The sequence below is a fragment of the Pseudophryne corroboree genome (genome assembly GCF_028390025.1).
Source record: "Pseudophryne corroboree isolate aPseCor3 chromosome 7 unlocalized genomic scaffold, aPseCor3.hap2 SUPER_7_unloc_2, whole genome shotgun sequence".
NCBI lineage: Eukaryota > Metazoa > Chordata > Amphibia > Anura > Myobatrachidae > Pseudophryne > Pseudophryne corroboree.
Window position 1 is genome coordinate 1,426,397 of NW_026967611.1, and position 143,321 is coordinate 1,569,717.

Here is a 143,321-nt window from a genome sequence, read left to right on the forward strand (position 1 = left end):
TTTGTTTTAATAGTATATTGACAGTATTGTTTTCTTTCAAAAATCCACTTAATTTTCTTTACCCTATTATTAAAATGGTAATTGACAAAAACAAACTACATTGTCACCAGAAGAGCAATACAAAATGTACAAGTGATATATTAAAATCATCTTTCCAGCTTGAATTTCAAAGATGCATTGGGGCAACGATTTTGTGAGAAACATCTTCACCCTTAAATAAAGATTTTCTTAATTCCTTACCTGTGTGCTAATTAGATATCACCTTGTTTTCACATTAAACAGACTTCCACATGAGAAAGCAGCAAGGATGCAGTGGCGTTAATGTTTCCTGGTGTCAACCCGTATTATTTCAGTAGACATTGAAATGAGGATGCATCTTGCTGCCTTTCCAATGAAGCAAATTTAATTTAGTAATAGGTGAAAAACCATCCCTACAAAGGTGTTAATCAGAGACTTGGCTTTGTGTACACTTTTCAGAGAACAAATTTGTTAGCATAAAAATAAAGCCAGAAAATTAAGAGCTGTTTAATCACTCAATTGGATTTTTTTGCCAGCATATTTCATTTTCTCTGCAACCCACTGCTAAATTGTGCTTCCTAGCTGTTTTTATAAAATCACTGAATCAAATCTAACTCTGATTACATCAGAGAAGGCCAGGTACCCTACACCATAAGAGGGGGTTTGAAATTTTGACTTGTCTACTTAAAGATCACCAAAATCTGATAACAAGGTCAATTACATCCCTGGGTGGGATTAAACCACCAACCTTTTGGTTAGTAGCAAGACACACTAACCGATTGCGCCACAGAGACACTTTGTAAAAATTACATACTGACAAAGGCTAATAAGCATACATCTAGAACGTTTCCTAGAAAAACTTTAAAAAGTCAATAATCTGGAGAGTTTTTGTAAGATGTTTCTTCCATCAACCAACGAAGAAACACATTGGTACTTTCCCATGATGAGTGAGTGCTTCAGGATCTCTTGCACTTACATGTGCAGCAGAGTACTGCAATGGAAGCATGCTGGGCCCATAACCCAGAGGTAGGCAGATTGAAACTATCCTTTGCTATATGCATTTTTTTTTGTTAATTTAAGTAATCAAAACTGGGATTGATATTTTTGCTCTTTTATTTTTACTTAAAGTACAATAACTTTTACCATTTTAATTTGTTTTAATAGTATATTGACAGTATAGTTTTATTTTAAAAAATCCACTTAATTTTCTTTACCCTATTATTAAAAGGGTAATTGACAAAAACAAACTACATTGTCACCAGAAGAGCAATACAAAATGTACAAGTGATATATTAAAATCATCTTTCCAGCTTGAATTTCAATGATGCATTGGGGCAACGATTTTGTGAGAAACATCTTCACCCTTAAATAAAGATTTTCTTAATTCCTTACCTGTGTGCTAATTAGATATCACCTTGTTTTCACATTAAACAGACTTCCACATGAGAAAGCAGCAAGGATGCAGTGGCGTTAATGTTTCCTGGTGTCAACCCGTATTATTTCAGCAGACATTGAAATGAGGATGCATCTTGCTGCCTTTCCAATGAAGCAAATTTAATTTAGTAATAGGTGAAAAACCATCCCTACAAAGGTGTTAATCAGAGACTTGGCTTTGTGGACACTTTTCAGAGAACAAATTTGTTAGCATAAAAATAAAGCCAGAAAATTAAGAGCTGTTTAATCACTCAATTTGATTTTTTTGCCAGCATATTTCTTTTTCTCTGCAACCCACTGCTAAATTGTGCTTCCTAGCTGTTTTTTTATAAAATCACTGAATCAAATCTCACTCTGATTACATCAGAGAAGGCCAGGTACCCTACACCATAAGAGGGGGTTTGAAATTTTGACTTGTCTACTTAAAGATCACCAAAATCTGATAACAAGGTCAATTACGTCCCTGGGTGGGATTGAACCACCAACCTTTTGGTTAATAGCCATACACACTAACTGATTGCGCCACAGAGACACTTTGCAAAAGTACATACTGACAAAGGCTAATAAGCATTCATCTAAAACGTTTCCTAGAAAAACTTTAAAAAGTCAATAATCTGGAGAGTTTTTGTAAGATGTTTCTTCCATCAACCAACGAAGAAACACATTGGTACTTTCCCATGATGAGTGAGTGCTTCAGGATCTCTTGCACTTACATGTGCAGCAGAGTACTGCAATGGAAGCATGCTGGGCCCATAACCCAGAGGTAGGCAGATTGAAACTATCCTTTGCTATATGCATTTTTTTTTGTTAATTTAAGTAATCAAAACTGGGATTGATATTTTTGCTCTTTTATTTTTACTTAAAGTACAATAACTTTTACCATTTTAATTTGTTTTAATAGTATATTGAAAGTATTGTTTTCTTTTAAAAATCCATTAATTTTCTTTACCCTATTATTAAAATGGTAATTGACAAAAACAAACTACATTGTCACCAGAAAAACAATACAAAATGTACAAGTGATATATTAAAATCATCTTTCCAGCTTGAATTTCAATGATGCATTGGGGCAACGATTTTGTGAGAAACATTTTCACCCTTAAATAAAGATTTTCTTAATTCCTTACCTGTGTGCTAATTAGATATCACCTTGTTTTCACATTAAACAGACTTCCACATGAGAAAGCAGCAAGGATGCAGTGGCGTTAATGTTTCCTGGTGTCAACCCGTATTATTTCAGTAGACATTGAAATGAGGATGCATCTTGCTGCCTTTCCAATGAAGCAAGTTTAATTTAGTAATAGGTGAAAAACCATCCTTACAAAGGTGTTCATCAGAGACTTGGCTTTGTGGACACTTTTCAGAGAACAAATTTGTTAGCATAAAAATAAAGCCAGAAAATGAAGAGCTGTTTAATCACTCAATTGGATTTTTTTGCAAGCATATTTCTTTTTCTCTGCAACCCCCTGCTAAATTGTGCTTTCTAGCTGTTTTTATAAAATCACTGAATCAAATCTAACTCTGATTACATCAGAGAAGGCCAGGTACCCTACACTATAAGAGGGGGTTTGAAATTTTGACTTGTCTACTTAAAGATCACCAAAATCTGATAACAAGGTCAATTACGTCCCTGGGTGGGATTGAACCACCAATCTTTTGGTTAATAGCCATACACACTAACTGATTGCGCCACAGAGACACTTTGCAAAAGTACATACTGACAAAGGCTAATAAGCATTCATCTAAAACGTTTCCTAGAAAAACTTTAAAAAGTCAATAATCTGGAGAGTTTTTGTAAGATGTTTCTTCCATCAACCAACGAAGAAACACATTGGTACTTTCCCATGATGAGTGAGTGCTTCAGGATCTCTTGCACTTACATGTGCAGCAGAGTACTGCAATGGAAGCATGCTGGGCCCATAACCCAGAGGTAGGCAGATTGAAACTATCCTTTGCTATATGCATTTTTTTTTGTTAATTTAAGTAATCAAAACTGGGATTGATATTTTTGCTCTTTTATTTTTACTTAAAGTACAATAACTTTTACCATTTTAATTTGTTTTAATAGTATATTGACAGTATAGTTTTATTTTAAAAAATCCACTTAATTTTCTTTACCCTATTATTAAAAGGGTAATTGACAAAAACAAACTACATTGTCACCAGAAGAGCAATACAAAATGTACAAGTCATATATTAAAATCATCTTTCCAGCTTGAATTTCAATGATGCATTGGGGCAACGATTTTGTGAGAAACATCTTCACCCTTAAATAAAGATTTTCTTAATTCCTTACCTGTGTGCTAATTAGATATCACCTTGTTTTCACATTAAACAGACTTCCACATGAGAAAGCAGCAAGGATGCAGTGGCGTTAATGTTTCCTGGTGTCAACCCGTATTATTTCAGTAGACATTGAAATGAGGATGCATCTTGCTGCCTTTCCAATGAAGCAAGTTTAATTTAGTAATAGGTGAAAAACCATCCTTACAAAGGTGTTAATCAGAGACTTGGCTTTGTGGACACTTTTCAGAGAACAAATTTGTTAGCATAAAAATAAAGCCAGAAAATGAAGAGCTGTTTAATCACTTAATTGGATTTTTTTGCCAGCATATTTCTTTTTCTCTGCAACCCACTGCTAAATTGTGCTTCCTAGCTGTTTTTATAAAATCACTGAATCAAATCTAACTCTGATTACATCAGAGAAGGCCAGGTACCCTACACCATAAGAGGGGGTTTGAAATTTTGACTTGTGTACTTAAAGATCACCAAAATCTGATAACAAGGTCAATTACGTCCCTGGGTGGGATTGAACCACCAACCTTTTGGTTAATAGCCATACACACTAACTGCTTGCGCCACAGAGACACTTTGCAAAAGTCTGTACTGACAAAGGCTAATAAGCATTCATCTAAAACGTTTCCTAGAAAAACTTTAAAAAGTCAATAATCTGGAGAGTTTTTGTAAGATGTTTCTTCCATCAACCAACGAAGAAACACATTGGTACTTTCCCATGATGAGTGAGTGCTTCAGGATCTATTGCACTTACATGTGCAGCAGAGTACAGAAATGGAAGCATGCTGGGCACATAACCCAGAGGTAGGCAGATTGAAACTATCCTCTGCTATATGCATTTTTTTTGTTAATTAAAGTAATCCAAAACTGGGATTGATATGTTGGCTCTTTTATTTTTACTTAAAGTACAATAACTTTTACCATTTTAATTTGTTTTAATAGTATATTGACAGTATTGTTTTCTTTCAAAAATCAGCTTAATTTTCTTTACCCTATTATTAAAATGGTAATTGACAAAAACAAACTACATTGTCACCAAAAGAGCAATACAAAATGTACAAGTGATATATTAAAATCATCTTTCCAGCTTGAATTTCAATGATGCATTGGGGCAACGATTTTGTGAGAAACATTTTCACCCTTAAATAAAGATTTTCTTAATTCCTTACCTGTGTGCTAATTAGATATCACCTTGTTTTCACATTAAACAGACTTCCACATGAGAAAGCAGCAAGGATGCAGTGGCGTTAATGTTTCCTGGTGTCAACCCGTATTATTTCAGTAGACATTGAAATGAGGATGCATCTTGCTGCCTTTCCAATGAAGCAAGTTTAATTTAGTAATAGGTGAAAAACCATCCTTACAAAGGTGTTAATCAGAGACTTGGCTTTGTGGACACTTTTCAGAGAACAAATTTGTTAGCATAAAAATAAAGCCAGAAAATTAAGAGCTGTTGAATTACTCAATTGGATTTTTTTTGTCAGCATATTTCTTTTTCTCTGCAACCCACTGCTAAATTGTGCTTCCTAGCTGTTTTTATAAAATCACTGAATCAAATCTAACTCTGATTACATCAGAGAAGGCCAGGTACCCTACACCAGAACAGGGGGTTTGAAATTTTGACTTGTCTACTTAAAGATCACCAAAATCTGATAACAAGGTCAATTACGTCCCTGGTTGGGATTGAACCACCAACCTTTTGGTTAGTAGCCGGACACACTAACCGATTGCGCCACAGAAACACTTTGCAAAAAGTACATACTGACAAAGGCTAATAAGCATACATCTAGAAATTTTCCTAGAAAAACTTTAAAAAGTCAATAATCTGGAGAGTTTTTGTAAGATGTTTCTTCCATCAACCAATGAAGAAACACATTGGTACTTTCCCATGATGAGTGAGTGCTTCAGGATCTCTTGCACTTACATGTGCAGCAGAGTACTGCAATGGAAGCATGCTGGGCCCATTACCCAGAGGTAGGCAGATTGAAACTATCCTCTGCTATATGCATTTTTTTTTGTTAATTAAAGTAATCAAAACTGGGATTGATATTTTTGCTCTTTTATTTTTACTTAAAGTACAATAACTTTTACCATTTTAATTTGTTTTAATAGTATATTGACAGTATAGTTTTCTTTAAAAAATCCACTTAATTTTCTTTACCCTATTATTAAAAGGGTAATTGACAAAAACAAACTACATTGTCACCAGAAGAGCAATACAAAATGTACAAGTGATATATTAAAATCATCTTTCCAGCTTGAATTTCAATGATGCATTGGGGCAACGATTTTGTGAGAAACATCTTCACCCTTAAATAAAGATTTTCTTAATTCCTTACCTATGTGCTAATTAGATATCACCTTGTTTTCACATTAAACAGACTTCTACATGAGAAAGCAGCAAGGATGCAGTGGCGTTAATGTTTCCTGGTGTCAACCTGTATTATTTCAGTAGACATTGAATTGAGGATGCATCTTGCTGCCTTTCCAATGAAGCAAGTTTAATTTAGTAATAGGTGAAAAACCATCTCTACAAAGGTGTTAATCAGAGACTTGGCTTTGTGGACACTTTTCAGAGAACAAATTTGTTAGCATAAAAATAAAGCCAGAAAATGAAGAGCTGTTTAATCACTCAATTGGATTTTTTTTGCCAGCATATTTCTTTTTCTCTGCAACCCACTGCTAAATTGTGCTTCCTAGCTGTTTTTATAAAATCAATGAATCAAATCTAACTCTGATTACATCAGAGAAGGCCAGGTACCCTACACCATAACAGGGGGTTTGAAATTTTGACTTGTCTACTTAAAGATCACCAAAATCTGATAACAAGGTCAATTACGTCCCTGGGTGGGATTGAACCACCAACCTTTTGGTTAGTAGTCGGACACACTAACCGATTGCGCCACAGAGACACTTTGCAAAAAGTACATACTGACAAAGGCTAATAAGCATACATATAGAACGTTTCCTAGAAAAACTTTAAAAAGTCAATAATCTGGAGAGTTTTTGTAAGATGTTTCTTCCATCAACCAACGAAGAAACACATTGGTACTTTCCCATGATGAGTGAGTGCTTCAGGATCTCTTGCACTTACATGTGCAGCAGAGTACTGCAATGGAAGCATGCTGGGCCCATAACCCAGAGGTAGGCAGATTAAAACTATCCTTTGCTATATGCATTTTTTTTGTTAATTAAAGTAATCCAAAACTGGGATTGATATTTTTGCTCTTTTATTTTTCATTAAAGTACAATAACTTTTACCATTTTAATTTGTTTTAATAGTATATTGACAGTATAGTTTTCTTTAAAAAATCCACTTAATTTTCTTTACCCTATTATTAAAAGGGTAATTGACAAAAACAAACTGCATTGTTACCAGAAGAGCAATACAAAATGTACAAGTGATATATTAAAATCATCTTTCCAGCTTGAATTTCAATGATGCATTGGGGCAACGATTTTGTGAGAAACATCTTCACCCTTAAATAAAGATTTTCTTAATTCCTTACCTGTGTGCTAATTAGATATCACCTTGTTTTCACATTAAACAGACTTCCACATGAGAAAGCAGCAAGGATGCAGTGGCGTTAATGTTTCCTGGTGTCAACCCGTATTATTTCAGTAGACATTGAAATGAGGATGCATCTTGCTGCCTTTCCAATGAAGCAAGTTTAATTTAGTAATAGGTGAAAAACCATCCTTACAAAGGTGTTAATCAGAGACTTGGCTTTGTGGACACTTTTCAGAGAACAAATTTGTTAGCATAAAAATAAAGCCAGAAAATGAAGAGCTGTTTAATCACTTAATTGGATTTTTTTGCCAGCATATTTCTTTTTCTCTGCAACCCACTGCTAAATTGTGCTTCCTAGCTGTTTTTATAAAATCACTGAATCAAATCTAACTCTGATTACATCAGAGAAGGCCAGGTACCCTACACCATAAGAGGGGGTTTGAAATTTTGACTTGTGTACTTAAAGATCACCAAAATCTGATAACAAGGTCAATTACGTCCCTGGGTGGGATTGAACCACCAACCTTTTGGTTAATAGCCATACACACTAACTGCTTGCGCCACAGAGACACTTTGCAAAAGTCTGTACTGACAAAGGCTAATAAGCATTCATCTAAAACGTTTCCTAGAAAAACTTTAAAAAGTCAATAATCTGGAGAGTTTTTGTAAGATGTTTCTTCCATCAACCAACGAAGAAACACATTGGTACTTTCCCATGATGAGTGAGTGCTTCAGGATCTATTGCACTTACATGTGCAGCAGAGTACAGAAATGGAAGCATGCTGGGCACATAACCCAGAGGTAGGCAGATTGAAACTATCCTCTGCTATATGCATTTTTTTTTTTGTTAATTAAAGTAATCCAAAACTGGGATTGATATGTTGGCTCTTTTATTTTTACTTAAAGTACAATAACTTTTACCATTTTAATTTGTTTTAATAGTATATTGACAGTATTGTTTTCTTTCAAAAATCAGCTTAATTTTCTTTACCCTATTATTAAAATGGTAATTGACAAAAACAAACTACATTGTCACCAAAAGAGCAATACAAAATGTACAAGTGATATATTAAAATCATCTTTCCAGCTTGAATTTCAATGATGCATTGGGGCAACGATTTTGTGAGAAACATTTTCACCCTTAAATAAAGATTTTCTTAATTCCTTACCTGTGTGCTAATTAGATATCACCTTGTTTTCACATTAAACAGACTTCCACATGAGAAAGCAGCAAGGATGCAGTGGCGTTAATGTTTCCTGGTGTCAACCCGTATTATTTCAGTAGACATTGAAATGAGGATGCATCTTGCTGCCTTTCCAATGAAGCAAGTTTAATTTAGTAATAGGTGAAAAACCATCCTTACAAAGGTGTTAATCAGAGACTTGGCTTTGTGGACACTTTTCAGAGAACAAATTTGTTAGCATAAAAATAAAGCCAGAAAATTAAGAGCTGTTGAATTACTCAATTGGATTTTTTTTGTCAGCATATTTCTTTTTCTCTGCAACCCACTGCTAAATTGTGCTTCCTAGCTGTTTTTATAAAATCACTGAATCAAATCTAACTCTGATTACATCAGAGAAGGCCAGGTACCCTACACCAGAACAGGGGGTTTGAAATTTTGACTTGTCTACTTAAAGATCACCAAAATCTGATAACAAGGTCAATTACGTCCCTGGTTGGGATTGAACCACCAACCTTTTGGTTAGTAGCCGGACACACTAACCGATTGCGCCACAGAAACACTTTGCAAAAAGTACATACTGACAAAGGCTAATAAGCATACATCTAGAAATTTTCCTAGAAAAACTTTAAAAAGTCAATAATCTGGAGAGTTTTTGTAAGATGTTTCTTCCATCAACCAATGAAGAAACACATTGGTACTTTCCCATGATGAGTGAGTGCTTCAGGATCTCTTGCACTTACATGTGCAGCAGAGTACTGCAATGGAAGCATGCTGGGCCCATTACCCAGAGGTAGGCAGATTGAAACTATCCTCTGCTATATGCATTTTTTTTTGTTAATTAAAGTAATCAAAACTGGGATTGATATTTTTGCTCTTTTATTTTTACTTAAAGTACAATAACTTTTACCATTTTAATTTGTTTTAATAGTATATTGACAGTATAGTTTTCTTTAAAAAATCCACTTAATTTTCTTTACCCTATTATTAAAAGGGTAATTGACAAAAACAAACTACATTGTCACCAGAAGAGCAATACAAAATGTACAAGTGATATATTAAAATCATCTTTCCAGCTTGAATTTCAATGATGCATTGGGGCAACGATTTTGTGAGAAACATCTTCACCCTTAAATAAAGATTTTCTTAATTCCTTACCTATGTGCTAATTAGATATCACCTTGTTTTCACATTAAACAGACTTCTACATGAGAAAGCAGCAAGGATGCAGTGGCGTTAATGTTTCCTGGTGTCAACCTGTATTATTTCAGTAGACATTGAATTGAGGATGCATCTTGCTGCCTTTCCAATGAAGCAAGTTTAATTTAGTAATAGGTGAAAAACCATCTCTACAAAGGTGTTAATCAGAGACTTGGCTTTGTGGACACTTTTCAGAGAACAAATTTGTTAGCATAAAAATAAAGCCAGAAAATGAAGAGCTGTTTAATCACTCAATTGGATTTTTTTTGCCAGCATATTTCTTTTTCTCTGCAACCCACTGCTAAATTGTGCTTCCTAGCTGTTTTTATAAAATCAATGAATCAAATCTAACTCTGATTACATCAGAGAAGGCCAGGTACCCTACACCATAACAGGGGGTTTGAAATTTTGACTTGTCTACTTAAAGATCACCAAAATCTGATAACAAGGTCAATTACGTCCCTGGGTGGGATTGAACCACCAACCTTTTGGTTAGTAGTCGGACACACTAACCGATTGCGCCACAGAGACACTTTGCAAAAAGTACATACTGACAAAGGCTAATAAGCATACATATAGAACGTTTCCTAGAAAAACTTTAAAAAGTCAATAATCTGGAGAGTTTTTGTAAGATGTTTCTTCCATCAACCAACGAAGAAACACATTGGTACTTTCCCATGATGAGTGAGTGCTTCAGGATCTCTTGCACTTACATGTGCAGCAGAGTACTGCAATGGAAGCATGCTGGGCCCATAACCCAGAGGTAGGCAGATTAAAACTATCCTTTGCTATATGCATTTTTTTTGTTAATTAAAGTAATCCAAAACTGGGATTGATATTTTTGCTCTTTTATTTTTCATTAAAGTACAATAACTTTTACCATTTTAATTTGTTTTAATAGTATATTGACAGTATAGTTTTCTTTAAAAAATCCACTTAATTTTCTTTACCCTATTATTAAAAGGGTAATTGACAAAAACAAACTGCATTGTTACCAGAAGAGCAATACAAAATGTACAAGTGATATATTAAAATCATCTTTCCAGCTTGAATTTCAATGATGCATTGGGGCAACGATTTTGTGAGAAACATCTTCACCCTTAAATAAAGATTTTCTTAATTCCTTACCTGTGTGCTAATTAGATATCACCTTGTTTTCACATTAAACAGACTTCTACATGAGAAAGCAGCAAGGATGCAGTGGCGTTAATGTTTCCTGGTGTCAACCTGTATTATTTCAGTAGACATTGAAATGAGGATGCATCTTGCTGCCTTTCCAATGAAGCAAGTTTAATTTAGTAATAGGTGAAAAACCATCCCTACAAAGGTGTTAATCAGAGACTTGGCTTTGTGGACACTTTTCAGAGAACAAATTTGTTAGCATAAAAATAAAGCCAGAAAATGAAGAGCTGTTTAATCACTCAATTTGATTTTTTTTGCCAGCATATTTCTTTTTCTCTGCAACCCACTGCTAAATTGTGCTTCCTAGCTGTTTTTATAAAATCAATGAATCAAATCTAACTCTAATTACATCAGAGAAGGCCAGGTACCCTACACCATAACAGGGGGTTTGAAATTTTGACTTGTCTACTTAAAGATCACCAAAATCTGAAAACAAGGTCAATTACGTCCCTGGGTGGGATTGAACCACCAACCTTTTGGTTAGTAGTCGGACACACTAACCGATTGCGCCACAGAGACACTTTGCAAAAAGTACGTACTGACAAAGGCTAATAAGCATACATCTAGAACGTTTCCTAGAAAAACTTTAAAAAGTCAATAATCTGGAGAGTTTTTGTAAGATGTTTCTTCCATCAACCAATGAAGAAACACATTGGTACTTTCCCATGATGAGTGAGTGCTTCAGGATCTCTTGCACTTACATGTGCAGCAGAGTACTGCAATGGAAGCATGCTGGGCCCATTACCCAGAGGTAGGCAGATTGAAACTATCCTCTGCTATATGCATTTTTTTTGTTAATTAAAGTAATCAAAACTGGGATTGATATTTTTGCTCTTTTATTTTTACTTAAAGTACAATAACTTTTACCATTTTAATTTGTTTTAATAGTATATTGACAGTATAGTTTTCTTTAAAAAATCCACTTAATTTTCTTTACCCTATTATTAAAAGGGTAATTGACAAAAACAAACTACATTGTCACCAGAAGAGCAATACAAAATGTACAAGTGATATATTAAAATCATCTTTCCAGCTTGAATTTCAATGATGCATTGGGGCAACGATTTTGTGAGAAACATCTTCACCCTTAAATAAAGATTTTCTTAATTCCTTACCTGTGTGCTAATTAGATATCACCTTGTTTTCACATTAAACAGACTTCTACATGAGAAAGCAGCAAGGATGCAGTGGCGTTAATGTTTCCTGGTGTCAACCTGTATTATTTCAGTAGACATTGAAATGAGGATGCATCTTGCTGCCTTTCCAATGAAGCAAGTTTAATTTAGTAATAGGTGAAAAACCATCCCTACAAAGGTGTTAATCAGAGACTTGGCTTTGTGGACACTTTTCAGAGAACAAATTTGTTAGCATAAAAATAAAGCCAGAAAATGAAGAGCTGTTTAATCACTCAATTGGATTTTTTTTTCCAGCATATTTCTTTTTCTCTGCAACCCACTGCTAAATTGTGCTTCCTAGCTGTTTTTATAAAATCAATGAATCAAATCTAACTCTGATTACATCAGAGAAGGCCAGGTACCCTACACCATAACAGGGGGTTTGAAATTTTGACTTGTCTACTTAAAGATCACCAAAATCTGATAACAAGGTCAATTACGTCCCTGGGTGGGATTGAACCACCAACCTTTTGGTTAGTAGTCGGACACACTAACCGATTGCGCCACAGAGACACTTTGCAAAAAGTACATACTGACAAAGGCTAATAAGCATACATCTAGAACGTTTCCTAGAAAAACTTTAAAAAGTCAATAATCTGGAGAGTTTTTGTAAGATGTTTCTACCATCAACCAACAAAGAAACACATTGGTACTTTCCCATGATGAGTGAGTGCTTCAGGATCTCTTGCACTTACATGTGCAGCAGAGTACTGCAATGGAAGCATGCTGGGCCCATAACCCAGAGGTAGGCAGATTGAAACTATCCTTTGCTATATGCATTTTTTTTTGTTAATTTAAGTAATCAAAACTGGGATTGATATTTTTGCTCTTTTATTTTTACTTAAAGTACAATAACTTTTACCATTTTAATTTGTTTTAATAGTATATTGACAGTATAGTTTTCTTTAAAAAATCCACTTAATTTTCTTTACCCTATTATTAAAAGGGTAATTGACAAAAACAAACTACATTGTCACCAGAAGAGCAATACAAAATGTACAAGTGATATATTAAAATCATCTTTCCAGCTTGAATTTCAATGATACATTGGGGCAACGATTTTGTGAGAAACATCTTCACCCTTAAATAAAGATTTTCTTAATTCCTTACCTGTGTGCTAATTAGATGTCACCTTGTTTTCACATTAAACAGACTTCTACATGAGAAAGCAGCAAGGATGCAGTGGCGTTAATGTTTCCTGGTGTCAACCTGTATTATTTCAGTAGACATTGAAATGAGGATGCATCTTGCTGCCTTTCCAATGGAGCAAGTTTAATTTAGTTATAGGTGAAAAACCATCCCTACAAAGGTGTTAATCAGAGACTTGGCTTTGTGGACACTTTTTAGAGAACAAATTTGTTAGCATAAAAATAAAGGCAGAAAATGAAGAGCTGTTTAATCACTCAATTGGATTTTTCTACCAGCATATTTTTTTCTCTGCAACCCATTGCTAAATTGTGCTTCCTAGCTGTTTTTTATAAAATCACTGAATCAAATCTAACTCTGATTACATCAGAGAAGGCCAGGTACCCTACACCATAAGAGGGGGTCTGAAATTTTGACTTGTCTACTTAAATATCACCAAAACCTGATCACAAGGTCAATTATGTCCCTGGGTGGGATTGAACCACCAACCTTTTGGTTAGGTAGCCATACACACTAACCAATTGCGCCACAGAGACACTTTGCAAAAAGTACATACTGACAAAGGCTAATAAGCATTCATCTAGAACGTTTCCTAGAAAAACTTTAAAAAGTCAATAATCTGGAGAGTTTTTGTAAGAATTTTCTTAAATCAACCAACGAAGAAACACATTGGTACTTTCCCATGATGAGTGAGTGCTTCAGGATCTCTTGCACTTACATGTGCAGCAGAGTACTGCAATGGAAGCATGCTGGGCCCATTACCCAGAGGTAGGCAGATTGAAACTATCCTCTGCTATATGCATTTTTTTTGTTAAAGTAATCCAAAACTGGGATTGATATGTTAGCTATTTTATGTTTACTTAAAGTACAATGACTTTTACCATTTTAATTTGTTTTAATAGTATATTGACAGTATTGTTTTCTTTCAAAAATCCACTTAATTTTCTTTACCCTATTATTAAAATGGTAATTGACAAAAACAAACTACATTGTCACCAGAAGAGCAATACAAAATGTACAAGTGATATATTAAAATCATCTTTCCAGCTTGAATTTCAATGATGCATTGGGGCAACGATTTTGTGAGAAACATCTTCACCCTTAAATAAAGATTTTCTTAATTCCTTACCTGTGTGCTAATTAGATATCACCTTGTTTTCACATTAAACAGACTTCCACATGAGAAAGCAGCAAGGATGCAGTGGCGTTAATGTTTCCTGGTGTCAACCCGTATTATTTCAGTAGACATTGAAATGAGGATGCATCTTGCTGCCTTTCCAATGAAGCAAATTTAATATAGTAATAGGTGAAAAACCATCCCTACAAAGGTGTTAATCAGAGACTTGGCTTTGTGGACACTTTTCAGAGAACAAATTTGTTAGCATAAAAATAAAGCCAGAAAATTAAGAGCTGTTTAATCACTCAATTTGATTTTTTTGCCAGCATATTTCTTTTTCTCTGCAACCCACTGCTAAATTGTGCTTCCTTGCTGTTTTTATAAAATCAATTAATCAAATCTAACTCTGATTACATCAGAGAAGGCCAGGTACCCTACACCATAACAGGGGGTTTGAAATTTTGACTTGTCTACTTAAAGATCACCAAAATCTGATAACAAGGTCAATTACGTCCCTGGTTGGGATTGAACCACCAACCTTTTGGTTAGTAGCCGGACACACTAACCGATTGCGCCACAGAGACACTTTGCAAAAGTCCATACTGACAAAGGCTAATAAGCATTCATCTAAAACGTTTCCTAGAAAAACTTTAAAAAGTCAATAATCTGGAGAGTTTTTGTAAGATGTTTCTTCCATCCACCAACAAAGAAACACATTGGTACTTTCCCATGATGAGTGAGTGCTTCAGGATCTCTTGCACTTACATGTGCAGCAGAGTACTGCAATGGAAGCATGCTGGGCCCATAACCCAGAGGTAGGCAGATTAAAACTATCCTCTGCTATATGCATTTTTTTTGTTAATTAAAGTAATCCAAAACTGGGATTGATATTTTTGCTCTTTTATTTTTCATTAAAGTACAATAACTTTTACCATTTTAATTTGTTTTAATAGTAAATTGAGAGTATTGTTTTCTTTTAAAAATCCATTAATTTTCTTTACCCTATTATTAAAATGGTAATTGACAAAAACAAACTACATTGTCACCAGAAGAGCAATACAAAATGTACAAGTGATATATTAAAATCATCTTTCCAGCTTGAATTTCAATGATGCATTGGGGCAACGATTTTGTGAGAAACATTTTCACCCTTAAATAAAGATTTTCTTAATTCCTTACCTGTGTGCTAATTAGATATCACCTTGTTTTCACATTAAAAAGACTTCCACATGAGAAAGCAGCAAGGATGCAGTGGTGTTAATGTTTCCTGGTGTCAACCTGTATTATTTCAGTAGACATTGAAATGAGGATGCATCTTGCTGCCTTTCCAATGAAGCAAGTTTAATTTAGTAATAGGTGAAAAACCATCCTTACAAAGGTGTTAATCAGAGACTTGGCTTTGTGGACACTTTTCAGAGAACAAATTTGTTAGCATAAAAATAAAGCCAGAAAATGAAGAGCTGTTTAATCACTCAATTGGATTTTTTTGCCAGCATATTTCTTTTTCTCTGCAACCCACTGCTAAATTGTGCTTCCTAGCTGTTTTTATAAAATCACTGAATCAAATCTAACTCTGATTACATCAGAGAAGGCCAGGTACCCTACACCATAAGAGGGGGTTTGACATTTTGACTTGTCTACTTAAAGATCACCAAAATCTGATAACAAGGTCAATTACGTCCCTCGGTGGGATTGAACCACCAACCTTTTGGTTAATAGCCATACACACTAACTGATTGCGCCACAGAGACACTTTGCAAAAGTACATACTGACAAAGGCTAATAAGCATTCATCTAAAACGTTTCCTAGAAAAACTTTAAAAAGTCAATAATCTGGAGAGTTTTTGTAAGATGTTTCTTCCATCAACCAACGAAGAAACACATTGGTACTTTCCCATGATGAGTGAGTGCTTCAGGATCTCTTGCACTTACATGTGCAGCAGAGTACTGCAATGGAAGCATGCTGGGCCCATAACCCAGAGGTAGGCAGATTGAAACTATCCTTTGCTATATGCATTTTTTTTTTGTTAATTTAAGTAATCAAAACTGGGATTGATATTTTTGCTCTTTTATTTTTACTTAAAGTACAATAACTTTTACCATTTTAATTTGTTTTAATAGTATATTGACAGTATAGTTTTATTTTAAAAAAATCCACTTAATTTTCTTTACCCTATTATTAAAAGGGTAATTGACAAAAACAAACTACATTGTCACCAGAAGAGCAATACAAAATGTACAAGTGATATATTAAAATCATCTTTCCAGCTTGAATTTCAATGATGCATTGGGGCAACGATTTTGTGAGAAACATCTTCACCCTTAAATAAAGATTTTCTTAATTCCTTACCTGTGTGCTAATTAGATATCACCTTGTTTTCACATTAAACAGACTTCCACATGAGAAAGCAGCAAGGATGCAGTGGCGTTAATGTTTCCTGGTGTCAACCCGTATTATTTTAGTAGACATTGAAATGAGGATGCATCTTGCTGCCTTTCCAATGAAGCAAGTTTAATTTAGTAATAGGTGAAAAACCATCCTTACAAAGGTGTTAATTAGAGACTTGGCTTTGTGGACACTTTTCAGAGAACAAATTTGTTAGCATAAAAATAAAGCCAGAAAATGAAGAGCTGTTTAATCACTTAATTGGATTTTTTTGCCAGCATATTTCTTTTTCTCTGCAACCCACTGCTAAATTGTGCTTCCTAGCTGTTTTTATAAAATCACTGAATCAAATCTAACTCTGATTACATCAGAGAAGGCCAGGTACCCTACACCATAAGAGGGGGTTTGAAATTTTGACTTGTGTACTTAAAGATCACCAAAATCTGATAACAAGGTCAATTATGTCCCTGGGTGGGATTGAACCACCAACCTTTTGGTTAATAGCCATACACACTAACTGATTGCGCCATAGAGACACTTTGCGAAAGTACATACTGACAAAGGCTAATAAGCATTCATCTAAAACGTTTCCTAGAAAAACTTTAAAAAGTCAATAATCTGGAGAGTTTTTGTAAGATGTTTCTTCCATCAACCAACGAAGAAACACATTGGTACTTTCCCATGATGAGTGAGTGCTTCAGGATCTATTGCACTTACATGTGCAGCAGAGTACAGCAATGGAAGCATGCTGGGCACATAACCCAGAGGTAGGCAGATTGAAACTATCCTCTGCTATATGCATTTTTTTTTTGTTAATTAAAGTAATCCAAAACTGGGATTGATATGTTGGCTCTTTTATTTTTACTTAAAGTACAATAACTTTTACCATTTTAATTTGTTTTAATAGTATATTGACAGTATTGTTTTCTTTCAAAAATCAGCTTAATTTTCTTTACCCTATTATTAAAATGGTAATTGACAAAAACAAACTACATTGTCACCAGAAGAGCAATACAAAATGTACAAGTGATATATTAAAATCATCTTTCCAGCTTGAATTTCAATGATGCATTGGGGCAACGATTTTGTGAGAAACATTTTCACCCTTAAATAAAGATTTTCTTAATTCCTTACCTGTGTGCTAATTAGATATCACCTTGTTTTCACATTAAACAGACTTCCACATGAGAAAGCAGCAAGGATGCAGTGGCGTTAATGTTTCCTGGTGTCAACCTGTATTATTTCAGTAGACATTGAAATGAGGATGCATCTTGCTGCCTTTCCAATGAAGCAAGTTTAATTTAGTAATAGGTTAAAAACAATCCTTACAAAGGTGTTAATCAGAGACTTGGCTTTGTGGACACTTTTCAGAGAACAAATTTGTTAGCATAAAAATAAAGCCAGAAAATTAAGAGCTGTTGAATCACTCAATTAGATTTTTTTTGCCAGCATATTTCTTTTTCTCTGCAACCCACTGCTAAATTGTGCTTCCTAGCTGTTTTTATAAAATCACTGAATCAAATCTAACTCTGATTACATCAGAGAAGGCCAGGTACCCTACACCAGAACAGGGGGTTTGAAATTTTGACTTGTCTACTTAAAGATCACCAAAATCTGATAACAAGGTCAATTACGTCCCTGGTTGGGATTGAACCACCAACCTTTTGGTTAGTAGCCAGACACACTAACCGATTGCGCCACAGAAACACTTTGCAAAAAGTGCATACTGACAAAGGCTAATAAGCATACATCTAGAACGTTTCCTAGAAAAACTTTAAAAAGTCAATAATCTGGAGAGTTTTTGTAAGATGTTTCTTCCATCAACCAATGAAGAAACACATTGGTACTTTCCCATGATGAGTGAGTGCTTCAGGATCTCTTGCACTTACATGTGCAGCAGAGTACTGCAATGGAAGCATGCTGTGCCCATTACCCAGAGGTAGGCAAATTGAAACTATCCTCTGCTATATGCATTTTTTTGTTAATTAAAGTAATCAAAACTGGGATTGATATTTTTGCTCTTTTATTTTTACTTAAAGTACAATAACTTTTACCATTTTAATTTGTTTTAATAGTATATTGACAGTATAGTTTTCTTTAAAAAATCCACTTAATTTTCTTTACCCTATTATTAAAAGGGTAATTGACAAAAACAAACTGCATTGTCACCAGAAGAGCTATACAAAATGTACAAGTGATATATTAAAATCATCTTTCCAGCTTGAATTTCAATGATGCATTGGGGCAACGATTTTGTGAGAAACATCTTCACCCTTAAATAAAGATTTTCTTAATTCCTTACCTGTGTGCTAATTAGATATCACCTTGTTTTCACATTAAACAGACTTCTACATGAGAAAGCAGCAAGGATGCAGTGGTGTTAATGTTTCCTGGTGTCAACCTGTATTATTTCAGTAGACATTGAAATGAGGATGCATCTTGCTGCCTTTCCAATGAAGCAAGTTTAATTTAGTAATAGGTGAAAAACCATCCCTACAAAGGTGTTAATCAGAGACTTGGCTTTGTGGACACTTTTCAGAGAACAAATTTGTTAGCATAAAAATAAAGCCAGAAAATGAAGAGCTGTTTAATCACTCAATTGGATTTTTTTTGCCAGCATATTTCTTTTTCTCTGCAACCCACTGCTAAATTGTGCTTCCTAGCTGTTTTTATAAAATCAATGAATCAAATCTAACTCTGATTACATCAGAGAAGGCCAGGTACCCTACACCATAACAGGGGGTTTGAAATTTTGACTTGTCTACTTAAAGATCACCAAAATCTGAAAACAAGGTCAATTACGTCCCTGGGTGGGATTGAACCACCAACCTTTTGGTTAGTAGTCGGACACACTAACCGATTGCGCCACAGAGACACTTTGCAAAAAGTACATACTGACAAAGGCTAATAAGCATACATCTAGAACGTTTCCTAGAAAAACTTTAAAAAGTCAATAATCTGGAGAGTTTTTGTAAGATGTTTCTTCCATCAACCAACGAAGAAACACATTGGTACTTTCCCATGATGAGTGAGTGCTTCAGGATCTCTTGCACTTACATGTGCAGCAGAGTACTGCAATGGAAGCATGCTGGGCCCATAACCCTGAGGTAGGCAGATTGAAACTATCCTTTGCTATATGCATTTTTTTTTGTTAATTTAAGTAATCAAAACTGGGATTGATATTTTTGCTCTTTTATTTTTACTTAAAGTACAATAACTTTTACCATTTTAATTTGTTTTAATAGTATATTGACAGTATAGTTTTCTTTAAAAAATCCACTTAATTTTCTTTACCATATTATTAAAAGGGTAATTGACAAAAACAAACTACATTGTCACCAGAAGAGCAATACAAAATGTACAAGTGATATATTAAAATCATCTTTCCAGCTTGAATTTCAATGATGCATTGGGGCACTGATTTTGTGAGAAACATCTTCACCCTTAAATAAAGATTTTCTTAATTCCTTACCTGTGTGCTAATTAGATGTCACCTTGTTTTCACATTAAACAGACTTCTACATGAGAAAGCAGCAAGGATGCAGTGGCGTTAATGTTTCCTGGTGTCAACCTGTATCATTTCAGTAGACATTGAAATGAGGATGCATCTTGCTGCCTTTCCAATGGAGCAAGTTTAATTTAGTTATAGGTGAAAAACCATCCCTACAAAGGTGTTAATCAGAGACTTGGCTTTGTGGACACTTTTTAGAGAACAAATTTGTTAGCATAAAAATAAAGGCAGAAAATGAAGAGCTGTTTAATCACTCAATTGGATTTTTCTACCAGCATATTTTTTTCTCTGCAACCCATTGCTAAATTGTGCTTCCTAGCTGTTTTTTTATAAAATCACTGAATCAAATCTAACTCTGATTACATCAGAGAAGGCCAGGTACCCTACACCATAAGAGGGGGTTTGAAATTTTGACTTGTCTACTTAAATATCACCAAAACCTGATCACAAGGTCAATTATGTCCCTGGGTGGGATTGAACCACCAACCTTTTGGTTAGTAGCCAGACACACTAACCGATTGCGCCACAGAGACACTTTGCAAAAAGTACATACTTACAAAGTCTAATAAGCATACATCTATAAAGTTTCCTAGAAAAACTTTAAAAAGTCAATAATCTGGAGAGTTTTTGTAAGATGTTTCTTCCATCAACCAATGAAGAAACACATTGGTACTTTCCCATGATGAGTGAGTGCTTCAGGATCTCTTGCACTTACATGTGCAGCAGAGTACTGCAATGGAAGCATGCTGGGCCCCTAACCCAGAGGTAGGCAGATTGAAACTATCCTTTGCTATATGCATTTTTTTTGTTAATTTAAGTAATCAAAACTGGGATTGATATTTTTGCTCTTTTATTTTTACTTAAAGTACAATAACTTTTACCATTTTAATTTGTTTTAATAGTATATTGACAGTATAGTTTTCTTTAAAAAATCCACTTAATTTTCTTTACCCTATTATTAAAAGGGTAATTGACAAAAACAAACTACATTGTCACCAGAAAAGCAATACAAAATGTACAAGTGATATATTAAAATCATCTTTCCAGCTTGAATTTCAATGATGCATTGGGGCAACGATTTTGTGAGAAACATCTTCACCCTTAAATAAAGATTTTCTTAATTCCTTACCTGTGTGCTAATTAGATATCACCTTGTTTTCACATTAAACAGACTTCTACATGAGAAAGCAGCAAGGATGCAGTGGCGTTAATGTTTCCTGGTGTCAACCTGTATTATTTCAGTAGACATTGAAATGAGGATGCATCTTGCTGCCTTTCCAATGAAGCAAGTTTAATTTAGTAATAGGTGAAAAACCATCCCTACAAAGGTGTTAATCAGAGACTTGGCTTTGTGGACACTTTTCAGAGAACAAATTTGTTAGCATAAAAATAAAGCCAGAAAATGAAGAGCTGTTTAATCACTCAATTGGATTTTTTTTGCCAGCATATTTCTTTTTCTCTGCAACCCACTGCTAAATTGTGCTTCCTAACTGTTTTTATTAAATCACTGTATCAAATCTAACTCTGATTACATCAGAAAAGGCCAGGTACCCTACACCATAACAGGGGGTTTGAAATTTTGACTTGTCTACTTAAAGATCACCAAAATCTGATAACAAGGTCAATTACGTCCCTGGGTGGGATTGAACCACCAACCTTTTGGTTAATAGCCAGACACACTAACCGATTGCACCACAGAGACACTTCACAGAAAGTATATACTGACAAAGGCTAATAAGCATGCATCTAGAACGTTTCCTAGAAAAACTTTAAAAAGTCAATAATCTGGAGAGTTTTTGTAAAATGTTTCTTCCATCAACCAACGAAGAAACACATTGGTACTTTCCCATGATGAGTGAGTGCTTCAGGATCTCTTGCACTTACATGTGCAGCAGAGTACTGCAATGGAAGCATGCTGGGCCCATAACCCAGAGGAAGGCAGATTGAAACTATCCTTTGCTATATGCATTTTTTTTGTTAATTTAAGTAGTCAAAACTGGGATTGATATTTTTGCTCTTTTATTTTTACTTGAAGTACAATAACTTTTACCATTTTAATTTGTTTGAATAGTATATTGACAGTATAGTTTTCTTTAAAAAATCCACTTAATTTTCTTTACCCTATTATTAAAAGGGTAATTGACAAAAACAAACTACATTGTCACCAGAAGAGCAATACAAAATGTACAAGTGATATATTAAAATCATCTTTCCAGCTTGAATTTCAATGATGCATTGGGGCAACGATTTTGTGAGAAACATCTTCACCCTTAAATAAAGATTTTCTTAATTCCTTACCTGTGTGCTAATTAGATATCACCTTGTTTTCACATTAAACAGACTTCCACATGAGAAAGCAGCAAGGATGCAGTGGCGTTAATGTTTCCTGGTGTCAACCTGTATTATTTCAGTAGAAATTGAAATGAGGATGCATCTTGCTGCCTTTCCAATGAAGCAAGTTTAATTTAGTAATAGGTGAAAAACCATCCCTACAAAGGTGTTAATCAGAGACTTGGCTTTGTGGACACTTTACAGAGAACAAATTTGTTAGCATAAAAATAAAGCCAGAAAATGAAGAGCTGTTTAATCACTCAATTGGATTTTTTTTGCCAGCATATTTCTTTTTCTCTGCAACCCACTGCTAAATTGTGCTTCCTATCTGTTTTTATAAAATCACTGAATCAAATCTAACTCTGATTACATCAGAGAAGGCCAGGTACCCTACACCATAACAAGGGGTTTGAAATTTTGACTTGTCTACTTAAAGATCACCAAAATCTGATAACAAGGTCAATTACGTCCCTGGGTGGGATTGAACCACCAACCTTTTGGTTAGTAGCCAGACACACTAACCGATTGCGCCACAGAGACACTTTGTAAAAAGTACATACTGACAAAGGCTAATAAGCATACATCTAGAACGTTTCCTAGAAAAACTTTAAAAAGTCAATAATCTGGAGAGTTTTTGTAAGATGTTTCTTCCATCAACCAACGAAGAAACACATTGGTACTTTCCCATGATGAGTGAGTGTTTCAGGATCTCTTGCACTTACATGTGCAGCAAAGTACTGCAATGGAAGCATGCGGGGCCCATAACGCAGAGGTAGGCAGATTAAAACTATCCTCTGCTATATGCATTTTTTTTGTTAATTAAAGTAATCCAAAACTGGGATTGATATTTTTGCTCTTTTATTTTTCATTAAAGTACAATAACTTTTACCATTTTAATTTGTTTTAATAGTATATTGAAAGTATTGTTTTCTTTTAAAAATCCACTTAATTTTCTTTACCCTATTATTAAAATGGTAATTGACAAAAACAAACTACATTGTCACCAGAAGAGCAATACAAAATGTACAAGTGATATATTAAAATCATCTTTCCAGCTTGAATTTCAATGATGCATTGGGGCAACGATTTTGTGAGAAACATTTTCACCGTTAAATAAAGATTTTCTTAATTCCTTACCTGTGTGCTAATTAGATATCACCTTGTTTACACATTAAACAGACTTCCACATGAGAAAGCAGCAAGGATGCAGTGGCGTTAATGTTTCCTGGTGTCAACCTGTATTATTTCAGCAGACATTGAAATGAGGATGCATCTTGCTGCCTTTCCAATGAAGCAAGTTTAATTTAGTAATAGGTGAAAAACCATCCTTACAAAGGTGTTAATCAGAGACTTGGCTTTGTGGACACTTTTCAGAGAACAAATTTGTTAGCATAAAAATAAAGCCAGAAAATGAAGAGCTGTTTAATCACTCAATTGGATTTTTTTGCCAGCATATTTCTTTTTCTCTGCAACCCACTGCTAAATTGTGCTTCCTAGCTGTTTTTATAAAATCACTGAATCAAATCTAACTCTGATTACATCAGAGAAGGCCAGGTACCCTACACCATAAGAGGGGGTTTGAAATTTTGACTTGTCTACTTAAAGATCACCAAAATCTGATAACAAGGTCAATTACGTCCCTGGGTGGGATTGAACCACCAACCTTTTGGATAATAGCCATACACACTAACTGATTGCGCCACAGAGACACTTTGCGAAAGTCCATACTGACAAAGGCTAATAGGCATTCATCTAAAACGTTTCCTAGAAAAACTTTAAAAAGTCAATAATCTGGAGAGTTTTTGTAAGATGTTTCTTCCATCAACCAATGAAGAAACACATTGGTACTTTCACATGATGAGTGAGTGCTTCAGGATCTATTGCACTTACATGTGCAGCAGAGTACAGCAATGGAAGCATGCTGGGCACATAACCCAGAGGTAGGCAGATTGAAACTATCCTCTGCTATATGCATTTTTTTTGTTAATTAAAGTAATCCAAAACTGGGATTGATATGTTGGCTCTTTTATTTTTACTTACAGTACAATAACTTCTACCATTTTAATTTGTTTTAATAGTATATTGATAGTATTGTTTTCTTTCAAAAATCCACTTAATTTTCTTTACCCTATTATTAAAATGGTTATTGACAAAAACAAACTACATTGTCACCAGAAGAGCAATACAAAATGTACAACTGATATATTAAAATCATCTTTCCAGCTTGAATTTCAATGATGCATTGGGGCAACGATTTTGTGAGAAACATTTTCACCCTTAAATAAAGATTTTCTTAATTCCTTACCTGTGTGCTAATTAGATATCACCTTGTTTTCACATTAAACAGACTTCCACATGAGAAAGCAGCAAGGATGCAGTGGCGTTAATGTTTCCTGGTGTCAACCTGTATTATTTCAGTAGACATTGAAATGAGGATGCATCTTGCTGCCTTTCCAATGAAGCAAGTTTAATTTAGTAATAGGTTAAAAACCATCCTTACAAAGGTGTTAATCAGAGACTTGGCTTTGTGGACACTTTTCAGAGAACAAATTTGTTAGCATAAAAATAAAGCCAGAAAATTAAGAGCTGTTTAATCACTCAATTGGATTTTTTTTGCCAGCATATTTCTTTTTCTCTGCAACCCACTGCTAAATTGTGCTTCCTAGCTGTTTTTATAAAATCACTGAATCAAATCTAACTCTGATTACATCAGAGAAGGCCAGGTACCCTACACCATAACAGGGGGTTTGAAATTTTGACTTGTCTACTTAAAGATCACCAAAATCTGATAACAAGGTCAATTACGTCCCTTTTGGTTAGTAGCCGGACACACTAACCGATTGCGCCACAGAGACACTTCACAAAAAGTACATACTGACAAAGGCTAATAAGCATACATCTAGAACGTTTCCTAGAAAAACTGTAAAAAGTCAATAATCTGGAGAGTTTTTGTAAAATGTTTCTTCCATCAACCAACGAAGAAACACATTGGTACTTTCCCATGATGAGTAAGTGCTTCAGGATCTCTTGCACTTACATGTGCAGCAGAGTACTGCAATGGAAGCATGCTGGGCCCATAACCCAGAGGTAGGCAGATTGAAACTATCCTTTGCTATATGCATTTTTTTTGTTAATTTAAGTAATCAAAACTGGGATTGATATTTTTGCTCTTTTATTTTTACTTGAAGTACAATAACTTTTACCATTTTAATTTGTTTAAATCCACTAAATTTTCTTTACCCTATTATTAAAAGGGTAATTGACAAAAACAAACTACATTGTCACCAGAAGAGCAATACAAAATGTACACGTGATATATTAAAATCATCTTTCCAGCTTGAATTTCAATGATGCATTGGGGCAACGATTTTGTGAGAAACATCTTCACCCTTAAATAAAGATTTTCTTAATTCCTTACCTGTGTGCTAATTAGATATCACCTTGTTTTCACATTAAACAGACTTCCACATGAGAAAGCAGCAAGGATGCAGTGGCGTTGTTTCCTGGTGTCAACCCGTATTTTTTCAGTAGACATTGAAATGAGGATGCATCTTGCTGCCTTTCCAATGCAGCAAATTTAATTTAGTAATAGGTGAAAAACCATCCCTACAAAGGTGTTAATCAGAGACTTGGCTTTGTGGACACTTTTCAGAGAACAAATTTGTTAGCTTAAAAATAAAGCCAGAAAATTAAGAGCTGTTTAATCACTCAATTGGATTTTTTTGCCAGCATATTTCTTTTTCTCTGCAACCCACTGCTAAATTGTGCTTCCTAGCTGTTTTTATAAAATCACTGAATCAAATCTAACTCTGATTACATCAGAGAAGGCCAGGTACCCTACACCATAAGAGGGGGTTTGAAATTTTGACTTGTCTACTTAAAGATCACCAAAATCTAATAACAAGTTCAATTACATCACTGGGTGGGATTGAACCACCAACCTTTTGGTTAGTAGCTAGACTCACTAACCGATTGCGCCACAGAGACACTTTGTAAAAAGTACATACTGACAAAGGCTAATAAGCATACATCTAGAACGTTTCCTAGAAAAACTTTAAAAAGTCAATAATCTGGAGAGTTTTTGTAAGATGTTTCTTCCATCAACCAACGAAGAAACACATTGGTACTTTCCCATGATGAGTGAGTGCTTCAGGATCTCTTGCACTTACATGTGCAGCAGAGTACTGCAATGGAAGCATGCTGGGCCCATAACCCAGAGGTAGGCAGATTGAAACTATCCTTTGCTATATGCATTTTTTTTTGTTAACTTAAGTAATCAAAACTGGGATTGATATTTTTGCTCTTTTATTTTTACTTAAAGTACAATAACTTTTACCATTTTAATTTGTTTTAATAGTATATTGATAGTATTGTTTTCTTTCAAAAATCCACTTAATTTTCTTTACCCTATTATTAAAATGGTTATTGACAAAAACAAACTACATTGTCACCAGAAGAGCAATACAAAATGTACAAGTGATATATTAAAATCATCTTTCCAGCTTGAATTTCAATGATGCATTGGGGCAACGATTTTGTGAGAAACATTTTCACCCTTAAATAAAGATTTTCTTAATTCCTTACCTGTGTGCTAATTAGATATCACCTTGTTTTCACATTAAACAGACTTCCACATGAGAAAGCAGCAAGGATGCAGTGGCGTTAATGTTTCCTGGTGTCAACCTGTATTATTTCAGTAGACATTGAAATGAGGATGCATCTTGCTGCCTTTCCAATGAAGCAAGTTTAATTTAGTAATAGGTTAAAAACCATCCTTACAAAGGTGTTAATCAGAGACTTGGCTTTGTGGACACTTTTCAGAGAACAAATTTGTTAGCATAAAAATAAAGCCAGAAAATTAAGAGCTGTTTAATCACTCAATTGGATTTTTTTTGCCAGCATATTTCTTTTTCTCTGCAACCCACTGCTAAATTGTGCTTCCTAGCTGTTTTTATAAAATCACTGAATCAAATCTAACTCTGATTACATCAGAGAAGGCCAGGTACCCTACACCATAACAGGGGGTTTGAAATTTTGACTTGTCTACTTAAAGATCACCAAAATCTGATAACAAGGTCAATTACGTCCCTTTTGGTTAGTAGCCGGACACACTAACCGATTGCGCCACAGAGACACTTCACAAAAAGTACATACTGACAAAGGCTAATAAGCATACATCTAGAACGTTTCCTAGAAAAACTTTAAAAAGTCAATAATCTGGAGAGTTTTTGTAAAATGTTTCTTCCATCAACCAACGAAGAAACACATTGGTACTTTCCCATGATGAGTAAGTGCTTCAGGATCTCTTGCACTTACATGTGCAGCAGAGTACTGCAATGGAAGCATGCTGGGCCCATAACCCAGAGGTAGGCAGATTGAAACTATCCTTTGCTATATGCATTTTTTTTGTTAATTTAAGTAATCAAAACTGGGATTGATATTTTTGCTCTTTTATTTTTACTTGAAGTACAATAACTTTTACCATTTTAATTTGTTTAAATCCACTAAATTTTCTTTACCCTATTATTAAAAGGGTAATTGACAAAAACAAACTACATTGTCACCAGAAGAGCAATAATAAATGTACACGTGATATATTAAAATCATCTTTCCAGCTTGAATTTCAATGATGCATTGGGGCAACGATTTTGTGAGAAACATCTTCACCCTTAAATAAAGATTTTCTTAATTCCTTACCTGTGTGCTAATTAGATATCACCTTGTTTTCACATTAAACAGACTTCCACATGAGAAAGCAGCAAGGATGCAGTGGCGTTGTTTCCTGGTGTCAACCCGTATTTTTTCAGTAGACATTGAAATGAGGATGCATCTTGCTGCCTTTCCAATGAAGCAAATTTAATTTAGTAATAGGTGAAAAACCATCCCTACAAAGGTGTTAATCAGAGACTTGGCTTTGTGGACACTTTTCAGAGAACAAATTTGTTAGCTTAAAAATAAAGCCAGGAAATTAAGAGCTGTTTAATCACTCAATTGGATTTTTTTGCCAGCATATTTCTTTTTCTCTGCAACCCACTGCTAAATTGTGCTTCCTAGCTGTTTTTATAAAATCACTGAATCAAATCTAACTCTGATTACATCAGAGAAGGCCAGGTACCCTACACCATAAGAGGGGGTTTGAAATTTTGACTTGTCTACTTAAAGATCACCAAAATCTAATAACAAGTTCAATTACATCACTGGGTGGGATTGAACCACCAACCTTTTGGTTAGTAGCCAGACTCACTAACCGATTGCGCCACAGAGACACTTTGTAAAAAGTACATACTGACAAAGGCTAATAAGCATACATCTAGAACGTTTCCTAGAAAAACTTTAAAAAGTCAATAATCTGGAGAGTTTTTGTAAGATGTTTCTTCCATCAACCAACGAAGAAACACATTGGTACTTTCCCATGATGAGTGAGTGCTTCAGGATCTCTTGCACTTACATGTGCAGCAGAGTACTGCAATGGAAGCATGCTGGGCCCATAACCCAGAGGTAGGCAGATTGAAACTATCCTTTGCTATATGCATTTTTTTTTGTTAACTTAGGTAATCAAAACTGGGATTGATATTTTTGCTCTTTTATTTTTACTTAAAGTACAATAACTTTTACCATTTTAATTTGTTTTAATAGTATATTGAAAGTATTGTTTTCTTTAAAAAATCCACTTAATTTTCTTTACCCTATTATTAAAAGGGTAATTGACAAAAACAAACTACATTGTCACCAGAAGAGCAATACAAAATGTACAAGTGATATATTAAAATCATCTTTCCAGCTTGATTTTCAATGATGCATTGGGGCAACGATTTTGTGAGAAACATCTTCACCCTTAAATAAAGATTTTCTTAATTCCTTACCTGTGTGCTAATTAGATATCACCTTGTTTTCACATTAAACAGACTTCCACATGAGAAAGCAGCAAGGATGCAGTGGCGTTAATGTTTCCTGGTGTCAACCCGTATTTTTTCAGTAGACATTGAAATGAGGATGCATCTTGCTGCCTTTCCAATGAAGCAAATTTAATTTAGTAATAGGTGAAAAACCATCCCTACAAAGGTGTTAATCAGAGACTTGGCTTTGTGGACACTTTTCAGAGAACAAATTTGTTAGCATAAAAATAAAGCCAGAAAATTAAGAGCTGTTTAATCACTCAATTGGATTTTTTTGCCAGCATATTTCTTTTTCTCTGCAACCCACTGCTAAATTGTGCTTCCTAGCTGTTTTTATAAAATCACTGAAACAAATCTAACTCTGATTACATCAGAGAAGGCCAGGTACCCTACACCATAAGAGGAGGTTTGAAATTTTGACTTGTCTATTAAAGATCACCAAAATCTGATAACAATGTCAATTACGTCCCTGGGTGGGATTGAACCACCAACCTTTTGGTTTATTGCCGTACACACTAACTGATTGCGCCACAGAGACACTTTTCAAAAGTACATACTGACAAAGGCTAATAAGCATTCATCTAAAACGTTTCCTAGAAAAACTTTAAAAAGTCAATAATCTGGAGAGTTTTTGTAAGATGTTTCTTCCATCCACCAACGAAGAAACACATTGGTACTTTCCCATGATGAGTGAGTGCTTCAGGATCTCTTGCACTTACATGTGCAGCAGAGTACAGCAATGAAAGCATGCTGGGCCCATAACCCAGCGGTAGGAAGATTGAAACTATCCTCTGCTATATGCATTTTTTTTTGTTAATTAAAGTAATCCAAAACTGGGATTGATATTTTGGCTCTTTTATTTTTACTTAAAGTACAATAACTTTTACCATTTTAATTTGTTTTAATAGTATATTGACAGTATAGTTTTCTTTAAAAAATCCACTTAATTTTCTTTACCTTATTATTAAAAGGGTAATTGACAAAAACAAACTACATTGTCACCAGAAGAGCAATACAAAATGTACAAGTGATATATTAAAATCATCTTTCCAGCTTGAATTTCAATGATGCATTGGGGCAACGATTTTGTGAGAAACATCTTCACCCTTAAATAAAGATTTTCCTAATTCCTTACCTGTGTGCTAATTAGATATCACCTTGTTTTCACATTAAACAGACTTCTACATGAGAAAGCAGCAAGGATGCAGTGGCGTTAATGTTTCATGGTGTCAACCTGTATTATTTCAGTAGACATTGAAATGAGGATGCATCTTGCTGCCTTTCCAATGAAGCAAGTTTAATTTAGTAATAGGTGAAAAACCATCCCTACAAAGGTGTTAATCAGAGACTTGGCTTTGTGGACACTTTTCAGAGAACAAATTTGTTAGCATAAAAATAAAGCCAGAAAATGAAGAGCTGTTTAATCACTCAATTGGATTTTTTTGCCAGCATATTTCTTTTTCTCTGCAACCCACTGCTAAATTGTGCTTCCTAGCTGTTTTTATAAAATCAATGAATCAAATCTAACTCTGATTACATCAGAGAAGGCCAGGTACCCTACACCATAACAGGGGGTTTGAAATTTTGACTTGTCTACTTAAAGATCACCAAAATCTGATAACAAGGTCAATTATAGCCCTGGGTGGGATTGAACCACCAACCTTTTGGTTAGTAGCTGGACACACTAACCGATTGCGCCACAGAGACACTTTGCAAAAAGTACATACTGACAAAGGCTAATAAGCATACATCTAAAACGTTTCCTAGAAAAACTTTAAAAAGTCAATAATCTGGAGAGTTTTTGTAAGATGTTTCTTCCATTAACCAACGAAGAAACACATTGGTACTTTCCCATGACGAGTGAGTGCTTCAGGATCTCTTGCACTTACATGTGCAGCAGAGTACTGCAATGGAAGCATGCTGGGCCCATAACCCAGAGGTAGGCAGATTGAAACTATCCTTTGCTATATGCATTTTTTTTTGTTAATTTAAGTAATCAAAACTGGGATTGATATTTTTGCTCTTTTATTTTTACTTAAAGTACAATAACTTTTACCATTTTAATTTGTTTTAATAGTATATTGACAGTATAGTTTTCTTTAAAAAATCCACTTAATTTTCTTTACCCTATTATTAAAAGGGTAATTGACAAAAACAAACTACATTGTCACCAGAAGAGCAATACAATATGTACAAGTGATATATTAAAATCATCTTTCCAGCTTGAATTTCAATGATGCATTGGGGCAACGATTTTGTGAGAAACATCTTCACCCTTAAATAAAGATTTTCTTAATTCCTTACCTGTGTGCTAATTAGATATCACCTTGTTTTCACATTAAACAGACTTCTACATGAGAAAGCAGCAAGGATGCCGTGGCGTTAATGTTTCCTGGTGTCAACCTGTATTATTTCAGTAGACATTGAAATGAGGATGCATCTTGCTGCCTTTCCACTGAAGCAAGTTTAATTTAGTTATAGGTGAAAAACCATCCCTACAAAGGTGTTAATCAGAGACTTGGCTTTGTGGACACTTTTTAGAGAACAAATTTGTTAGCATAAAAATAAAGGCAGAAAATGAAGAGCTGTTTAATCACTCAATTGGATTTTTCTGCCAGCATATTTTTTTTCTCTGCAACCCATTGCTAAATTGTGCTTCCTAGCTGTTTTTTATAAAATCACTGAATCAAATCTAACTCTGATTACATCAGAGAAGGCCAGGTACCCTACACCATAAGAGGGGGTTTGAAATTTTGACTTGTCTACTTAAATATCACCAAAACCTGATCACAAGGTCAATTATGTCCCTGGGTGGGATTGAACCACCAACCTTTTGGTTAGTAGCCAGACACACTAACCGATTGCGCCACAGAGACACTTTGCAAAAAGTACATACTGACAAAGGCTAATAAGCATTATTCTAGAACGTTTCCTAGAAAAACTTTAAAAAGTCAATAATCTGGAGAGTTTTTGTAAGAATTTTCTTAAATCAACCAACGAAGAAACACATTGGTACTTTCACATGATGAGTAAGTGCTTCAGGATCTCTTGCACTTACATGTGCAGCAGAGTACTGCAAAGGAAGCATGCTGGGCCCATTACCCAGAGGTAGGCAGATTGAAACTATCCCCTGCTATATGCATTTTTTTTGTTAATTAAAGTAATCCAAAACTGGGATTCATATGTTAGCTATTTTATGTTTACTTAAAGTACAATAACTTTTACCATTTTAATTTGTTTTAAGAGTATATTGACAGTATTGTTTTCTTTCAAAAATCCACTTAATTTTCTTTACCCTATTATTAAAATGGTAATTGACAAAAACAAAATACATTGTCACCAGAAGAGCAATACAAAATGTACAAGTGATATATTAAAATCTTCTTTCCAGCTTGAATTTCAATGATGCATTGGGGCAACGATTTTGTGAGAAACATCTTCACCCTTAAATAAAGATTTTCTTAATTCCTTACCTGTGTGCTAATTAGATATCACCTTGTTTTCACATCAAACAGACTTTCACATGAGAAAGCAGCAAGGATGCAGTGGCGTTAATGTTTCCTGGTGTCAACCTGTATTATTTCAGTAGACATTGAAATGAGGATGCATCTTGCTGCCTTTCCAATGAAGCAAGTTTAATTTAGTAATAGGTGAAAAACCATCCTTACAAAGGTGTTCATCAGAGACTTGGCTTTGTGGACACTTTTCAGGGAACAAATTTGTTAGCATAAAAATAAAGCAAGAAAATGAAGAGCTGTTTAATCACTCAATTGGATTTTTTTGCCAGCATATTTCTTTTTCTCTGCAACCCACTGCTAAATTGTGTTTCCTAGCTGTTTTTATAAAATCACTGAATCAAATCTAACTCTGATTACATCAGAGAAGGCCAGGTACCCTACACCATAAGAGGGGATTTGAAATTTTGACTTGTCTACTTAAAGATCACCAAAATCTGATAACAAGGTCAATTACGTCCCTGGGTGGGATTGAACCACCAACCTTTTGGTTAATAGCCGTGCACACTAACTGATTGCGCCACAGAGACACTTTGCAAAAGACCATACTGACAAAGGCTAATAAGCATTCATCTAAAACGTTTCCTAGAAAAACTTTAAAAAGTCAATAATCTGGAGAGTTTTTGTAAGATGTTTCTTCCATCAACCAACGAAGAAACACATTGGTACTTTCCCATGATGAGTGAGTGCTTCAGGATCTCTTGCACTTACATGTGCAGCAGAGTACAGCAATGAAAGCATGCTGGGCCCATAACCCAGCGGTAGGAAGATTGAAACTATCCTCTGCTATATGCATTTTTTTTTGTTAATTAAAGTAATCCAAAACTGGGATTGATATTTTGGCTCTTATATTTTACTTAAAGTACAATAACTTTTACCATTTTAATTTGTTTTAATAGTATATTGACAGTATAGTTTTCTTTAAAAAATCCACTTAATTTTCTTTACCTTATTATTAAAAGGGTAATTGACAAAAACAAACTACATTGTCACCAGAAGAGCAATACAAAATGTACAAGTGATATATTAAAGTCATCTTTCCAGCTTGAATTTCAATGATGCATTGGGGCAACGATTTTGTGAGTAACATTTTCACCCTTAAATAAAGATTTTCTTAATTCCTTACCTGTGTGCTAATTAGATATCACCTTGTTTTCACATTAAACAGACTTCCACATGAGAAAGCAGCAAGGATGCAGTGGCGTTAATGTTTCCTGGTGTCAACCTGTATTATTTCAGTAGACATTGAAATGAGGATGCATCTTGCTGCCTTTCCAATGAAGCAAGTTTAATTTAGTAATAGGTGAAAAACCATCCTTACAAAGGTGTTAATCAGAGACTTGGCTTTGTGGACACTTTTCAGAGAACAAATTTGTTAGCATAAAAATAAAGCCAGAAAATGAAGAGCTGTTTAATCACTCAATTGGATTTTTTTGCCAGCATATTTCTTTTTCTCTGCAACCCACTGCTAAATTGTGCTTCCTATCTGTTTTTATTAAATCACTGAATCAAATCTAACTCTGATTACATCAGAAAAGGCCAGGTACCCTACACCATAACAGGGGGTTTGAAATTTTGACTTGTCTACTTAAAGATCACCAAAATCTGATAACAAGGTCAATTACGTCCCTTTTGGTTAGTAGCCGGACACACTAACCGATTGCGCCACAGAGACACTTCACAAAAAGTACATACTGACAAAGGCTAATAAGCATACATCTAGAACGTTTCCTAGAAAAACTTTAAAAAGTCAATAATCTGGAGAGTTTTTGTAAAATGTTTCTTCCATCAACCAACGAAGAAACACATTGGTACTTTCCCATGATGAGTAAGTGCTTCAGGATCTCTTGCACTTACATGTGCAGCAGAGTACTGCAATGGAAGCATGCTGGGCCCATAACCCAGAGGTAGGCAGATTGAAACTATCCTTTGCTATATGCATTTTTTTTGTTAATTTAAGTAATCAAAACTGGGATTGATATTTTTGCTCTTTTATTTTTACTTGAAGTACAATAACTTTTACCATTTTAATTTGTTTAAATCCACTAAATTTTCTTTACCCTATTATTAAAAGGGTAATTGACAAAAACAAACTACATTGTCACCAGAAGAGCAATACAAAATGTACACGTGATATATTAAAATCATTTTTCCAGCTTGATTTTCAATGATGCATTGGGGCAACGATTTTGTGAGAAACATCTTCACCCTTAAATAAAGATTTTCTTAATTCCTTACCTGTGTGCTAATTAGATATCACCTTGTTTTCACATTAAACAGACTTCCACATGAGAAAGCAGCAAGGATGCAGTGGCTTTGTTTCCTGGTGTCAACCCGTATTTTTTCAGTAGACATTGAAATGAGGATGCATCTTGCTGCCTTTCCAATGAAGCAAATTTAATTTAGTAATAGGTGAAAAACCATCCCTACAAAGGTGTTAATCAGAGACTTGGCTTTGTGGACACTTTTCAGAGAACAAATTTGTTAGCTTAAAAATAAAGCCAGAAAATTAAGAGCTGTTTAATCACTCAATTGGATTTTTTTGCCAGCATATTTCTTTTTCTCTGCAACCCACTGCTAAATTGTGCTTCCTAGCTGTTTTTATAAAATCACTGAATCAAATCTAACTCTGATTACATTTGAGAAGGCCAGGTACCCTACACCATAAGAGGGGGTTTGAAATTTTGACTTGTCTACTTAAAGATCACCAAAATCTAATAACAAGTTCAATTACGTCACTGGGTGGGATTGAACCACCAACCTTTTGGTTAGTAGCCAGACACACTAACCGATTGCGCCACAGAGACACTTTGTAAAAAGTACATACTGACAAAGGCTAATAAGCATACATCTAGAACGTTTCCTAGAAAAACTTTAAAAAGTCAATAATCTGGAGAGTTTTTGTAAGATGTTTCTTCCATCAACCAACGAAGAAACACATTGGTACTTTCCCATGATGAGTGAGTGCTTCAGGATCTCTTGCACTTACATGTGCAGCAGAGTACTGCAATGGAAGCATGCTGGGCCCATAACCCAGAGGTAGGCAGATTGAAACTATCCTTTGCTATATGCATTTTTTTTTGTTAACTTAAGTAATCAAAACTGGGATTGATATTTTTGCTCTTTTATTTTTACTTAAAGTACAATAACTTTTACCATTTTAATTTGTTTTAATAGTATATTGAAAGTATTGTTTTCTTTAAAAAATCCACTTAATTTTCTTTACCCTATTATTAAAAGGGTAATTTGACAAAAACAAACTACATTGTCACCAGAAGAGCAATACAAAATGTACAAGTGATATATTAAAATCATCTTTCCAGCTTGAATTTCAATGATGCATTGGGGCAACGATTTTGTGAGAAACATCTTCACCCTTAAATAAAGAATTTCTTAATTCCTTACCTGTGTGCTAATTAGATATCACCTTGTTTTCACATTAAACAGACTTCCACATGAGAAAGCAGCAAGGATGCAGTGGCGTTAATGTTTCCTGGTGTCAACCCGTATTTTTTCAGTAGACATTGAAATGAGGATGCATCTTGCTGCCTTTCCAATGAAGCAAATTTAATTTAGTAATAGGTGAAAAACCATCCCTACAAAGGTGTTAATCAGAGACTTGGCTTTGTGGACACTTTTCAGAGAACAAATTTGTTAGCATAAAAATAAAGCCAGAAAATTAAGAGCAGTTTAATCACTCAATTGGATTTTTTTGCCAGCATATTTCTTTTTCTCTGCAACCCACTGCTAAATTGTGCTTCCTAGCTGTTTTTATAAAATCACTGAATCAAATCTAACTCTGATTACATCAGAGAAGGCCAGGTACCCTACACCATAAGAGGAGGTTTGAAATTTTGACTTGTCTACTTAAAGATCACCAAAATCTGATAACAATGTCAATTACGTCCCTGGGTGGGATTGAACCACCAACCTTTTGGTTTATAGCTGTACACACTAACTGATTGCGCCACAGAGACACTTTGCAAAAGTACATACTGACAAAGGCTAATAAGCATTCATCTAAAACGTTTCCTAGAAAAACTTTAAAAAGTCAATAATCTGGAGAGTTTTTGTAAGATGTTTCTTCCATCCACCAACGAAGAAACACATTGGTACTTTCCCATGATGAGTGAGTGCTTCAGGATCTCTTGCACTTACATGTGCAGCAGAGTACTGCAATGGAAGCATGCTGGGCCCATAACCCAGAGGTAGGCAGATTAAAAATATCCTCTGCTATATGCATTTTTTTTGTTAATTAAAGTAATCCAAAACTGGGATTGATATTTTTACTCTTTTATTTTTCATTAAAGTACAATAACTTTTACCATTTTAATTTGTTTTAATAGTATATTGAAAGTATTGTTTTCTTTTAAAAATCCACTTAATTTTCTTTACCCTATTATTAAAATGGTAATTGACAAAAACAAACTTCATTGTCACCAGAAGAGCAATACAAAATGTACAAGTGATATATTAAAATCATCTTTCCAGCTTGAATTTCAATGATGCATTGGGGCAACGATTTTGTGAGAAACATTTTCACCCTTAAATAAAGATTTTCTTAATTCCTTACCTGTGTGCTAATTAGATATCACCTTGTTTTCACATTAAACAGACTTCCACATGAGAAAGCAGCAAGGATGCAGTGGCGTTAATGTTTCCTGGTGTCAACCTGTATTATTTCAGTAGACAATGAAATGAGGATGCATCTTGCTGCCTTTCCAATGAAGCAAGTTTAATTTAGTAATAGGTTAAAAACCATCCTTACAAAGGTGTTAATCAGAGACTTGGCTTTGTGGACACTTTTCAGAGAACAAATTTGTTAGCATAAAAATAAAGCCAGAAAATTAAGAGCTGTTTAATCACTCAATTGGATTTTTTTTGCCAGCATATTTCTTTTTCTCTGCAACCCACTTGCTAAATTGTGCTTCCTAGCTGTTTTTATAAAATCATTGAATCAAATCTAACTCTGATTACATCAGAGAAGGCCAGGTACCCTACACCAGAACAGGGGGTTTGAAATTTTGACTTGTCTACTTAAAGATCACCAAAATCTGATAACAAGGTCAATTACGTCCCTGGGTGGGATTGAATCACCAACCTTTTGGTTAATAGCCGTGCACACTAACTGATTGCGCCACAGAGACACTTTGCGAAAGTCCATACTGACAAAGGCTAATAAGCATTCATCTAAAACGTTTCCTAGAAAAACTTTAAAAAGTCAATAATCTGGAGAGTTTTTGTAAGATGTTTCTTCCATCAACCAACGAAGAAACACATTGGTACTTTCCCATGATGAGTGAGTGCTTCAGGATCTCTTGCACTTACATGTGCAGCAGAGTACAGCAATGGAAGCATGCTGGGCCCATAACCCAGCGGTAGGCAGATTGAAACTATCCTCTGCTATATGCATTTTTTTTTTGTTAATTAAAGTAATCCAAAACTGGGATTGATATTTTAGCTCTTTTATTTTTACTTAAAGTACAATAACTTTTACCATTTTAATTTGTTTTAATAGTATATTGACAGTATTGTTTTCTTTAAAAAATCCACTTAATTTTCTTTACCCTATTATTAAAATGGTAATTGACAAAAACAAACTACATTGTCACCAGAAGAGCAATACAAAATGTACAAGTGATATATTAAAATCATCTTTCCAGCTTGAATTTCAATGATGCATTGGGGCAACGATTTTGTGAGAAACATCTTCACCCTTAAATAAAGATTTTCTTAATTCCTTACCTGTGTGCTAATTAGATATCACCTTGTTTTCACATTAGGGTAATCTCCTGTTTGCGGTCAGCACACTCTTTGAGGGTAGCCGTATCCTGGGACGGGAGGGCTACCTTCTTGGATAAGCGTGTTATCCACGGGAGGATTCCCATCGTAACCTATCCGTTGATGGGAAAGGATACGCCATAAGAATCCTTTTGGAAATCTGCAGTCTTTTATCTGGAGATTTCCAAGCTTTTTCACATAACTCGTTCAGCTCGTGTGAGGGGGGAAAGGTTACCTCAGGCTTCTTTCCCTTGTACATATGTACCCTCTTGTCAGCGACAGGGGGTTACTCTGTGATGTGCAAAACATCTTTTATTGCCATAATCATAAATCGAATGGATTTTGCCAATTTTGGCTGTAACTTTGCATCATCGTAATCGACACTGGAGTCAGAATCCGTGTCGGTATCTGTGTCAACAAACTGGTATAGTGGGCGCTTATGAGACCCTGACAGTCCCTGCAACATAGGATCAGGCATGGGTTGAGACCCTGACTGTCCCAAAGCTTCTGCCTTGTCTAATCTTTTGTGCAATGAGTTTACACTAGCATTTAAAACATTCCACATATCCATCCAATCAGCTGTCGACGGAGACACCACATTCATTTGCTCCCGCTCCTCTATAATATAGCCTTCTTCCTCAGACATGTCGACACACGTGTACCGGCACACCACACACACAGGGAATGCTTTTTCTGAAGACAGTTTTCCCACAAGGCCCTTTGGAGAGACAGAGAGGGAGTATGCCAGCACACACCCCAGCGCTATATAACCCAGGAATAAAACAGTAACTTAATGTTTGCCCAGTAGTGCTGCTGTATGTAATTTGCGAATTATGTGCCCCCCCCCCTCTTTTCAACCCTCTTGTCTAACGTGGTATAAGCAGGGTAGAGTCCGGGGAGCTTCCTCTCAGCGGTGCTGTGGAGAAAAAATGGCGCTGGTGAGTGCTGAGGGAGAAGCCCCGCCCCCTCGGAGGCGGGCTTCTGTCCCGCTTAAACTGTAAAATTGGTGGGGGCTCATACATATATACAGTGCCCAGCTGTATATATGTTATATTTTTGCGAAAGAGGTTTATATTGCTGCCCAGGGCGCCCCCCCTGCGCCCTGCACCCTTACAGTGACCGGAGTATGTGAGGTGTATGGGAGCAAAGGCACACAGCTGCAGTGCTGTGCGTTACCTCAGTGAAGATCATGAAGTTTTTCTGCCGCCTCTGAAGTCTTCTTTTCTTCTCATACTCACCCGGCTTCTATCTTCCGGCTCTGCGAGGGGGACGGAGGCGCGGCTCTGGGACGGACGGCGAGGGTGAGATCCTGCGTACCAATCCCTCTGGAGCTAATGGTGTCCAGTAGCCTAAGAAGCAGGACCTTGCAACTCAGAGAGTAGGGCTGCTTCTCTCCCCTCAGTCCCTCGATGAGGGAGTCTGTTGCCAGCAGTGCTCCCTGAAAATTAAAAACCTAACAAAATACTTTCTGTCAGAAAGCTCAGGAGAGCTCCTGAAAAGCACCCAGTCTCCACTGGGCACAGTATCAAACTGAGATCTGGAGGAGGGGCATAGAGGGAGGAGCCAGTGCACACCCAGAACTAAAGTCTTTCTTAAAGTGCCCATGTCTCCTGCGGAGCCCGTCTATCCCCATGGTCCTTACGGAGTCCCCAGCATCCTCTAGGACTTTAGAGAAAATAGGATTTTAATACCTACTGGTAAATCCTTTTCTCTTAGTCCGTAGAGGATGCTGGGCACCCGTCCCAGTGCGTACTGTGTCTGCAGTTATTAAATGGCCCTTAACTCCAGAACATTTATGTGGAGACAACTTTCCTGACTTGACCATCTTCCTTGGATGTTTTCCCCCTGTGTGACTGCTCCCCAGCCTCGGAGGGTTGCATCCGTGGTCCCTAGGATCCCGTCCTGGATCCCAAACCATCGCCCCTCTAGGTGGTGAGAACTGTGCAGCCACCAATGGAGTGAGATTCTGGTCTTGGAAGACAGGATTATCCTCCGGTGCATGTGTAGGTGGGATCCGGACCACTTGTCCAACAGGTCCCACTGGAACACTCTGGCATGGAGCCTGCCAAACTGAATGGCCTCGTAGGCCGCAACCATCTTCCCCAGCAACCGAATGCATTGATGGATTAACACTCTTGCTGGTTTCAGAATTTGTTTGACCAGACTCTGGATCTCCAGAGCCATTCCACTAGAAGAAAACCTCTTCTGTGTCCAGTATCACTCCCAAAAACAACAACCGCGTCATTAGGACCAACTGCGATTTTGGCAAGTTTAGGAGCCAACCATGTTGTTAAAGAACTGTCAGGGAGAGTAGATGTTTTGCACCAACTGGTACCTGGATCTCGCCTTTATCAGGAGATCATCCAAGTACGGGATAATTGTGACTCCTTGCTTACGAAGGAGAACCATCATTTCCGCCATCACCCTGGTGAAAATCCTCGGAGCCGTGGACAGACCAAACGGCAACGTCTGAAATTGGTAATGACAATCATGAATTGCAAACCTCAGGTAGCTTGATGCAGTGGCTAAATGGGAACATGTAAGTAGGCATCCTTTATGTCTACCAAAACCATGAAATCTCCTTTATCCCCCGGACTGGAGATCACTACCCTGAGAGATTCCATCTTGAAATTTAATTTCTTTAGGTAGAAATTAAGGGATTTCAGATTTAAGATTGGTCTGACTGAGCCGTCCGGCTTCGGGACCACGAAGAGGCTTGAATAAAAACCTTCTCCCTGCTGACTAAGGCTGATTTGAACAATCGGTGAGGGGGAACTTCTTGAAACCCCAGTTTGTACCCTTGGGACACTATTTGTAAAACCCACGAGTCGAGGTCCGAATGAATCCAGAACTGACTGAAGAGTTTTAGACGTGCCCCCCAGTAGCGGAACTAGCGAGCAGTGGGCCCATGTGCGACAAAATGGCTTGGCCCCCCCCCCATCCCATCCCATCCAAGTCCACCCCCTCACCCCTGGAGAGGATCTGGTGAGGGGGGCCTGCTCAGGGAAGTGGATACCTAGCAACAGTGCCGTAACTAGACATTTTAGCAGTGTGTGCAAGAAACGGCATTGGAGCCCCACCCCTGCATGCAAAACAGGGGCAGTGCGCGCCGTAGGCGCGTGCAAAAAAACATAGTGGCGTGGCTTCGTGGTTAAGGGGTGTGGCCACAAAATAATACCAATTCATAAAACGGTGCACAGTAGTCTCCATTATTCAAATTACGCCCCACAGTAGCACCACTACACCAGGTAGAGACCCTTTTACACCTTACGGTGGACAGATTCCTCTTTTTACACATTACAGCAGACAGCGTCCTCTTTTTACACATTACAGCAGACAGCGTCCCCTTTTTACACATTACGGCAGACAGCATCCCCCTTTTTTACACAACGGCAGACAGCGTGCCCTTGTTACACATAGCGGCAGACAGCGTACATTTTTTTCACATAACGGCAGACAGCCTGCCCTTGTTAAACATAGCGGCAGACAGCGTACACTTTTTACACATAACGGCAGACAGCCTGCCCTTGTTAAACATAGCGGCAGACAGCGTACACTTTTTTCACATAACAGCAGTCAGCCTGCCCTTGTTACACATAATGGCAGACATCGTACACTTTTTACACATTACAGCAGACAGCTTGCCCTTGTTACACATTACAGCAGACAGCTTGCCCTTGTTACACATTTTGGCAGACAGCGTGCCCTTGTTACACATTACGGCAGACAGCATCCCCCTTGTTACACATTACGGCAGGCAGATTCCCCCTTGTTACACATTGCGGCAAGCAGATTCCCCCTTTTTACACATTGCGGCAAGCAGCTTCCCCCTTTTTACACATTGCGGCAGGCAGATTCCCCCTTTTTACACATTGCGGCAGGCAGTCCCCCTTTTTACACATAGCTGCAGGCAGATTCCCCCTTTTTACACATAGCGGCAGGCAGATTCCCCCTTTTTACACATTGCGGCAGGCAGTCCCCCTTTTTACACATAGCTGCAGGCAGATTCCCCCTTTTAACACATAGCTGCAGGCAGATTCCCCCCTTTTACACATAGCTGCAGGCAGATTCCCCCTTTTTACACATAGCGGCAGGCAGATTCCCCCTTTTTACACATAGCGGCAGGCAGATTCCCCCTTTTTACACATAGCGGCAGGCAGATTCCCCCTTTTTACACATAGCGGCAGGCAGTCCCAAGAAAGAAAGAGAAGAAAGAAAGAAAGAAAGAAAGAAAGAAAGAAAGAAAGAAAGAAGAATTATACTTACCCTCTCCGCTGGCTCAGGCTCCTCGTGCAGCTTGACGATTCCCGGGCAGTAGAGAAGGAGGAGGAGGGAGGTAGAGGAGGGAGCCGCAGCAGCGCTGTGTTATTGGTGGAGGCCCTGCTGCCCCTCTGCTTCACTATAGGCTGTTCTCGGAAGACAGCCTATAGTGAAGCAGAGGGGCAGCAGCAGCAGCGCCTCCACCAGTAACAAAGCGCTGCTGCGGCTCCTTCCTTCACCTCCCTCCTCCTCCTCCCCCCCCTCCGTGCCGCTGCTCCTCTCATCTCCAAGCGACCCTCCTCCCTCTTCGTGTGTTACAGAGGCGGCAGCGTGTCTGGTGCTGCGGCTGCTGCCCGTAGTGCCCTGGCCTGATCTGTTCGTTACGACGGGCGGGCGGCGGGAGTCGCAGGACGCAGACCCGACGGGAGCGCTGGTGTGCGGCTGCGGCATGATACAATGAGTCATTGTGACTCATTGTAATGCCGGCAGCTGTGGGCCCTTGAGTGCGGCGGGGCCCCAGTGCAATGCACTGCCTGCCCTGCCAGTAGTTCCGCCCCTGGTGCCCCCCACTGGTGTGGGCTCCTGCAAGAGAGCCCCAGCGTCATGCAGTGGATTTGGCAGAAGCAGAGGACTCTGCTCCTGCGATCTTGAAGAGGCTTCTTGGAGTCAGCATCAGCATTCCCTTGGTGAATCCACAATGCCCTCCTATCCGAGACTGCCATGAAATTGGCCCGTGAGCACTTGTGCCCGGTGTAGGATTTTTAAATATGTGTAGTTTACTGTATGCAAGGGTTTAAAACCTTTTAGGAACTGAGATCTAAGGTGTATTACATGTAGTTTAAAAAAAACAAAAAAGGTTTATTTTATGGCAGTAGTTTCCAAACTGGGGTTCTTGCACTGGTAGCATAGTTTGGTGGTCCAGGACCAATTAAAATTATTTATACTTTATTAAATTGGCAAAACCATTCCCTCACAACATAACTGAACCTGAGGATGACATGCTATAAACACAATTTACTTAATTTTATATTTTTTTCTGAATTTCTCAATAAAAAAAACTTTGGCCTAGGGGTGCCGTGAAACAAATTTTGATACTATTTATTTATATAGTGCTCTTTCTCCAACAGGACTCAAGGCGCTTGAGATATGGCTTCTGGAACTGAACACAGGATTCTAAATGTGGCTGTACCAAGGACCTATACAGTGGCATTACAGGTTGAGTATCCCTTATCCAAAATGCTTGGGACCAGAGGAATTTTGGATATCGGATTTTTCTGTATTTTGGAATAATTGCATACCATAACGAGATATTATGGTGATGGGACCTAAATCTAAGCACAGAATGCATTTATGTATCATATATACCATATACACACAGCCTGAAGGTCATTTTAGCCAATATTTTTTATAACTTTGTGCATTAAACAAAGTGTGTGTACATTCACAGAATTCATTTATGTGTCATATACACCTTGGGGGTAATTCCAAGTTGATCGCAGCAGGAATTCTGTTAGCAATTGGGCAAAACCATGTGCACTGCAGGGGAGGCAGATATAACATGTGCAGAGAGAGTTAGATTTGGGTGTGGAGTGTTCAATCTGCAATCTAATTTGCAGTGTAAAAATAAAGCAGCCAGTATTTACCCTGCACAGAAATAAAATAAAATAAAATAACCCACCCAAATCTAACTCTCTCTGCAAATGTTATATCTGCCACACCTGCAGTGCACATGGTTTTGCCCAACTGCTAAAAAATTTCCTGCTGCGATCAACTTGGAATTACCCCCCTTATACACACAGTCTGAAGTTCATTTAATACAATATTTTTAATAACTTTGAGTATTAAACAAAGTTTGTGTACACTGAGCCATCAAAAAACAAAGGTTTCACTATCTCAGTCTCACTCAAAAAAGTCCGTATTTCGGAATATTCCGTATTTCGGAATATTTGGATATGGGATACTCAACCTGTATTACTTTTTTCTGCTACTGGTTCTTTACCTATGCAAACAAGCATCTGACTTGCCTTTCCTATTGCTTTGTTACATTGCTCACCTGAAATAGTAATACTTAGATAGCTTTCCTCTTGCCATTATAATGCCCTTAATATTATAGTTAGCCTTTGTATTTTTGAGACGTGTATGATTTTGCATTTTTTGGCATTAAATGTTGCCATGTTCTTGACCATTCCTCTAGTCCAGGGGCGGAACTGCCAGAGACAACGGAGTCAGTTGCCGCCGGGCTCCAGCCCTAAAGGGGCTTCCTCCATTGCCCTCCGGCTGTTACGTGCCCTTCCTACTAAATAGACAAAGGCGCTACCAGCAGGGTCTCGCAGTTTGTACATTCCATGCCGTAACACCCTTCTTTCCACCTTTTTCAAGACCCAGCCCAGCAGCCTCGCCGCTGCCACCACCGCTAGCTGCAGCACTGCCAGCGGTGGGGTGCCCCTGCTTCTTCTCACACCACAGATAGCTGGGCAGCACTGCAACTGCCTGCCTGATTGCTCCGCCCCCTTCCGGCTCCAAAGCACCTCTGCTGCCCAGTGATCCAGGAGCCTGCTGCTAGGAAGAAGTGGCCGAGCTTCAGCAAGCGAGTCTGGACACTGGCGGAGGAAGCCATGATAACCAGATAATGGGGAGTGGAGAGCCAGTTCCAAGGTAATACTTTATACAGCTGGTTGAGATCCTGGTCGGTGGATATGGATTCCAAGAAAACCCTGGAGGTGCTTCCTTTCAAGGGAGACACTCTCTTTGGAGAAGACCTCAATAAGATTGTAGCTGATCTGGCTACTGCTAAAACAGCTTGCCTACCTAGTATGACTCCTACCACGCAGAAGGCTAAAAGTACTTTCCCTTGGCCCTTTCATCCTCAAGGTAAAGCGTACCCAAGGTCAGGCATACCCAAAGCAAGCTCATGCTTCCAGACCTGCCAAGCCCAGACTGAAGCAAGCCTGGGCTGCCCATCAGCCTGCTTCCAAAACGGACAAGCCTGCCGCATGACGGTGCAGGCCTCCCTCTGGGGGATCCCAGGGTGGGGGGCCCGACTTCTAGGTTTGGCATAATTCTAAGCTAGAGAATTCTGTTTGGAGCTCACCTTGTACTTTGTGAAGAAATAATCAGCATTGTGGCTGAGCAGATACATGTAGTGTGTGGCTGCAAACTGCATGGATCTGCTGCGTTGTAATGCTGATACTTTTTTTTTCAAAGTACCAATAGCTTCATATAATGTTCACAATTTTTATGCAGGATCAAATAGCTCAATAGGTAGGGTGTTTGATTAGAATTCAACAGGTTATAGGCTTGAATCCTGGGTATGGTAGTTTGAGATGTGTTATTTAATAAAGTATGTTGTTCTGACTGCCGGCATCCTATCACCTGGGATATCATACTAAATAAATGGAGTTGATCAATTTTTTTTATTTTTTTTTTAAACTAGGGACAATTTCCAGATACTTTTCTTTATAACTGAGATTGCCCCCTGGAACTTCACATCAGTTGACAACTATGCATGAGTGGGCAGTGCTTGCTCTGGATCTGCCCACCCATTTATGTGCCGTCATAAAAGAAAGCACAACTGACAGTTATCCTGGGCGTACACTACACAATTATCTGTCAGGCTATCTATCCAGTCTGGATGGATGGAATGAAAATCTGGTAATGTATAGGAGCAAATGTCAATTAACCATTTGCTCCCAAACACTAGAAAAGTGGTCAAAAATGGTCATTACACAAATTAGTTAAACCCAAAATTTAACCAATTTGTTTAGGGGACCATTTTTGTCCATTTTCTAGTGTTTAAGAGTAAATCGTTGATGGTCATTTGCTCACATAGATAACCGGATTTCTATTCCAACCAGCCAGTGTTGGAGATATGGTCTGCCAGATTACATAATGCATACCAGAGCCATAACTAGACTTTTTGGTGCCCTGTGACAGATAATTATATGCCCCCCCCCTCCCCATTTTTGCAATATGGACAAAAGACGCATGCCTTGTGGGGAAGGGGCATAACAAGATTGGTCTCAGAGAAAACACATGAGATATGAAGATATATCTAGTATACTTGACACTCAATGGTTTGTGGTATTGCCGGGGTGCCCTCCTTAAATGCATATACAGTCACACATGGCGTGTTTGTGCAAATGGCATATCAGCAGTCAGCACTAACTGGTGACATGCCATTTGTACAAGTAAGCCATGTGTGACTAATATATAAACATACTTTATTAAATAACACCTCAAACTATCATACCCAGGATTCAAACCTATAACCTGTTGAATTCTAATCAAATACCCTAACCATTGAGCTACTTGATCCTGCATCTATTCTAACCTCCAAAAACAGATTCAGTTGCATTTTCCAGCGTGTTTTGTTTGCGCCTTTGCAAATGTCTTACATCGACAAACTTATTTAGTACTATTTTGCAAATAGGGTTACATTGTCGCAACATTGTGTTCCCTAATTGCTTGATTTTTTTAAATGCAACAATTGATAAAGACACCTGATAATTGCTCTGTGGAGTCTTATTTTGTGTCTACTTCTTATCTACATTTAATTCCCTACCTCTAATCAAGGCATTTTTAAATGCTGGGGGCTGCCAGGACGTGAGGCCTACCTAGACTTTAGATCTGAATTTGAATGTACTTGTGAACTAACTTAATTTCCTACTTCTAAATTCATTCCTAAATTCACTACTTACATTAATCCTGTAGTTGGGCATTTTGAGCCTTCAATTGTGGGCATTGTTTTGTGTCCAGACCAGCAGCTGGTGGTGTGCATTTGCTGGAAAGGCATCGAAGACCTCCGATATGCTGCATCTCCTGATGTGTGTCTCCCTCAAGTGGCTGTCAGCAAATGCATGCTAGACACCCCATTCCAAGCTGATTGTGACATCACGGAACATGCATCATAGAACAGGCATGCTAGAATATGGGTCTTCAACCTGCGACCCTCCAGCTGCTGTGGAACTACATATACCAGCATGCCCTGCCTCAGTTTTAGCATACCTTAATAGCAAAACTGTGGCAGGGCATGCTGGGATGTGTAGTTTCACAGCAGCTGGAGGGCCACAGGATGAAGACCCATGTGCTAGAGCCAAGCCGCAGGTACATTGAATGCTAGCAAGCTGAATGTTTAAATCCTTTTTGTTCCGCAGCATTCCAATGCGGAAGATTCCATGGAACCAGAGATTATTCCATTGAGAAGGACATGCTGCCTGGATGACTGCACTGTGCAAATTAAATCACGGAGCCAGTTGGCTTGTTGGTGGCTCTGGTGACTGGGTGGTTGGGTGGGCGGTGTGTCGGAGGTGGAGCACATGCAAATGAATGTGTATCATCCAGCTAGTGAGAGTGAAAACTCATGCAGGAGTGTGCCTGCTTGTCAGTGGGTTATGCACCTTGCCAGGCGTCAAATCTACATGGAGCAGCTGGAGGGGACAAGAGCAGGTTTGCAAAATATAGATAGAAGAGCATATATGCTGGCTCATTCTCCATGATTGTGTCAGCTTATGTTTTGGTGCACTGCACTTTCCTTCACTAAGTTTTAGCCATTTTGGTTAAACGCAAGTGTAGTTGCTTCTCGCCCTTTTGGCTGTGATCTTGTATCGTGGTTGAAGGGTCTGCTGGAGGGATTGTTTTCTTCATTGGCGAGAGACTGAAGATATTCCAGGATGGAAGGCTTGGGAACACTATCCGTTTTTCAGTTGTGGAAGAGTTGAAAGACCGGATTGGACTACATTCTATAGTAAAGGATATCTTTGTATTTATTAATCCTCCCTTTATATGTGTCTGTCTTTCAATAAAGCTTCGGGCTTGTGATTCCCTCACCCTCTTACACTCCACACCCATAGCCTTATTAACTGTTGTATTATTGTATTGTTTAAATGTATAGTGCAGTTCATGATTTATAGTGTAGGCTGGCCTGTGCTGTAGTTCTTGAACTGTACTATACCGACAGCATTTGTATTGTGTTTTGGCTGTGCTGCAACACGGTACTTATGTGTGTAATGTTTATGTATGTTTTTTTGCTTCTTTATGTCAATAAAGACTGCTTTTTCAATCCAATATCTGAAAACAATCAATGTTTATCTTTGATGGCAATAGAAGTGGTATGATATTTGCTGCTTTTGAAAGGCAATATCTGATATGTCCCCTATCTGGGAACCATATATTAAATGGCTTTTCAGAAAAGGGAGATGGGAGAAGAGCTTTCAGTACTTGTAGGACCGATGCTCATTTCCTATTCTAGCCTCCAAAAACAGATTCAGTTGCATTTTCCAGCGTGTTTTGGATGCGCCTTTGCAAATGTCTTACATCGACAAACTTATTTAGTACTATTTTGCAAATAGGGTTACATTGTTGCAACATTGTGTTCCCTAATTGCTTGATTTTTTAAATGCAACAATTGATAAAGACACCTGATAACTGCTCTGTGGAGTCTTATTTTGTGTCTACTTGTTATCTACATTTAATTCTCTACCTCTAATCAAGGCATTTTTAAGTGCTGGGGGCTGCCAGGACGTGAGGCCTACCTAGACTTTAGATCTGAATTTGAATGTACTTGTGAACTAACTTAATTTCCTACTTCTAAATTCATTCCTAAATTCACTACTTACATGAATCCTGTAGTTGGGCATTTTGGGACTTCGATTGTGGGCATTGTTTTGTGTCCAGACCAGCAGCAGGTGGTGTGCATTTGCTGGAAAGGCATCGAAGACCTCCGATATGCTGCATCTCCTGATGTGTGTCTCCCTCAAGTGTCTGTCAGCAAATGCCTGCTAGACACCCCATTCCAAGCTGATTGTGACATCACGGTACATGCATCATAGAACAGGCATGCTAGAACATGGGTCTTCAACCTGCGACCCTCCAGCTGCTGTGGAACTACACATCCCAGCATGCCCTGCCTCAGTTTTAGCATACCTTAATAGCAAAACTGTGGCAGGGCATGCTGGGATGAGTAGTTTCACAGCAGCTGGAGGGCCACAGGATGAAGACCCATGTGCTAGAGCCAAGCCGCAGGTACATTGAATGCTAGCAAGCTGAATATTTAAATCCTTTTTGTTCCGCAGCATTCCAATGTGGAAGATTCCATGGAACCAGAGATCCTTCCATTGAGAAGGACATGCTGCCTGGATGACTACACTGTGCAAATTAAATCACGGAGCCAGTTGGTTTGTGGGTGGCTCTGGTGACTGGGTGGTTGGGTGGGTGGTGTGTCGGAGGTGGAGCACATGCAAATGATTGTGTATCATCCAGCTAGTGAGAGAGAAAACTCATGCAGGAGTGTGCCTGCTTGTCAGTGGGTTATGCACCTTGCCAGACGTCAAATCTACATAGAGCAGCTGGAGGGGACAAGAGCAGGTTTGCAAAATATAGATAGAAGAGCATATATGCTGGCACATTCTCCATGATTGTGTCAGCTTATGTTTTGGTGCACTGCACTTTCCTCCACTAAGTTTTAGCCATTTTTGTTAAGCTCAAGTGTAGTTGCTTCTCGGCCTTTTGGCTGTGATCTTGTATCGTGGTTGAAGGGTCTGCTGGAGGGAGGGATTGTTTTCTTCATTGGCGAAAGACCAAAAATATTCCAGGATGGAAGGCTTGGGAACACTATCCGTTTTTCAGTTGTGGAAGAGCACAGAGGTCGGATTGGACTACATTCTATAGTAAAGGATACCTTTCTATTTATTGCCCCTCCCCTTATATGTGACTGTGTTACAATAAAGCTTCGGTCTTGTGATTCCCTCACACTCTTGCACTCCACACACATACTGTTGTATTATTGTATAGTTTAAATGTATAGTGCAGTTCATGATTTATAGTGTAGGCTGGCCTGTGCTGTAGTTCTTGAACTGTACTATACCGACAGCATTTGTATTGTGTTTTGGCTGTGCTGCAACACAGTACTTATGTGTGTAATGTTTATGTATGTTTTTTTGCTTCTTTATGTCAATAAAGACTGCTTTTTCAATCCAATATCTGAAAACAATCAATGTTTATCTTTGATGGCAATAGAAGTGGTATGATATTTGCTGCTTTTGAAAGGCAATATCTGATATGTCCCCTATCTGGGAACCATATATTAAATGGCTTTTCAGAAAAGGAAGATGGTAGAAGAGCTTTCAGTACTTGTTGGACCGATGCACATTTCCTATTCTAGCCTCCAAAAACAGATTCAGTTGCATTTTCCAGTGTGTTTTAAATGCGCCTTTGCAAATGTCTTACATCGACAAACTTATTTAGTACTATTTTGCAAATAGGGTTACATTGTTGCAACATTGTGTTCCCTAATTGCTTGATTTTTTAAATGCAACAATTGATAAAGACACCTGATAACTGCTCTGTGGAGTCTTATTTTGCGTCTACTTCTTATCTACATTTAATTCCCTACCTCTAATCAAGGCATTTTTAAATGCTGGGGGCTGCCAGGACGTGAGGCCTACCTAGACTTTAGATCTGAATTTGAATGTACTTGTGAACTAACTTAATTTCCTACTTCTAAATTCATTCCTAAATTCACTACTTACATGAATCCTGTAGTTGGGCATTTTGGGACTTCAATTGTGGGCATTGTTTTGTGTCCAAACCAGCAGCAGGTGGTGTGCATTTGCTGGAAAGGCATCGAAGACCTCCGATATGCTGCATCTCCTGATGTGTGTCTACCTCAAGTGGCTGTCAGCAAATGCCTGCTAGATACCCCATTCCAAGCTGATTGTGACATCACGGAACATGCATCATAGAACAGGCATGCTAGAACATGGGTCTTCAACCTGCGACCCTCCAGCTGCTGTGGAACTACACATCCCAGCATGCCCTGCCTCAGTTTTAGCATACCTTAATAGCAAAACTGTGGCAGGGCATGCTGGGATGTGTAGTTTCACAGCAGCTGGAGGGCCACAGGATGAAGACCCATGTGCTAAAGCCAAGCCGCAGGTACATTGAATGCTAGCAAGCTGAATATTTAAATCCTTTTTATTCCGCAGCATTCCAATGTGGAAGATTCCATTGAGAAGGACATGCTGCCTGGATGACTACACTGTGCAAATTAAATCACGGAGCCAGTTGGCTTGTGGGTGGCTCTGGTCACTGGGTGGTTGGGTGGGTGGTGTGTCGGAGGTGGAGCACATGCAAATGATTGTGTATCATCCAGCTAGTGAGAGAGAAAACTCATGCAGGAGTGTGCCTGCTTGTCAGTGGGTTATGCACCTTTCCAGACGTCAAATCTACATGGAGCAGCTGGAGAGGACAAGAGCAGGTTTGCAAAATATAGACAGAAGAGCTCTCCAGCCTAGTTTGCTGTCTGTTTCCACTTCTCTTTTCTTGAGCCGCTCCCTTATATGCCCTTGCGCACTATCCTGACTTCTCCCATCTGCTTACTTTGTGCCTTCCAACGCACAATGCGAACTACAGGTAGTGCTGCAGGGCCCACACCCTTTTACTTGCCATACAGAGCAGCTCTGGAGCTGTTACAGTGCCCAGCTTCTGCAAGAAATCAGCTTGAATGCTTCAGGGGCTGGGGCATAGCCAACATGAGCCCCACACCGAAGGAGGGTGGAGGTGTTTAATGCGAACTAGGGGTCATCCAAGCGCCGCAAAAGGCCGCCATGCCCTGCACGCCCCTTTTCTCTTTTCATATGCAGACGAGGGTTGAAGCCAACTTTGACCCACTGCTTGGATGACATCACCATATGCAAATCCATCTGCAGCAGGCCTTCCCCCAGGAATGCTTGCACTAGTTGTTGCATTTGGTTTGTTGTTTGGGGGTGCTTCAGTATTAGGCAGCCTTCTGCCCTCCCATGTTCATCTGAAAATATGTGTTCTCCCTGCAGTTGTTGTCCCCAGATGAGAGTTCCCTTGTGCTGCCTCAGTTGAATCTTCTTTACTTGACAGAGATGTGCCTGAGCAGCGGCCCTCCCCAGCCCTATCCCAAATCATACTTATTTTGCATAGGAGATACCATGGTCATGAAGATTGCTCTCCCAGGGTGAGGTTCATTCATTGCATTCTGGGTATGCTGATCCCTGTGATTTCCCCAAATGTGGGAAACTTGACTGCATTATTTGTGGTAGTGGGGGACTGTGTTTGTGCTTTCCTCTGGTCAGCTCTGGTAAAAGTCAGATTTCTTTGTCTCAGATCTTCCTCTAGCCTTGTTCTTCTTTCGAGAGTTCCCTTGTGCTGCCTCAGTTGGATCTCCTTTACTTGACAGGGGGGTGCCCAAGCAGCGACCCTCCCCAGCTCTAGCCCAACTCCTACTTACCTGCCAGGTGAGATACTATGATCATGAAGGTGCTTCTCCCAGGGCAAGGCTCACCCATTGCACTCTGGGTGTGCTGCCCCTGTGATTTCCCCAAATGTGGGAAACTTGACTGCATAATTTGTGTTTCCACTGGTCGGCTTTCATATAATTCAGATCTCTTTGTCTCAGGTCTCTCTCCAGCCTAGTTTGCAGTCTGTTTCCACTTCTTTTTTTTTGAGCCCCTCCCTTCTATACCCTTGTGCACTATACTGACTTCTCCTGTCTGCTTACTTTGTGCCTTCCAATGCACAATGCAAACTACAGGTAGTGCTGCAGGGCCCACAAACTTTTACTTGCATTACAGAGCAGCTCTGGAGCTGTTACAGTGCCAAGCTGCTGCAAGAAATCAGCTTGAATGCTTCAGGGGCTGGGGCATTGCCAACATGAGCCCCACACCGAAGGAGGGTGGGGGTGTTTAATGCGAACTAAGGGTCATCCAAGCGCCGCAAATGGCCGCCATTCCCTGCATACCCCTTTTCTCTTTTCATATGCAGATGAGGGTTCCAGCCAACTTTGGCCCACTGCTTGGATGACATCACTGTATGCAAATCCGTCTTCTGCAGACCTTCCCCCAGGAATGCTTGTACTAGTTGTTGCATTTGGTTTGTTGTTTGGGGGTGCTTCAGTATTAGGCAGCATTCTGCCCTCCCATGTTCATCTGAAAATATGTGTTCTCCCTGCAGTTGTTGTCCCCAGATGAGAGTTCCCTTGTGCTGCCTCAGTTGAATCTCCTTTACTTGACAGAGATGTGCCTGAGCAGCGGCCCTCCCCAGCCCTATCCCAAAGCATACTTATTTTGCATAGGAGATATCATGGTAATGAAGACTGTTATCCCAGGGTGAGGTTCATTCATTGCATTCTGGGTATGCTGACCCCTGTGATTTCCCCAAATGTGGGAAACTCGACTTCATTATTTGTGGTAGTGGGGGACTGTGTTTGTGCTTTCCTCTGGTCAGCTCTGGTAAAAGTCAGATTTATTTGTCTCAGATCTTCCTCTAGCCTTGTTCTTCTTTCGAGAGTTCCCTTGTGCTGACTCAGTTGGATCTCCTTCACTTGACAGGGAAGTGCCCGAGCAGCGACCCTACCCAGCTCTAGCCCAACTCCTACTTACCTGCCAGGTGAGATACTATGATCATGAAGGTGCTTCTCCCAGGGCAAGGCTCACCCATTGCACTCTGGGTGTGCTGCTCTTGCGATTTCCCCAAATGTGGAAAACTTGACTGCATAATTTGTGTTTCCCCTGGTCGGCTCTCGTATAATTCAGATCTCTTTGTCTCAGGTCTCTCTCCAGCCTAGTTTGCTGTCTGTTTCCACTTCTCTTTTCTTGAGCCGCTCCCTTCTATGCCCTTGCGCACTATTATGACCTCTCCTGTCTGCTTACTTTGTGCCTTCCAACGTCAATGCAAACTACAGGTAGTGCTGCAGGGCCCACACCCTTTTACATGCTTTACAGAGCAGCTCTGGAGCTGTTACAGTGCCCAGCTGCTGCAAGAAATCAGCTTGAATGCTTCAGGGGCTGGGGCATAGCCAACATGAGCCCCACACCGAAGGAGGGTGGAGATGTTTAATGCGAATTAGGGGTCATCCAAGCGCCACAAAAGGCCGCCATGCCCTGCACATCCCTTTTTTCTTTTCATATGCAGACGAGGGTTGAAGCCAACTTTGACCCACTGCTTGGATGACATCACCATATGCAAATCCATCTGCTGCAGGCCTTCCCCCAGGAATGCTTGCACTAGTTGTTGCATTTGGTTTGTTGTTTGGGGGTGCTTCAGTATTAGGCAGCCTTCTGCCCTCCCATGTTCATCTGAAAATATGTGTTCTCCCTGCAGTTGTTGTCCCCAGATGAGAGTTCCCTTGTGCTGCCTCAGTTGAATCTTCTTTACTTGACAGAGATGTGCCTGAGCAGCGGCCCTCCCCAGCTCTATCCCAAATCATACTTATTTTGCATAGGAGATACCATGGTCATGAAGATTGTTCTCCCAGGTTGAGGTTCATTCATTGCATTCTGGGTATGCTGACCCCTGTGATTTCCCCAAATGTGGGAAACTTGACGGCATTATTTGTGGTAGTGGGGGACTGTGTTTGTGCTTTCCTCTGGTCAGCTCTGGTAAAAGTCAGATTTCTTTGTCTCAGATCTTCCTCTAGCCTTGTTCTTCTTTCGAGAGTTCCCTTGTGCTGCCTCAGTTGGATCTCCTTCACTTGACAGGGGGGTGCCCGAGCAGCGACCCTCCCCAGCTCTAGCCCAACTCCTACTTACCTGCCAGGTGAGATACTATGATCATGTAGGTGCTTCTCCCAGAGCAAGGCTCACCCATTGCACTCTGTGTGTGCTGCTCCTGCGATTTCCCCAAATGTGGGAAACTTGACTGCATAATTTGTGTTTCCCCTGGTTGGCTCTCGTATAATTCAGATCTCTTTGTCTCAGGTCTCTCTCCAGCCTAGTTTGCTGTCTGTTTCCACTTCTCTTTTCTTGAGCCGCTCCCTTCTATGCCCTTGCGCACTATCTTGACTTCTCCCGTCTGCGTACTTTGTGCCTTCCAATGCACAATGCGAACTACAGGTAGTGCTGCAGGGCCCACGCCCTTTTACTTGCCTTACAGAGTAGCTCTGGAGCTGTTACAGTGCCAAGCTGCTGCAAGAAATCAGCTTGAATGCTTCAGGGGCTGGGGCATGGCCAACATGAGCCCCACACCGAAGGAGGGTGGGGGTGTTTAATGCAAACTAGGGGTCATCCAAGCGCCGCAAAAGGCCGCCATGCCCTGCATACCCCTTTTCTCTTTTCATATGCAGATGAGGGTTCCAGCCAAATTTGGCCCACTGCTTGGCTAACATCACCGTATGCAAATCCATCTTCTGCAGACCTTCCCCAAGGAATGCTTGCACTAGTTGTTGCATTTGGTTTGTTGTTTGGGGGTGCTTCAGTATTAGGCAGCCTTTTGCCCTCCCATGTTCATCTGAAAATATGTGTTCTCCCTGCAGTTGTTGTCCCCAAATGAGAGTTCCCTTGTGCTGCCTCAGTTGAATCTCCTTTACTTGACAAGGGAGGCATTTTGGATTTTTTCTTTGGGTACCCTTACACCTGATGGTCTGAATGAGAGCATCGAACTGAACAACATTGGCAGTCTCTGAAGATTTTATCTATTGATTTACCTAATATATTATTTATTGAATATCCATTTATTGTATGTTTAATAAATAAACAAAATTATTAGAAGTAGCTATTTTGGAAACAGCTTTCCTCTTAGGATGAAACTGTATAATCCTGTTGTGTGTGTTCCTTTAAAGTTCTTTAGTAAAATCCACTAGTAATGATGAACATCAGATTTCTTCCTCCATCCTCTTTTTACACTTTCTCTTGGTTCTATATATATATATTTTTATTTTTATTTATTTTTTTCCCCTCCTTCTCCCAAAAGGCCCCCCTCCCTCCCCCCCCTCCCTGTTTTAAATTTTAAAATCTTTAAATCTTTAAATCTTCGAATCCTTAAATTGTCTGTTTAATATTTATTTTTTTCTTCAATTCTTTTTGTTGTTTAAGCAGCAATGTAATTATTCCAGGGGTTAAAATAATGAAATATAGAAATAATATTAACAAAAATTAAAGGTAAAAATGAATTGATAGAATGATCCCATTAAAAGTAAATAAATAATATGGATGTTAAGCTGAGCGGGTTGGATTCGAACATGGGACTCACTGCATAGAGTGCAGGTGATGTTTCCCCTGCGCCACGAGAGCAGCTTTAGTAGTGGCATGGATTTATGTTACCCTAAAAGGTTTTATATAAGTAAATGGGGATCCTTAGTGCTGAGTTTCTGAATTATGTATATGTGATTATAGATATGAGGTATTGATTGAAAGATTAGAGGTTGATCTGTATATAGATTATATATTTTCTGTTATTTTTTAAACCACCTTGTTGCTTATTTTATTATTATTTTTAATCACCATGTTGCTTATTTTTATATTATGAAATGCCTTTATATGTGCAATTGCAATTAGAAAGTTGTTCCATATATGAGTCATTACATGTATGCATCCAATTAGTATATGTATGTATCCAATCAACTAATTAGTAATGCTATTGGTCCGGTGCATTTTAAAAAGAGCCTGCTAGGCTGCTGATGTATCCTCTGACGAAACCGCTCTTGGATAACAGCGGAGAAACGCGTAAGAAGGTGACTACCGGACACTCTGATTGCTGAGATATAAGCCCGTTCATGAACGAGCTACATCACGGCGGACGTCTGATGTAAAGACAGCGGTGAAGGGGAAAAAGCAATTTGAGAGCGAGCAAAAGGAGGTCTCTACCCCACGGCAGGGAGGAATATCCCGACCGCGAGTGCCAATAAGATCCAGCCACGGTTAACGGGGGTCGTAGCATACCGCTGTGTTTCATCAACCATCACAGCGCTCTCCCCCTGTTTTCTTTCATTACTCACGTGAGTTACATATGAACTTTAACTGCAGTAAATAAGAGGCGTTGGTTACAACTGTTGCTGTTCATCCACAAGAAGGAATTTAATGTATCAATTACAATTGGAAAGTAACGATTAAATTACAACAGCTGTATCCAGGAGGATTTTTTGGACACTTTAATAGACATTCCGTTGTCATCAAGGGCAATATGAAATAGATACTGATTACATTTAGATATGGATAGTGGTGCCTATATATGTTGACTCCATTGTATTTTATTGAATGTGGGTTTCTTCTGTCTATATATATTTTTTAAAAATAAAGAGCTTGTATATTTTATTTTTTGCGCTCCCTTGATAACAAGTGTGATTATCTTTAAAATTTGGTTTATTATTGGTAGAACAGTACTACCTATGGGAGCAGCATTTTATAATATATGGTGAAAATTAATAGATGTATAAAGATTAAATAAGCAACAAATTGGTGAAATAGATACGTTTTGATTGGAGCGCTGGGTTCTATATATATATATTGACATTTGGTTATATATATGTATAGACTTTATAAATTCTTGACAGAGATGTGCCTGAGCAGCGGCCCTCCCCAGCCCTATCCCAAATCATACTTATTTTGCATAGGAGATACCATGGTCATGAAGATTGTTCTCCCAGGGTGAGGTTCATTCATTGCATTCTGGGTATGCTGATCCCTGTGATTTCCCCAAATGTGGGAAACTGGACTGCATTATTTGTGGTAGTGAGGGACTGTGTTTGTGCTTTCCTCTGGTCAGCTCTGGTAAAAGTCAGATTTCTTTGTCTCAGATCTTCCTCTAGCCTTGTTCTTCTTTCGAGAGTTCCCTTGTGCTGCCTCAGTTGGATCTCCTTCACTTGACAGGGGGGTGCCCGAGCAGCGACCCTCCCCAGCTCTAGCCCAACTCCTACTTACCTGCCAGGTGAGATACTATGATCATGAAGGTGCTTCTCCCAGGGCAAGGCTCACCCATTGCACTCTGGGTGTGCTGCTCCTGCGGTTTCCCCAAATGTTGGACACTTGACTGCATAATTTGTGTTTCCCCTTGTCGGCTCTCGTATAATTCAGATCTCTTTGTCTCAGGTCTCTCTCCAGCCTAGTTTGCTGTCTGTTTCCACTTCTCTTTTCTTGAGCCGCTCCCTTCTATGCCCTTGCGCACTATCCTGACTTCTCCCGTCTGCTTACTTTGTGCCTTCCAACGCACAATGCAAACTACAGGTAGTGCTGCAGGGCCCACGCCCTTTTACTTGCCTTACAGAGCAGCTCTCGAGCTGTTACAGTGCCCAGCTGCTGCAAGAAATCAGCTTGAATGCTTCAGGGGCTGGGGCATAGCCAACATGAGCCCCACACCGAAGGAGGGTGGAGGTGTTTAATGCGAACTAGGGGTCATCCAAGCGCCGCAAAAGGCCGCCATGCCCTGCACGCCCCTTTTCTCTTTTCATATGCAGACGAGGGTTGAAGCCAACTTTGACCCACTGCTTGGATGACATCACCATATGCAAATCCATCTGCTGCATGCCTTCCCCCGGGAATGCTTGCACTAGTTGTTGCATTTGGTTTGTTGTTTGGGGGTGCTTCAGTATTAGGCAGCCTTCTGCCCTACCATGTTCATCTGAAAATATGTGTTCTCCCTGCAGTTGTTGTCCTCAGATGAGAGTTCCCTTGTGCTGCCTCAGTTGAATCTCCTTTACTTGACAGAGATGTGCCTGAGCAGCGGCCCTCCCCAGCCCTATCCCAAATCATACTTATTTTGCATAGGAGATACCATTTTCATGAAGATTGTTCTCCCAGGGTGAGGTTCATTCATTGCATTCTGGGTATGCTGACCCCTGTGATTTCCCCAAATGTGGGAAACTCGACTGCATTATTTGTGGTAGTGGGGGACTGTGTTTGTGCTTTCCTCTGGTCAGCTCTGGTAAAAGTCAGATTTATTTGTCTCAGATTTTCCTCTAGCCTTGTTCTTCTTTCGAGAGTTCCCTTGTGCTGCCTCAGTTGGATCTCCTTCACTTGACAGGGGGGTGCCCGAGCAGCGACCCTCCCCAGCTCTAGCCCAACTCCTACTTACCTGCCAGGTGAGATACTATGATCATGAAGGTGCTTCTCCCAGGGCAAGGCTCACCCATTGCACTCTGGGTGTGCTGCTCCTGTGATTTCCCCAAATGTGGGAAACTTGACTGCATAATTTGTGTTTCCCCTGGTCGGCTCTCGTATAATTCAGATCTCTTTGTCTCAGGTTTCTCTCTAGCCTAGTTTGCTGTCTGTTTCCACTTCTCTTTTCTTGAGCCGCTCCCTTCTATGCCCTTGCGCACTATCCTGACTTCTCCCGTCTGCTTACTTTGTGCCTTCCAACGCACAATGCAAACTACAGGTAGTGCTGCAGGGCCCACGCCCTTTTACTTGCCTTACAGAGCAGCTCTGGAGCTGTTACAGTGCCCAGCTGCTGCAAGAAATCAGCTTGAATGCTTCAGGGGCTGGGGCATAGCCAACATGAGCCCCACATCGAAGGAGGGTGGAGGTGTTTAATGCGAACTAGGGGTCATCCAAGCGCCGCAAAAGGCCGCCATGCCCTGCACGCCCCTTTTCTCTTTTCATATGCAGACGAGGGTTGAAGCCAACTTTGACCCACTGCTTGGATGACATCACCATATGCAAATCCATCTGCTGCAGGCCTTCCCCCAGGAATGCTTGCACTAGTTGTTGCATTTGGTTTGTTGTTTGGGGGTGCTTCAGTATTAGGCAGCCTTCTGCCCTACCATGTTCATCTGAAAATATGTGTTCTCCCTGCAGTTGTTGTCCCCAGATGAGAGTTCACTTGTGCTGCCTCAGTTGAATCTCCTTTACTTGACAGAGATGTGCCTGAGCAGCGGCCCTCCCCAGCCCTATCCCAAATCATACTTATTTTGCATAGGAGATACCATGGTCATGAAGATTGTTCTCCCAGGGTGAGGTTAATTCATTGCATTCTGGGTATGCTGACTCCTATGATTTCCCCAAATGTGGGAAACTTGACTGCATTATTTGTGGTAGTGGGGGACTGTGTTTGTTCTTTCCTCTGGTCAGCTCTGGTAAAAGTCAGATTTATTTGTCTCAGATCTTCCTCTAGCCTTGTTCTTCTTTCGAGAGTTTCCTTGTGCTGCCTCGGTTGGATCTCCTTCACTTGACAGGGGGGTGCCCGAGCAGCGACCCTCCCCAGCTCTATCCCAAATCTTACTTACCTGCCAGGTGAGATACTATGATCATGAAGGTGCTTCTCCCAGGGCAAGGCTCACCCATTGCACTCTGGGTGTGCTGCTCCTGCGATTTCCCCAAATGTGGGAAACTTGACTGCATAATTTGTGTTTCCCCTGGTCGGCTCTCGTATAATTCAGATCTCTTTGTCTCAGGTCTCTCTCCAGCCTAGTTTGCTGTCTGTTTCCACTTCTCTTTTCTTGAGCCACTCCCTTCTATGCCCTTGCGCACTATCCTGACTTCTCACGTCTGCTTAATTTGTGCCTTCCAACGCACAATGCGAACTACAGGTAGTGCTGCAGGGCCCACACCCTTTTACTTGCCTTACAGATCAGCTCTGGAGCTGTTACAGTGCCCAGCCGCTGCAAGAAATCAGCTTGAATGCTTCAGGGGCTGGGGCATAGCCAACATGAGCCCCACACCGAAGGAGGGTGGAGGTGTTTAATGCGAACTAGGGGTCTTCCAAGCGCCGCAAAAGGCTGCCATGCCCTGCACGCCACTTTTCTCTTTTCATATGCAGACGAGGGTTGAAGCCAACTTTGACCCACTGCTTTGATGACATCACCATATGCAAATCCATCTGCTGCAGGCCTTCCCCCAGGAATGCTTGCCTAGTTGTTGCATTTGGTTTGTTGTTTGGGGGTGCTTCAGTATTAGGCAGCCTTCTGCCCTCCCATGTTCATCTGAAAATATGTGTTCTCCCTGCAGTTGTTGTCCCCAGATGAGAGTTCCCTTGTGCTGCCTCAGTTGAATCTCCTTTACTTGACAGAGATGTGCCTGAGCAGCGGCCCTCCCCAGCCCTATCCCAAATCATACTTATTTTGCATAGGAGATACCATGGTCATGAAGATTGTTCTCCCAGGGTGAGGTTCATTCATTGCATTCTGGGTATGCTGACCCCTGTGATTTCCCCAAATGTGGGAAACTCGACTGCATTATTTGTGGTAGTGGGGGACTGTGTTTGTGCTTTCCTCTGGTCAGCTCTGGTAAAAGTCAGATTTCTTTGTCTCAGATCTTCCTCTAGCCTTGTTCTTCTTTCGAGAGTTCCCTTGTGCTGCCTCAGTTGGATCTCCTTCACTTGACAGAGGGGTGCCCGAGCAGCGACCCTCCCCAGCTCTAGCCCAACTCCTACTTACCTGCCAGGTGAGATACTATTAAGTTGATTTTTGAAAGAAAACAATACTGTCAATATACTATTAAAACAAATTAAAATGGTAAAAGTTATTGTACTTTAAGTAAAAATAAAAGAGCTAAAATATCAATCCCAGTTTTGGATTACTTTAATTAAAAAAAAATGCATATAGCAGAGGATAGTTTCAATCTGCCTACCTCTGGGTTATGGGCCCAGCATGCTTCCATTGCAGTACTCTGCTGCACATGTAAGTGCAAGAGATCCTGAAGCACTCACTCATCATGGGAAAGTACCAATGTGTTTCTTCGTTGGTTGTTGGAAGAAACATCTTACAAAAACTCTCCAGATTATTGACTTTTTAAAGTTTTTCTAGGAAACGTTTTAGATGAATGCTTATTAGCCTTTGTCAGGATGGACTTTTGCAAAGTGTCTCTGTGGCGCAATCAGTTAGTGTGCACGGCTATTAGCTAAAAGGTTGGTGGTTCAATCCCACCCAGGGACGTAATTGACCTTGTTATCAGATTTTGGTGATCTTTAAGTAGACAAGTCAAAATTTCAAAACCCATGTTCTGGTGTAGAGTACCTGGCCTTCTCTGATGTAATCAGAGTTAGATTTGATTCAGTGATTTTATAAAAACAGCTAGGAAGCACAATTTAGCAGTGGGTTGCAGAGAAAAAGAAATATGCTGGCAAAAAAAATCCAATTGAGTGATTAAACAGCTCTTCATTTTCTGGCTTTATTTTTATGCTAACAAATTTGTTCTCTGAAAAGTGTCCACAAAGCCAAGTCTCTGATTAACACCTTTGTAGGGATGGTTTTTCACCTATTACTAAATTAAACTTGCTTCATTGGAAAGGCAGCAAGATGCATCCTCATTTCAATGTCTACTGAAATAATACAGGTTGACACCAGGAAACATTAACGCCACTGCATCCTTGCTGCTTTCTCATGTAGAAGTCTGTTTAATGTGAAAACAAGGTGATATCTAATAAGCACACAGGTAAGGAATTAAGAAAATCTTTATTTAAGGGTGAAGATGTTTCTCACAAAATCGTTGCCCCAATGCATCATTGAAATTCAAGCTGGAAAGATGATTTTAATATATCACTTGTACATTTTGTATTGCTCTTCTGGTGACAATGTAGTTTGTTTTTGTCAATTACCATTTTAATAATAGGGTAAAGAAAATTAAGTGGATTTTTTAAAGAAAACTATACTGTCAATATACTATTAAAACAAATTAAAATGGTAAAAGTTTTTGTACTTTAAGTAAAAATAAAAGAGCAAAAATATCAATCCCAGTTTTGATTACTTAAATTAACAAAAAAAAAATGCATATAGCAAAGGATAGTTTCAATCTGCCTACCTCTGGGTTATGGGCCCAGCATGCTTCCATTGCAGTACTCTGCTGCACATGTAAGTGCAAGAGATCCTGAAGCACTCACTCATCATGGGAAAGTACCAATGTGTTTCTTCGTTGGTTGATGGAAGAAACATCTTACAAAAACTCTCCAGATTATTGACTTTTTAAAGTTTTTCTAGGAAACGTTCTAGATGTATGCTTATTAGCCTTTGTCAGGATGTACTTTTTGTGAAGTGTCTCTGTGGCGCAATCGGTTAGTGTGTCTGGCTACTAACCAAAAGGTTGGTGGCTCAATCCCACCCAGGGACGTAATTGACCTTGTTATCAGATTTTGGTGATCTTTAAGTAGACAAGTCAAAATTTCAAACCCCCTGTTATGGTGTAGGGTACCTGGCCTTCTCTGATGTAATCAGAGTTAGATTTGATTCAGTGATTTTATAAAAACAGATAGGAAGCACAATTTAGCAGTGGTTTGCAGAGAAAAAGAAATATGCTGGCAGAAAAATCCAATTGAGTGATTAAACAGCTCTTCATTTTCTGGCTTTATTTTTATGCTAACAAATTTGTTCTCTGAAAAGTGTCCACAAAGCCAAGTCTCTGATTAACACCTTTGTAGGGATGGTTTTTCACCTATTACTAAATTAAACTTGCTTCATTGGAAAGGCAGCAAGATGCATCTTCATTTCAATTTCTACTGAAATAATACAGGTTGACACCAGGAAACATTAACGCCACTGCATCCTTGCTGCTTTCTCATGTGGAAGTCTGTTTAATGTGAAAACAAGGTGATATCTAATTAGCACACAGGTAAAACAAATTAAAATGGTAAAAGTTATTGTACTGTAAGTAAAAATAAAAGAGCCAACATATCAATCCCAGTTTTGGATTACTTTAACAAAAAAAAATGCATATAGCAGAGGATAGTTTCAATCTGCCTACCTCTGGGTTATGTGCCCAGCATGCTTCCATTGCTGTACTCTGCTGCACATGTAAGTGTAATAGATCCTGAAGCACTCACTCATCATGGGAAAGTACCAATGTGTTTCTTCATTGGTTGATGGAAGAAACATCTTACAAAAACTCTCCAGATTATTGACTTTTTAAAGTTTTTCTAGGAAACGTTTTAGATGAATGCTTATTAGCCTTTGCCAGTATGGACTTTTGCAAAGTGTCTCTGTGGCGCAATCAGTTAGTGTGTATGGCTATTAACCAAAAGGTTGGTGGTTCAATCCCACCCATGGACGTAATTGAGTTTGTTTTTGTCAATTACCATTTTAATAATAGGGTAAAGAAAATTAAGTGGATTTAAAAAAAAAAAACAATACTTTCAATATACTATTAAAACAAATTAAAATGGTAAAAGTTATTGTACTTTAATGAAAAATAAAAGAGCAAAAATATCAATCCCAGTTTTGGATTACTTTAACAAAAAAAATGCATATAGCAGAGGATAGTTTTAATCTGCCTACCTCTGGGTTATGGGCCCAGCATGCTTCCATTGCAGCACTCACTCATCATGGGAAAGTACCAATGTGTTTCTTCGTTGGTTGATGGAAGAAACATCCTACAAAAACTCTCCAGATTATTGACTTTTTAAAGTTTTTCTAGGAAACGTTTTAGATGAATGCTTATTAGCCTTTGTCAGTATGTACTTTTGCAAAGTGTCTCTGTGGCGCAATCAGTTAGTGTGTACGGCTATAAACCAAAAGGTTGGAGGCTCAATCCCACCCAGGGACGTAATTGACCTTGTTATCAGATTTTGGTGATCTTTAAGTAGACAAGTCAAAATTTCAAACCCCCTGTTATGGTGTAGGGTACCTGGCCTTCTCTGATGTAATCAGAGTTAGATTTGATTCAGTGATTTTATAAAAACAGATAGGAAGCACAATTTAGCAGTGGTTTGCAGAGAAAAAGAAATATGCTGGCAGAAAAATCCAATTGAGTGATTAAACAGCTCTTCATTTTCTGGCTTTATTTTTATGCTAACAAATTTGTTCTCTGAAAAGTGTCCACAAAGCCAAGTCTCTGATTAACACCTTTGTAGGGATGGTTTTTCACCTATTACTAAATTAAACTTGCTTCATTGGAAAGGCAGCAAGATGCATCTTCATTTCAATTTCTACTGAAATAATACAGGTTGACACCAGGAAACATTAACGCCACTGCATCCTTGCTGCTTTCTCATGTGGAAGTCTGTTTAATGTGAAAACAAGGTGATATCTAATTAGCACACAGGTAAGGAATTAAGAAAATCTTTATTTAAGGGTGAAGATGTTTCTCACAAAATCGTTGCCCCAATGCATCATTGAAATTCAAGCTGGAAAGATGATTTTAATATATCACGTGTACATTTTGTATTGCTCTTCTGGTGACAATGTAGTTTGTTTTTGTCAATTACCCTTTTAATAATAGGGTAAAGAAAATTAAGTGGATTTAAACAAATTAAAATGGTAAAAATTATTGTACTTCAAGTAAAAATAAAAGAGCAAAAATATCAATCCCAGTTTTGATTACTTAAATTAACAAAAAAAATGCATATAGCAAAGGATAGTTTCAATCTGCCTACCTCTGGGTTATGGGCCCAGCATGCTTCCATTGCAGTACTCTGCTGCACATGTAAGTGCAAGAGATCCTGAAGCACTCACTCATCATGGGAAAGTACCAATGTGTTTCTTTGTTGGTTGATGGAAGAAACATTTTACAAAAACTCTCCAGATTATTGACTTTTTAAAGTTTTTCTAGGAAACGTTCTAGATGTATGCTTATTAGCCTTTGTCAGTATGTACTTTTTGTGAAGTGTCTCTGTGGCGCAATCGGTTAGTGTGTCCGGCTACTAGCCAAAAGTTTGGTGGTTCAATCCCACCCAGGGACGTAATTGACCTTGTTATCAGATTTTGGTGATCTTTAAGTAGACAAGTCAAAATTTCAAACCCCCTGTTATGGTGTAGGGTACCTGGCCTTTTCTGATGTAATCAGAGTTAGATTTGATTCAGTGATTTAATAAAAACAGCTAGGAAGCACAATTTAGCAGTGGGTTGCAGAGAAAAAGAAATATGCTGGCAAAAAAAATCCAATTGAGTGATTAAACAGCTCTTCATTTTCTGGCTTTATTTTTATGCTAACAAATTTGTTCTCTGAAAAGTGTCCACAAAGCCAAGTCTCTGATTAACACCTTTGTAGGGATGGTTTTTCACCTATTACTAAATTAAACGCTTCATTGGAAAGGCAGCAAGATGCATCCTCATTTCAATGTCTACTGAAATAATACAGGTTGACACCAGGAAACATTAACGCCACTGCATCCTTGCTGCTTTCTCATGTGGAAGTCTGTTTAATGTGAAAACAAGGTGATATCTAATTAGCACACAGGTAAGGAATTAAGAAAATCTTTATTTAAGGGTGAAGATGTTTCTCACAAAATCGTTGCCCCAATGCATCATTGAAATTCAAGCTGGAAAGATGATTTTAATATATCACTTGTACATTTTGTATTACTCTTCTGGTGACAATGTAGTTTGTTTTTGTCAATTACCATTTTAATAATAGGGTAAAGAAAATTAAGTGGATTTTTGAAAGAAAACAATACTGTCAATATACTATTAAAACAAATTAAAATGGTAAAAGTTATTGTACTTTAAGTAAAAATAAAAGAGCAAAAATATCAATCCCAGTTTTGATTACTTAAATTAACAAAAAAAAATGCATATAGCAAAGGATAGTTTCAATCTGCCTACCTCTGGGTTATGGGCCCAGCATGCTTCCATTGCAGTACTCTGCTGCACATGTAAGTGCAAGAGATCCTGAAGCACTCACTCATCATGGGAAAGTACCAATGTGTTTCTTCGTTGGTTGATGGAAGAAACATCTTACAAAAACTCTCCAGATTATTGACTTTTTAAAGTTTTTCTAGGAAACGTTCTAGATGTATGCTTATTAGCCTTTGTCAGTATATACTTTTTACAAAGTGTCTCTGTGGCGCAATCGGTTAGTGTGTCTGGCTACTAACCAAAAGGTTGGTGGTTCAATCCCACCCAGGGACGTAATTGACCTTGTTATCAGATTTTGGTGATCTTTAAGTAGACAAGTCAAAATTTCAAACCCCCTGTTATGGTGTAGGGTACCTGGCCTTCTCTGATGTAATCAGAGTTAGATTTGATTCAGTGATTTTATAAAAACAGATAGGAAGCACAATTTAGCAGTGGTTTGCAGAGAAAAAGAAATATGCTGGCAGAAAAATCCAATTGAGTGATTAAACAGCTCTTCATTTTCTGGCTTTATTTTTATGCTAACAAATTTGTTCTCTGAAAAGTGTCCACAAAGCCAAGTCTCTGATTAACACCTTTGTAGGGATGGTTTTTCACCTATTACTAAATTAAACTTGCTACATTGGAAAGGCAGCAAGATGCATCCTCATTTCAATTTCTACTGAAATAATACAGGTTGACACCAGGAAACATTAACGCCACTGCATCCTTGCTGCTTTCTCATGTGAAAGTCTGTTTAATGTGAAAACAAGGTGATATCTAATTAGCACACAGGTAAGGAATTAAGAAAATCTTTATTTAAGGGTGAAGATGTTTCTCACAAAATCGTTGCCCCAATGCATTGAAATTCAAGCTGGAAAGATGATTTTAATATATCACGTGTACATTTTGTATTGCTCTTCTGGTGACAATGTAGTTTGTTTTTGTCAATTACCCTTTTAATAATAGGGTAAAGAAAATTAAGTGGATTTAAACAAATTAAAATGGTAAAAATGATTGTACTTCAAGTAAAAATAAAAGAGCAAAAATATCAATCCCAGTTTTGATTACTTAAATTAACAAAAAAAATGCATATAGCAAAGGATAGTTTCAATCTGCCTACCGCTGGGTTATGGGCCCTGTATGCTTCCATTGCAGTACTCTGCTGCACATGTAAGTGCAAGAGATCCTGAAGCACTCACTCATCATGGGAAAGTACCAATGTGTTTCTTCGTTGGTTGATGGAAGAAACATTTTACAAAAACTCTCCAGATTATTGACTTTTTAAAGTTTTTCTAGGAAACGTTCTAGATGTATGCTTATTAGCCTTTGTCAGTATGTACTTTTCGTGAAGTGTCTCTGTGGCGCAATCGGTTAGTGTGTCCGGCTTCTAACCAAAAGGTTGGTGGTTCAATCCCACCCAGGGATGTAATTGACCTTGTTATCAGATTTTGGTGATCTTTAAGTAGACAAGTCAAAATTTCAAACCCCCTGTTATGGTGTAGGGTACCTGGCCTTTTCTGATGTAATCAGAGTTAGATTTGATTCAGTGATTTAATAAAAACAGCTAGGAAGCACAATTTAGCAGTGGGTTGCAGAGAAAAAGAAATATGCTTTCAAAAAAAATCCAATTGAGTGATTAAACAGCTCTTCATTTTCTGGCTTTATTTTTATGCTAACAAATTTGTTCTCTGAAAAGTGTCCACAAAGCCAAGTCTCTGATTAACACCTTTGTAGGGATGGTTTTTCACCTATTACTAAATTAAACGCTTCATTGGAAAGGCAGCAAGATGCATCCTCATTTCAATGTCTACTGAAATAATACAGGTTGACACCAGGAAACATTAACGCCACTGCATCCTTGCTGCTTTCTCATGTGGAAGTCTGTTTAATGTGAAAACAAGGTGATATCTAATTAGCACACAGGTAGGAATTAAGAAAATCTTTATTTAAGGGTGAAGATGTTTCTCACAAAATCGTTGCCCCAATGCATCATTGAAATTCAAGCTGGAAAGATGATTTTAATATATCACTTGTACATTTTGTATTGCTCTTCTGGTGACAATGTAGTTTGTTTTTGTCAATTACCATTTTAATAATAGGGTTAAGAAAATTAAGTGGATTTTTTGAAAGAAAACAATACTGTCAATATACTATTAAAACAAATTAAAATGGTAAAAGTTATTGTACTTTAAGTGAAAATAAAAGAGCCAAAATATCAATCCCAGTTTTGGATTACTTTAATTAACAAAAAAAAATGCATATAGCAGAGGATAGTTTCAATCTGCCTACTGCTGGGTTATGGGCCCTGTATGCTTCCATTGCAGTACTCTGCTGCACATGTAGGTGCAAGAGATCCTGAAGCACTCACTCATCATGGGAAAGTACCAATGTGTTTCTTCGTTGGTTGATGGAAGAAACATTTTACAAAAACTCTCCAGATTATTGACTTTTTAAAGTTTTTCTAGGAAACGTTCTAGATGTATGCTTATTAGCCTTTGTCAGTATGTACTTTTTGTGAAGTGTCTCTGTGGCGCAATCGGTTAGTGTGTCCAGCTACTAACCAAAAGGTTGGTGGTTCAATCCCACCCAGGGATGCAATTGACCTTGTTATCAGATTTTGGTGATCTTTAAGTAGACAAGTCAAAATTTCAAACCCCCTGTTATGGTGTAGGGTACCTGGCCTTTTCTGATGTAATCAGAGTTAGATTTGATTCAGTGATTTAATAAAAACAGCTAGGAAGCACAATTTAGCAGTGGGTTGCAGAGAAAAAGAAATATGCTGGCAAAAAAAATCCAATTGAGTGATTAAACAGCTCTTCATTTTCTAGCTTTATTTTTATGCTAACAAATTTGTTCTCTGAAAAGTGTCCACAAAGCCAAGTCTCTGATTAACACCTTTGTAGGGATGGTTTTTCACCTATTACTAAATTAAACGCTTCATTGGAAAGGCAGCAAGATGCATCCTCATTTCAATGTCTACTGAAATAATACAGGTTGACACCAGGAAACATTAACGCCACTGCATCCTTGCTGCTTTCTCATGTGGAAGTCTGTTTAATGTGAAAACAAGGTGATATCTAATTAGCACACAGGTAAGGAATTAAGAAAATCTTTATTTAAGGGTGAAGATGTTTCTCACAAAATCGTTGCCCCAATGCATCATTGAAATTCAAGCTGGAAAGATGATTTTAATATATCACTTGTACATTTTGTATTGCTCTTCTGGTGACAATGTATTTTGTTTTTGTCAATTACCATTTTAATAATAGGGTTAAGAAAATTAAGTGGATTTTTGAAAGAAAACAATACTGTCAATATACTATTAAAACAAATTAAAATGGTAAAAGTTATTGTACTTTAAGTGAAAATAAAAGAGCCAAAATATCAATCCCAGTTTTGGATTACTTTAATTAACAAAAAAAAATGCATATAGCAGAGGATAGTTTCAATCTGCCTACCGCTGGGTTATGGGCCCAGCATGCTTCCATTTCTGTACTCTGCTGCACATGTAAGTGCAAGAGATCCTGAAGCACTCACTCATCATGGGAAAGTACCAATGTGTTTCTTCGTTGGTTGATGGAAGAAACATCTTACAAAAACTCTCCAGATTATTGACTTTTTAAAGTTTTTCTAGGAAACGTTTTAGATGAATGCTTATTAGCCTTTGTCAGTATGGACTTTTGCAAAGTGTCTCTGTGGCGCAATCATTTAGTGTGCACGGCGATTAACCAAAAGGTTGGTGGTTCAATCCCACCAAGGGACGTAATTGACCTTGTTATCAGATTTTGGTGATCTTTAAGTAGACAAGTCAAAATTTCAAATCCCCCTGTTCTGGTGTAGGGTACCTGGCCTTCTCTGATGTAATCAGAGTTAGATTTGATTCAGTGATTTTATAAAAACAGCTAGGAAGCACAATTTAGCAGTGGGTTGCAGAGAAAAAGAAATATGCTGGCAAAAAAAATCAAATTGAGTGATTAAACAGCTCTTAATTTTCTGGCTTTATTTTTATGCTAACAAATTTGTTCTCTGAAAAGTGTCCACAAAGCCAAGTCTCTGATTAACACCATTGTAAGGATGGTTTTTAACCTATTACTAAATTAAACTTGCTTCATTAGAAAGGCAGCAAGATGCATCCTCATTTCAATGTCTACTGAAATAATACACGTTGACACCAGGAAACATTAACGCCACTGCATCCTTGCTGCTTTCTCATGTGGAAGTCTGTTTAATGTGAAAACAAGGTGATATCTAATTAGCACACAGGTAAGGAATTAAGAAAATCTTTATTTAAGGGTGAAAATGTTTCTCACAAAATCGTTGCCCCAATGCATCATTGAAATTCAAGCTGGAAAGATGATTTTAATATATCACTTGTACATTTTGTATTGCTCTTCTGGTGAAAATGTAGTTTGTTTTTGTCAATTACCATTTTAATAATAGGGTAATGAAAATTAAGTGGATTTTTGAAAGAAAACAATACTGTCAATATACTATTAAAACAAATTAAAATGGTAAAAGTTATTGTACTGTAAGTAAAAATAAAAGAGCCAACATATCAATCCCAGTTTTGGATTACTTTAACAAAAAAAAATGCATATAGCAGAGGATAGTTTCAATCTGCCTACCTCTGGGTTATGTGCCCAGCATGCTTCCATTGCTGTACTCTGCTGCACATGTAAGTGTAATAGATCCTGAAGCACTCACTCATCATGGGAAAGTACCAATGTGTTTCTTCATTGGTTGATGGAAGAAACATCTTACAAAAACTCTCCAGATTATTGACTTTTTAAAGTTTTTCTAGGAAACGTTTTAGATGAATGCTTATTAGCCTTTGCCAGTATGGACTTTTGCAAAGTGTCTCTGTGGCGCAATCAGTTAGTGTGTATGGCTATTAACCAAAAGGTTGGTGGTTCAATCCCACCCATGGACGTAATTGACCTTGTTATCAGATTTTGGTGATCTTTAAGTAGACAAGTCAAAATTTCAAACCCTCTCTTATGGTGTAGGGTACCTGGCCTTCTCTGATGTAATCAGAGTTAGATTTGATTCAGTGATTTTATAAAAACAGCTAGGAAGCACAATTTAGCAGTGGGTTGCAGAGAAAAATAAATATGCTGGCAAAAAAATCCAATTGAGTGATTAAACAGCTCTTCATTTTCTGGCTTTATTTTTATGCTAACAAATTTGTTCTCTGAAAAGTGTCCACAAAGCCAAGTCTCTGATTAACACCTTTGTAAGGATGGTTTTTCACCTATTACTAAATTAAACTTGCTTCATTGGAAAGGCAGCAAGATGCATCCTCATTTCAATGTCTACTGAAATAATACAGGTTGACACCAGGAAACATTAACGCCACTGCATCCTTGCTGCTTTCTCATGTGGAAGTCTGTTTAATGTGAAAACAAGGTGATATCTAATTAGCACACAGGTAAGGAATTAAGAAAATCTTTATTTAAGGGTGAAAATGTTTCTCACAAAATCGTTGCCCCAATGCATCATTGAAATTCAAGCAGGAAAGATGATTTTAATATATCACTTGTACATTTTGTATTGCTCTTCTGGTGACAATGTAGTTTGTTTTTGTCAATTACCATTTTAATAATAGGGTAAAGAAAATTAAGTGGATTTTTAAAAAAAAACAATACTTTCAATATACTATTAAAACAAATTAAAATGGTAAAAGTTATTGTACTTTAATGAAAAATAAAAGAGCAAAAATATCAATCCCAGTTTTGGATTACTTTAACAAAAAAAATGCATATAGCAGAGGATAGTTTTAATCTGCCTACCTCTGGGTTATGGGCCCAGCATGCTTCCATTGCAGTACTCTGCTGCACATGTAAGTGCAAGAGATCCTGAAGCACTCACTCATCATGGGAAAGTACCAATGTGTTTCTTCGTTGGTGGATGGAAGAAACATCTTACAAAAACTCTCCAGATTATTGACTTTTTAAAGTTTTTCTAGGAAACGTTTTAGATGAATGCTTATTAGCCTTTGTCAGTATGTACTTTTGCAAAGTGTCTCTGTGGCGCAATCAGTTAGTGTGTACGGCTATAAACCAAAAGGTTGGAGGCTCAATCCCACCCAGGGACGTAATTGACCTTGTTATCAGATTTTGGTGATCTTTAAGTAGACAAGTCAAAATTTCAAATCCCCTCTTATGGTGTAGGGTACCTGGCCTTCTCTGATGTAATCAGAGTTAGATTTGATTCAGTGATTTTATAAAAACAGCTAGGAAGCACAATTTAGCAGTGGGTTGCAGAGAAAAAGAAATATGCTGGCAGAAAAATCCAATTGAGTGATTAAACAGCTCTTCATTTTCTGCCTTTATTTTTATGCTAACAAATTTGTTCTCTGAAAAGTGTCCACAAAGCCAAGTCTCTGATTAACACCTTTGTAGGGATGGTTTTTCACCTATTACTAAATTAAACTTGCTTCATTGGAAAGGCAGCAAGATGCATCCTCATTTCAATGTCTACTGAAATAATACAGGTTGACACCAGGAAACATTAACGCCACTGTATCCTTGCTGCTTTCTCATGTAGAAGTCTGTTTAATGTGAAAACAAGGTGATATCTAATTAGCACACAGGTAAGGAATTAAGAAAATCTTTATTTAAGGGTGAAGATGTTTCTCACAATATCGTTGCCCCAATGCATCATTGAAATTCAAGCTGGAAAGATGATTTTAATATATCACTTGTACATTTTGTATTGCTCTTCTGGTGACAATGTAGTTTGTTTTTGTCAATTACCATTTTAATAATAGGGTAAAGAAAATTAAGTGGATTTTTGAAAGAAAACAATACTGTCAATATACTATTAAAACAAATTAAAATGGTAAAAGTTATTGTACTTTAAGTAAACATAAAATAGCTAACATATCAATCCCAGTTTTGGATTACTTTAATTAACAAAAAAAAATGCATATAGCAGAGGATAGTTTCAATCTGCCTACCTCTGGGTAATGGGCCCAGCATGCTTCCATTGCAGTACTCTGCTGCACATGTAAGTGCAAGAGATCCTGAAGCACTCACTCATCATGGGAAAGTACCAATGTGTTTCTTCGTTGGTTGATTTAAGAAAATTCTTACAAAAACTCTCCAGATTATTGACTTTTTAAAGTTTTTCTAGGAAACGTTCTAGATGAATGCTTATTAGCCTTTGTCAGTATGTACTTTTTGCAAAGTGTCTGTGTGGCGCAATCGGTTAGTGTGTCTGGCTACTAACCAAAAGGTTGGTGGTTCAATCCCACCCAGGAACATAATTGACCTTGTGATCAGGTTTTGGTGATATTTAAGTAGACAAGTCAAAATTTCAAACCCCCTGTTATGGTGTAGGGTACCTGGCCTTCTCTGATGTAATCAGAGTTAGATTTGATTCAGTGATTTTATAAAAACAGCTAGGAAGCACAATTTAGCAGTGGGTTGCAGAGAAAAATAAATATGCTGGCAAAAAAATCCAATTGAGTGATTAAACAGCTCTTCATTTTCTGGCTTTATTTTTATGCTAACAAATTTGTTCTCTGAAAAGTGTCCACAAAGCCAAGTCTCTGATTAACACCTTTGTAGGGATGGTTTTTCACCTATTACTAAATTAAACTTGCTTCATTGGAAAGGCAGCAAGATGCATCCTCATTTCAATGTCTACTGAAAAAATACAGGTTGACACCAGGAAACATTAACGCCACTGCATCCTTGCTGCTTTCTCATGTAGAAGTCTGTTTAATGTGAAAACAAGGTGATATCTAATTAGCACACAGGTTAGGAATTAAGAAAATCTTTATTTAAGGGTGAAGATGTTTCTCACAAAATTGTTGCCCCAATGCATCATTGAAATTCAAGCTGGAAAGATGATTTTAATATATCACCTGTACATTTTGTATTGCTCTTCTGGTGACAATGTAGTTTGTTTTTGTCAATTACCCTTTTAATAATAGGGTAAAGAAAATTAAGTGGATTTTTTAAAGAAAACAATACTGTCAATATACTATTAAAACAAATTAAAATGGTAAAAGTTATTGTACTTTAAGTGAAAATAAAAGAGCCAAAATATCAATCCCAGTTTTGGATTACTTTAACAAAAAAAAATGCATATAGCAGAGGATAGTTTCAATCTGCCTACCGCTGGGTTATGGGCCCAGCATGCTTCCATTGCTGTACTCTGCTGCACATGTAAGTGCAAGAGATCCTGAAGCACTCACTCATCATGGGAAAGTACCAATGTGTTTCTTCGTTGGTTGATGGAAGAAACATCTTACAAAAACTCTCCAGATTATTGACTTTTTAAAGTTTTTCTAGGAAACGTTTTAGATGAATGCTTATTAGCCTTTGTCAGTATGGACTTTTGCAAAGTGTCTCTGTGGCGCAATCATTTAGTGTGCACGGCGATTAACCAAAAGGTTGGTGGTTCAATCCCACCCAGGGACGTAATTGACCTTGTTATCAGATTTTGGTGATCTTTAAGTAGACAAGTCAAAATTTCAAATCCCCCTGTTCTGGTGTAGGGTACCTGGCCTTCTCTGATGTAATCAGAGTTAGATTTGATTCAGTGATTTTATAAAAACAGCTAGGAAGCACAATTTAGCAGTGGGTTGCAGAGAAAAAGAAATATGCTGGCAAAAAAAATCCAATTGAGTGATTAAACAGCTCTTAATTTTCTGGCTTTATTTTTATGCTAACAAATTTGTTCTCTGAAAAGTGTCCACAAAGCCAAGTCTCTGATTAACACCTTTGTAAGGATGGTTTTTAACCTATTACTAAATTAAACTTGCTTCATTGGAAAGGCAGCAAGATGCATCCTCATTTCAATGTCTACTGAAATAATACAGGTTGACACCAGGAAACATTAACGCCACTGCATCCTTGCTGCTTTCTCATGTGGAAGTCTGTTTAATGTGAAAACAAGGTGATATCTAATTAGCACACAGGTAAGGAATTAAGAAAATCTTTATTTAAGGGTTAAAATGTTTCTCACAAAATCGTTGCCCCAATGCATCATTGAAATTCAAGCTGGAAAGATGATTTTAATATATCACTTGTACATTTTGTATTGCTCTTCTGGTGACAATGTAGTTTGTTTTTGTCAATTACCATTTTAATAATAGGGTAATGAAAATTAAGTGGATTTTTGAAAGAAAACAATACTGTCAATATACTATTAAAACAAATTAAAATGGTAAAAGTTATTGTACTGTAAGTAAAAATAAAAGAGCCAACATATCAATCCCAGTTTTGGATTACTTTAACAAAAAAAAATGCATATAGCAGAGGATAGTTTCAATCTGCCTACCTCTGGGTTATGTGCCCAGCATGCTTCCATTGCTGTACTCTGCTGCACATGTAAGTGTAATAGATCCTGAAGCACTCACTCATCATGGGAAAGTACCAATGTGTTTCTTCATTGGTTGATGGAAGAAACATCTTACAAAAACTCTCCAGATTATTGACTTTTTAAAGTTTTTCTAGGAAACGTTTTAGATGAATGCTTATTAGCCTTTGCCAGTATGTACTTTAGCAAAGTGTCTCTGTGGCGCAATCAGTTAGTGTGTATGGCTATTAACCAAAAGGTTGGTGGTTCAATCCCACCCAGGGACGTAATTGACCTTGTTATCAGATTTTGGTGATCTTTAAGTAGACAAGTCAAAATTTCAAACCCTCTCTTATGGTGTAGGGTACCTGGCCTTCTCTGATGTAATCAGAGTTAGATTTGATTCAGTGATTTTATAAAAACAGCTAGGAAGCACAATTTAGCAGTGGGTTGCAGAGAAAAATAAATATGCTGGCAAAAAAATCCAATTGAGTGATTAAACAGCTCTTCATTTTCTGGCTTTATTTTTATGCTAACAAATTTGTTCTCTGAAAAGTGTCCACAAAGCCAAGTCTCTGATTAACACCTTTGTAAGGATTGTTTTTCACCTATTACTAAATTAAACTTGCTTCATTGGAAAGGCAGCAAGATGCATCCTCATTTCAATGTCTACTGAAATAATACAGGTTGACACCAGGAAACATTAACGCCACTGCATCCTTGCTGCTTTCTCATGTGGAAGTCTGTTTAATGTGAAAACAAGGTGATATCTAATTAGCACACAGGTAAGGAATTAAGAAAATCTTTATTTAAGGGTGAAAATGTTTCTCACAAAATCGTTGCCCCAATACATCATTGAAATTCAAGCAGGAAAGATGATTTTAATATATCACTTGTACATTTTGTATTGCTCTTCTGGTGACAATGTAGTTTGTTTTTGTCAATTACCATTTTAATAATAGGGTAAAGAAAATTAAGTGGATTTTTAAAAGAAAACAATACTTTCAATATACTATTAAAACAAATTAAAATGGTAAAAGTTATTGTACTTTAATGAAAAATAAAAGAGCAAAAATATCAATCCCAGTTTTGGATTACTTTAACAAAAAAAATGCATATAGCAGAGGATAGTTTTAATCTGCCTACCTCTGGGTTATGGGCCCAGCATGCTTCCATTGCAGTACTCTGCTGCACATGTAAGTGCAAGAGATCCTGAAGCACTCACTCATCATGGGAAAGTACCAATGTGTTTCTTCGTTGGTGGATGGAAGAAACATCTTACAAAAACTCTCCAGATTATTGACTTTTTAAAGTTTTTCTAGGAAACGTTTTAGATGAATGCTTATTAGCCTGTGTCAGTATGGACTTTTGCAAAGTGTCTCTGTGGCGCAATCAGTTAGTGTGTATGGCTATAAACCAAAAGGTTGGTGGCTCAATCCCACCCAGGGACGTAATTGACCTTGTTATCAGATTTTGGTGATCTTTAAGTAGACAAGTCAAAATTTCAAATCCCCTCTTATGGTGTAGGGTACCTGGCCTTCTCTGATGTAATCAGAGTTAGATTTGATTCAGTGATTTTATAAAAACAGATAGGAAGCACAATTTAGCAGTGGGTTGCAGAGAAAAAGAAATATGCTGGCAAAAAAAATCAAATTGAGTGATTAAACAGCTCTTAATTTTCTGGCTTTATTTTTATGCTAACAAATTTGTTCTCTGAAAAGTGTCCACAAAGCCAAGTCTCTGATTAACACCTTTGTAAGGATGGTTTTTAACCTATTACTAAATTAAACTTGCTTCATTGGAAAGGCAGCAAGATGCATCCTCATTTCAATGTCTACTGAAATAATACAGGTTGACACCAGGAAACATTAACGCCACTGCATCCTTGCTGCTTTCTCATGTGGAAGTCTGTTTAATGTGAAAACAAGGTGATATCTAATTAGCACACAGGTAAGGAATTAAGAAAATCTTTATTTAAGGGTTAAAATGTTTCTCACAAAATCGTTGCCCCAATGCATCATTGAAATTCAAGCTGGAAAGATGATTTTAATATATCACTTGTACATTTTGTATTGCTCTTCTGGTGACAATGTAGTTTGTTTTTGTCAATTACCATTTTAATAATAGGGTAATGAAAATTAAGTGGATTTTTGAAAGAAAACAATACTGTCAATATACTATTAAAACAAATTAAAATGGTAAAAGTTATTGTACTGTAAGTAAAAATAAAAGAGCCAACATATCAATCCCAGTTTTGGATTACTTTAACAAAAAAAAAATGCATATAGCAGAGGATAGTTTCAATCTGCCTACCTCTGGGTTATGTGCCCAGCATGCTTCCATTGCTGTAATCTGCTGCACATGTAAGTGTAATAGATCCTGAAGCACTCACTCATCATGGGAAAGTACCAATGTGTTTCTTCATTGGTTGATGGAAGAAACATCTTACATAAACTCTCCAGATTATTGACTTTTTAAAGTTTTTCTAGGAAACGTTTTAGATGAATGCTTATTAGCCTTTGTCAGTATGGACTTTTGCAAAGTGTCTCTGTGGCGCAATCAGTTAGTGTGTATGGCTATAAACCAAAAGTTTGGTGGCTCAATCCCACCCAGGGACGTAATTGACCTTGTTATCAGATTTTGGTGATCTTTAAGTAGACAAGTCAAAATTTCAAATCCCCTCTTATGGTGTAGGGTACCTGGCCTTCTCTGATGTAATCAGAGTTAGATTTGATTCAGTGATTTTATAAAAACAGCTAGGAAGCACAATATAGCAGTGGGTTGCAGAGAAAAAGAAATATGCTGGCAGAAAAATCCAATTGAGTGATTAAACAGCTCTTCATTTTCTGCCTTTATTTTTATGCTAACAAATTTGTTCTCTGAAAAGTGTCCACAAAGCCAAGTCTCTGATTAACACCTTTGTAGGGATGGTTTTTCACCTATTACTAAATTAAACTTGCTTCATTGGAAAGGCAGCAAGATGCATCCTCATTTCAATGTCTACTGAAATAATACAGGTTGACACCAGGAAACATTAACGCCACTGCATCCTTGCTGCTTTCTCATGTAGAAGTCTGTTTAATGTGAAAACAAGGTGATATCTAATTAGCACACAGGTAAGGAATTAAGAAAATCTTTATTTAAGGGTGAAGATGTTTCTCACAAAATCGTTGCCCCAATGCATCATTGAAATTCAAGCTGGAAAGATGATTTTAATATATCACTTGTACATTTTGTATTGCTCTTCTGGTGACAATGTAGTTTGTTTTTGTCAATTACCATTTTAATAATAGGGTAAAGAAAATTAAGTGGATTTTTGAAAGAAAACAATACTGTCAATATACTATTAAAACAAATTAAAATGGTAAAAGTTATTGTACTTTAAGTAAACATAAAATAGCTAACATATCAATCCCAGTTTTGGATTACTTTAATTAACAAAAAAAAATGCATATAGCAGAGGATAGTTTCAATCTGCCTACCTCTGGGTAATGGGCCCAGCATGCTTCCATTGCAGTACTCTGCTGCACATGTAAGTGCAAGAGATCCTGAAGCACTCACTCATCATGGGAAAGTACCAATGTGTTTCTTCGTTGGTTGATATAAGAAAATTCTTACAAAAACTCTCCAGATTATTGACTTTTTAAAGTTTTTCTAGGAAACGTTCTAGATGAATGCTTATTAGCCTTTGTCAGTATGTACTTTTTGCAACGTGTCTCTGTGGCGCAATCGGTTAGTGTGTCTGGCTACTAACCAAAAGGTTGGTGGTTCAATCCCACCCAGGGACATAATTGACCTTGTGATCAGGTTTTGGTGATATTTAAGTAGACAAGTCAAAATTTCAAACCCCCTCTTATGGTGTAGGGTACCGGGCCTTCTCTGATGTAATCAGAGTTAGATTTGATTCAGTGATTTTATAAAAACAGCTAGGAAGCACAATTTAGCAGTGGGTTGCAGAGAAAAAGAAATATGCTGGCAAAAAAATCCAATTGAGTGATTAAACAGCTCTTCATTTTCTGGCTTTATTTTTATGCTAACAAATTTGTTCTCTGAAAAGTGTCCACAAAGCCAAGTCTCTGATTAACACCTTTGTAGGGATGGTTTTTCACCTATTACTAAATTAAACTTGCTTCATTGGAAAGGCAGCAAGATGCATCCTCATTTCAATGTCTACTGAAATAATACAGGTTGACACCAGGAAACATTAACGCCACTGCATCCTTGCTGCTTTCTCATGTAGAAGTCTGTTTAATGTGAAAACAAGGTGATATCTAATTAACACACAGGTTAGGAATTAAGAAAATCTTTATTTAAGGGTGAAGATGTTTCTCACAAAATCGTTGCCCCAATGCATCATTGAAATTCAAGCTGGAAAGATGATTTTAATATATCACTTGTACATTTTGTATTGCTCTTCTGGTGACAATGTAGTTTGTTTTTGTCAATTACCCTTTTAATAATAGGGTAAAGAAAATTAAGTGGATTTTTTAAAGAAAACTATACTGTCAATATACTATTAAAACAAATTAAAATGGTAAAAGTTATTGTACTTTAAGTAAAAATAAAAGAGCAAAAATATCAATCCCAGTTTTGATTACTTAAATTAAAAAAAAAATGCATATAGCAAAGGATAGTTTCAATCTGCCTACCTCTGGGTTATGGGCCCTGTATGCTTCCATTGCAGTACTCTGCTGTACATGTAAGTGCAAGAGATCCTGAAGCACTCACTCATCATGGGAAAGTACCAATGTGTTTCTTCATTGGTTGATGGAAGAAACATCTTACAAAAACTCTCCAGATTATTGACTTTTTAAAGTTTTTCTAGGAAACGTTCTAGATGTATGCTTATTAGACTTTGTCAGTATGTACTTTTTGCAAAGTGTCTCTGTGGCGCAATCGGTTAGTGTGTCCGGCTACTAACCAAAAGGTTGGTGGTTCAATCCCAACCAGGGACGTAATTGACATTGTTATCAGATTTTGGTGATCTTTAAGTAGACAAGTCAACATTTCAAACCCCCTGTTATGGTGTAGGGTACCTGGCCTTCTCTGATGTAATCAGAGTTAGATTTGATTCAGTGATTTTATAAAAACAGCTAGGAAGCACAATTTAGCAGTGGGTTGCAGAGAAAAAGAAATATGCTGGCAAAAAAAATCCAATTGAGTGATTAAACAGCTCTTCATTTTCTGGCTTTATTTTTATGCTAACAAATTTGTTCTTTGAAAAGTGTCCACAAAGCCAAGTCTCTGATTAACACCTTTGTAGGGATGGTTTTTCACCTATTACTAAATTAAACTTGCTTCATTGGAAAGGCAGCAAGATGCATCCTCATTTCAATGTCTACTGAAATAATACAGGTTGACACCAGGAAACATTAACGCCACTGCATCCTTGCTGCTTTCTCATGTAGAAGTCTGTTTAATGTGAAAACAAGGTGATATCTAATTAGCACACAGGTTAGGAATTAAGAAAATCTTTATTTAAGGGTGAAGATGTTTCTCACAAAATTGTTGCCCCAATGCATCATTGAAATTCAAGCTGGAAAGATGATTTTAATATATCACTTGTACATTTTGTATTGCTCTTCTGGTGACAATGTAGTTTGTTTTTGTCAATTACCCTTTTAATAATAGGGTAAAGAAAATTAAGTGGATTTTTTAAAGAAAACTATACTGTCAATATACTATTAAAACAAATTAAAATGGTAAAAGTTATTGTACTTTAAGTAAAAATAAAAGAGCAAAAATATCAATCCCAGTTTTGATTACTTAAATTAACAAAAAAAATGCATATAGCAAAGGATAGTTTCAATCTGCCTACCTCTGGGTTATGGGCCCAGCATGCTTCCATTGCAGTACTCTGCTGCACATGTAAGTGCAAGAGATCCTGAAGCACTCACTCATCATGGGAAAGTACCAATGTGTTTCTTCGTTGGTTGATGGAAGAAACATCTTACAAAAACTCTCCAGATTATTGACTTTTTAAAGTTTTTCTAGGAAACGTTCTAGATGTATGCTTATTAGCCTTTGTCAGTATGTACTTTTTGCAAAGTGTCTCTGTGGCGCAATCGGTTAGTGTGTCTGGCTACTAACCAAAAGGTTGGTGGTTCAATCCCACCCAGGGATGTAATTGACCTTGTTATCAGATTTTGGTGATCTTTAAGTAGACAAGTCAAAATTTCAAACCCCCTGTTATGGTGTAGGGTACCTGGCCTTCTCTGATGTAATCAGAGTTAGATTTGATTCATTGATTTTATAAAAACAGCTAGGAAGCACAATTTAGCAGTGGGTTGCAGAGAAAAAGAAATATGCTGGCAAAAAAAATCCAATTGAGTGATGAAACAGCTCTTCATTTTCTGGCTTTATTTTTATGCTAACAAATTTGTTCTCTGAAAAGTGTCCACAAAGCCAAGTCTCTGATTAACACCTTTGTAGGGATGGTTTTTCACCTATTACTAAATTAAACTTGCTTCATTGGAAAGGCAGCAAGATGCATCCTCATTTCAATGTCTACTGAAATAATACAGGTTGACACCAGGAAACATTAACGCCACTGCATCCTTGCTGCTTTCTCATGTAGAAGTCTGTTTAATGTGAAAACAAGGTGATATCTAATTAGCACACAGGTAAGGAATTAAGAAAATCTTTATTTAAGGGTGAAGATGTTTCTCACAAAATCGTTGCCCCAATGCATCATTGAAATTCAAGCTGGAAAGATGATTTTAATATATCACTTGTACATTTTGTATTGCTCTTCTGGTGACAATGTAGTTTGTTTTTGTCAATTACCCTTTTAATAATAGGGTAAAGAAAATTAAGTGGATTTTTTTAAGGAAAACTATACTGTCAATATACTATTAAAACAAATTAAAATGGTAAAAGTTATTGTACTTTAAGTAAAAATAAAAGAGCAAAAATATCAATCCCAGTTTTGATTACTTAAATTAACAAAAAAAAATGCATATAGCAAAGGATAGTTTCAATCTGCCTACCTCTGGGTTATGGGCCCAGCATGCTTCCATTGCAGTACTCTGCTGCACATGTAAGTGCAAGAGATCCTGAAGCACTCACTCATCATGGGAAAGTACCAATGTGTTTCTTCGTTGGTTGATGGAAGAAACATCTTACAAAAACTCTCCAGATTATTGACTTTTTAAAGTTTTTCTAGGAAACGTTCCAGATGTATGCTTATTAGCCTTTGTCAGTATGTACTTTTTCCAAAGTGTCTCTGTGGCGCAATCGGTTAGTGTGTCTGGCTACTAACCGAAAGGTTGGTGGTTCAATCCCACCCAGGGACGTAATTGACCTTGTTATCAGATTTTGGTGATCTTTAAGTAGACAAGTCAAAATTTCAAACCCCCCGTTATGGTGTAGGGTACCTGGCCTTCTCTGATGTAATCAGAGTTAGATTTGATTCAGTGATTTTATAAAAACAGATAGGAAGCACAATTTAGCAGTGGGTTGCAGAGAAAAAGAAATATGCTGGCAAAAAAAATCCAATTGAGTGATTAAACAGCTCTTCATTTTCTGGCTTTATTTTTATGCTAACAAATTTGTTCTCTGAAAAGTGTCCACAAAGCCAAGTCTCTGATTAACACCTTTGTAGGGATGGTTTTTCACCTATTACTAAATTAAACTTGCTTCATTGGAAAGGCAGCAAGATGCATCCTCATTTCTATTTCTACTGAAATAATACAGGTTGACACCAGGAAACATTAACGCCACTGCATCCTTGCTGCTTTCTCATGTAGAAGTCTGTTTAATGTGAAAACAAGGTGATATCTAATTAGCACACAGGTTAGGAATTAAGAAAATCTTTATTTAAGGGTGAAGATGTTTCTCACAAAATTGTTGCCCCAATGCATCATTGAAATTCAAGCTGGAAAGATGATTTTAATATATCACCTGTACATTTTGTATTGCTCTTCTGGTGACAATGTAGTTTGTTTTTGTCAATTACCCTTTTAATAATAGGGTAAAGAAAATTAAGTGGATTTTTTAAAGAAAACAATACTGTCAATATACTATTAAAACAAATTAAAATGGTAAAAGTTATTGTACTTTAAGTGAAAATAAAAGAGCCAAAATATCAATCCCAGTTTTGGATTACTTTAACAAAAAAAAATGCATATAGCAGAGGATAGTTTCAATCTGCCTACCGCTGGGTTATGGGCCCAGCATGCTTCCATTGCTGTACTCTGCTGCACATGTAAGTGCAAGAGATCCTGAAGCACTCACTCATCATGGGAAAGTACCAATGTGTTTCTTCGTTGGTTGATGGAAGAAACATCTTACAAAAACTCTCCAGATTATTGACTTTTTAAAGTTTTTCTAGGAAACGTTTTAGATGAATGCTTATTAGCCTTTGTCAGTATGGACTTTTGCAAAGTGTCTCTGTGGCGCAATCATTTAGTGTGCACGGCGATTAACCAAAAGGTTGGTGGTTCAATCCCACCCAGGGACGTAATTGACCTTGTTATCAGATTTTGGTGATCTTTAAGTAGACAAGTCAAAATTTCAAATCCCCCTGTTCTGGTGTAGGGTACCTGGCCTTCTCTGATGTAATCAGAGTTAGATTTGATTCAGTGATTTTATAAAAACAGCTAGGAAGCACAATTTAGCAGTGGGTTGCAGAGAAAAAGAAATATGCTGGCAAAAAAAATCCAATTGAGTGATTAAACAGCTCTTAATTTTCTGGCTTTATTTTTATGCTAACAAATTTGTTCTCTGAAAAGTGTCCACAAAGCCAAGTCTCTGATTAACACCTTTGTAAGGATGGTTTTTAACCTATTACTAAATTAAACTTGCTTCATTGGAAAGGCAGCAAGATGCATCCTCATTTCAATGTCTACTGAAATAATACAGGTTGACACCAGGAAACATTAACGCCACTGCATCCTTGCTGCTTTCTCATGTGGAAGTCTGTTTAATGTGAAAACAAGGTGATATCTAATTAGCACACAGGTAAGGAATTAAGAAAATCTTTATTTAAGGGTTAAAATGTTTCTCACAAAATCGTTGCCCCAATGCATCATTGAAATTCAAGCTGGAAAGATGATTTTAATATATCACTTGTACATTTTGTATTGCTCTTCTGGTGACAATGTAGTTTGTTTTTGTCAATTACCATTTTAATAATAGGGTAATGAAAATTAAGTGGATTTTTGAAAGAAAACAATACTGTCAATATACTATTAAAACAAATTAAAATGGTAAAAGTTATTGTACTGTAAGTAAAAATAAAAGAGCCAACATATCAATCCCAGTTTTGGATTACTTTAACAAAAAAAAATGCATATAGCAGAGGATAGTTTCAATCTGCCTACCTCTGGGTTATGTGCCCAGCATGCTTCCATTGCTGTACTCTGCTGCACATGTAAGTGTAATAGATCCTGAAGCACTCACTCATCATGGGAAAGTACCAATGTGTTTCTTCATTGGTTGATGGAAGAAACATCTTACAAAAACTCTCCAGATTATTGACTTTTTAAAGTTTTTCTAGGAAACGTTTTAGATGAATGCTTATTAGCCTTTGCCAGTATGTACTTTAGCAAAGTGTCTCTGTGGCGCAATCAGTTAGTGTGTATGGCTATTAACCAAAAGGTTGGTGGTTCAATCCCACCCAGGGACGTAATTGACCTTGTTATCAGATTTTGGTGATCTTTAAGTAGACAAGTCAAAATTTCAAACCCTCTCTTATGGTGTAGGGTACCTGGCCTTCTCTGATGTAATCAGAGTTAGATTTGATTCAGTGATTTTATAAAAACAGCTAGGAAGCACAATTTAGCAGTGGGTTGCAGAGAAAAATAAATATGCTGGCAAAAAAATCCAATTGAGTGATTAAACAGCTCTTCATTTTCTGGCTTTATTTTTATGCTAACAAATTTGTTCTCTGAAAAGTGTCCACAAAGCCAAGTCTCTGATTAACACCTTTGTAAGGATTGTTTTTCACCTATTACTAAATTAAACTTGCTTCATTGGAAAGGCAGCAAGATGCATCCTCATTTCAATGTCTACTGAAATAATACAGGTTGACACCAGGAAACATTAACGCCACTGCATCCTTGCTGCTTTCTCATGTGGAAGTCTGTTTAATGTGAAAACAAGGTGATATCTAATTAGCACACAGGTAAGGAATTAAGAAAATCTTTATTTAAGGGTGAAAATGTTTCTCACAAAATCGTTGCCCCAATACATCATTGAAATTCAAGCAGGAAAGATGATTTTAATATATCACTTGTACATTTTGTATTGCTCTTCTGGTGACAATGTAGTTTGTTTTTGTCAATTACCATTTTAATAATAGGGTAAAGAAAATTAAGTGGATTTTTAAAAGAAAACAATACTTTCAATATACTATTAAAACAAATTAAAATGGTAAAAGTTATTGTACTTTAATGAAAAATAAAAGAGCAAAAATATCAATCCCAGTTTTGGATTACTTTAACAAAAAAAATGCATATAGCAGAGGATAGTTTTAATCTGCCTACCTCTGGGTTATGGGCCCAGCATGCTTCCATTGCAGTACTCTGCTGCACATGTAAGTGCAAGAGATCCTGAAGCACTCACTCATCATGGGAAAGTACCAATGTGTTTCTTCGTTGGTGGATGGAAGAAACATCTTACAAAAACTCTCCAGATTATTGACTTTTTAAAGTTTTTCTAGGAAACGTTTTAGATGAATGCTTATTAGCCTGTGTCAGTATGGACTTTTGCAAAGTGTCTCTGTGGCGCAATCAGTTAGTGTGTATGGCTATAAACCAAAAGGTTGGTGGCTCAATCCCACCCAGGGACGTAATTGACCTTGTTATCAGATTTTGGTGATCTTTAAGTAGACAAGTCAAAATTTCAAATCCCCTCTTATGGTGTAGGGTACCTGGCCTTCTCTGATGTAATCAGAGTTAGATTTGATTCAGTGATTTTATAAAAACAGATAGGAAGCACAATTTAGCAGTGGGTTGCAGAGAAAAAGAAATATGCTGGCAAAAAAAATCAAATTGAGTGATTAAACAGCTCTTAATTTTCTGGCTTTATTTTTATGCTAACAAATTTGTTCTCTGAAAAGTGTCCACAAAGCCAAGTCTCTGATTAACACCTTTGTAAGGATGGTTTTTAACCTATTACTAAATTAAACTTGCTTCATTGGAAAGGCAGCAAGATGCATCCTCATTTCAATGTCTACTGAAATAATACAGGTTGACACCAGGAAACATTAACGCCACTGCATCCTTGCTGCTTTCTCATGTGGAAGTCTGTTTAATGTGAAAACAAGGTGATATCTAATTAGCACACAGGTAAGGAATTAAGAAAATCTTTATTTAAGGGTTAAAATGTTTCTCACAAAATCGTTGCCCCAATGCATCATTGAAATTCAAGCTGGAAAGATGATTTTAATATATCACTTGTACATTTTGTATTGCTCTTCTGGTGACAATGTAGTTTGTTTTTGTCAATTACCATTTTAATAATAGGGTAATGAAAATTAAGTGGATTTTTGAAAGAAAACAATACTGTCAATATACTATTAAAACAAATTAAAATGGTAAAAGTTATTGTACTGTAAGTAAAAATAAAAGAGCCAACATATCAATCCCAGTTTTGGATTACTTTAACAAAAAAAAAATGCATATAGCAGAGGATAGTTTCAATCTGCCTACCTCTGGGTTATGTGCCCAGCATGCTTCCATTGCTGTAATCTGCTGCACATGTAAGTGTAATAGATCCTGAAGCACTCACTCATCATGGGAAAGTACCAATGTGTTTCTTCATTGGTTGATGGAAGAAACATCTTACATAAACTCTCCAGATTATTGACTTTTTAAAGTTTTTCTAGGAAACGTTTTAGATGAATGCTTATTAGCCTTTGTCAGTATGGACTTTTGCAAAGTGTCTCTGTGGCGCAATCAGTTAGTGTGTATGGCTATAAACCAAAAGTTTGGTGGCTCAATCCCACCCAGGGACGTAATTGACCTTGTTATCAGATTTTGGTGATCTTTAAGTAGACAAGTCAAAATTTCAAATCCCCTCTTATGGTGTAGGGTACCTGGCCTTCTCTGATGTAATCAGAGTTAGATTTGATTCAGTGATTTTATAAAAACAGCTAGGAAGCACAATATAGCAGTGGGTTGCAGAGAAAAAGAAATATGCTGGCAGAAAAATCCAATTGAGTGATTAAACAGCTCTTCATTTTCTGCCTTTATTTTTATGCTAACAAATTTGTTCTCTGAAAAGTGTCCACAAAGCCAAGTCTCTGATTAACACCTTTGTAGGGATGGTTTTTCACCTATTACTAAATTAAACTTGCTTCATTGGAAAGGCAGCAAGATGCATCCTCATTTCAATGTCTACTGAAATAATACAGGTTGACACCAGGAAACATTAACGCCACTGCATCCTTGCTGCTTTCTCATGTAGAAGTCTGTTTAATGTGAAAACAAGGTGATATCTAATTAGCACACAGGTAAGGAATTAAGAAAATCTTTATTTAAGGGTGAAGATGTTTCTCACAAAATCGTTGCCCCAATGCATCATTGAAATTCAAGCTGGAAAGATGATTTTAATATATCACTTGTACATTTTGTATTGCTCTTCTGGTGACAATGTAGTTTGTTTTTGTCAATTACCATTTTAATAATAGGGTAAAGAAAATTAAGTGGATTTTTGAAAGAAAACAATACTGTCAATATACTATTAAAACAAATTAAAATGGTAAAAGTTATTGTACTTTAAGTAAACATAAAATAGCTAACATATCAATCCCAGTTTTGGATTACTTTAATTAACAAAAAAAAATGCATATAGCAGAGGATAGTTTCAATCTGCCTACCTCTGGGTAATGGGCCCAGCATGCTTCCATTGCAGTACTCTGCTGCACATGTAAGTGCAAGAGATCCTGAAGCACTCACTCATCATGGGAAAGTACCAATGTGTTTCTTCGTTGGTTGATATAAGAAAATTCTTACAAAAACTCTCCAGATTATTGACTTTTTAAAGTTTTTCTAGGAAACGTTCTAGATGAATGCTTATTAGCCTTTGTCAGTATGTACTTTTTGCAACGTGTCTCTGTGGCGCAATCGGTTAGTGTGTCTGGCTACTAACCAAAAGGTTGGTGGTTCAATCCCACCCAGGGACATAATTGACCTTGTGATCAGGTTTTGGTGATATTTAAGTAGACAAGTCAAAATTTCAAACCCCCTCTTATGGTGTAGGGTACCGGGCCTTCTCTGATGTAATCAGAGTTAGATTTGATTCAGTGATTTTATAAAAACAGCTAGGAAGCACAATTTAGCAGTGGGTTGCAGAGAAAAAGAAATATGCTGGCAAAAAAATCCAATTGAGTGATTAAACAGCTCTTCATTTTCTGGCTTTATTTTTATGCTAACAAATTTGTTCTCTGAAAAGTGTCCACAAAGCCAAGTCTCTGATTAACACCTTTGTAGGGATGGTTTTTCACCTATTACTAAATTAAACTTGCTTCATTGGAAAGGCAGCAAGATGCATCCTCATTTCAATGTCTACTGAAATAATACAGGTTGACACCAGGAAACATTAACGCCACTGCATCCTTGCTGCTTTCTCATGTAGAAGTCTGTTTAATGTGAAAACAAGGTGATATCTAATTAACACACAGGTTAGGAATTAAGAAAATCTTTATTTAAGGGTGAAGATGTTTCTCACAAAATCGTTGCCCCAATGCATCATTGAAATTCAAGCTGGAAAGATGATTTTAATATATCACTTGTACATTTTGTATTGCTCTTCTGGTGACAATGTAGTTTGTTTTTGTCAATTACCCTTTTAATAATAGGGTAAAGAAAATTAAGTGGATTTTTTAAAGAAAACTATACTGTCAATATACTATTAAAACAAATTAAAATGGTAAAAGTTATTGTACTTTAAGTAAAAATAAAAGAGCAAAAATATCAATCCCAGTTTTGATTACTTAAATTAAAAAAAAAATGCATATAGCAAAGGATAGTTTCAATCTGCCTACCTCTGGGTTATGGGCCCTGTATGCTTCCATTGCAGTACTCTGCTGTACATGTAAGTGCAAGAGATCCTGAAGCACTCACTCATCATGGGAAAGTACCAATGTGTTTCTTCATTGGTTGATGGAAGAAACATCTTACAAAAACTCTCCAGATTATTGACTTTTTAAAGTTTTTCTAGGAAACGTTCTAGATGTATGCTTATTAGACTTTGTCAGTATGTACTTTTTGCAAAGTGTCTCTGTGGCGCAATCGGTTAGTGTGTCCGGCTACTAACCAAAAGGTTGGTGGTTCAATCCCAACCAGGGACGTAATTGACATTGTTATCAGATTTTGGTGATCTTTAAGTAGACAAGTCAACATTTCAAACCCCCTGTTATGGTGTAGGGTACCTGGCCTTCTCTGATGTAATCAGAGTTAGATTTGATTCAGTGATTTTATAAAAACAGCTAGGAAGCACAATTTAGCAGTGGGTTGCAGAGAAAAAGAAATATGCTGGCAAAAAAAATCCAATTGAGTGATTAAACAGCTCTTCATTTTCTGGCTTTATTTTTATGCTAACAAATTTGTTCTTTGAAAAGTGTCCACAAAGCCAAGTCTCTGATTAACACCTTTGTAGGGATGGTTTTTCACCTATTACTAAATTAAACTTGCTTCATTGGAAAGGCAGCAAGATGCATCCTCATTTCAATGTCTACTGAAATAATACAGGTTGACACCAGGAAACATTAACGCCACTGCATCCTTGCTGCTTTCTCATGTAGAAGTCTGTTTAATGTGAAAACAAGGTGATATCTAATTAGCACACAGGTTAGGAATTAAGAAAATCTTTATTTAAGGGTGAAGATGTTTCTCACAAAATTGTTGCCCCAATGCATCATTGAAATTCAAGCTGGAAAGATGATTTTAATATATCACTTGTACATTTTGTATTGCTCTTCTGGTGACAATGTAGTTTGTTTTTGTCAATTACCCTTTTAATAATAGGGTAAAGAAAATTAAGTGGATTTTTTAAAGAAAACTATACTGTCAATATACTATTAAAACAAATTAAAATGGTAAAAGTTATTGTACTTTAAGTAAAAATAAAAGAGCAAAAATATCAATCCCAGTTTTGATTACTTAAATTAACAAAAAAAATGCATATAGCAAAGGATAGTTTCAATCTGCCTACCTCTGGGTTATGGGCCCAGCATGCTTCCATTGCAGTACTCTGCTGCACATGTAAGTGCAAGAGATCCTGAAGCACTCACTCATCATGGGAAAGTACCAATGTGTTTCTTCGTTGGTTGATGGAAGAAACATCTTACAAAAACTCTCCAGATTATTGACTTTTTAAAGTTTTTCTAGGAAACGTTCTAGATGTATGCTTATTAGCCTTTGTCAGTATGTACTTTTTGCAAAGTGTCTCTGTGGCGCAATCGGTTAGTGTGTCTGGCTACTAACCAAAAGGTTGGTGGTTCAATCCCACCCAGGGATGTAATTGACCTTGTTATCAGATTTTGGTGATCTTTAAGTAGACAAGTCAAAATTTCAAACCCCCTGTTATGGTGTAGGGTACCTGGCCTTCTCTGATGTAATCAGAGTTAGATTTGATTCATTGATTTTATAAAAACAGCTAGGAAGCACAATTTAGCAGTGGGTTGCAGAGAAAAAGAAATATGCTGGCAAAAAAAATCCAATTGAGTGATGAAACAGCTCTTCATTTTCTGGCTTTATTTTTATGCTAACAAATTTGTTCTCTGAAAAGTGTCCACAAAGCCAAGTCTCTGATTAACACCTTTGTAGGGATGGTTTTTCACCTATTACTAAATTAAACTTGCTTCATTGGAAAGGCAGCAAGATGCATCCTCATTTCAATGTCTACTGAAATAATACAGGTTGACACCAGGAAACATTAACGCCACTGCATCCTTGCTGCTTTCTCATGTAGAAGTCTGTTTAATGTGAAAACAAGGTGATATCTAATTAGCACACAGGTAAGGAATTAAGAAAATCTTTATTTAAGGGTGAAGATGTTTCTCACAAAATCGTTGCCCCAATGCATCATTGAAATTCAAGCTGGAAAGATGATTTTAATATATCACTTGTACATTTTGTATTGCTCTTCTGGTGACAATGTAGTTTGTTTTTGTCAATTACCCTTTTAATAATAGGGTAAAGAAAATTAAGTGGATTTTTTTAAGGAAAACTATACTGTCAATATACTATTAAAACAAATTAAAATGGTAAAAGTTATTGTACTTTAAGTAAAAATAAAAGAGCAAAAATATCAATCCCAGTTTTGATTACTTAAATTAACAAAAAAAAATGCATATAGCAAAGGATAGTTTCAATCTGCCTACCTCTGGGTTATGGGCCCAGCATGCTTCCATTGCAGTACTCTGCTGCACATGTAAGTGCAAGAGATCCTGAAGCACTCACTCATCATGGGAAAGTACCAATGTGTTTCTTCGTTGGTTGATGGAAGAAACATCTTACAAAAACTCTCCAGATTATTGACTTTTTAAAGTTTTTCTAGGAAACGTTCCAGATGTATGCTTATTAGCCTTTGTCAGTATGTACTTTTTCCAAAGTGTCTCTGTGGCGCAATCGGTTAGTGTGTCTGGCTACTAACCGAAAGGTTGGTGGTTCAATCCCACCCAGGGACGTAATTGACCTTGTTATCAGATTTTGGTGATCTTTAAGTAGACAAGTCAAAATTTCAAACCCCCCGTTATGGTGTAGGGTACCTGGCCTTCTCTGATGTAATCAGAGTTAGATTTGATTCAGTGATTTTATAAAAACAGATAGGAAGCACAATTTAGCAGTGGGTTGCAGAGAAAAAGAAATATGCTGGCAAAAAAAATCCAATTGAGTGATTAAACAGCTCTTCATTTTCTGGCTTTATTTTTATGCTAACAAATTTGTTCTCTGAAAAGTGTCCACAAAGCCAAGTCTCTGATTAACACCTTTGTAGGGATGGTTTTTCACCTATTACTAAATTAAACTTGCTTCATTGGAAAGGCAGCAAGATGCATCCTCATTTCTATTTCTACTGAAATAATACAGGTTGACACCAGGAAACATTAACGCCACTGCATCCTTGCTGCTTTCTCATGTAGAAGTCTGTTTAATGTGAAAACAAGGTGATATCTAATTAGCACACAGGTAAGGAATTAAGAAAATCTTTGCTCTTCTGGTGACAATGTAGTTTGTTTTTGTCAATTACCCTTTTAATAATAGGGTAAAGAAAATTAAGTGGATTTTTTAAAGAAAACTATACTGTCAATATACTATTAAAACAAATTAAAATGGTAAAAGTTATTGTACTTTAAGTAAAAATAAAAGAGCAAAAATATCAATCCCAGTTTTGATTACTTAAATTAACAAAAAAAATGCATATAGCAAAGGATAGTTTCAATCTGCCTACCTCTGGGTTATGGGCCCTGTATGCTTCCATTGCAGTACTCTGCTGCACATGTAAGTGCAAGAGATCCTGAAGCACTCACTCATCATGGGAAAGTACCAATGTGTTTCTTCATTGGTTGATGGAAGAAACATCTTACAAAAACTCTCCAGATTATTGACTTTTTAAAGTTTTTCTAGGAAACGTTCTAGATGTATGCTTATTAGCCTTTGTCAGAATGTATTTTTAGCGAAGTGTCTCTGTGGCGCAATCGGTTAGTGTATCCGGCTACTAACCAAAAGGTTGGTGGTTCAATCCCACCCAGGGACGTAATTGACCTTGTTATCAGATTTTGGTGATCTTTAAGTAGACAAGTCAAAATTTCAAACCCCCTGTTATGGTGTAGGGTACCTGGCCTTTTCTGATGTAATCAGAGTTAGATTTGATTCAGTGATTTAATAAAAACAGCTAGGAAGCACAATTTAGCAGTGGGTTGCAGAGAAAAAGAAATATGCTGGCAAAAAAAATCCAATTGAGTGATTAAACAGCTCTTCATTTTCTGGCTTTATTTTTATGCTAACAAATTTGTTCTTTGAAAAGTGTCCACAAAGCCAAGTCTCTGATTAACACCTTTGTAGGGATGGTTTTTCACCTATTGCTAAATTAAACTTGCTTCATTGGAAAGGCAGCAAGATGCATCCTCATTTCAATGTCTACTGAAATAATACAGGTTGACACCAGGAAACATTAACGCCACTGCATCCTTGCTGCTTTCTCATGTAGAAGTCTGTTTAATGTGAAAACAAGGTGATATCTAATTAGCACACAGGTAAGGAATTAAGAAAATCTTTATTTAAGGGTGAAGATGTTTCTCACAAAATCGTTGCCCCAATGCATCATTGAAATTCAAGCTGGAAAGATGATTTTAATATATCACTTGTACATTTTGTATTGCTCTTCTGGTGACAATGTAGTTTGTTTTTGTCAATTACCCTTTTAATAATAGGGTAAAGAAAATTAAGTGGATTTTTTAAAGAAAACTATACTGTCAATATACTATTAAAACAAATTAAAATGGTAAAAGTTATTGTACTTTAAGTAAAAATAAAAGAGCAAAAATATCAATCCCAGTTTTGATTACTTAAATTAACAAAAAAAATGCATATAGCAAAGGATAGTTTCAATCTGCCTACCTCTGGGTTATGGGCCCTGTATGCTTCCATTGCAGTACTCTGCTGCACATGTAAGTGCAAGAGATCCTGAAGCACTCACTCATCATGGGAAAGTACCAATGTGTTTCTTCGTTGGTTGATGGAAGAAACATCTTACAAAAACTCTCCAGATTATTGACTTTTTAAAGTTTTTCTAGGAAACGTTCTAGATGTATGCTTATTAGAATTTGTCAGTATGTACATTTTGCAAAGTGTCTCTGTGGCGCAATCGGTTAGTGTGTCCGGCTACTAACCAAAAGGTTGGTGGTTCAATCCCAACCAGGGACGTAATTGATCTTGTTATCAGATTTTGGTGATCTTTAAGTAGACAAGTCAAAATTTCAAACCCCCTGTTATGGTGTAGGGTACCTGGCCTTCTCTGATGTAATCAGAGTTAGATTTGATTCAGTGATTTTATAAAAACAGCTAGGAAGCACAATTTAGCAGTGGGTTGCAGAGAAAAAGAAATATGCTGGCAAAAAAAATCCAATTGAGTGATTAAACAGTTCTTCATTTTCTGGCTTTATTTTTATGCTAACAAATTTGTTCTTTGAAAAGTGTCCACAAAGCCAAGTCTCTGATTAACACCTTTGTAGGGATGGTTTTTCACCTATTACTAAATTAAACTTGCTTCATTGGAAAGGCAGCAAGATGCATCCTCATTTCAATGTCTACTGAAATAATACAGGTTGACACCAGGAAACATTAACGCCACTGTATCCTTGCTGCTTTCTCATGTGGAAGTCTGTTTAATGTGAAAACAAGGTGATATCTAATTAGCACACAGGTAAGGAATTAAGAAAATCTTTATTTAAGGGTGAAGATGTTTCTCACAAAATCGTTGCCCCAATGCATCATTGAAATTCAAGCTGGAAAGATGATTTTAATATATCACTTGTACATTTTGTATTGCTCTTCTGGTGACAATGTAGTTTGTTTTTGTCAATTACCATTTTAATAATAGGGTAAAGAAAATTAAGTGGATTTTTGAAAGAAAACAATACTGTCAATATACTATTAAAACAAATTAAAATGGTAAAAGTTATTGTACTTTAAGTAAAAATAAAAGAGCCAAAATATCAATCCCAGTTTTGGATTACTTTAATTAACAAAAAAAATGCATATGGCAGAGGATAGTTTTAATCTGCCTACCTCTGGGTTATGGGCCCAGCATGCTTCCATTGCAGTACTCTGCTGCACATGTAAGTGCAAGAGATCCTGAAGCACTCAGTCATCATGGGAAAGTACCAATGTGTTTCTTCGTTGGTTGATGGAAGAAACATCTTACAAAAACTCTCCAGATTATTGACTTTTTAAAGTTTTTCTAGGAAACGTTCTAGATGTATGCTTATTAGCCTTTGTCAGTATGTACTTTTTGCAAAGTGTCTCTGTGGCGCAATCGGTTAGTGTGTCCGGCTACTAATCAAAAGGTTGGTGGTTCAATCCCACCCAGGGACGTAATTGACCTTGTTATCAGATTTTGGTGATCTTTAAGTAGACAAGTCAAAATTTCAAACCCCCTGTTATGGTGTAGGGTACCTGGCCTTCTCTGATGTAATCAGAGTTAGATTTGATTCATTGATTTTATAAAAACAGCTAGCAAGCACAATTTAGCAGTGGGTTGCAGAGATAAAGAAATATGCTGGCAAAAAAAATCCAATTGAGTGATTAAACAGCTCTTCATTTTCTGGCTTTATTTTTATGCTAACAAATTTGTTCTCTGAAAAGTGTCCACAAAGCCAAGTCTCTGATTAACACCTTTGTAGGGATGATTTATTTACCTATTACTAAATTAAACTTGCTTCATTGGAAAGGCAGCAAGATGCATCCTCATTTCAATGTCTACTGAAATAATACAGGTTGACACCAGGAAACATTAACGCCACTGCATCCTTGCTGCTTTCTCATGTAGAAGTCTGTTTAATGTGAAAACAAGGTGATATCTAATTAGCACACAGGTAAGGAATTAAGAAAATCTTTATTTAAGGGTGAAGATGTTTCTCACAAAATCGTTGCCCCAATGCATCATTGAAATTCAAGCTGGAAAGATGATTTTAATATATCACTTGTACATTTTGTATTGCTCTTCTGGTGACAATGTAGTTTGTTTTTGTCAATTACCCTTTTAATAATAGGGTAGAAAATTAAGTGGATTTTTTAAAGAAAACTATACTGTCAATATACTATTAAAACAAATTAAAATGGTAAAAGTTATTGTACTTTAAGTAAAAATAAAAAAGCAAAAATATCAATCCCAGTTTTGATTACTAAAATTAACAAAAAAAAATGCATATAGCAGAGGATAGTTTCAATCTGCCTACCTCTGGGTTATGTGCCCAGCATGCTTCCATTGCTGTACTCTGCTGCACATGTAAGTGCAATAGATCCTGAAGCACGCACTCATCATGGGAAAGTACCAATGTGTTTCTTCGTTGGTTGATGGAAGAAACATCTTACAAAAACTCTCCAGATTATTGACTTTTTAAAGTTTTTCTAGGAAAAGTTTTAGATGAATGCTTATTAGCCTTTGTCAGTATGTACTTTTGCAAAGTGTCTCTGTGGTGCAATCAGTTAGTGTGTATGGCTATTAACCAAAAGGTTGGTGGTTCAATCCCACCCAGGGACGTAATTGACCTTGTTATCAGATTTTGGTGATCTTTAAGTAGACAAGTCAAAATTTCAAACCCCCTCTTATGGTGTAGGGTACCTGGCCTTCTCTTATGTAATCAGAGTTAGATTTGATTCAGTGATTTTATAAAAACAGCTAGGAAGCACAATTTAGCAGTGGGTTGCAGAGAAAAAGAAATATGCTGGCAAAAAAATCCAATTGAGTGATTAAACAGCTCTTCATTTTCTGGCTTTATTTTTATGCTAACAAATTTGTTCTCTGAAAAGTGTCCACAAAGCCAAGTCTCTGATTAACACCTTTGTAAGGATGGTTTTTCACCTATTACTAAATTAAACTTGCTTCATTGGAAAGGCAGCAAGATGCATCCTCATTTCAATGTCTACTGAAATAATACAGGTTGACACCAGGAAACATTAACGCCACTGCATCCTTGCTGCTTTCTCATGTGGAAGTCTGTTTAATGTGAAAACAAGGTGATATCTAATTAGCACACAGGTAAGGAATTAAGAAAATCTTTATTTAAGGGTGAAAATGTTTCTCACAAAATCGTTGCCCCAATGCATCATTGAAATAAAAGCTGGAAAGATGATTTTAATATATCACTTGTACATTTTGTATTGCTCTTCTGGTGACAATGTAGTTTGTTTTTGTCAATTACCCTTTTAATAATAGGGTAATGAAAATTAAGTGGATTTTTTAAAGAAAACTATACTGTCAATATACTATTAAAACAAATTATAATGGTAAAAGTTATTGTACTTTAAGTAAAAATAAAAGAACAAAAATATCAATCCCAGTTTTGATTACTTAAATTAACAAAAAAAATGCATATAGCAAAGGATAGTTTCAATCTGCCTACCTCTGGGTTATGGGCCCAGCATGCTTCCATTGCAGTACTTTGCTGCACATGTAAGTGCAAGAGATCCTGAAGCACTCAGTCATCATGGGAAAGTACCAATGTGTTTCTTCGTTGGTTGATGGAAGAAACATCTTACAAAAACTCTCCAGATTATTGACTTTTTAAAGTTTTTCTAGGAAACGTTCTAGATGTATGCTTATTAGCCTTTGTCAGTATGTACTTTTCGCAAAGTGTCTCTGTGGCGCAATCGGTTAGTGTGTCCGGCTACTAACCAAAAGGTTGGTGGTTCAATCCCACCCAGGGACGTAATTGACCTTGTTATCAGATTTTGGTGATCTTTAAGTAGACAAGTCAAAATTTCAAACCCCCTCTTATGGTGTAGGGTACCTGGCCTTCTCTTATGTAATCAGAGTTAGATTTGATTCAGTGATTTTATAAAAACAGCTAGGAAGCACAATTTAGCAGTGGGTTGCAGAGAAAAAGAAATATGCTGGCAAAAAAAATCAAATTGAGTGATTAAACAGCTCTTCATTTTCTGGCTTTATTTTTATGCTAACAAATTTGTTCTCTGAAAAGTGTCCACAAAGCCAAGTCTCTGATTAACACCTTTGTAGGGATGGTTTTTCACCTATTGCTAAATTAAACTTGCTTCATTGGAAAGGCAGCAAGATGCATCCTCATTTCAATGTCTACTGAAATAATACAGGTTGACACCAGGAAACATTAACGCCACTGCATTCTTGCTGCTTTCTCATGTAGAAGTCTGTTTAATGTGAAAACAAGGTGATATCTAATTAGCACACAGGTAAGGAATTAAGAAAATCTTTATTTAAGGGTGAAGATGTTTCTCACAAAATCGTTGCCCCAATGCATCATTGAAATTCAAGCTGGAAAGATGATTTTAATATATCACTTGTACATTTTGTATTGCTCTTCTGGTGACAATGTAGTTTGTTTTTGTCAATTACCCTTTTAATAATAGGGTAAAGAAAATTAAGTGGATTTTTTAAAGAAAACTATACTGTCAATATACTATTAAAACAAATTAAAATGGTAAAAGTTATTGTACTTTAAGTAAAAATAAAAGAGCAAAAATATCAATCCCAGTTTTGATTACTTAAATTAACAAAAAAAATGCATATAGCAAAGGATAGTTTCAATCTGCCTACCTCTGGGTTATGGGCCCAGCATGCTTCCATTGCAGTACTCTGCTGCACATGTAAGTGCAAGAGATCCTGAAGCACTCAGTCATCATGGGAAAGTACCAATGTGTTTCTTCTTTGGTTGATGGAAGAAACATCTTACAAAAACTCTCCAGATTATTGACTTTTTAAAGTTTTTCTAGGAAACGTTCTAGATGTATGCTTATTAGACTTTGTCAGAATGGACTTTTTTGCAAAGTGTCTCTGTGGCGCAATCGGTTAGTGTGTCCGGCTACTAACCAAAAGGTTGGTGGTTCAATCCCAACCAGGGACGTAATTGACCTTGTTATCAGATTTTGGTGATCTTTAAGTAGACAAGTCAAAATTTCAAACCCCCTGTTATGGTGTAGGGTACCTGGCCTTCTCTGATGTAATCAAAGTTAGATTTGATTCAGTGATTTTATAAAAACAGCTAGGAAGCACAATTTAGCAGTGGGTTGCAGAGAAAAAGAAATATGCTGGCAAAGAAAATCCAATTGAGTGATTAAACAGCTCTTCATTTTCTGGCTTTATTTTTATGCTAACAAATTTGTTCTTTGAAAAGTGTCCACAAAGCCAAGTCTCTGATTAACACCTTTGTAGGGATGGTTTTTCACCTATTACTAAATTAAACTTGCTTCATTGGAAAGGCAGCAAGATGCATCCTCATTTCAATGTCTACTGAAATAATACAGGTTGACACCAGGAAACATTAACGCCACTGTATCCTTGCTGCTTTCTCATGTGGAAGTCTGTTTAATGTGAAAACAAGGTGATATCTAATTAGCACACAGGTAAGGAATTAAGAAAATCTTTATTTAAGGGTGAAGATGTTTCTCACAAAATCGTTGCCCCAATGCATCATTGAAATTCAAGCTGGAAAGATGATTTTAATATATCACTTGTACATTTTGTATTGCTCTTCTGGTGACAATGTAGTTTGTTTTTGTCAATTACCATTTTAATAATAGGGTAAAGAAAATTAAGTGGATTTTTAAAAGAAAACAATACTGTCAATATACTATTAAAACAAATTAAAATGGTAAAAGTTATTGTACTTTAAGTAAAAATAAAAGAGCCAAAATATCAATCCCAGTTTTGGATTACTTTAATTAACAAAAAAAAATGCATATAGCAGAGGATAGTTTCAATCTGCCTACCGCTGGGTTATGGGCCCAGCATGCTTCCATTGCTGTACTCTGCTGCACATGTAAGTTCAAGAGATCCTGAAGCACTCACTCATCATGGGAAAGTACCAATGTGTTTCTTCGTTGGTTGATGGAAGAAACATCTTACAAAAACTCTCCAGATTATTGACTTTTTAAAGTTTTTCTAGGAAACGTTTTAGATGAATGCTTATTAGCCTTTGTCAGTATGGACTTTTGCAAAGTGTCTCTGTGGCGCAATCAGTTAGTGTGCACGGCTATTAACCAAAAGGTTGGTGGTTCAATCCCACCCAGGGACGTAATTGACCTTGTTATCAGATTTTGGTGATCTTTAAGTAGACAAGTCAAAATTTCAAATCCCCCTGTTCTGGTGTAGGGTACCTGGCCTTCTCTGATGTAATCAGAGTTAGATTTGATTCAGTGATTTTATAAAAACAGCTAGGAAGCACAATTTAGCAGTGGGTTGCAGAGAAAAATAAATATGCTGGCAAAAAAAAATCCAATTGAGTGATTAAACAGCTCTTAATTTTCTGGCTTTATTTTTATGCTAACAAATTTGTTCTCTGAAAAGTGTCCACAAAGCCAAGTCTCTGATTAACACCTTTGTAAGGATGGTTTTTAACCTATTACTAAATTAAACTTGCTTCATTGGAAAGGCAGCAAGATGCATCCTCATTTCAATGTCTACTGAAATAATACAGGTTGACACCAGGAAACATTAACGCCACTGCATCCTTGCTGATTTCTCATGTGGAAGTCTGTTTAATGTGAAAACAAGGTGATATCTAATTAGCACACAGGTAAGGAATTAAGAAAATCTTTATTTAAGGGTGAAAATGTTTCTCACAAAATCGTTGCCCCAATGCATCATTGAAATTCAAGCTGGAAATATGATTTTAATATATCACTTGTACATTTTGTATTGCTCTTCTGGTGACAATGTAGTTTGTTTTTGTCAATTACCATTTTAATAATAGGGTAAAGAAAATTAAGTGGATTTTTGAAAGAAAACAATACTGTCAATATACTATTAAAACAAATTAAAATGGTAAAAGTTATTGTACTGTAAGTAAAAATAAAAGAGCCAACATATCAATCCCAGTTTTGGAATACTTTAATTAACAAAAACAAATGCATATAGCAGAGGATAGTTTCAATCTGCCTACCTCTGGGTTATGTGCTCAGCATGCTTCCATTGCTGTACTCTGCTGCACATGTAAGTGCAATAGATCCTGAAGCACTCACTCATCATGGGAAAGTACCAATGTGTTTCTTCGTTGGTTGATGGAAGAAACATCTTACAAAAACTCTCCAGATTATTGACTTTTTAAAGTTTTTCTAGGAAACGTTTTAGATGAATGCTTATTAGCCTTTGTCAGTATGTACTTTTGCAAAGTGTCTCTGTGGCGCAATCAGTTAGTGTGTATGGCTATTAACCAAAAGGTTGGTGGTTCAATCCCACCCAGGGACGTAATTGACCTTGTTATCAGATTTTGGTGATCTTTAAGTAGACAAGTCAAAATTTCAAACCCCCTCTTATGGTGTAGGGTACCTGGCCTTCTCTGATGTAATTAGATTTGATTCAGTGATTTTATAAAAACAGCTAGGAAGCACAATTTAGCAGTGGGTTGCAGAGAAAAAGAAATATGCTGGCAAAAAAATCCAATTGAGTGATTAAACAGCTCTTCATTTTCTGGCTTTATTTTTATACTAACAAATTTGTTCTCTGAAAAGTGTCCACAAAGCCAAGTCTCTGATTAACACCTTTGTAAGGATGGTTTTTCACCTATTACTAAATTAAACTTGCTTCATTGGAAAGGCAGCAAGATGCATCCTCATTTCAATGTCTACTGAAATAATACAGGTTGACACCAGGAAACATTAACGCCACTGCATCCTTGCTGCTTTCTCATGTAAAAGTCTGTTTAATGTGAAAACAAGGTGATATCTAATTAGCACACAGGTAAGGAATTAAGAAAATCTTTATTTAAGGGTGAAAATGTTTCTCACAAAATCGTTGCCCCAATGCATCATTGAAATTCAAGCTGGAAAGATGATTTTAATATATCACTTGTACATTTTGTATTGCTCTTCTGCTGACAATGTAGTTTGTTTTTGTCAATTACCATTTTAATAATAGGGTAAAGAAAATTAAGTGGATTTTTAAAAGAAAACAATACTTTCAATATACTATTAAAACAAATTAAAATGGTAAAAGTTATTGTACTTTAATGAAAAATAAAAGAGCAAAAATATCAATCCCAGTTTTGGATTACTTTAATTAACAAAAAAAATGCATATAGCAGAGGATAGTTTTAATCTGCCTACCTCTGGGTTATGGGCCCAGCATGCTTCCATTGCAGTACTCTGCTGCACATGTAAGTGCAAGAGATCCTGAAGCACTCACTCATCATGGGAAAGTACCAATGTGTTTCTTCGTTGGTGGATGGAAGAAACATCTTACAAAAACTCTCCAGATTATTGACTTTTTAAAGTTTTTTCTAGGAAACATTTTAGATGAATGCTTATTAGTCTTTGTCAGTATGTACTTTTTGCAAAGTGTCTCTGTGGCGCAATCGGTTAGTGTGTCCGGCTACTAACCAAAAGGTTGGTGGTTCAATCCCACCCAGGGACGTAATTGACCTTGTTATCAGATTTTGGTGATCTTTAAGTAGACAAGTCAAAATTTCAAATCCCCTCTTATGGTGTAGGGTACCTGGCCTTCTCTGATGTAATCAGAGTTAGATTTGATTCAGTGATTTTATAAAAACAGCTAGGAAGCACAATTTAGCAGTGGGTTGCAGAGAAAAAGAAATATGCTGGCAAAAAAATCCAATTATGTGATTAAACAGCTCTTCATTTTCTGGCTTTATTTTTATGCTAACAAATTTGTTCTCTGAAAAGTGTCCACAAAGCCAAGTCTCTGATGAACACCTTTGTAAGGATGGTTTTTCACCTATTACTAAATTAAACTTGCTTCATTGGAAAGGCAGCAAGATGCATCCTCATTTCAATGTCTACTGAAATAATACAGGTTGACACCAGGAAACATTAACGCCAATGCATCCTTGCTGCTTTCTCATGTGGAAGTCTGTTTAATGTGAAAACAAGGTGATATCTAATTAGCACACAGGTAAGGAATTAAGAAAATCTTTATTTAAGGGTGAAGATGTTTCTCACAAAATCGTTGCCCCAATGCATCATTGAAATTCAAGCTGAATAGATGATTTTAATATATCACTTGTACATTTTGTATTGCTCTTCTGGTGACAATGTAGTTTGTTTTTGTCAATTACCATTTTAATAATAGGGTAAAGAAAATTAAGTGGATTTTTGAAAGAAAACAATACTGTCAATATACTATTAAAACAAATTAAAATGGTAAAAGTTATTGTACTTTAAGTAAACATAAAATAGCTAACATATCAATCCCAGTTTTGGATTACTTTAACAAAAAAAATGCATATAGCAGAGGATAGTTTCAATCTGCCTACCTCTGGGTAATGGGCCCAGCATGCTTCCATTGCAGTACTCTGCTGCACATGTAAGTGCAAGAGATCCTGAAGCACTCACTCATCATGGGAAAGTACCAATGTGTTTCTTCGTTGGTTGATTTAAGAAAATTCTTACAAAAACTCTACAGATTATTGACTTTTTAAAGTTTTTCTAGGAAACGTTCTAGATGAATGCTTATTAGCCTTTGTCAGTATGTACTTTTTGCAAATTGTCTCTGTGGCGCAATCGGTTAGTGTGTCTGGCTACTAACCAAAATGTTGGTGGTTCAATCCCACCCAGGGACATAATTGACCTTGTGATCAGGTTTTGGTGATATTTAAGTAGACAAGTCAAAATTTCAAACCCCCTCTTATGGTGTAGGGAACCTGGCCTTCTCTGATGTAATCAGAGTTAGATTTGATTCAGTAATTTTATAAAAAACAGCTAGGAAGCACAATTTAGCAATGGGTTGCAGAGAAAAAAAATATGCTGGCAGAAAAATCCAATTGAGTGATTAAACAGCTCTTCATTTTCTGCCTTTATTTTTATGCTAACAAATTTGTTCTCTAAAAAGTGTCCACAAAGCCAAGTCTCTGATTAACACCTTTGTAGGGATGGTTTTTCACCTATAACTAAATTAAACTTGCTTCATTGGAAAGGCAGCAAGATGCATCCTCATTTCAATGTCTACTGAAATAATACAGGTTGACACCAGAAAACATTAACGCCACTGCATCCTTGCTGCTTTCTCATGTAGAAGTCTGTTTAATGTGAAAACAAGGTGATATCTAATTAGCACACAGGTAAGGAATTAAGAAAATCTTATTTAAGGGTGAAGATGTTTCTCACAAAATCGTTGCCCCAATGCATCATTGAAATTCAAGCTGGAAAGATCACTTGTACATTTTGTATTGCTCTTCTGGTGACAATGTAGTTTGTTTTTGTCAATTACCCTTTTAATAATAGGGTAAAGAAAATTAAGTGGATTTTTTAAAGAAAACTATATTGTCAATATACTATTAAAACAAATTAAAATGGTAAAAGTTATTGTACTTTAAGTAAAAATAAAAGAGCAAAAATATCAATCCCAGTTTTGATTACTTAAATTAACAAAAAAAAATGCATATAGCAAAGGATAGTTTCAATCTGCCTACCTCTGGGTTATGGGCCCAGCATGCTTCCATTGCAGTACTCTGCTGCACATGTAAGTGCAAGAGATCCTGAAGCACTCACTCATCATGGGAAAGTACCAATGTGTTTCTTCGTTGGTTGATGGAAGAAACATCTTACAAAAACTCTCCAGATTATTGACTTTTTAAAGTTTTTCTAGGAAACGTTCTAGATGTATGCTTATTAGCCTTTGTCAGTATGTACTTTTTTGCAAAGTGTCTCTGTGGCGCAATCGGTTAGTGTGTCCGGTTACTAACCAAAAGGTTGGTGGTTCAATCCCACCCAGGGACGTAATTGACCTTGTTATCAGATTTTGGTGATCTTTAAGTAGACAAGTCAAAATTTCAAACCCCCTGTTATGGTGTAGGGTACCTGGCCTTCTCTGATGTAATCAGAGTTAGATTTGATTCATTGATTTTATAAAAACAGCTAGGAAGCACAATTTAGCAGTGGGTTGCAGAGAAAAAGAAATATGCTGGCAAAAAAAATCCAATTGAGTGATTAAACAGCTCTTCATTTTCTGGCTTTATTTTTATGCTAACAAATTTGTTCTCTGAAAAGTGTCCACAAAGCCAAGTCTCTGATTAACACCTTTGTAGGGATGGTTTTTCACCTATTACTAAATTAAACTTGCTTCATTGGAAAGGCAGCAAGATGCATCCTCATTTCAATGTCTACTGAAATAATACAGGTTGACACCAGGAAACATTAACGCCACTGCATCCTTGCTGCTTTCTCATGTAGAAGTCTGTTTAATGTGAAAACAAGGTGATATCTAATTAGCACACAGGTAAGGAATTAAGAAAATCTTTATTTAAGGGTGAAAATGTTTCTCACAAAATCGTTGCCCCCAATGCATCATTGAAATTCAAGCTGGAAAGATGATTTTAATATATCACTTGTACATTTTGTATTGCTCTTCTGGTGACAATGTAGTTTGTTTTTGTCAATTACCATTTTAATAATAGGGTAAAGAAAATTAAGTGGATTTTTAAAAGAAAACAATACTTTCAATATACTATTAAAACAAATTAAAATGGTAAAAGTTATTGTACTTTAAGTAAAAATAAAAGAGCAAAAATATCAATCCCAGTTTTGATTACTTAAATTAACAAAAAAAAATGCATATAGCAAAGGATAGTTTCAATCTGCCTACCTCTGGGTTATGGGCCCAGCATGCTTCCATTGCAGTACTCTGCTGCACATGTAAGTGCAAGAGATCCTGAAGCACTCAGTCATCATGGGAAAGTACCAATGTGTTTCTTCTTTGGTTGATGGAAGAAACATCTTACAAAAACTCTCCAGATTATTGACTTTTTAAAGTTTTTCTAGGAAACGTTCTAGATGTATGCTTATTAGCCTTTGTCAGTATGTACTTTTTGTGAAGTATCTCTGTGGCGCAATCGGTTAGTGTGTCCGGCTACTAGCTAAAAGGTTGGTGGTTCAATCCCACCCAGGGACGTAATTGACCTTGTTATCAGATTTTGGTGATCTTTAAGTAGACAAGTCAAAATTTCAAACCTCTTGTTATGGTGTAGGGTACCTGGCCTTTTCTGATGTAATCAGTTAGATTTGATTCAGTGATTTAATAAAAACAGCTAGGAAGCACAATTTAGCAGTGGGTTGCAGAGAAAAAGAAATATGCTGGCAAAAAAAATCCAATTGAGTGATTAAACAGCTCTTCATTTTCTGGCTTTATTTTTATGCTAACAAATTTGTTCTCTGAAAAGTGTCCACAAAGCCAAGTCTCTGATTAACACCTTTGTAGGGATGGTTTTTCACCTATTACTAAATTAAACTTGCTTCATTGGAAAGGCAGCAAGATGCATCCTCATTTCAATGTCTACTGAAATAATACAGGTTGACACCAGGAAACATTAACGCCACTGCATCCTTGCTGCTTTCTCATGTAGAAGTCTGTTTAATGTGAAAACAAGGTGATATCTAATTAGCACACAGGTAAGGAATTAAGAAAATCTTTATTTAAGGGTGAAAATGTTTCTCACAAAATCGTTGCCCCAATGCATCATTGAAATTCAAGCTGGAAAGATGATTTTAATATATCACTTGTACATTTTGTATTGCTCTTCTGGTGACAATGTAGTTTGTTTTTGTCAATTACCCTTTTAATAATAGGGTAAAGAAAATTAAGTGGATTTTTTAAAGAAAACTATACTGTCAATATACTATTAAAACAAATTAAAATGGTAAAAGTTATTGTACTTTAAGTAAAAATAAAAGAGCAAAAATATCAATCCCAGTTTTGATTAATTAAATGAACAAAAAAAAATGCATATAGCAAAGGATAGTTTCAATCTGCCTACCTCTGGGTTATGGGCCCAGCATGCTTCCATTGCAGTACTCTGCAGCACATGTAAGTGCAAGAGATCCTGAAGCACTCACTCATCATGGGAAAGTACCAATGTGTTTCTTCATTGGTTGATGGAAGAAACATCTTACAAAAACTCTCCAGATTATTGACTTTTTAAAGTTTTTCTAGGAAACGTTCTAGATGTATGCTTATTAGACTTTGTCAGAATGGACTTTTTTGCAAAGTGTCTCTGTGGCGCAATCGGTTAGTGTGTCCGGCTACTAACCAAAAGGTTGGTGGTTCAATCCCAACCAGGGACGTAATTGACCTTGTTATCAGATTTTGGTGATCTTTAAGTAGACAAGTCAAAATTTCAAACCCCCTGTTATGGTGTAGGGTACCTGGCCTTCTCTGATGTAATCAAAGTTAGATTTGATTCAGTGATTTTATAAAAACAGCTAGGAAGCACAATTTAGCAGTGGGTTGCAGAGAAAAAGAAATATGCTGGCAAAGAAAATCCAATTGAGTGATTAAACAGCTCTTCATTTTCTGGCTTTATTTTTATGCTAACAAATTTGTTCTTTGAAAAGTGTCCACAAAGCCAAGTCTCTGATTAACACCTTTGTAGGGATGGTTTTTCACCTATTACTAAATTAAACTTGCTTCATTGGAAAGGCAGCAAGATGCATCCTCATTTCAATGTCTACTGAAATAATACAGGTTGACACCAGGAAACATTAACGCCACTGTATCCTTGCTGCTTTCTCATGTGGAAGTCTGTTTAATGTGAAAACAAGGTGATATCTAATTAGCACACAGGTAAGGAATTAAGAAAATCTTTATTTAAGGGTGAAGATGTTTCTCACAAAATCGTTGCCCCAATGCATCATTGAAATTCAAGCTGGAAAGATGATTTTAATATATCACTTGTACATTTTGTATTGCTCTTCTGGTGACAATGTAGTTTGTTTTTGTCAATTACCATTTTAATAATTTGGTAAAGAAACTTTAAATGGATTAAGTGGATTTTTAAAAGAAAACAATACTGTCAATATACTATTAAAACATATTAAAATGGTAAAAGTTATTGTACTTTAAGTAAAAATAAAAGAGCCAAAATATCAATCCCAGTTTTGGATTACTTTAATTAACAAAAAAAAAATGCATATAGCAGAGGATAGTTTCAATCTGCCTACCGCTGGGTTATGGGCCCAGCATGCTTCCATTGCTGTACTCTGCTGCACATGTAAGTGCAAGAGATCCTGAAGCACTCACTCATCATGGGAAAGTACCAATGTGTTTCTTCGTTGGTTGATGGAAGAAACATCTTACAAAAACTCTCCAGATTATTGACTTTTTAAAGTTTTTCTAGGAAACGTTCTAGATGTATGCTTATTAGCCTTTGTCAGTATGTACTTTTTTGCAAAGTGTCTCTGTGGCGCAATCGGTTAGTGTGTCCGGTTACTAACCAAAAGGTTGGTGGTTCAATCCCACCCAGGGACGTAATTGACCTTGTTATCAGATGTTGGTGATCTTTAAGTAGACAAGTCAAAATTTCAAACCCCCTGTTATGGTGTAGGGTACCTGGCCTTCTCTGATGTAATCAGAGTTAGATTTGATTCATTGATTTTATAAAAACAGCTAGGAAGCACAATTTAGCAGTGGGTTGCAGAGAAAAAGAAATATGCTGGCAAAAAAAATCCAATTGAGTGATTAAACAGCTCTTCATTTTCTGGCTTTATTTTTATGCTAACAAATTTGTTCTCTGAAAAGTGTCCACAAAGCCAAGTCTCTGATTAACACCTTTGTAGGGATGGTTTTTCACCTATTACTAAATTAAACTTGCTTCATTGGAAAGGCAGCAAGATGCATCCTCATTTCAATGTCTACTGAAATAATACAGGTTGACACCAGGAAACATTAACGCCACTGCATCCTTGCTGCTTTCTCATGTAGAAGTCTGTTTAATGTGAAAACAAGGTGATATCTAATTAGCACACAGGTAAGGAATTAAGAAAATCTTTATTTAAGGGTGAAAATGTTTCTCACAAAATCGTTGCCCCAATGCATCATTGAAATTCAAGCTGGAAATATGATTTTAATATATCACTTGTACATTTTGTATTGCTCTTCTGGTGACAATGTAGTTTGTTTTTGTCAATTACCATTTTAATAATAGGGTAAAGAAAATTAAGTGGATTTTTGAAAGAAAACAATACTGTCAATATACTATTAAAACAAATTAAAATGGTAAAAGTTATTGTACTGTAAGTAAAAATAAAAGAGCCAACATATCAATCCCAGTTTTGGAATACTTTAATTAACAAAAACAAATGCATATAGCAGAGGATAGTTTCAATCTGCCTACCTCTGGGTTATGTGCTCAGCATGCTTCCATTGCTGTACTCTGCTGCACATGTAAGTGCAATAGATCCTGAAGCACTCACTCATCATGGGAAAGTACCAATGTGTTTCTTCGTTGGTTGATGGAAGAAACATCTTACAAAAACTCTCCAGATTATTGACTTTTTAAAGTTTTTCTAGGAAACGTTTTAGATGAATGCTTATTAGCCTTTGTCAGTATGTACTTTTGCAAAGTGTCTCTGTGGCGCAATCAGTTAGTGTGTATGGCTATTAACCAAAAGGTTGGTGGTTCAATCCCACCCAGGGACGTATTTGACCTTGTTATCAGATTTTGGTGATCTTTAAGTAGACAAGTCAAAATTTCAAACCCCCTCTTATGGTGTAGGGTACCTGGCCTTCTCTGATGTAATTAGATTTGATTCAGTGATTTTATAAAAACAGCTAGGAAGCACAATTTAGCAGTGGGTTGCAGAGAAAAAGAAATATGCTGGCAAAAAAATCCAATTGAGTGATTAAACAGCTCTTCATTTTCTGGCTTTATTTTTATGCTAACAAATTTGTTCTCTGAAAAGTGTCCACAAAGCCAAGTCTCTGATTAACACCTTTGTAAGGATGGTTTTTCACCTATTACTAAATTAAACTTGCTTCATTGGAAAGGCAGCAAGATGCATCCTCATTTCAATGTCTACTGAAATAATACAGGTTGACACCAGGAAACATTAACGCCACTGCATCCTTGCTGCTTTCTCATGTAAAAGTCTGTTTAATGTGAAAACAAGGTGATATCTAATTAGCACACAGGTAAGGAATTAAGAAAATCTTTATTAAAGGGTGAAAATGTTTCTCACAAAATCGTTGCCCCAATGCATCATTGAAATTCAAGCTGGAAAGATGATTTTAATATATCACTTGTACATTTTGTATTGCTCTTCTGCTGACAATGTAGTTGGTTTTTGTCAATTACCATTTTAATAATAGGGTAAAGAAAATTAAGTGGATTTTTTAAAAGAAAACAATACTTTCAATATACTATTAAAACAAATTAAAATGGTAAAAGTTATTGTACTTTAATGAAAAATAAAAGAGCAAAAATATCAATCCCAGTTTTGGATTACTTTAATTAACAAAAAAAATGCATATAGCAGAGGATAGTTTTAATCTGCCTACCTCTGGGTTATGGGCCCAGCATGCTTCCATTGCAGTACTCTGCTGCACATGTAAGTGCAAGAGATCCTGAAGCACTCACTCATCATGGGAAAGTACCAATGTGTTTCTTCGTTGGTGGATGGAAGAAACATCTTACAAAAACTCTCCAGATTATTGACTTTTTAAAGTTTTTCTAGGAAAAATTTTAGATGAATGCTTATTAGTCTTTGTCAGTATGTACTTTTTGCAAAGTGTCTCTGTGGCGCAATCGGTTGGTGTGTCCGGCTACTAACCAAAAGGTTGGTGGTTCAATCCCACCCAGGGACGTAATTGACCTTGTTATCAGATTTTGGTGATCTTTAAGTAGACAAGTCAAAATTTCAAATCCCCTCTTATGGTGTAGGGTACCTGGCCTTCTCTGATGTAATCAGAGTTAGATTTGATTCAGTGTTTTTATAAAAACAGCTAGGAAGCACAATTTAGCAGTGGGTTGCAGAGAAAAAGAAATATGCTGGCAAAAAAATCCAATTATGTGATTAAACAGCTCTTCATTTTCTGGCTTTATTTTTATGCTAACAAATTTGTTCTCTGAAAAGTGTCCACAAAGCCAAGTCTCTGATGAACACCTTTGTAAGGATGGTTTTTCACCTATTACTAAATTAAACTTGCTTCATTGGAAAGGCAGCAAGATGCATCCTCATTTCAATGTCTACTGAAATAATACAGGTTGACACCAGGAAACATTAACGCCACTGCATCCTTGCTGCTTTCTCATGTAAAAGTCTGTTTAATGTGAAAACAAGGTGATATCTAATTAGCACACAGGTAAGGAATTAAGAAAATCTTTATTTAAGGGTGAAAATGTTTCTCACAAAATCGTTGCCCCAATGCATCATTGAAATTCAAGCTGGAAAGATGATTTTAATATATCACTTGTACATTTTGTATTGCTCTTCTGCTGACAATGTAGTTTGTTTTTGTCAATTACCATTTTAATAATAGGGTAAAGAAAATTAAGTGGATTTTTTAAAAGAAAACAATACTTTCAATATACTATTAAAACAAATTAAAATGGTAAAAGTTATTGTACTTTAATGAAAAATAAAAGAGCAAAAATATCAATCCCAGTTTTGGATTACTTTAATTAACAAAAAAAATGCATATAGCAGAGGATAGTTTTAATCTGCCTACCTCTGGGTTATGGGCCCAGCATGCTTCCATTGCAGTACTCTGCTGCACATGTAAGTGCAAGAGATCCTGAAGCACTCACTCATCATGGGAAAGTACCAATGTGTTTCTTCGTTGGTGGATGGAAGAAACATCTTACAAAAACTCTCCAGATTATTGACTTTTTAAAGTTTTTCTAGGAAACATTTTAGATGAATGCTTATTAGTCTTTGTCAGTATGTACTTTTTGCAAAGTGTCTCTGTGGCGCAATCGGTTAGTGTGTCCGGCTACTAACCAAAAGGTTGGTGGTTCAATCCCACCCAGGGACGTAATTGACCTTGTTATCAGATTTTGGTGATCTTTAAGTAGACAAGTCAAAATTTCAAATCCCCTCTTATGGTGTAGGGTACCTGGCCTTCTCTGATGTAATCAGAGTTAGATTTGATTCAGTGTTTTTATAAAAACAGCTAGGAAGCACAATTTAGCAGTGGGTTGCAGAGAAAAAGAAATATGCTGGCAAAAAAATCCAATTATGTGATTAAACAGCTCTTCATTTTCTGGCTTTATTTTTATGCTAACAAATTTGTTCTCTGAAAAGTGTCCACAAAGCCAAGTCTCTGATGAACACCTTTGTAAGGATGGTTTTTCACCTATTACTAAATTAAACTTGCTTCATTGGAAAGGCAGCAAGATGCATCCTCATTTCAATGTCTACTGAAATAATACAGGTTGACACCAGGAAACATTAACGCCAATGCATCCTTGCTGCTTTCTCATGTGGAAGTCTGTTTAATGTGAAAACAAGGTGATATCTAATTAGCACACAGGTAAGGAATTAAGAAAATCTTTATTTAAGGGTGAAGATGTTTCTCACAAAATCGTTGCCCCAATGCATCATTGAAATTCAAGCTGGAAAGATGATTTTAATATATCACTTGTACATTTTGTATTGCTCTTCTGGTGACAATGTAGTTTGTTTTTGTCAATTACCATTTTAATAATAGGGTAAAGAAAATTAGGTGGATTTTTGAAAGAAAACAATACTGTCAATATACTATTAAAACAAATTAAAATGGTAAAAGTTATTGTACTTTAAGTAAACATAAAATAGCTAACATATCAATCCCAGTTTTGGATTACTTTAATTAACAAAAAAAATGCATATAGCAGAGGATAGTTTCAATCTGCCTACCTCTGGGTAATGGGCCCAGCATGCTTCCATTGCAGTACTCTGCTGCACATGTAAGTGCAAGAGATCCTGAAGCACTCACTCATCATGGGAAAGTACCAATGTGTTTCTTCGTTGGTTGATTTAAGAAAATTCTTACAAAAACTCTACAGATTATTGACTTTTTAAAGTTTTTCTAGGAAACGTTCTAGATGAATGCTTATTAGCCTTTGTCAGTATGTACTTTTTGCAAATTGTCTCTGTGGCGCAATCGGTTAGTGTGTCTGGCTACTAACCAAAATGTTGGTGGTTCAATCCCACCCAGGGACATAATTGACCTTGTGATCAGGTTTTGGTGATATTTAAGTAGACAAGTCAAAATTTCAAACCCCCTCTTATGGTGTAGGGTACCTGGCCTTCTCTGATGTAATCAGAGTTAGATTTGATTCAGTGATTTTATAAAAAACAGCTAGGAAGCACAATTTAGCAATGGGTTGCAGAGAAAAAAATATGCTGGCAGAAAAATCCAATTGAGTGATTAAACAGCTCTTCATTTTCTGCCTTTATTTTTATGCTAACAAATTTGTTCTCTAAAAAGTGTCCACAAAGCCAAGTCTCTGATTAACACCTTTGTAGGGATGGTTTTTCACCTATAACTAAATTAAACTTGCTTCATTGGAAAGGCAGCAAGATGCATCCTCATTTCAATGTCTACTGAAATAATACAGGTTGACACCAGAAAACATTAACGCCACTGCATCCTTGCTGCTTTCTCATGTAGAAGTCTGTTTAATGTGAAAACAAGGTGATATCTAATTAGCACACAGGTAAGGAATTAAGAAAATCTTTATTTAAGGGTGAAGATGTTTCTCACAAAATCGTTGCCCCAATGCATCATTGAAATTCAAGCTGGAAAGATCACTTGTACATTTTGTATTGCTCTTCTGGTGACAATGTAGTTTGTTTTTGTCAATTACCCTTTTAATAATAGGGTAAAGAAAATTAAGTGGATTTTTTAAAGAAAACTATATTGTCAATATACTATTAAAACAAATTAAAATGGTAAAAGTTATTGTACTTTAAGTAAAAATAAAAGAGCAAAAATATCAATCCCAGTTTTGATTACTTAAATTAACAAAAAAAAATGCATATAGCAAAGGATAGTTTCAATCTGCCTACCTCTGGGTTATGGGCCCAGCATGCTTCCATTGCAGTACTCTGCTGCACATGTAAGTGCAAGAGATCCTGAAGCACTCACTCATCATGGGAAAGTACCAATGTGTTTCTTCGTTGGTTGATGGAAGAAACATCTTACAAAAACTCTCCAGATTATTGACTTTTTAAAGTTTTTCTAGGAAACGTTCTAGATGTATGCTTATTAGCCTTTGTCAGTATGTACTTTTTTTGCAAAGTGTCTCTGTGGCGCAATCGGTTAGTGTGTCCGGTTACTAACCAAAAGGTTGGTGGTTCAATCCCACCCAGGGATGTAATTGACCTTGTTATCAGATTTTGGTGATCTTTAAGTAGACAAGTCAAAATTTCAAACCCCCTGTTATGGTGTAGGGTACCTGGCCTTCTCTGATGTAATCAGAGTTAGATTTGATGCATTGATTTTATAAAAACAGCTAGGAAGCACAATTTAGCAGTGGGTTGCAGAGAAAAAGAAATATGCTGGCAAAAAAAATCCAATTGAGTGATTAAACAGCTCTTCATTTTCTGGCTTTATTTTTATGCTAACAAATTTGTTCTCTGAAAAGTGTCCACAAAGCCAAGTCTCTGATTAACACCTTTGTAGGGATGGTTTTTCACCTATTACTAAATTAAACTTGCTTCATTGGAAAGGCAGCAAGATGCATCCTCATTTCAATGTCTACTGAAATAATACAGGTTGACACCAGGAAACATTAACGCCACTGCATCCTTGCTGCTTTCTCATGTAGAAGTCTGTTTAATGTGAAAACAAGGTGATATCTAATTAGCACACAGGTAAGGAATTAAGAAAATCTTTATTTAAGGGTGAAAATGTTTCTCACAAAATCGTTGCCCCCAATGCATCATTGAAATTCAAGCTGGAAAGATGATTTTAATATATCACTTGTACATTTTGTATTGCTCTTCTGGTGACAATGTAGTTTGTTTTTGTCAATTACCATTTTAATAATAGGGTAAAGAAAATTAAGCGGATTTTTAAAAGAAAACAATACTTTCAATATACTATTAAAACAAATTAAAATGGTAAAAGTTATTGTACTTTAATGAAAAATAAAGAGCAAAAATATCAATCCCAGTTTTGGATTACTTTAATTAACAAAAAAAATGCATATAGCAGAGGAAAGTTTTAATCTGCCTACCTCTGGGTTATGGGCCCAGCATGCTTCCATTGCAGTACTCTGCTGCACATGTAAGTGCAAGAGATCCTGAAGCACTCACTCATCATGGGAAAGTACCAATGTGTTTCTTCGTTGGTTGATGGAAGAAACATCTTACAAAAACTCTCCTGATTATTGACTTTTTAAAGTTTTTCTTGGAAACGTTTTAGATGAATGCTTATTAGCCTTTGTCAGTATGGACTTTTTTGCAAAGTGTCTCTGTGGCGCAATCGGTTAGTGTGTCAGGTTACTAACCAAAAGGTTGGTGGTTCAATCCCACCCAGGGACGTAATTGACCTTGTTATCAGATTTTGGTGATCTTTAAGTAGACAAGTCAAAATTTCAAACCCCCTGTTATGGTGTAGGGTACCTGGCCTTCTCTGATGTAATCAGAGTTAGATTTGATTCATTGATTTTATAAAAACAGCTAGGAAGCACAATTTAGCAGTGGGTTGCAGAGAAAAAGAAATATGCTGGCAAAAAAAATCCAATTGAGTGATTAAACAGCTCTTCATTTTCTAGCTTTATTTTTATGCTAACAAATTTGTTCTCTGAAAAGTGTCCACAAAGCCAAGTCTCTGATTAACACCTTTGTAGGGATGGTTTTTCACCTATTACTAAATTAAACTTGCTTCATTGGAAAGGCAGCAAGATGCATCCTCATTTTAATGTCTACTGAAATAATACAGGTTGACACCAGGAAACATTAACGCCACTGCATCCTTGCTGCTTTCTCATGTAGAAGTCTGTTTAATGTGAAAACAAGGTGATATCTAATTAGCACACAGGTAAGGAATTAAGAAAATCTTTATTTAAGGGTGAAAATGTTTCTCACAAAATCGTTGCCCCCAATGCATCATTGAAATTCAAGCTGGAAAGATGATTTTAATATATCACTTGTACATTTTGTATTGCTCTTCTGGTGACAATGTAGTTTGTTTTTGTCAATTACCATTTTAATAATAGGGTAAAGAAAATTAAGTGGATTTTTAAAAGAAAACAATACTTTCAATATACTATTAAAACAAATTAAAATGGTAAAAGTTATTGTACTTTAATGAAAAATAAAGAGCAAAAATATCAATCCCAGTTTTGGATTACTTTAATTAATAAAAAAAATGCATATAGCAGAGGAAAGTTTTAATCTGCCTACCTCTGGGTTATGGGCCCAGCATGCTTCCATTGCAGTACTCTGCTGCACATGTAAGTGCAAGAGATCCTGAAGCACTCACTCATCATGGGAAAGTACCAATGTGTTTCTTCGTTGGTGGATGGAAGAAACATCTTACAAAAACTCTCCAGATTATTGACTTTTTAAAGTTTTTCTAGGAAACGTTTTAGATGAATGCTTATTAGCCTTTGTCAGTATGGACTTTTGCAAAGTCTCTGTGGCGCAATCAGTTAGTGTGTACGGCTATAAACCAAAAGGTTGGTGGTTCAATCCCACCCATTGACGTAATTGACCTTGTTATCAGATTTTGGTGATCTTTAAGTAGACAAGTCAAAATTTCAAATCCCCTCTTATGGTGTAGGGTACCTGGCCTTCTCTGATGTAATCAGAGTTAGATTTGATTCAGTGATTTTATAAAAACAGCTAGGAAGCACAATTTAGCAGTGGGTTGCAGAGAAAAAGAAATATGCTGGCAAAAAAATCCAATTGAGTGATTAAACAGCTCTTCATTTTCTGGCTTTATTTTTATGCTAACAAATTTGTTCTCTGAAAAGTGTCCACAAAGCCAAGTCTCTGATGAACACCTTTGTAAGGATGGTTTTTCACCTATTACTAAATTAAACTTGCTTCATTGGAAAGGCAGCAAGATGCATCCTCATTTCAATGTCTACTGAAATAATACAGGTTGACACCAGGAAACATTAACGCCAATGCATCCTTGCTGCTTTCTCATGTGGAAGTCTGTTTAATGTGAAAACAAGGTGATATCTAATTAGCACACAGGTAAGGAATTAAGAAAATCTTTATTTAAGGGTGAAGATGTTTCTCACAAAATCGTTGCCCCAATGCATCATTGAAATTCAAGCTGGAAAGATGATTTTAATATATCACTTGTACATTTTGTATTGCTCTTCTGGTGACAATGTAGTTTGTTTTTGTCAATTACCATTTTATTAATAGGGTAAAGAAAATTAAGTGGATTTTTGAAAGAAAACAATACTGTCAATATACTATTAAAACAAATTAAAATGGTAAAAGTTATTGTACTTTAAGTAAACATAAAATAGCTAACATATCAATCCCAGTTTTGGATTACTTTAATTAACAAAAAAAATGCATATAGCAGAGGATAGTTTCAATCTGCCTACCTCTGGTTAATGGGCCCAGCATGCTTCCATTGCAGTACTCTGCTGCACATGTAAGTGCAAGAGATCCTGAAGCACTCACTCATCATGGGAAAGTACCAATGTGTTTCTTCGTTGGTTGATTTAAGAAAATTCTTACAAAGACTCTCCAGATTATTGACTTTTTAAAGTTTTTCTAGGAAACGTTCTAGATGAATGCTTATTAGCCTTTGTCAGTATGTACTTTTAGCAAATTGTCTCTGTGGCGCAATCGGTTAGTGTGTCTGGCTACTAACCAAAAGGTTGGTGGTTCAATCCCACCCAGGGACATAATTGACCTTGTGATCAGGTTTTGGTGATATTTAAGTAGACAAGTCAAAATTTCAAACCCCCTCTTATGGTGTAGGGTACCTGGCCTTCTCTGATGTAATCAGAGTTAGATTTGATTCAGTGATTTTATAAAAAAAACAGCTAGGAAGCACAATTTAGCAATGGGTTGCAGAGAAAAAAAATATGCTGGCAGAAAAATCCAATTGAGTGATTAAACAGCTCTTCATTTTCTGCCTTTATTTTTATGCTAACAAATTTGTTCTCTAAAAAGTGTCCACAAAGCCAAGTCTCTGATTAACACCATTGTAGGGATGGTTTTTCACCTATAACTAAATTAAACTTGCTTCATTGGAAAGGCAGCAAGATGCATCCTCATTTCAATGTCTACTGAAATAATACAGGTTGACACCAGGAAACATTAACGCCACTGCATCCTTGCTGCTTTCTCATGTAGAAGTCTGTTTAATGTGAAAACAAGGTGATATCTAATTAGCACACAGGTAAGGAATTAAGAAAATCTTTATTTAAGGGTGAAGATGTTTCTCACAAAATCGTTGCCCCAATGCATCATTGAAATTCAAGCTGGAAAGATGATTTTAATATATCACTTGTACATTTTGTATTGCTCTTCTGGTGACAATGTAGTTTGTTTTTGTCAATTACCCTTTTAATAATAGGGTAAAGAAAATTAAGTGGATTTTTTAAAGAAAACTATATAGTCAATATACTATTAAAACAAATTAAAATGGTAAAAGTTATTGTACTTTAAGTAAAAATAAAAGAGCAAAAACATCAATCCCAGTTTTGATTACTTAAATTAACAAAAAAAAATGCATATAGCAAAGGATAGTTTCAATCTGCCTACCTCTGGGTTATGGACCCAGCATGCTTCCATTGCAGTACTCTGCTGCACATGTAAGTGCAAGAGATCCTGAAGCACTCACTCATCATGGGAAAGTACCAATGTGTTTCTTCGTTGGTTGATGGAAGAAACATCTTACAAAAACTCTCCAGATTATTGACTTTTTAAAGTTTTTCTAGGAAACGTTCTAGATGTATGCTTATTAGCCTTTGTCAGTATGTACTTTTTGCAAAGTGTCTCTGTGGCGCAATCGGTTAGTGTATCCGGCTACTAACCAAAAGGTTGGTGGTTCAATCCCACCCAGGGACGTAATTGACCTTGTTATCAGATTTTGGTGATCTTTAAGTAGACAAGTCAAAATTTCAAACCCCCTGTTCTGGTGTAGGGTACCTGGCCTTCTCTGATGTAATCAGAGTTAGATTTGATTCAGTGATTTTATAAAAACAGCTAGGAAGCACAATTTAGCAGTGGGTTGCAGAGAAAAAGAAATATGCTGGCAAAAAAAATCCAATTGAGTGATTAAACAGCTCTTAATTTTCTGGCTTTATTTTTATGCTAACAAATTTGTTCTCTGAAAAGTGTCCACAAAGCCAAGTCTCTGATTAACACCTTTGTAAAGATGGTTTTTAACCTATTACTAAATTAAACTTGCTTCATTGGAAAGGCAGCAAGATGCATCCTCATTTCAATGTCTACTGAAATAATACAGGTTGACACCAGGAAACATTAACGCCACTGCATCCTTGCTGCTTTCTCATGTGGAAGTCTGTTTAATGTGAAAACAAGGTGATATCTAATTAGCACACAGGTAAGGAATTAAGAAAATCTTTATTTAAGGGTGAAAATGTTTCTCACAAAATCGTTGCCCCAATGCATCATTGAAATTCAAGCTGGAAAGATGATTTTAATATATCACTTGTACATTTTGTATTGCTCTTCTGGTGACAATGTAGTTTGTTTTTGTCAATTACCATTTTAATAATAGGGTAAAGAAAATTAAGTGGATTTTTGAAAGAAAACAATACTTTTAATATACTATTAAAACAAATTAAAATGGTAAAAGTTATTGTACTGTAAGTAAAAATAAAAGAGCCAACATATCAATCCCAGTTTTGGATTACTTTAATTAACAAAAAAAAAATGCATATAGCAGAGGATAGTTTCAATCTGCCTACCTCTGGGTTATGTGCCCAGCATGCTTCCATTGCTGTACTCTGCTGCACATGTAAGTGCAATAGATCCTGAAGCACTCACTCATCATGGGAAAGTACCAATGTGTTTCTTCGTTGGTTGATGGAAGAAACATCTTACAAAACTCTCCAGATTATTGACTTTTTAAAGTTTTTCTAGGAAACGTTTTAGATGAATGCTTATTAGCCTTTGTCAGTATGTACTTTGGCAAAGTGTCTCTGTGGCGCAATCAGTTAGTGTGTATGGCTATTAACCAAAAGGTTGGTGGTTCAATCCCACCCAGGGACGTAATTGACCTTGCTATCAGATTTTGGTGATCTTTAAGTAGACAAGTCAAAATTTCAAACCCACTCTTATGGTGTAGGGTACCTGGCCTTCTCTGATGTAATCAGAGTTAGATTTGATTCAGTGATTTTATAAAAACAGCTAGGAAGCACAATTTAGCAGTGGGTTGCAGAGAAAAAGAAATATGCTGGAAAAAAAAATCCAATTGAGTGATTAAACAGCTCTTCATTTTCTGGCTTTATTTTTTTCAGGGCTATACCGTGTAGATGAAGCACTAACAGGAGGCTTTAAAATTTTCATTCTAGTGTCCTTCGTTTGGGAGAAAAATCCAATGGTACAAGACAGCTTTTCCTTGCCAATATCTCTCTTTTGCACAAAGCTGCTCATTGGAAAATTCAGGGCTATGCCGTGTAGATGATGGCCTAACAGGAGGCTTTAAAATTTTCTTTCTAGTGTCCTTCGTTTGGGAGAAAAATGCAAAGGTACAAGACAGCTTTTCCTTGCCAATATCTCTCTTTTGCAAAGAGCTGCGCATTGGAAAATTCAGGGCTATGCCGTGTAGATGATGGCCTAACATGAGGCTTTAAAATTTTCTTTCTAGTGTCCTTCGTTTGGGAGAAAAATGCAAAGGTACAAGACAGCTTTTCCTTGCCAATATCTCTCTTTTGCAAAGAGCTGCGCATTGGAAAATTCAGGGCTATGCCGTGTAGATGATGGCCTAACAGGAGGCTTTAAAAAATGTTTTCTAGTGTCCTTCGTTTGGGAGAAAAATGCAAAGGTACAAGACAGCTTTTCCTTGCCAATATCTCTCTTTTGCAAAGAGCTGCGCATTGGAAAATTCAGGGCTATGCCGTGTAGATGATGGCCTAACAGGAGGCTTTAAAATTTTCTTTCTAGTGTCCTTCGTGTGGGAGAAAAATGCAAAGGTACAAGACAGCTTTTCCTTGCCAATATCTCTCTTTTGCAAAGAGCTGCGCATTGGAAAATTCAGGGCTATGCCGTGTAGATGATGGCCTAACAGGAGGCTTTAACATTTTCTTTCTAGTGTCCTTCGTTTGGTAAAAAAATCCAATGGTACAAGACTGCTTTTCCTTGCCAATATCTCTCTTTTGCACAAAGCTGCGCATTGGAAAATTCAGGGTTATGCCGTGTAGATGATGGCCTAACAGGAGGCTTTAAAATTTTCTTTGTAGTGTCCTTAGTTTGGGAGAAAAATGCAAAGGTACAAGACAGCTTTTCCTTGCCAATATCTCTCTTTTGCAAAGAGCTGCGCATTGGAAAATTCAGGGCTATGCCGTGTAGATGATGGCCTAACAGGAGGCTTTAAAATTTTCTTTCTAGTGTCCTTCGTTTGGGAGAAAAATCCAATGGTACAAGACAGCTTTTCCTTGCCAATATCTCTCTTTTGCACAAAGCTGCGCATTGGAAAATTCAGGGCTATGCCGTGTTGATGATGGCCTAACAGGAGGCTTTAAAAATTTATTTGTAGTGTCCTTAGTTTGGGAGAAAAATGCAAAGGTACAAGACAGCTTTTCCTTTCCAATATCTCTCTTTTGCAAAGAGCTACGCATTGGAAAATTCAGGGCTATACCGTGTAGATGAAGCACTAACAGGAGGCTTTAAAATTTTCATTCTAGTGTCCTTCGTTTGGGAGAAAAATCCAATGGTACAAGAAAGCTTTTCCTTGCCAATATCTCTCTTTTACACAAAGCTGCTCATTGGAAAATTCAGGGCTATGCCGTGTAGATGATGGCCTAACAGGAGGCTTTAAAATTTTCTTTTTAGTGTCCTTCGTTTGGGAGAAAAATGCAAAGGTACAAGACAGCTTTTCCTTGCCAATATCTCTCTTTTGCAAAGAGCTGCGCATTGGAAAATTATTGGCTATGCCGTGTAGATGATGGCCTAACAGGAGGCTTTAAAATTTTCTTTCTAGTGTCCTTCGTTTGGGAGAAAAATGCAAAGGTACATGACAGCTTTTCCTTGCCAATATCTCTCTTTTGCAAAGAGCTGCGCATTGGAAAATTCAGGGCTATGCCGTGTAGATGATGGCCTAACAGGAGGCTTTAAAATTTTCTTTCTAGTGTCCTTCGTTTGGGAGAAAAACGCAAAGGTACAAGACAGCTTTTCCTTGCCAATATCTCTCTTTTGCAAAGAGCTGCGCATTGGAAAATTCAGGGCTATGCCGTGTAGATGATGGCCTAACAGGAGGCTTTAAAATTTTCTTTCTAGTGTCCTTCGTTTGGGAGAAAAATGCAAAGGTACAAGACAGCTTTTCCTTGCCAATATCTCTCTTTTGCAAAGAGCTGCGCATTGGAAAATTCAGGGCTATGCCGTGTAGATGATGGCCTAACAGGAGGCTTTAAAAAAAATGTTCTAGTGTCCTTCGTTTGGGAGAAAAATGCAAAGGTACAAGACAGCTTTTCCTTGCCAATATCTCTCTTTTGCAAAGAGCTGCGCATTGGAAAATTCAGGGCTATGCCGTGTAGATGATGGCCTAACAGGAGGCTTTAAAATTTTCTTTCTAGTGTCCTTCGTTTGGGAGAAAAATGCAAAGGTACAAGACAGTTTTTCCTTGCCAATATCTCTCTTTTGCAAAGAGCTGCGCATTGGAAAATTCAGGGCTATGCCGTGTAGATGATGGCCTAACAGGAGGCTTTAAAATTTTCTTTCTAGTGTCCTTCGTTTGGGAGAAAATTGCAAAGGTACAAGACAGCTTTTCCTTGCCAATATCTCTCTTTTGCAAAGAGCTGCGCATTGGAAAATTCAGGGCTATGCCGTGTAGATGATGGCCTTACAGGAGGCTTTAAAATTTTCTTTCTAGTGTCCTTCGTTTGGGAGAAAAATGCAAAGGTACAAGACAGCTTATCCTTGCCAATATCTCTCTTTTGCAAAGAGCTGCGCATTGGAAAATTCAGGGCTATGCCGTGTAGATGATGGCCTAACAGGAGGCTTTAAAAAAATTTTTCTAGTGTCCTTCGTTTGGGAGAAAAATGCAAAGGTACAAGACAGCTTTTCCTTGCCAATATCTCTCTTTTGCAAAGAGCTGCGCATTGGAAAATTCAGGGCTATGCCGTGTAGATGATGGCCTAACAGGAGGCTTTAAAATTTTCTTTCTAGTGTCCTTCGTTTGGGAGAAAAATGCAAAGGTACAAGACAGCTTTTCCTTGCCAATATCTCTCTTTTGCAAAGAGCTGCGCATTGGAAAATTATGGGCTATGCCGTGTAGATGATGGCCTAACAGGAGGCTTTAAAATTTTCTTTCTAGTGTCCTTCGTTTGGGAGAAAAATGCAAAGGTACAAGACAGCTTTTCCTTGCCAATATCTCTCTTTTGCAAAGAGCTGCGCATTGGAAAATTCAGGGCTATGCCGTGTAGATGATGGCCTAACAGGAGGCTTTAAAAAAAATGTTCTAGTGTCCTTCGTTTGGGAGAAAAATGCAAAGGTACAAGACAGCTTTTCCTTGCCAATATCTCTCTTTTGCAAAGAGCTGCGCATTGGAAAATTCAGGGCTATGCCGTGTAGATGATGGCCTAACAGGAGGCTTTAAAATTTTCTTTCTAGTGTCCTTCGTTTGGGAGAAAAATGCAAAGGTACAAGACAGCTTATCCTTGCCAATATCTCTCTTTTGCAAAGAGCTGCGCATTGGAAAATTCAGGGCTATGCCGTGTAGATGATGGCCTAACATGAGGCTTTAAAATTTTCTTTCTAGTGTCCTTCGTTTGGGAGAAAAATGCAAAGGTACAAGACAGTTTTTCCTTGCCAATATCTCTCTTTTGCAAAGAGCTGCGCATTGGAAAATTCAGGGCTATGCCGTGTAGATGATGGCCTAACAGGAGGCTTTAAAATTTTCTTTCTAGTGTCCTTCGTTTGGGAGAAAAATGCAAAGGTACAAGACAGCTTTTCCTTGCCAATATCTCTCTTTTGCAAAGAGCTGCGCATTGGAAAATTCAGGGCTATGCCGTGTAGATGATGGCCTTACAGGAGGCTTTAAAATTTTCTTTCTAGTGTCCTTCGTTTGGGAGAAAAATGCAAAGGTACAAGACAGCTTATCCTTGCCAATATCTCTCTTTTGCAAAGAGCTGCGCATTGGAAAATTCAGGGCTATGCCGTGTAGATGATGGCCTAACAGGAGGCTTTAAAAAATTTTTTCTAGTGTCCTTCGTTTGGGAGAAAAATGCAAAGGTACAAGACAGCTTTTCCTTGCCAATATCTCTCTTTTGCAAAGAGCTGCGCATTGGAAAATTCAGGGCTATGCCGTGTAGATGATGGCCTAACAGGAGGCTTTAAAATTTTCTTTCTAGTGTCCTTCGTTTGGGAGAAAAATGCAAAGGTACAAGACAGCTTTTCCTTGCCAATATCTCTCTTTTGCAAAGAGCTGCGCATTGGAAAATTATGGGCTATGCCGTGTAGATGATGGCCTAACAGGAGGCTTTAAAATTTTCTTTCTAGTGTCCTTCGTTTGGGAGAAAAATGCAAAGGTACATGACAGCTTTTCCTTGGCAATATCTCTCTTTTGCAAAGAGCTGCGCATTGGAAAATTCAGGGCTATGCCGTGTAGATGATGGCCTAACAGGAGGCTTTAAAATTTTCTTTCTAGTGTCCTTCGTTTGGGAGAAAAATGCAAAGGTACAAGACAGTTTTTCCTTGCCAATATCTCTCTTTTGCAAAGAGCTGCGCATTGGAAAATTCAGGGCTATGCCGTGTAGATGATGGCCTAACAGGAGGCTTTAAAATTTTCTTTCTAGTGTCCTTCGTTTGGGAGAAAAATGCAAAGGTACAAGACAGCTTTTCCTTGCCAATATCTCTCTTTTGCAAAGAGCTGCGCATTGGAAAATTCAGGGCTATGCCGTGTAGATGATGGCCTAATAGGAGGCTTTAAAATTTTCTTTCTAGTGTCCTTCGTTTGGGAGAAAAATGCAAAGGTACAATACAGCTTATCCTTGCCAATATCTCTCTTTTGCAAAGAGCTGCGCATTGGAAAATTCAGGGCTATGCCGTGTAGATGATGGCCTAACAGGAGGCTTTAAAAAAAAATTTCTAGTGTCCTTCGTTTGGGAGAAAAATGCAAAGGTACAAGACAGCTTTTCCTTGCCAATATCTCTCTTTTGCAAAGAGCTGCGCATTGGAAAATTCAGGGCTATGCCGTGTAGATGATGGCCTAACAGGAGGCTTTAAAATTTTCTTTCTAGTGTCCTTCGTTTGGGAGAAAAATGCAAAGGTACAAGACAGCTTTTCCTTGCCAATATCTCTCTTTTGCAAAGAGCTGCGCATTGGAAAATTCAGGGCTATGCCGTGTAGATGATGGCCTAACAGGAGGCTTTAAAATTTTCTTTCTAGTGTTCTTCGTTTGGGAGAAAAACGCAAAGGTACTAGACAGCTTTTCCTTGCCAATATCTCTCTTTTGCAAAGAGCTGCGCATTGGAAAATTCAGGGCTATGCCGTGTAGATGATGGCCTAACAGGAGGCTTTACAATTTTATTTCTAGTGTCCTTCGTTTGGGAGAAAAATGCAAAGGTACAAGACAGCTTTTCCTTGCCAATATCTCTCTTTTGCAAAGAGCTGCGCATTGGAAAATTCAGGGCTATGCCGTGTAGATGATGGCCTAACAGGAGGCTTTAAAATTTTCTTTCTAGTGTCCTTCGTTTGGGAGAAAAATGCAAAGGTACAAGACAGCTTATCCTTGCCAATATCTCTCTTTTGCAAAGAGCTGCGCATTGGAAAATTCAGGGCTATGCCGTGTAGATGATGGCCTAACAGGAGGCTTTAAAATTTTCTTTCTAGTGTCCTTCGTTTGGGAGAAAAATGCAAAGGTACAAGACAGCTTTTCCTTGCCAATATCTCTCTTTTGCAAAGAGCTGCGCATTGGAAAATTCAGGGCTATGCCGTGTAGATGATGGCCTAACAGGAGGCTTTAAAATTTTCTTTCTAGTGTCCTTCGTTTGGGAGAAAAATGCAAAGGTACAAGACAGCTTATCCTTGCCAATATCTCTCTTTTGCAAAGAGCTGCGCATTGGAAAATTCAGGGCTATGCCGTGTAGATGATGGCCTAACAGGAGGCTCTAAAAAAAAATTTCTAGTGTCCTTCGTTTGGGAGAAAAATGCAAAGGTACAAGACAGCTTTTCCTTGCCAATATCTCTCTTTTGCAAAGAGCTGCGCATTGGAAAATTCAGGGCTATGCCGTATAGATGATGGCCTAACAGGAGGCTTTAAAATTTTCCTTCTAGTGTCCTTCGTTTGGGAGAAAAATGCAAAGGTACAAGAAAGCTTTTCCTTGCCAATATCTCTCTTTTGCAAAGAGCTGCGCATTGGAAAATTCAGGGCTATGCCGTGTAGATGATGGCCTAACAGGAGGCTTTAAAATTTTCTTTCTAGTGTCCTTCGTTTGGTAGAAAAATCCAACGGTACAAGACAGCTTTTCCTTGCCAATATCTCTCTTTTGCAAAGAGCTGCGCATTGGAAAATTCAGGGCTATGCCGTGTAGATGATGGCCTAACAGGAGGCTTTAAAATTTTCTTTCTAGTGTCCTTCGTTTGGGAGAAAAATGCAAAGGTACAAGACAGCTTTTCCTTGCCAATATCTCTCTTTTGCAAAGAGCTGCGCATTGGAAAATTCAGGGCTATGCCGTGTAGATGATGGCCTAATAGGAGGCTTTAAAATTTTCTTTCTAGTGTCCTTCGTTTGGGAGAAAAATGCAAAGGTACAAGACAGCTTATCCTTGCCAATATCTCTCTTTTGCAAAGAGCTGCGCATTGGAAAATTCAGGGCTATGCCGTGTAGATGATGGCCTAACAGGAGGCTTTAAAAAAAAATTTCTAGTGTCCTTCGTTTGGTAGAAAAATGCAAAGGTACAAGACAGCTTTTCCTTGCCAATATCTCTCTTTTGCAAAGAGCTGCGCATTGGAAAATTCAGGGCTATGCCGTGTAGATGATGGCCTAACAGGAGGCTTTAAAATTTTCTTTCTAGTGTCCTTCGTTTGGGAGAAAAATGCAAAGGTACAAGACAGCTTTTCCTTGCCAATATCTCTCTTTTGCAAAGAGCTGCGCATTGGAAAATTCAGGGCTATGCCGTGTAGATGATGGCCTAACAGGAGGCTTTAAAATTTTCTTTCTAGTGTTCTTCGTTTGGGAGAAAAACGCAAAGGTACTAGACAGCTTTTCCTTGCCAATATCTCTCTTTTGCAAAGAGCTGCGCATTGGAAAATTCAGGGCTATGCCGTGTAGATGATGGCCTAACAGGAGGCTTTACAATTTTATTTCTAGTGTCCTTCGTTTGGGAGAAAAATGCAAAGGTACAAGACAGCTTTTCCTTGCCAATATCTCTCTTTTGCAAAGAGCTGCGCATTGGAAAATTCAGGGCTATGCCGTGTAGATGATGGCCTAACAGGAGGCTTTAAAATTTTCTTTCTAGTGTCCTTCGTTTGGGAGAAAAATGCAAAGGTACAAGACAGCTTATCCTTGCCAATATCTCTCTTTTGCAAAGAGCTGCGCATTGGAAAATTCAGGGCTATGCCGTGTAGATGATGGCCTAACAGGAGGCTTTAAAATTTTCTTTCTAGTGTCCTTCGTTTGGGAGAAAAATGCAAAGGTACAAGAAAGCTTTTCCTTGCCAATATCTCTCTTTTGCAAAGAGCTGCGCATTGGAAAATTCAGGGCTATGCCGTGTAGATGATGGCCTAACAGGAGGCTTTAACATTTTCTTTCTAGTGTCCTTCGTTTGGGAGAAAAATGCAAAGGTACAAGACAGCTTTTCCTTGCCAATATCTCTCTTTTGCAAAGAGCTGCGCATTGGAAAATTCAGGGCTATGCCGTGTAGATGATGGCCTAACAGGAGGCTTTAAAATTTTCTTTCTAGTGTCCTTCGTTTGGGAGAAAAATGCAAAGGTACAAGACAGCTTATCCTTGCCAATATCTCTCTTTTGCAAAGAGCTGCGCATTGGAAAATTCAGGGCTATGCCGTGTAGATGATGGCCTAACAGGAGGCTCTAAAAAAAAATTTCTAGTGTCCTTCGTTTGGGAGAAAAATGCAAAGGTACAAGACAGCTTTTCCTTGCCAATATCTCTCTTTTGCAAAGAGCTGCGCATTGGAAAATTCAGGGCTATGCCGTATAGATGATGGCCTAACAGGAGGCTTTAAAATTTTCCTTCTAGTGTCCTTCGTTTGGGAGAAAAATGCAAAGGTACAAGAAAGCTTTTCCTTGCCAATATCTCTCTTTTGCAAAGAGCTGCGCATTGGAAAATTCAGGGCTATGCCGTGTAGATGATGGCCTAACAGGAGGCTTTAAAATTTTCTTTCTAGTGTCCTTCGTTTGGTAGAAAAATCCAACGGTACAAGACAGCTTTTCCTTGCCAATATCTCTCTTTTGCAAAGAGCTGCGCATTGGAAAATTCAGGGCTATGCCGTGTAGATGATGGCCTAACAGGAGGCTTTAAAATTTTCTTTCTAGTGTCCTTCGTTTGGGAGAAAAATGCAAAGGTACAAGACAGCTTTTCCTTGCCAATATCTCTCTTTTGCAAAGAGCTGCGCATTGGAAAATTCAGGGCTATGCCGTGTAGATGATGGCCTAATAGGAGGCTTTAAAATTTTCTTTCTAGTGTCCTTCGTTTGGGAGAAAAATGCAAAGGTACAAGACAGCTTATCCTTGCCAATATCTCTCTTTTGCAAAGAGCTGCGCATTGGAAAATTCAGGGCTATGCCGTGTAGATGATGGCCTAACAGGAGGCTTTAAAAAAAAATTTCTAGTGTCCTTCGTTTGGTAGAAAAATGCAAAGGTACAAGACAGCTTTTCCTTGCCAATATCTCTCTTTTGCAAAGAGCTGCGCATTGGAAAATTCAGGGCTATGCCGTGTAGATGATGGCCTAACAGGAGGCTTTAAAATTTTCTTTCTAGTGTTCTTCGTTTGGGAGAAAAACGCAAAGGTACTAGACAGCTTTTCCTTGCCAATATCTCTCTTTTGCAAAGAGCTGCGCATTGGAAAATTCAGGGCTATGCCGTGTAGATGATGGCCTAACAGGAGGCTTTACAATTTTATTTCTAGTGTCCTTCGTTTGGGATAAAAATGCAAAGGTACAAGACAGCTTTTCCTTGCCAATATCTCTCTTTTGCAAAGAGCTGCGCATTGGAAAATTCAGGGCTATGCCGTGTAGATGATGGCCTAACAGGAGGCTTTAAAATTTTCTTTCTAGTGTCCTTCGTTTGGGAGAAAAATGCAAAGGTACAAGACAGCTTATCCTTGCCAATATCTCTCTTTTGCAAAGAGCTGCGCATTGGAAAATTCAGGGCTATGCCGTGTAGATGATGGCCTAACAGGAGGCTTTAAAATTTTCTTTCTAGTGTCCTTCGTTTGGGAGAAAAATGCAAAGGTACAAGAAAGCTTTTCCTTGCCAATATCTCTCTTTTGCAAAGAGCTGCGCATTGGAAAATTCAGGGCTATGCCGTGTAGATGATGGCCTAACAGGAGGCTTTAACATTTTCTTTCTAGTGTCCTTCGTTTGGGAGAAAAATGCAAAGGTACAAGACAGCTTTTCCTTGCCAATATCTCTCTTTTGCAAAGAGCTGCGCATTGGAAAATTCAGGGCTATGCCGTGTAGATGATGGCCTAACAGGAGGCTTTAAAATTTTCTTTCTAGTGTCCTTCGTTTGGGAGAAAAATGCAAAGGTACAAGACAGCTTATCCTTGCCAATATCTCTCTTTTGCAAAGAGCTGCGCATTGGAAAATTCAGGGCTATGCCGTGTAGATGATGGCCTAACAGGAGGCTCTAAAAAAAAATTTCTAGTGTCCTTCGTTTGGGAGAAAAATGCAAAGGTACAAGACAGCTTTTCCTTGCCAATATCTCTCTTTTGCAAAGAGCTGCGCATTGGAAAATTCAGGGCTATGCCGTATAGATGATGGCCTAACAGGAGGCTTTAAAATTTTCCTTCTAGTGTCCTTCGTTTGGGAGAAAAATGCAAAGGTACAAGAAAGCTTTTCCTTGCCAATATCTCTCTTTTGCAAAGAGCTGCGCATTGGAAAATTCAGGGCTATGCCGTGTAGATGATGGCCTAACAGGAGGCTTTAAAATTTTCTTTCTAGTGTCCTTCGTTTGGTAGAAAAATCCAACGGTACAAGACAGCTTTTCCTTGCCAATATCTCTCTTTTGCAAATAGCTGCGCATTGGAAAATTCAGGGCTATGCCGTGTTGATGATGGCCTAACAGGAGGCTTTAAAATTTTCTTTCTAGTGTCCTTCGTTTGGGAGAAAAATGCAAAGGTACAAGACAGCTTTTCCTTGCCAATATCTCTCTTTTGCAAAGAGCTGCGCATTGGAAAATTCAGGGCTATGCCGTGTAGATGATGACCTAACAGGAGGCTTTAAAAAATTTTTTCTAGTGTCCTTCGTTTGGGAGTAAAAGGCAAAGGTATACAAGACAGCTTTTCCTTGCCAATATCTCTCTTTTGCAAAGAGCTGCGCATTGGAAAATTCAGGGCTATGCCGTGTAGATGATGGCCTAACAGGAGGCTTTAAAATTTTCTTTCTAGTGTCCTTCGTTTGGGAGAAAAATGCAAAGGTACAAGACAGCTTTTCCTTGCCAATATCTCTCTTTTGCAAAGAGCTGCGCATTGGAAAATTCAGGGCTATACCGTGTAGATGAAGCACTAACAGGAGGCTTTAAAATTTTCATTCTAGTGTCCTTCGTTTGGGAGAAAAATCCAATGGTACAAGACAGCTTTTCCTTGCCAATATCTCTCTTTTGCACAAAGCTGCTCATTGGAAAATTCAGGGCTATGCCGTGTAGATGATGGCCTAACAGGAGGCTTTAAAATTTTCTTTCTAGTGTCCTTCGTTTGGGAGAAAAATGCAAAGGTACAAGACAGCTTTTCCTTGCCAATATCTCTCTTTTGCAAAGAGCTGCGCATTGGAAAATTCAGGGCTATGCTGTGTAGATGATGGCCTAACAGGAGGCTTTAAAATTTTCTATCTAGTATACTTCGTCTGGGAGAAAAATGCAAAGGTACAAGACAGCTTTTCCTTGCCAATATCTCTCTTTTGCAAAGAGCTGCGCATTGGAAAATTCAGGGCTATGCCGTGTAGATGATGGCCTAACAGGAGGCTTTAAAATTTTCTTTCTAGTGTCCTTCGTTTGGGAGAAAAATGCAAAGGTACAAGACAGCTTTTCCTTGCCAATATCTCTCTTTTGCAAAGAGCTGCGCATTGGAAAATTCAGGGCTATGCCGTGTAGATGATGGCCTAACAGGAGGCTTTAAAAAAAAATTTCTAGTGTCCTTCGTTTGGGAGAAAAATGCAAAGGTACAAGACAGCTTTTCCTTGCCAATATCTCTCTTTTGCAAAGAGCTGCGCATTGGAAAATTCAGGGCTATGCCGTGTAGATGATGGCCTAACAGGAGGCTTTAAAATATTCTTTCTAGTGTCCTTCGTTTGGGAGAAAAATGCAAAGGTACAAGACAGCTTTTCCTTGCCAATATCTCTCTTTTGCAAAGAGCTGCGCATTGGAAAATTCAGGGCTATGCCGTGTAGATGATGGCCTAACAGGAGGCTTTAAAATTTTCTTTCTAGTGTCCTTCGTTTGGGAGAAAAATGCAAAGGTACAAGACAGCTTATCCTTGCCAATATCTCTCTTTTGCAAAGAGCTGCGCATTGGAAAATTCAGGGCTATGCCGTGTAGATGATGGCCTAACAGGAGGCTTTAAAATTTTCTTTCTAGTGTCCTTCGTTTGGGAGAAAAATGCAAAGGTACAAGACAGTTTTTCCTTGCCAATATCTCTCTTTTGCAAAGAGCTGCGCATTGGAAAATTCAGGGCTATGCCGTGTAGATGATGGCCTAACAGGAGGCTTTAAAATTTTCTTTCTAGTGTCCTTCGTTTGGGAGAAAAATGCAAAGGTACAAGACAGCTTTTCCTTGCCAATATCTCTCTTTTGCAAAGAGCTGCGCATTGGAAAATTCAGGGCTATGCCGTGTAGATGATGGCCTAACAGGAGGCTTTAAAATTTTCTTTCTAGTGTCCTTCGTTTGGGAGAAAAATGCAAAGGTACAAGACAGCTTTTCCTTGCCAATATCTCTCTTTTGCAAAGAGCTGCGCATTGGAAAATTCAGGGCTATGCCGTGTAGATGATGGCCTAACAGGAGGCTTTAAAAAATTTTTTCTAGTGTCCTTCGTTTGGGAGAAAAATGCAAAGGTACAAGACAGCTTTTCCTTGCCAATATCTCTCTTTTGCAAAGAGCTGCGCATTGGAAAATTCAGGGCTATGCCGTGTAGATGATGGCCTAACAGGAGGCTCTAAAAAAAATTTTCTAGTGTCCTTCGTTTGGGAGAAAATTGCAAAGGTACAAGACAGCTTTTCCTTGCCAATATCTCTCTTTTGCAAAGAGCTGCGCATTGGAAAATTCAGGGCTATGCCGTGTAGATGATGGCCTAACAGGAGGCTTTAAAATTTTCTTTCTAGTGTCCTTCGTTTGGGAGAAAAATGCAAAGGTACAAATAAGCTTTTCCTTGCCAATATCTCTCTTTTGCAAAGAGCTGCGCATTGGAAAATTCAGGGCTATGCCGTGTAGATGATGGCCTAACAGGAGGCTTTAAAATTTTCTTTCTAGTGTCCTTCGTTTGGTAGAAAAATGCAAAGGTACAAGACAGCTTTTTCCTTGCCAATATCTCTCTTTTGCAAATAGCTGCGCAATGGAAAATTCAGGGCTATGCCGTGTTGATGATGGCCTAACAGGAGGCTTTAAAATTTTCTTTTTAGTGTCCTTCGTTTGGGAGAAAAATGCAAAGGTACAAGACAGCTTTTCCTTGCCAATATCTCTCTTTTGCAAAGAGCTGCGCATTGGAAAATTCAGGGCTATGCCGTGTAGATGATGACCTAACAGGAGGCTTTAAAAAAATTTTTCTAGTGTCCTTCGTTTGGGAGAAAAAGGCAAAGGTACAAGACAGCTTTTCCTTGCCAATATCTCTCTTTTGCAAAGAGCTGCGCATTGGAAAATTCAGGGCTATGCCGTGTAGATGATGGCCTAACAGGAGGCTTTAAAAAATTTTTTCTAGTGTCCTTCGTTTGGGAGAAAAATGCAAAGGTACAAGACAGCTTTTCCTTGCCAATATCTCTCTTTTGCAAAGAGCTGCGCATTGGAAAATTCAGGGCTATGCCGTGTAGATGATGGCCTAACAGGAGGCTCTAAAAAAAAATTTCTAGTGTCCTTCGTTTGGGAGAAAAATGCAAAGGTACAAGACAGCTTTTCCTTGCCAATATCTCTCTTTTGCAAAGAGCTGCGCATTGGAAAATTCAGGGCTATGCCGTGTAGATGATGGCCTAACAGGAGGCTTTAAAATTTTCTTTCTAGTGTCCTTCGTTTGGGAGAAAAATGCAAAGGTACAAGAAAGCTTTTCCTTGCCAATATCTCTCTTTTGCAAAGAGCTGCGCATTGGAAAATTCAGGGCTATGCCGTGTAGATGATGGCCTAACAGGAGGCTTCAAAATTTTCTTTCTAGTGTCCTTCGTTTGGTAGAAAAATCCAATGGTACAAGACAGCTTTTCCTTGCCAATATCTCTCTTTTGCAAATAGCTGCGCATTGGAAAATTCAGGGCTATGCCGTGTTGATGATGGCCTAACAGGAGGCTTTAAAATTTTCTTTCTAGTGTCCTTCGTTTGGGAGAAAAATGCAAAGGTACAAGACAGCTTTTCCTTGCCAATATCTCTCTTTTGCAAAGAGCTGCGCATTGGAAAATTCAGGGCTATGCCGTGTAAATGATGACCTAACAGGAGGCTTTAAAAAAATTTTTCTAGTGTCCTTCGTTTGGGAGAAAAAGGCAAAGGTACAAGACAGCTTTTCCTTGCCAATATCTCTCTTTTGCAAAGAGCTGCGCATTGGAAAATTCAGGGCTATGCCGTGTAGATGATGGCCTAACAGGAGGCTTTACAATTTTATTTCTAGTGTCCTTCGTTTGGGAGAAAAATGCAAAGGTACAAGACAGCTTATCCTTGCCAATATCTCTCTTTTGCAAAGAGCTGCGCATTGGAAAATTCAGGGCTATGCCGTGTAGATGATGGCCTAACAGGAGGCTTTAAAATTTTCTTTCTAGTGTCCTTCGTTTGGGAGAAAAATGCAAAGGTACAAGACAGCTTTTCCTTGCCAATATCTCTCTTTTGCAAAGAGCTGCGCATTGGAAAATTCAGGGCTATGCCGTGTAGATGATGGCCTAACAGGAGGCTTTACAATTTTATTTCTAGTGTCCTTCGTTTGGGAGAAAAATGCAAAGGTACAAGACAGCTTTTCCTTGCCAATATCTCTCTTTTGCAAAGAGCTGCGCATTGGAAAATTCAGGGCTATGCCGTGTAGATGATGGCCTAACAGGAGGCTTTAAAATTTTCTTTCTAGTGTCCTTCGTTTGGGAGAAAAATGCAAAGGTACAAGACAGCTTATCCTTGCCAATATCTCTCTTTTGCAAAGAGCTGCGCATTGGAAAATTCAGGGCTATGCCGTGTAGATGATGGCCTAACAGGAGGCTTTAAAATTTTCTTTCTAGTGTCCTTCGTTTGGGAGAAAAATGCAAAGGTACAAGAAAGTTTTTCCTTGCCAATATCTCTCTTTTGCAAAGAGCTGCGCATTGGAAAATTCAGGGCTATGCCGTGTAGATGATGGCCTAACAGGAGGCTCTAAAAAAAATTTTCTAGTGTCCTTCGTTTGGGAGAAAAATGCAAAGGTACAAGACAGCTTTTCCTTGCCAATATCTCTCTTTTGCAAAGAGCTGCGCATTGGAAAATTCAGGGCTATGCCGTGTAGATGATGGCCTAACAGGAGGCTTTAAAATTTTCTTTCTAGTGTCCTTCGTTTGGGAGAAAAATGCAAAGGTACAAGACAGCTTTTCCTTGCCAATATCTCTCTTTTGCAAAGAGCTGCGCATTGGAAAATTCAGGGCTATACCGTGTAGATGAAGCACTAACAGGAGGCTTTAAAATTTTCATTCTAGTGTCCTTCGTTTGGGAGAAAAATCCAATGGTACAAGACAGCTTTTCCTTGCCAATATCTCTCTTTTGCACAAAGCTGCTCATTGGAAAATTCAGGGCTATGCCGTGTAGATGATGGCCTAACAGGAGGCTTTAAAATTTTCTTTCTAGTGTCCTTCGTTTGGGAGAAAAATGCAAAGGTACAAGACAGCTTTTCCTTGCCAATATCTCTCTTTTGCAAAGAGCTGCGCATTGGAAAATTCAGGGCTATGCTGTGTAGATGATGGCCTAACAGGAGGATTTAAAATTTTCTATCTAGTATACTTCGTCTGGGAGAAAAATGCAAAGGTACAAGACAGCTTTTCCTTGCCAATATCTCTCTTTTGCAAAGAGCTGCGCATTGGAAAATTCAGGGCTATGCCGTGTAGATGATGGCCTAACAGGAGGCTTTAAAATTTTCTTTCTATTGTCCTTCGTTTGGGAGAAAAAAGCAAAGGTACAAGACAGTTTTTCCTTGCCAATATCTCTCTTTTGCAAAGAGCTGCGCATTGGAAAATTCAGGGCTATGCCGTGTAGATGATGGCCTAACAGGAGGCTTTAAAAAAATTTTTCTAGTGTCCTTCGTTTGGGAGAAAAATGCAAAGGTACAAGACAGCTTTTCCTTGCCAATATCTCTCTTTTGCAAAGAGCTGCGCATTGGAAAATTCAGGGCTATGCCGTGTAGATGATGGCCTAACAGGAGGCTCTAAAAAAAAAATTCTAGTGTCCTTCGTTTGGGAGAAAAATGCAAAGGTACAAGACAGCTTTTCCTTGCCAATATCTCTCTTTTGCAAAGAGCTGCGCATTGGAAAATTCAGGGCTATGCCGTGTAGATGATGGCCTAACAGGAGGCTTTAAAATTTTCTTTCTAGTGTCCTTCGTTTGGGAGAAAAATGCAAAGGTACAAGAAAGCTTTTCCTTGCCAATATCTCTCTTTTGCAAAGAGCTGCGCATTGGAAAATTCAGGGCTATGCCGTGTAGATGATGGCCTAACAGGAGGCTTCAAAATTTTCTTTCTAGTGTCCTTCGTTTGGTAGAAAAATCCAATGGTACAAGACAGCTTTTCCTTGCCAATATCTCTCTTTTGCAAATAGCTGCGCATTGGAAAATTCAGGGCTATGCCGTGTTGATGATGGCCTAACAGGAGGCTTTAAAATTTTCTTTCTAGTGTCCTTCGTTTGGGAGAAAAATGCAAAGGTACAAGACAGCTTTTCCTTGCCAATATCTCTCTTTTGCAAAGAGCTGCGCATTGGAAAATTCAGGGCTATGCCGTGTAAATGATGACCTAACAGGAGGCTTTAAAAAAAAATTTCTAGTGTCCTTCGTTTGGGAGAAAAAGGCAAAGGTACAAGACAGCTTTTCCTTGCCAATATCTCTCTTTTGCAAAGAGCTGCGCATTGGAAAATTCAGGGCTATGCCGTGTAGATGATGGCCTAACAGGAGGCTTTACAATTTTATTTCTAGTGTCCTTCGTTTGGGAGAAAAATGCAAAGGTACAAGACAGCTTATCCTTGCCAATATCTCTCTTTTGCAAAGAGCTGCGCATTGGAAAATTCAGGGCTATGCCGTGTAGATGATGGCCTAACAGGAGGCTTTAAAATTTTCTTTCTAGTGTCCTTCGTTTGGGAGAAAAATGCAAAGGTACAAGACAGCTTTTCCTTGCCAATATCTCTCTTTTGCAAAGAGCTGCGCATTGGAAAATTCAGGGCTATGCCGTGTAAATGATGACCTAACAGGAGGCTTTAAAAAAAAATTTCTAGTGTCCTTCGTTTGGGAGAAAAAGGCAAAGGTACAAGACAGCTTTTCCTTGCCAATATCTCTCTTTTGCAAAGAGCTGCGCATTGGAAAATTCAGGGCTATGCCGTGTAGATGATGGCCTAACAGGAGGCTTTACAATTTTATTTCTAGTGTCCTTCGTTTGGGAGAAAAATGCAAAGGTACAAGACAGCTTATCCTTGCCAATATCTCTCTTTTGCAAAGAGCTGCGCATTGGAAAATTCAGGGATATGCCGTGTAGATGATGGCCTAACAGGAGGCTTTAAAATTTTCTTTCTAGTGTCCTTCGTTTGGGAGAAAAATGCAAAGGTACAAGAAAGCTTTTCCTTGCCAATATCTCTCTTTTGCAAAGAGCTGCGTATTGGAAAATTCAGGGCTATGCCGTGTAGATGATGGCCTAACAGGAGGCTTTAAAATTTTCTTTCTAGTGTCCTTCGTTTGGTAGAAAAATCCAATGGTACAAGACAGCTTTTCCTTGCCAATATCTCTCTTTTGCAAATAGCTGCGCATTGGAAAATTCAGGGCTATGCCGTGTTGATGATGGCCTAACAGGAGGCTTTAAAATTTTCTTTCTAGTGTCCTTCGTTTGGGAGAAAAATGCAAAGGTACAAGACAGCTTTTCCTTGCCAATATCTCTCATTTGCAAAGAGCTGCGCATTGGAAAATTCTGGGCTATGCCGTGTAGATGATGACCTAACAGGAGGCTTTAAAAAAATATTCTAGTGTCCTTCGTTTGGGAGAAAAAGGCAAAGGTACAAGACAGCTTTTCCTTGCCAATATCTCTATTTTGCAAAGAGCTGCGCATTGGAAAATTCAGGGCTATGCCGTGTAGATGATGGCCTAACAGGAGGCTTTAAAATTTTCTTTCTAGTGTCCTTCGTTTGGGAGAAAAATGCAAAGGTACAAGACAGCTTTTCCTTGCCAATATCTCTCTTTTGCAAAGAGCTGCGCATTGGAAAATTCAGGGCTATGCCGTGTAGATGATGGCCTAACAGGAGGCTTTAAAATTTTCTTTCTAGTGTCCTTCGTTTGGGAGAAAAATGCAAAGGTACAAGACAGCTTATCCTTGCCAATATCTCTCTTTTGCAAAGAGCTGCGCATTGGAAAATTCAGGGCTATGCCGTGTAGATGATGGCCTAACAGGAGGCTCTAAAAAAAATTTTCTAGTGTCCTTCGTTTGGGAGAAAAATGCAAAGGTACAAGACAGCTTTTCCTTGCCAATATCTCTCTTTTGCAAAGAGCTGCGCATTGGAAAATTCAGGGCTATGCCGTGTAGATGATGGCCTAACAGGAGGCTTTAAAATTTTCCTTCTAGTGTCCTTCGTTTGGGAGAAAAATGCACAGGTACAAGAAAGCTTTTCCTTGCCAATATCTCTCTTTTGCAAAGAGCTGCGCATTGGAAAATTCAGGGCTATGCCGTGTAGATGATGGCCTAACAGGAGGCTTTAAAATTTTCTTTCTAGTGTCCTTCGTTTGGTAGAAAAATCCAACGGTACAAGACAGCTTTTCCTTGCCAATATCTCTCTTTTGCAAATAGCTGCGCATTGGAAAATTCAGGGCTATGCCGTGTTGATGATGGCCTAACAGGAGGCTTTAAAATTTTCTTTCTAGTGTCCTTCGTTTGGGAGAAAAATGCAAAGGTACAAGACAGCTTTTCCTTGCCAATATCTCTCTTTTGCAAAGAGCTGCGCATTGGAAAATTCAGGGCTATGCCGTGTAGATGATGGCCTAACAGGAGGCTTTAAAATTTTCTTTCTAGTGTCCTTCGTTTGGGAGAAAAATGCAAAGGTACAAGACAGCTTTTCCTTGCCAATATCTCTCTTTTGCAAAGAGCTGCGCATTGGAAAATTCAGGGCTATACCGTGTAGATGAAGCACTAACAGGAGGCTTTAAAATTTTCATTCTAGTGTCCTTCGTTTGGGAGAAAAATCCAATGGTACAAGACAGCTTTTCCTTGCCAATATCTCTCTTTTGCACAAAGCTGCTCATTGGAAAATTCAGGGCTATGCCGTGTAGATGATGGCCTAACAGGAGGCTTTAAAATTTTCTTTCTAGTGTCCTTCGTTTGGGAGAAAAATGCAAAGGTACAAGACAGCTTTTCCTTGCCAATATCTCTCTTTTGCAAAGAGCTGCGCATTGGAAAATTCAGGGCTATGCTGTGTAGATGATGGCCTAACAGGAGGATTTAAAATTTTCTATCTAGTATACTTCGTCTGGGAGAAAAATGCAAAGGTACAAGACAGCTTTTCCTTGCCAATATCTCTCTTTTGCAAAGAGCTGCGCATTGGAAAATTCAGGGCTATGCCGTGTAGATGATGGCCTAACAGGAGGCTTTAAAATTTTCTTTCTATTGTCCTTCGTTTGGGAGAAAAAAGCAAAGGTACAAGACAGTTTTTCCTTGCCAATATCTCTCTTTTGCAAAGAGCTGCGCATTGGAAAATTCAGGGCTATGCCGTGTAGATGATGGCCTAACAGGAGGCTTTAAAAAATTTTTTCTAGTGTCCTTCGTTTGGGAGAAAAATGCAAAGGTACAAGACAGCTTTTCCTTGCCAATATCTCTCTTTTGCAAAGAGCTGCGCATTGGAAAATTCAGGGCTATGCCGTGTAGATGATGGCCTAACAGGAGGCTCTAAAAAAAAATTTCTAGTGTCCTTCGTTTGGGAGAAAAATGCAAAGGTACAAGACAGCTTTTCCTTGCCAATATCTCTCTTTTGCAAAGAGCTGCGCATTGGAAAATTCAGGGCTATGCCGTGTAGATGATGGCCTAACAGGAGGCTTTAAAATTTTCTTTCTAGTGTCCTTCGTTTGGGAGAAAAATGCAAAGGTACAAGAAAGCTTTTCCTTGCCAATATCTCTCTTTTGCAAAGAGCTGCGCATTGGAAAATTCAGGGCTATGCCGTGTAGATGATGGCCTAACAGGAGGCTTCAAAATTTTCTTTCTAGTGTCCTTCGTTTGGTAGAAAAATCCAATGGTACAAGACAGCTTTTCCTTGCCAATATCTCTCTTTTGCAAATAGCTGCGCATTGGAAAATTCAGGGCTATGCCGTGTTGATGATGGCCTAACAGGAGGCTTTAAAATTTTCTTTCTAGTGTCCTTCGTTTGGGAGAAAAATGCAAAGGTACAAGACAGCTTTTCCTTGCCAATATCTCTCTTTTGCAAAGAGCTGCGCATTGGAAAATTCAGGGCTATGCCGTGTAAATGATGACCTAACAGGAGGCTTTAAAAAAAAAATTTCTAGTGTCCTTCGTTTGGGAGAAAAAGGCAAAGGTACAAGACAGCTTTTCCTTGCCAATATCTCTCTTTTGCAAAGAGCTGCGCATTGGAAAATTCAGGGCTATGCCGTGTAGATGATGGCCTAACAGGAGGCTTTACAATTTTATTTCTAGTGTCCTTCGTTTGGGAGAAAAATGCAAAGGTACAAGACAGCTTATCCTTGCCAATATCTCTCTTTTGCAAAGAGCTGCGCATTGGAAAATTCAGGGCTATGCCGTGTAGATGATGGCCTAACAGGAGGCTTTAAAATTTTCTTTCTAGTGTCCTTCGTTTGGGAGAAAAATGCAAAGGTACAAGACAGCTTTTCCTTGCCAATATCTCTCTTTTGCAAAGAGCTGCGCATTGGAAAATTCAGGGCTATGCCGTGTAAATGATGACCTAACAGGAGGCTTTAAAAAAAAATTTCTAGTGTCCTTCGTTTGGGAGAAAAAGGCAAAGGTACAAGACAGCTTTTCCTTGCCAATATCTCTCTTTTGCAAAGAGCTGCGCATTGGAAAATTCAGGGCTATGCCGTGTAGATGATGGCCTAACAGGAGGCTTTACAATTTTATTTCTAGTGTCCTTCGTTTGGGAGAAAAATGCAAAGGTACAAGACAGCTTATCCTTGCCAATATCTCTCTTTTGCAAAGAGCTGCGCATTGGAAAATTCAGGGATATGCCGTGTAGATGATGGCCTAACAGGAGGCTTTAAAATTTTCTTTCTAGTGTCCTTCGTTTGGGAGAAAAATGCAAAGGTACAAGAAAGTTTTTCCTTGCCAATATCTCTCTTTTGCAAAGAGCTGCGCATTGGAAAATTCAGGGCTATGCCGTGTAGATGATGGCCTAACAGGAGGCTTTAAAATTTTCTTTCTAGTGTCCTTCGTTTGGGAGAAAAATGCAAAGGTACAAGACAGCTTTTCCTTGCCAATATCTCTCTTTTGCAAAGAGCTGCGCATTGGAAAATTCAGGGCTATGCCGTGTAGATGATGGCCTAACAGGAGGCTTTAAAATTTTCTTTCTAGTGTCCTTCGTTTGGGAGAAAAATGCAAAGGTACAAGACAGCTTATCCTTGCCAATATCTCTCTTTTGCAAAGAGCTGCGCATTGGAAAATTCAGGGCTATGCCGTGTAGATGATGGCCTAACAGGAGGCTCTAAAAAAAATTTTCTAGTGTCCTTCGTTTGGGAGAAAAATGCAAAGGTACAAGACAGCTTTTCCTTGCCAATATCTCTCTTTTGCAAAGAGCTGCGCATTGGAAAATTCAGGGCTATGCCGTGTAGATGATGGCCTAACAGGAGGCTTTAAAATTTTCCTTCTAGTGTCCTTCGTTTGGGAGAAAAATGCAAAGGTACAAGAAAGCTTTTCCTTGCCAATATCTCTCTTTTGCAAAGAGCTGCGCATTGGAAAATTCAGGGCTATGCCGTGTTGATGATGGCCTAACAGGAGGCTTTAAAATTTTCTTTCTAGTGTCCTTCGTTTGGGAGAAAAATGCAAAGGTACAAGACAGCTTTTCCTTGCCAATATCTCTCTTTTGCAAAGAGCTGCGCATTGGAAAATTCAGGGCTATGCCGTGTAGATGATGGCCTAACAGGAGGCTTTAAAATTTTCTTTCTAGTGTCCTTCGTTTGGGAGAAAAATGCAAAGGTACAAGACAGCTTTTCCTTGCCAATATCTCTCTTTTGCAAAGAGCTGCGCATTGGAAAATTCAGGGCTATGCCGTGTAAATGATGACCTAACAGGAGGCTTTAAAAAAAAATTTCTAGTGTCCTTCGTTTGGGAGAAAAAGGCAAAGGTACAAGACAGCTTTTCCTTGCCAATATCTCTCTTTTGCAAAGAGCTGCGCATTGGAAAATTCAGGGCTATGCCGTGTAGATGATGGCCTAACAGGAGGCTTTACAATTTTATTTCTAGTGTCCTTCGTTTGGGAGAAAAATGCAAAGGTACAAGACAGCTTATCCTTGCCAATATCTCTCTTTTGCAAAGAGCTGCGCATTGGAAAATTCAGGGATATGCCGTGTAGATGATGGCCTAACAGGAGGCTTTAAAATTTTCTTTCTAGTGTCCTTCGTTTGGGAGAAAAATGCAAAGGTACAAGAAAGTTTTTCCTTGCCAATATCTCTCTTTTGCAAAGAGCTGCGCATTGGAAAATTCAGGGCTATGCCGTGTAGATGATGGCCTAACAGGAGGCTTTAAAATTTTCTTTCTAGTGTCCTTCGTTTGGGAGAAAAATGCAAAGGTACAAGACAGCTTTTCCTTGCCAATATCTCTCTTTTGCAAAGAG

The 143,321-nt window shown here is 37.6% G+C and overlaps 29 non-coding genes and 1 pseudogene across 29 annotated transcripts; 26 read left to right on the top strand and 4 right to left on the bottom strand.

The window, feature by feature from the left end:
• Positions 1-20,615: 20,615 nt before the first annotated feature.
• On the bottom strand, positions 20,616-20,689 carry TRNAS-ACU (transfer RNA serine (anticodon ACU)). Its single transcript has one exon. It is a non-coding gene; the product is annotated as a tRNA-Ser (tRNA).
• Positions 20,690-22,953: 2,264 nt separating this feature from the next.
• Positions 22,954-23,027, bottom strand: TRNAS-ACU (transfer RNA serine (anticodon ACU)). The gene has a single exon. It is a non-coding gene; the product is annotated as a tRNA-Ser (tRNA).
• A 9,158-nt stretch (positions 23,028-32,185) lies between these two features.
• On the bottom strand, positions 32,186-32,259 carry TRNAS-ACU (transfer RNA serine (anticodon ACU)). The gene has a single exon. It is a non-coding gene; the product is annotated as a tRNA-Ser (tRNA).
• Positions 32,260-35,631: 3,372 nt separating this feature from the next.
• TRNAS-ACU (transfer RNA serine (anticodon ACU)) lies at positions 35,632-35,705 on the bottom strand. Its single transcript has one exon. It is a non-coding gene; the product is annotated as a tRNA-Ser (tRNA).
• A 17,165-nt stretch (positions 35,706-52,870) lies between these two features.
• Positions 52,871-53,034, top strand: LOC134986029 (U1 spliceosomal RNA). The gene has a single exon (XR_010192061.1). It is a non-coding gene; the product is annotated as a U1 spliceosomal RNA (small nuclear RNA).
• A 152-nt stretch (positions 53,035-53,186) lies between these two features.
• LOC134986113 (U1 spliceosomal RNA) lies at positions 53,187-53,349 on the top strand. The gene has a single exon (XR_010192137.1). It is a non-coding gene; the product is annotated as a U1 spliceosomal RNA (small nuclear RNA).
• Positions 53,350-54,020: 671 nt separating this feature from the next.
• LOC134986076 (U1 spliceosomal RNA) lies at positions 54,021-54,184 on the top strand. The gene has a single exon (XR_010192104.1). It is a non-coding gene; the product is annotated as a U1 spliceosomal RNA (small nuclear RNA).
• Positions 54,185-54,336: 152 nt separating this feature from the next.
• LOC134986116 (U1 spliceosomal RNA) lies at positions 54,337-54,499 on the top strand. The gene has a single exon (XR_010192139.1). It is a non-coding gene; the product is annotated as a U1 spliceosomal RNA (small nuclear RNA).
• A 670-nt stretch (positions 54,500-55,169) lies between these two features.
• On the top strand, positions 55,170-55,333 carry LOC134986064 (U1 spliceosomal RNA). The gene has a single exon (XR_010192093.1). It is a non-coding gene; the product is annotated as a U1 spliceosomal RNA (small nuclear RNA).
• A 152-nt stretch (positions 55,334-55,485) lies between these two features.
• On the top strand, positions 55,486-55,648 carry LOC134986173 (U1 spliceosomal RNA). Its single transcript, XR_010192187.1, has one exon. It is a non-coding gene; the product is annotated as a U1 spliceosomal RNA (small nuclear RNA).
• A 2,626-nt stretch (positions 55,649-58,274) lies between these two features.
• On the top strand, positions 58,275-58,438 carry LOC134986052 (U1 spliceosomal RNA). Its single transcript, XR_010192082.1, has one exon. It is a non-coding gene; the product is annotated as a U1 spliceosomal RNA (small nuclear RNA).
• Positions 58,439-58,590: 152 nt separating this feature from the next.
• Positions 58,591-58,726, top strand: LOC134986177 (U1 spliceosomal RNA; annotated as a pseudogene).
• Positions 58,727-59,424: 698 nt separating this feature from the next.
• Positions 59,425-59,588, top strand: LOC134986002 (U1 spliceosomal RNA). Its single transcript, XR_010192037.1, has one exon. It is a non-coding gene; the product is annotated as a U1 spliceosomal RNA (small nuclear RNA).
• Positions 59,589-59,740: 152 nt separating this feature from the next.
• On the top strand, positions 59,741-59,903 carry LOC134986110 (U1 spliceosomal RNA). The gene has a single exon (XR_010192134.1). It is a non-coding gene; the product is annotated as a U1 spliceosomal RNA (small nuclear RNA).
• Positions 59,904-60,574: 671 nt separating this feature from the next.
• Positions 60,575-60,738, top strand: LOC134986044 (U1 spliceosomal RNA). Its single transcript, XR_010192075.1, has one exon. It is a non-coding gene; the product is annotated as a U1 spliceosomal RNA (small nuclear RNA).
• A 152-nt stretch (positions 60,739-60,890) lies between these two features.
• Positions 60,891-61,053, top strand: LOC134986084 (U1 spliceosomal RNA). Its single transcript, XR_010192111.1, has one exon. It is a non-coding gene; the product is annotated as a U1 spliceosomal RNA (small nuclear RNA).
• A 670-nt stretch (positions 61,054-61,723) lies between these two features.
• On the top strand, positions 61,724-61,887 carry LOC134986222 (U1 spliceosomal RNA). Its single transcript, XR_010192222.1, has one exon. It is a non-coding gene; the product is annotated as a U1 spliceosomal RNA (small nuclear RNA).
• Positions 61,888-67,373: 5,486 nt separating this feature from the next.
• On the top strand, positions 67,374-67,447 carry TRNAS-ACU (transfer RNA serine (anticodon ACU)). Its single transcript has one exon. It is a non-coding gene; the product is annotated as a tRNA-Ser (tRNA).
• Positions 67,448-80,176: 12,729 nt separating this feature from the next.
• Positions 80,177-80,250, top strand: TRNAS-ACU (transfer RNA serine (anticodon ACU)). Its single transcript has one exon. It is a non-coding gene; the product is annotated as a tRNA-Ser (tRNA).
• Positions 80,251-82,512: 2,262 nt separating this feature from the next.
• On the top strand, positions 82,513-82,586 carry TRNAS-ACU (transfer RNA serine (anticodon ACU)). The gene has a single exon. It is a non-coding gene; the product is annotated as a tRNA-Ser (tRNA).
• A 1,097-nt stretch (positions 82,587-83,683) lies between these two features.
• On the top strand, positions 83,684-83,757 carry TRNAS-ACU (transfer RNA serine (anticodon ACU)). Its single transcript has one exon. It is a non-coding gene; the product is annotated as a tRNA-Ser (tRNA).
• Positions 83,758-89,517: 5,760 nt separating this feature from the next.
• TRNAS-ACU (transfer RNA serine (anticodon ACU)) lies at positions 89,518-89,591 on the top strand. Its single transcript has one exon. It is a non-coding gene; the product is annotated as a tRNA-Ser (tRNA).
• A 2,262-nt stretch (positions 89,592-91,853) lies between these two features.
• On the top strand, positions 91,854-91,927 carry TRNAS-ACU (transfer RNA serine (anticodon ACU)). The gene has a single exon. It is a non-coding gene; the product is annotated as a tRNA-Ser (tRNA).
• Positions 91,928-93,024: 1,097 nt separating this feature from the next.
• On the top strand, positions 93,025-93,098 carry TRNAS-ACU (transfer RNA serine (anticodon ACU)). Its single transcript has one exon. It is a non-coding gene; the product is annotated as a tRNA-Ser (tRNA).
• Positions 93,099-98,766: 5,668 nt separating this feature from the next.
• On the top strand, positions 98,767-98,840 carry TRNAS-ACU (transfer RNA serine (anticodon ACU)). The gene has a single exon. It is a non-coding gene; the product is annotated as a tRNA-Ser (tRNA).
• A 4,602-nt stretch (positions 98,841-103,442) lies between these two features.
• On the top strand, positions 103,443-103,516 carry TRNAS-ACU (transfer RNA serine (anticodon ACU)). Its single transcript has one exon. It is a non-coding gene; the product is annotated as a tRNA-Ser (tRNA).
• A 1,091-nt stretch (positions 103,517-104,607) lies between these two features.
• Positions 104,608-104,681, top strand: TRNAS-ACU (transfer RNA serine (anticodon ACU)). Its single transcript has one exon. It is a non-coding gene; the product is annotated as a tRNA-Ser (tRNA).
• Positions 104,682-112,790: 8,109 nt separating this feature from the next.
• On the top strand, positions 112,791-112,864 carry TRNAS-ACU (transfer RNA serine (anticodon ACU)). Its single transcript has one exon. It is a non-coding gene; the product is annotated as a tRNA-Ser (tRNA).
• Positions 112,865-113,959: 1,095 nt separating this feature from the next.
• Positions 113,960-114,033, top strand: TRNAS-ACU (transfer RNA serine (anticodon ACU)). The gene has a single exon. It is a non-coding gene; the product is annotated as a tRNA-Ser (tRNA).
• A 4,590-nt stretch (positions 114,034-118,623) lies between these two features.
• TRNAS-ACU (transfer RNA serine (anticodon ACU)) lies at positions 118,624-118,697 on the top strand. Its single transcript has one exon. It is a non-coding gene; the product is annotated as a tRNA-Ser (tRNA).
• The last annotated feature ends 24,624 nt before the right edge of the window (positions 118,698-143,321 follow it).